A 144,179-nucleotide genomic window follows, 5' to 3' on the forward strand; every position below is an offset into this window, starting at 1 on the left:
ATACTTGTAAAACTGACCATTTATGGCATTAACCTGCTGCATGTTTTTTTTAGAAATCAGGAGTGTGACTAAAATGGAAGCAGACCCTGCAGTTGTAGAGGGGCACAGCAGTATAGTGGGCCCAGATAGGCCCTAATTAATCAGCAAATTTCAATATATTTTGATCAAATAGACCAACTTACAAATGCTCTGGGACCCTAAATTGAATTTGCCATGGGGTCCAGTAACATCTGGTTACGCCACTGTTAAAAAATCAGTAATAAACAGCAGAAAACATTACTAGTTAGTCATGCAGCATGTGTGTCTTTATGCATTCAGTTACAAGAGAATGATTTCTAATTTCTACTGTTAAAATGCAAGAAATAGGGCTAGCTATCCCTACATTCCTATTGCAATTTCTCCATGAAACATAAACTTTAGTCCCCATATGATATTTCCCATACAGTTGACTTGTCGTGTATCATTAATTAATCCTTTAATATCACCTATTACCGTCTCTCCTGTAATGCTGGGGGGATTGGCACAGAAGCCAGGATTTCAGCTGAAGGATCAACGCGTGGGTCTTTAGGGAGCTCATAAAAAGCTCAGTTTTTGAAGACCCGCTCTAACATTTATAAATTACTGTTAGTTTAATCCCATCCTGCTGGCTGGATTTATATGGGGCATTAAAAAGTAACAGATGGAAGAAATTATGTACATAAAAGTGTTTCAGTATTTGATACCTATCCGAAATTCTAAACGAAAAGAAAACACAGAAGCAAAGCCTTAGTGTGTACATTCAGACCTTGATCTCTAGAGAGGCCACAGGGCAGAAGCACACAAATAGCCTTCAGTACACATCCATGTCCAATAAATGAGAACAAATATTGTGTTCATTTTAGGTTTGTGCATTAGGGATTTATAGACGTTTATTGATATTGAATAAACTATTGCTTAAAAATCCACCTCTTTCCCCCTGAATAGCTGCTACTAGAGCAGATCCCAACTCCAGCTTTCCATCTCTTCCCAACACCTGTTATAGATGTATGTATAATATAAGCTTCATTTAACTGCAGTTCAACGTTCAGTTTTCAGATACAAATCTTCATGTTTATTTTCAGGTAGAATTCAAGGGGTACCTGCTGAAATAAGTGCACAGTTTCACAAATCTGGTGTAATATGCATTTATCGAGTCAGGATTAGTATCCAAGTTTGCTAAGCACATGTCTGTGGCTCCTATTAAGGCAACCCACTTTTTGGCCATATTGATTTTTAGGGTTTAGTTCTCCTTTAAACAGGTGACCCGTAAATGCTACCTGCTGATTAGTTACCGCTCCTGGGTAAACTTAGTGCCTTTTATTACATAACCCCATTAATATCTTATTAATGTATTATTTTAAGTATATACTTTTTATAGTCCTAATTACAGGCTCAGAATTATGTATGGTATTTTAAAGTGATCATACAACTACATGTAACTGTATTAGATAATGAATGTATGTGATATTGTTATTTTACAGAGACTTACTGAGATATATATTTAGTTGTGTCATAGGGGGCCATAACTACTTCTGAGACCCCAGATCCACTCTAAGTGGAAATATTTTGTTATTTCCTGCATCTAAAGAAAAGAAATCTGTATTTTATGTTTCCCTGCTGCCTGAAAATATGAATGGCAAGTCCTGTGGCTTTTCTCTCATTGGTACTATTATGTGTAGGCAGGGACACAGAGAACACAGAGGGACAATTAGTTCCTGATATGGATATTGAACCTGGACCCATATTGATAACAGAACTGGAGCATAACTATGGACTCTTTCTTTTCCAAAGCTTGTTGTTCACTTTTAAATTAACTTTTAGGGTCAGATTTACTAATAGGTGAAGTGACGAATATTCGCCAATGTTAGTGTTTTCAGGTACTTTGCCGATTTTCTAAAGGGCGCAGGCATCACTTCGCTAGCGAAGGAGACAGACTTTAGTGGTGATTCACACTCTATCTCCAGGTGAATTTTATTGCAAGTTACTCCGCAAATTCACTAAGATGCGGATTTTACTGAACGTTACCTCTTTCGCCTTCACCAGCTCAGACCAGGCAAAGTGCAATGGAGTGCATAGATCTTCCTCATTCTTCTGTTACTTACATCATATTTTTTAGTGGAAAAAAAACACTGGCGTCTTTTCCTTTTTTCAGAGTGATAGCCTGCAAAAATCCTTAAAATCTTTTTTGGGTAACCGGGTTCCCCCATACATATGGCACATAAACTATACAGTGGGCTCATGTGTAGGGCATTATAACAACTCTATTTTCTTTATTAAGGTTCCCTGGACTTGTGTAATGTAATGTATTTGCTGCAACATATACGTCCATGTAACTTTGAATTTCTCGACGTATGCAAATTAGCCTGAGCAAAGACCTCTAACGAAATTGCGCTAGGCAGAATTGAACACTAGCACACCTTCGCTTTGATTTGCTCGCATTGCTGAAGTAACGCTAGTGAAAATTCACCAGCGTTCGGCACCCTGGACGCAACTTCGCATTTTAGTAAACTAGCATAGTCGCTTCGAATTTTCGCCTGGCGAAGTGTTGTGATGGGTGTGAAGCAGTCGCTGGCGAATTTTCGCCGCTTAGTAAATTTACCCCTTAGTATGTTGTAGAAAGTGATATTTGCAATTGGTTTTCATTTTTACTATTTGTGGTTTTTGAGTTATTTAGCTTTTTATTTAGCAGCTCCTCAGTTTGCAGTTTTTGTTTGCTAGGGTCCAAAGAAGCCTAACAACCATGCATTAATATGAATAACAGACTTGAATACGAATAGGAGAGGGCCTGGATAGAACGATAAGTAATAAAAAGTAGCAATATCAACATATATTTAGCCTTCCAGAGCATTTGTTTTTAGATGGGGCCAGCGACCCCCATTTGAAAGTTGGAAAGAGTCGGAAAAAGAAGGCAAAAACTATTAAAAAAAAGAAAGAATGAAGGTCAATTGAAAAGTTGCTTAGAATAAGCCTTTGTATAATACGTAAGGGGTATGGTCACCTTAAGGGTCAGATGTAGGTACATGGAATACAATATAAATAATAATAAAAATGTATTCAATTGCATTATAGTTTATTACATTATACCTTATTATAACTTTGAATTTTACCTTACAAAGACAAATCTAAAATTGGCAAAGAAAAGGTCGCATTCTGTGCATTGCCATGCAAAGCATTTAGAAAAGTACAGCAGAGGGGCGTGGCCTAATGGCGGTGAGAGCAGACGCATAAATCTAGGCTCTCCACACCGGGACTCGGTAAATCAGCCTCTGGACTGTTAAAAAGGTGAAGATGGGCAGAACATCGAAAGGGACTAGCACCCCACTTAGCCAGCGACCGCATTCGCAAAAAAAAGCGAAGGAAATCGCTGATTTCTTTGGCAAGCAGGGAGATACGGCTACCCAAGAGCCCAACATGGAGGACGGCAGCGAGGCCTCATCACGTGCAGCTTCGCCGACCAGACAGAATACACCCGCTAACAAGCTGTCGGACTTCATGGCCACCCTTCCCACTAAAGCAGACCTTCTACAACTACTGGCGGACATTAAGGACGCGCAGAGGAGCGAGACGGCGATAATCAAAACGGAGCTCTCAGCACTCTCCACGCGACTCGTGAAAATGGAGACGCGTCAAACGGACACGGAGCAGAAGCAGGCCCAACATGACTCCACCATCCGTCTGCATACGAGGCAATTATTCCTCTTACGGAGAGGGCTAGAGGATGCCGAGAATAGAAACAGACGCCATAACATACGCATTCGAGGAGTTCCGGAAGACCTGCAAATTACTGAAGCCAAACAACGGATCCTCAACCTGTTTAATGGCTTGCTAGGCCCGAATCTAGACCACGACATAGCAGTGGACCGCTTCCACAGAGTATATGGCGGCAGAAAAGACAAGCCCAGAGACATCCTGTGCTGCCTCCATAGCTTCACAACCAAAGAGCGTATTCTCTCCAAAGCTCGGGAGACCCCCAGCCTACAGATGGGAGAAGACTCCATAGAATTGTTTCAGGACCTGGCACAAACCACCATTGCCCAGAGACGACTACTGCGCGAAGTCACCAGTAAGCTGAGGGACCGTAACATACCTTACAAGTGGGGATTCCCTTTCTCTCTCGTAGCGCATCATAATGGGAAAAACTACAGTCTGCGAGAGCCGGATGACGGAGAAGCATTCTTTCGGGGCACAGGTACACCCCCGGTGGACCTCACAGAATGGGCAAAGTATGTTTATGGTGAACAGCCCGCTCCTGCACGAGCTTCAACAAATGAGGGCCTCAGCCGTGAGTAGGTTTCAACCAGGAGACTATGCATGGCTCCCTAGTCTAGCCTACATTCTCTCTTTAAGTTTTCAGTTAAGTCTTGGCGCACGCTAAGTTTACACAAGTTACACTATTTACAGACTGGGCATGTGGCTTCACGTATGATTGCTGCATATGGCATTACACCCCCCCCCTTTTTTCCCCCCTTTTTTTTTTTTTTTTTTTTTTTTTTTTTTGGGAGTGTGCTGGCCCATAATTTTCCCATCGCTTTCTACATACCGCAAAACATGCCACAGGCACTAGTGTCGAACTTTTCATTGTTTAAGACTATGCTTAGGAACTTCATGTCACCCCGGCCTATTACCTAAACGTGATTGCTGGACCGCACTGCTATATTATTAAATTCCCCCCTTTTTTTATTTTTTTTTTTTTTTCTCTTTGTGTATTTAATCATTTCTCCCTCCCCTGGATGCATCAAAAGATTGCAAGACTGTCGCTCTACCTATGGGGACTCTCCCTCCTCCCCCCCCCCCCCCTTCTTTTTTTTTTTTTTTTTTTTTTTTTTTGACCCCCCTTCCCACATATAACTGTGTACAGATGGGTATACTACAGAAGTTACAACTGCTCCGTACTCAAGACTCTGTTTCGATAATCTAACTGACACACCGATGCAATTCCCCAATATGTCATGGGAACCGACAATGAGTTTTGTCTTGTACTATCTTGTGTGCACTGAAATGCGTCGTTGTTTGGCTTTTTATAGATACCTAACATATATGTATGAAGGTCTGTATACTCTGTGGCCATTTTTTTTTTTTTTTTTTTTTTTTGCTCCTTTCACAGGTCCCATTTCACCAGGGTATGGATCCTGGCTCTTGAATCCGGATATACTTACTCTCCTACTATATTCCCCATTGCAATATCCACTAATATTTTGTTGTGTTGTTGCTCTAACATAGGGTGTCATCGATATGGGGAGAGGAGGTTCCTCCTCAACGAGTAAACATTGAATTGCATCATCTTATGTTAATTCCTGATGCACATACGATGCATGTACGAATGCTGAGTACACCACTATGGTGCCTCCCTTCCTTACTAATTTTTCACCCCCCCCCTTTTTTTTTTTTTTTTTTTTTTTTTTTTTATCTCTTTATGCCTATTAGGAAGAAAATTGGCTTACAGCAATGCCATGCTTCTCTTAATACCCTGCTATCTTTTGCAAGGTAGAAAATATGATAGTATTAAAATACTCTGCCAAGCATTTTATATGGTTCGAAATAATATGTTAATGTATTCTGTTTGATGGTTCTATGTTTCTGTTGACGCTATCTTACTGCAAGATATTGCCTTTGACTATGAGAGTGGCCCCACCGGTCATAATACATCCAAGTACACCATACCAACCAGGCTCCCTAGTGACCCTTCACTCTCACTTAGCTACCGAGTCCTGAACGTGGAAACGTAACCTGTATCATCTGCTACTTGTCATCTCCCCTGATCACACTCACACTCATCTTCTTGTACTACCTTGGAGAGTAACCCTCCATCAGGTAGTAGAGTATTATTACCCCACACATAACTGCTAGATAACTACCCGCAGGAACCACACACATCTTCCTAACCTCCCACCCCCCTCCCACCCCACCCATTGGAACGACTATTACTAGCGGCAACATGAGATTATCTCCGACCAAACCCAGAAGATGCAACTCACTCAGTATAACCTCTATCAACGCCAATGGCCTGAACTCTCCACAAAAACGAATTCTCTTATCTGCTGAACTAAGGAAACACAAAACTGACATAGCCTTTATACAAGAAACTCATTTTAAAAAGGGACATCTCCCCCAATGGCGCAACAAATACTTCCCGGAAATCTACACTAGTGCTCCACAAGACACCAAAACCAAAGGTGTGGCAATTCTCCTTTCTAAGAATTTGAACTTTTCCGTATCAGGTTCCAAAGTAGACCCTAAAGGCAGATACGTCTTTATCACGGGGCACATAGGCTGCCGCCAATACACCCTGGCCAACGTGTACTTACCAAACAAAGACCAAGACAAAGAACTCCAGCGTATCACGCAACTTCTCCATCACTTCACAAAAGGTGTGCTTCTATTAGGAGGAGACCTCAACACCCCTTTGGAACCACAGCTCGACTGCTCCGCCGGAAAATCTAGCATACCCCCAGCGACCCCATTTAGGATCCGGAAACAACTTCACGACCTACTGCTAGTAGATGTCTGGCGCACTCAACACTTCACAGAAAAAGATTATACCTACTATTCCGCACGGCATAATATATATACCCGCATAGACTATATATTTGTATCCCAACATGCTCTTACGGAGGTTTGCAACTCTCAGGTACACCTCAGAACATTCTCGGATCATGCAGCCATCTCAATACAACTTAGTCTCCCAGGTACTCCTAAGCCTCATCCCACATGGCGAATGAATGAATCTTTTCTAAAACATCCCGACTTGGTGGAAGAGATTGGCGGAAATATTCGCAACTATTTCAAGGAAAATGGGACACCTGACATATCTCCACTGATATGTTGGGAAGCACACAAATGTGTCATACGGGGGACCCTCATCGAGATAGGAACCAGACGAAAGAAAGCACACACCCAGCGGGTCGAAGCATCGTTGGCCAAAATTAAACTCCTTGAAGCTCAACACAAACAAACACAAGCCCTACGTACGGCACAGGAATTATTAGAAGCACGAAGAGAACTCAATGATATACTAACTACGTACACTAACAGAATACAGACACTGATTAAGCATCGCTATTACGAGCATGGAAACAAATGTGGAAAGCTGCTGGCAAATGCGCTTAAACAACAGTTAGCGAAAAACTACATCCCCAAAATTAAAACTACTGCGGGGAACCTCGCATTCACTAATGAAAAAATTGCGGAAGAGTTTGTTCAATACTTTACGAAAGTGTACCAGATCGCTCCTACCCACGCTACGGATGATATCTCTTTTCACGCTACTGCTTCCCAGTTCTTAGACCAACACAACTTGCCTAAAATCCCGGAAAATATGGAAGCACAACTTGAATCAGACATCACGACTGCAGAAATACTAAGTGCCATCTCCACAACTCCTATTGGTAAAAGCCCAGGACCAGACGGGTTCCCGATGTCATACTACAAAGAATTCCAGCACCTGCTCTCCCCATACCTGTGCAAGGCTTTCAATGATATACAGGCGGAAGCTAAGTTCTCACCCCAGTCCCTTGAGGCACAGATAACCCTCTTACTGAAACCTAATAAAGACCCGACTGACCCCGGCAGTTACCGCCCAATCTCGCTGATCAATAACGATGCGAAACTATTAGCCAAAATCATAATGAAACGAATACAGCAAATTCTCGAGCACCTGATCGACCCGGAACAAGTTGGCTTTGTACCTCATAGGGAGGCGAGAGATAATACCAATAGGTTAATTAATATTCTACACTACGCACAAACTAGGTCCCGGCAAATGCTTCTTCTCTCGACAGACGCAGAAAAAGCCTTCGATCGGGTGAACTGGCAATTTATGTTCCAATGCCTTCAGAAATATGGCTTTGGCCCGAGATTGCTAAAGTGGATCCAAGCTTTATACCATAACCCCACTGCTAAAGTGAAAATTAATAACCTTCTATCCAACCCCATTGCCATCAGAAACGGCACTAGACAAGGCTGCCCTCTATCTCCCACGCTATTCGTATTGACACTCGAACCACTCTTAATTGCCATCCGAAATAATCCAGACATTGGAGGAGTCCAAGTGGGTGGCAGACACCACAAAACGGCGGCGTATGCTGACGATTTATTATTCTTCGTCACCAACCCAATTATCACAATACCAAACCTAACCAACACCTTATCCCAATTTGGAAAAGTTAGCAACTTCAAAATCAATCAAAAGAAGTCACAGGCCCTCAACATTTCACTACCACATCGCACGATTCAAGGGCTGTCCCAGAATTTCCCTTACAAGTGGGCTTCATCCACCATCACTTACCTGGGCCTTATTATGTCAAAGGACCACAACGCGTGGGGAGAGTTGAATTGTACCAATCTATACAAAAAAATAGAATCAGATCTGAAGAGATGGAGATCCAACACACTCTCATGGTTCGGCCGCATGAATGTAGTGAAGATGAACGTGCTTCCCAGATTGCTATATCTCTTTCAAGCCCTCCCGGTCCAGTATCCGAATAATTGGCTGAACAAATTTCAGACAGCAATCAACAGATTCATCTGGCTTGACAAATCACCCCGATTGCGCAAACAGATATTAACTAGGCATAGGTCCACCGGCGGAGCCTCCCTACCAGACATTCACCGCTACTATAAGGCAGTCATTCTCAACAGGATAGTTGACTGGTCACACCACCTGGACAACAAATTATGGATCGAAATAGAACAGCAAGAGACTTCAACTCACCTGCTCCATATTCCATGGATAAATAGGAATCATAGACGGCTCTTCACCAGAAAACACCCCCTGCTACATCACACGCTTGAAACATGGGACAGCATCCAACGAGCACAGGACATGGCGAAGGTTCCCTCTCCTCTGTTACCTATCACAAATAACCCGGACTTCCCGCCTGCACTAAACAGAGAAGACTACAAACCGTGGCTCATAGATGATCACCTACAAATGATTCACCTCGTAGATAAAGGCACCATGGTCACGAGAGAGAAGTTGGACCAGCGATGTTCCTTTACCCCACGGATGCATCTCCAATACAGTCAGCTTAAACATTTTTATTGTACACTAGGAGGTGACAGGGTCTTTGGCAGAAAACTCTCGAAATTTGAACAGCTGTGCCACAGCGCTACTACTCCAAGACATACCCTATCTACAATTTATAAGGCTGCCACAGGCGAGCAAAACATCATGGAACTCCCGTTTATTAACACCTGGTCTAAAGACCTGAACCTAAACCTGACAGAGGAAGAAACAATAGACATGATACGTACTCTATCTTACAGCTCCAGGTGCAATAGGATTCAAGAGTTGAATTACAAAATTCTGACCAAGTGGTACTACACGCCACAGAAGCTCCATAAAATATACCCTAACACAACAAACATCTGTTGGAGATGCAGAAGTGATGTAGGCTCATTGCTCCACATCTTTTGGTCGTGTCCCTTGATCAAGCCTTACTGGGACTCGGTCCTCCGGGTGTGTCAAAATGTAGCTGGGGACAGAAACCTAAACGACCCGGCCTACGCCCTACTATTTCACATGTCCACGGAAGACAAGTTCCATTTTCACAATTCAGCCCTCCCGCATCTGCTAAACGCCGCAAAACTACTGATACCCAGATATTGGAAAAAGCAGCAAACACCAACACCCCGTGAATGGTTGCTGAAGGTAGAGGAGATCCAACAATTTGAACAACGATCAACACACACTGACAAACAGGTCAGAAATTACACTGCACAATGGTTCACTTGGGTTGTATTCAAAGGGAGTCAAGAATATTCTCAGCTGATAGCATGACAAACCAAACCTACCGAGAGGTGTCTCATGTTGCATTCACCTGCCTCCCCCACCCCATCCTCCACATACTCCCACACACACTTTCACACTATGACGCATAGTCAGTAGGGGACGATTAGGCACCAAGAGAAGCGCATGAATAATACTGCATGATGTTGATGTCTTATATCCTGTGCAACATACTTTCTGCAATGTTAATTAACGATAGCAATCCCCTGTTCTTGTATGAAATCTTAATAAAAGATATTTGAAAGAAAAGTACAGCAGCCCTTTTGTGCACTTATCTGATTTGCTAAATGTGTCAGTTCATTCAAGGAATATGTTCTTGTCAGGAAAATGTTAATCAGTGTTATAAAATTCAAATACTGGAAATCTATCAGGATTTCCCAGTTTCAGCTTTCATAAGTCAGCACCTTTTTTAAGCTGCTGCCGTTACCGACCCTTTTCATACAATGATGTTGACTCAGGGCCAAGATAAACCAGGCAGAGTTCACACGAATGTAAGCTGGCAATTATTGCAATTTAATCACCACGGTAAAGTCAAACGCTGCATTAATCTTATAAGATCTCTGTCTGGGCTAATGTATAACGCGGGAAATAACCATTATATAATCACAGCATTGTATTTAAATATTTGTGTTTTTGTATAATTTTCTAATGTAACCAGACCCAAACCCAGGGAAAGGGCTCAAAACCTTGTCAGTGCATGACGTGGTGGATTAATTACATGTGGGGTCCCTAGGCTACATCCACAGGCCCCTTTTAGGCTACTGCTGGGTCCGGATGCATGCAGATCCAGGCACGCGGGCACCTGAGCTTTCTACCCGGGTCAAGTTCGGTGGTACTTGCTCGGCTAAGAGGAGAAGTTGAGCACCGGATGTTGGATCTTGTACAGTGAATGTCGCCCTTTCTGAGTAGACTGGAAGCAGAATTTTAGCTAGTTAATTTTTGTAAAGCATTTAAAATATTAAACATTGTGCAGGATAGAGCTAGTAGTGCAGGGTAGAATTGTTTTTTTACTTAAGAAATGTTTGTGTTACTTTTCCTTTAAATGTGTTAGTTTAAAATCCTGGTTCCTCCAAGGGCCCTCTGATATTGGTGACCCAGCATTAAAAGGATCCCTTGTGTTTCCATTTTGCTTCTAATCCAACCCCCTGCTACCCTGCAGCCGTAAACTATGGGAGTAATTTACAGAGTAATTTAAAGGGGTGGTTCACATTTAAAGTCATACTGACACTAAAAAACTATTTTTTAAAATATGAATGTACATTAAAAATTACCTATAGGTCATGCTGAGAGGTTTGTTTGTGTAAGTAATCATTAGTTTTTTTTTGCCAACCTGACTGTCCCTTCCCAGCCTGTCAGTTAGAGTTTCTAATGCTAACGGAATCCTGGAGCACAAATATGGCAGCCCCCTCATAGGCGATCACAGGGAGTCAGATAGGTAATGTAAAAGCATTGGGCAAATACTTTATGGCAAAATTATTAGGAGCCAAGTCAATGTTATGGTAGATGTAAAAAAAGGTTCATTTTCAGGTGTCAGTATCTCTTTAAGTTAACTTTTAGTATGTTATAGAATAGCTAATTCTAAGCAACTTTTCAATTAGTCTTAATTTTTTTATAGTTTCTGAATTATTTGCCTTCTTCTTCTGCCTGTTTCCAGTTTCATTTGGGGGTCACTGACCCCATCTAAAAAACAAATGCTCTGTATGGCTACACATGTATTGTTATTGCTACTTTTTATTACTCATCTTTCTATCCAGGCCTCTCCTATTCATATTCCAGTCTCTCATTTCAAATCAATATGTGGTTGGTAGGGTAATTTGGACCCTAGCAACCAGATTGTTGAAATTGCAAACTGGAAAGCTGCTGAATAAAAAGCTAAATAACTTAAAAACCACAAATAATAAAAAATGAAAAACAATTGTCAGGTCGACCTTGCACTGCTCCTCACGGGAGGGTGCAGGTTGAGCTCTTCTTCTGCTCTCCGCGCCTGCCACCTTCAAATGCCGGCATCCGACTTCCGGTTTTATGGTCTCGCGTCTGCTCGCCCCGCGTCGGTGCGGGTCTATAAAAGGACCCCGGAAGCGCAGATGCAGGCTTCAGCAGGGTGGGTTAGGGTCGGGTGCGCACATCGCACATCACTACCGGAAGCCCTTTATCCAGAAAGCTCCGAATTATGAGAAAGCCATCTCCCATAGACTCTATTTTAAACAATTAATTCTAATTTATAAAAATGGTTACCCTTTTCTCTGTAATAATAAAACAGCGCCTTATACCTGATTCCACCAAAGAATTTATTAATCCTTATTGAAGGCAAAACAATACTAGTGGGTTTATTTAATGTTTATATTAAGGAAACCCTTTTGTAAAAACCCTGTACCCCCCACCCCACGTGGAACCCCCTCCCTCTTCCCCCCACGCTAACTACCCCCTCTGGGGAAATTCCCCATACTCCATACTTACCCCTCGTCGCAGATTCTTCCAGCTAAGTTCCACGCATCCATCTTCTGCATCCTCTGTAAGCTGACTGGGAGATCTGTATTTCTGCGCATGCGCAGTTGGAGCAGTTTGCTGGTTTGCGATAACTGCGCATGCGCGGAATTACACGGAAATTGGCAGATTTTGGAATTGGAATTTTCTACCCACAGCTTGCCCATGGAAGGCAATATTGCTAGTTGTGTTTAACATGAGATACGGTCTGTGACAGTTAGTTCTGATCTCCTATTTGTCATTTTGGTTTAAGGAAATGTATCTTCGAGAATATTATTTAAGTCTGAGATGAAATAAAATGAATAGGGCATGCACTCTCTCTGTCTATTTTTCCCCATATAGAAGAGCCGCCATCAAAGCAAGCTCTGGAAGCTGAATATTTTTATAGGGAAATGTGCGCTTTTTCAAGATACTGGGTCCTGAGAAGGACGTTGTTATGTGCATAATTCAAAACTCAAAGGCAGGGCACACTCCACATTATATCTCTTCTTTAATAGACACATAAATGAAGTTGCAATTACAAATACTGAACTGAGCCAGGTATGAAATAACCTCCTTCTCCCATAGGGTCCTTTATTATAAGCAGAACTAATCGGGTCAGAGTAGAAAGTCCACCAATATCCTGTTCTTCTTAAGGGCTTATCAAATACAAGAATGCATGCATCGTTTAAAGGGGACCTGTCACCCAAAAAAAATTCAAAATCCTATTTTATCACGTTAGTCAAACATAATAAACTTTCTAATTACACTATATAAATTATTTGAATCTTGTTTCCTTCAGTCTGGGAATTCATAATTATAGCAAGCAGACAGCAGCCATTTTGTGGACACTGTTATTAAGACAAGTCTTGCATCATCTCAGAACCTTGTTTGTGCACTAGAATGGGGGACCTGATGTCCATTCCCATGGACTGGTTACACAGTAAAGTGGTGAAGAGAACGGGGGATGTGTGGAGAGCAGTAACATCTAGGAAGTGTTGAATGGAAAGTGAAAGTAATTGTCTACCCTGCCTCTATGCCAAGGCATAGAGGAGGGCAGACAATATTTGATTGACAGCTGAGATTTTTAAATGAGCTTACAACAGCTATGAAAGCTTTAATAAAAAATAGAAATTGGATTTCATGTTTAATTTGAAAAGGACTTTTATTATACAGATTTTTCTGTCTGGTGACAGGTCCACTTTAAGTGCAGCTAAAAGTCTTGTGTTTTGTGTATATTCAAAATATTGATGTATATTTGTCTCTCACTCACAAAGGACAAGTCGCACATCATATTTTGAATCGTGCAGGGCAAATTTTCTGATCTTGCCTACAGAAACAAACCCTGTTCAGTGCATTGTTTGTATAAACATTCTGTAATGCGGCGGCATGGAGTGCGTGATGGAATGCAGACATTTGCACAACTCACATCCAGATACGGAGATCCAGAACGGCTTTCATTATCCCCACTGCTTCTAACGGAGAACAAATATGCTTCATATAAACACTATACTGGCTCATAGAAGGTGTCTGAAAAACAAATACAGAGCAATCGTTTTTTTTTAAATCTATTTAACCCTTTGCGTGATGATGAGTTTTATTTGACGGTCAGGATTTGGCAACTTGCCGTCCTACATTAACTTTAGCACCAGTACAGAAAGGGTTAATTTAAGGGTAACTTTTTCTTTGTGCTCCAAAGAGATAAAATGCTGAGAAAAGAACCTCAATTCTTCTTTTTAGAAAAGCAGACATGGAGGACACTGGACAATAGATAGATTTTATTACACACATACTGTACATTTTCCAACAACAGCTTTGTACAATAACATTGGGACATTTTTCTATGCCATCACTTCAGATGCCTCGGAATGCTAAAGCCATTGCACAAAATAACTTTGGTATAACGATCTTAAAAAAAGTAATGTAAATAATAAGTATTGAATTGCTATGACGCTTTTCTAATCCTGTATGACAACGACAAATAAAAAGGAGTCCTATTTTACAAGGAATTTATCCTAAAGGCACGGAAGGGAGTGAAACAAAGAACAGTAACACCGAAAAATAAAAGTGTTTTAAAGTAATGAAAATATGTAGTGTTGCCCTGCACTGGTAAAACTGATGTGTTTGCTTCAGAAACACTACTATAGTTCATATAAACAAGCTGCTGTGTAGCAATGGCGGAAATAGAAAAAAGGCTATATGACACAGGATAAATAGTGGAGAAGAGAAAACACCATTATGTTCTACAGAGCTTATCTGCTGTGTAACTTGATTCTTTTCTTCTTTGAATGGCTGCCCCCATTGCTACACAGCAGCTTATTTATATAAACAATAGTAGTGTTTCTGAAGTAAACACAGCAGTTTTACTAGTGCAGGACAACACTACATTATATTTTTATTACTTTAAAACTATTTTATTTTTTGATGTCACTGTTCCTTTAACAATAAAATATATATTACCTATTTTTTGTACTATCTAATCTGATAACCCTAATAAAAACACATTTATGGTTTATATTAGTAGTTGCCATAGCTATAGTAATGTGCCAGATTCTGTGCCTACATAAAATAAATGCCCCCCATGTACAAATAATAATAATACAGTATAACTGAATATCGCTAATGATAATACATATAAAGCCATATGGTATAATTAGGGCTACATTCTGCAAGTCATTAAGTTTGCATTTTACAACAAAAAATGTTTGAACATAAACTGAAATATTTGTTTATTACATTAATAATTTAATGTATGGCATTGGGAATGTTGGATTCATTTATTGTGCATACTTTTGTATGGTCAGGAAATGACTAAAACATAGCATGTAAATGAATGGAAGGTTACTTTTATTATAAATGACTACAATCAGCAGTTGCCCATTGAAATCACTGACTGAGCATTTCTAAGCCCTAAAGGATATTGGGGGAACATAAAAACATAACATAATAAAAGTTGCAAATGTTGTACCAAGTCTAGTAACCCATGGCCACCAATAGGGTGGTTGCCTTTTGTGGAAAAAATGTTTTCTTTCAAAATAAAATAAATCCCCCCAGCCAGTTCATTCAGAGGCACAGCTGGGGGGGGGGGGTGAGGAGTATAAAGCTCACTGAACACCGGATGTAACGTTTTTGCGGAAGTGACTTCACACACACAATGGGCAACATCGGACTTAAATACAGTGCTGGGAAGCTATGGGTTATCAGACCTGGCACAACTTTGGAAGATTTTTTTATTACCCCTCTAGTAGGGAATATAATATGTTTTGTACAAAAACTTTTCCAAAGACCATTGCGAATGTTAACAACCATGTTTTTGTCCTTTTTGACTGACTGCAGACTTCAACTACTTCCTCGCAAAGATTGTGATCAAATGGCTTTTGCGAACGTTCGCAGCTTATGTAATAACATTTCCAGATCTCAAAGCGTATTTTGCTATGAAATATTTAAGGAAACTCTAGAGCAGGTGTTTGCAGATGTAATGTGTGCCAGCAAATGATTTTACATTGCGAGCAGCGCTAATCATTCACATTAAAGCTATTTCCCTTTATGGGTGCAGGAGCTGCAATAAAGGGTTTTTTTAATTAAAAATACTAGGGCACTTATAGAAACACAAGTGCAAGTGCAAGGTGCAAAAATGTTCAACTCTTGCAAATTCTTTTTCCCATTTTACATTTTCCCAAAAATTCCAGGGTTAATAGAGGCCACAACCTATACCCTATTTTTTAGACAGTGTCTTCACTGGTAAATTGTTGTGGTGCTGGTAGTTTTTGGTCAATATGTGCAGAAATAGAGGCCAATTTATCAAAGGTCAAGTTTAGAATTTCTTTTTACTCTAATAAATTTGAATATACTCAAAATTTGATTGGGGGTTATTTAAGGAAAATGGAATAAAACTCAAATGAATATTACCAACCCGAAAACTCGAATTGAAGTAGCATCTAATTTGACTAAACTCGAATTGAGTAAGGAAGGAATGTCAGGAAGGCTACAAATGGGTCACTGGACCTCTCCCAATTGACTTCTATATGAACTCAGCAGGTTTTAGGTGGCGAATAGTAAAATTCAAATTATTCCCAGGGTAAAGGTTTGATAAATCTTGAATTTCGAATTTAAATCGAGTTTGGATAATTCCCAATTGCTAGTTTTGACCAAAACAACAATATGAAAATTCGAATTTCATATTCGACCCTTGATAAATCTGCCCCATAGTGTCACTTTTGGCACATCCATGTGTGTGGCGTCAGTAGTGACACAGGGTCCAATTCACTAGGTGATAGTGAGTTGTATATAAAGATGCACAAAACTCCTCAAAGCAAGTGTTATTTCCTTGGCTTCCTTGCGTCCTTATGCCTGGAATATTGCACCTTGAGCACAGTTCATCAATGCGGCCTGAACGATTGCATTGGTGTTAGGAGTAAAGAGCATGTATATGTACAAGTCAATACAGTATGTAATTGTGCACTTTGCACTTGCATTCGTGAATGAGTTTGCTGAGATCTGCATCAGAGTAACTGCCATGTTAAAAGTCGGCTGAGTCAGGTTATAAGGCTTTACAGATACAGTGAACCATGACAAATCAGATCATTTTCATATCTCAAAGTATCAAAAGTAATCTACAGTATCTAGTCAATACAAAATATACATTTGGTCATACACACAGCTTTATTAATGGGATAAAAAAAAAAATACTATATGCTCCATAATGTAATTCAGCTACAACAGCTCAAACAAACAACATGGTGACTTGTTCCACTTACAAACTAGCTGATTGGTAGTGATGCAATAGGAAGAGGTGGGCTTTGCCATTTTTTTAAAAAAAAATGATTTTAATCAGTGAAAAGCTATCAACAAATCCTACACCATCTACCTCACCAACACAAGCGCTACATGACTTCCTTGTATGTATATAACGTCCATGCTTCACAAGCAGTCGTGGCCCATTAGCCATAACTCATGGTTGCAGTCAGGTAAGAAATTCCCTGCTCTATTTAGGGGACCTAGGAAGCATAATTCTAAGGTGAGTAGTTCTCAGAAATCTAATGTACAATATGCAAATGATCAGCCGAATAAGCATTACAAAATATTTTAAACTACAATCGTGTACGGCTAAAACTGCATTAAGGTACAACAATTACACTTTGTCCATCAATCGTTTACCTGCATTTATCTAGATTTCCTATAATCTGCTAATGTAAAGGTTGTTTTTGTAAGGAATGGTATTCTTTATTATTAACAGTTTAATAAGACGTAATCACAAACACACATTTTTGGACCGTTTTGAATACGTATAGCTTTGCTATGTGCAATGACCTAAACAGTTTATCATACACATTCAATATGGCTTATCTAAACACAAAAATACATAAATGACTAAGCTTTTTTTCAGTAATGCTGTAATGTCAGGAACAAAAGTTAAAGTGCTTTTCAAAGGATGCCTCCCGCAAAGCAAAATATTCACTTCTCTATAGGCTTTATGCAGTTTATATCTGGTAGAAACAAAAGCCACGAGGGTCTCTTCAGTCAGTCAAGGTTGCTTTAAGGGTGTTTAAAACACAAAATAATAAAGAGAAAATCCACCATTTAAAGCAGAGTGGTAGTTCAGCTAGGGTTAGACAAGGTATGGTCAAGCTGTTTCCTTAGTGCTTCCATATCAGCTACAAATGGATTAAGCCCCACCCTGACAGAACTTCTCCAGTACTTAGGTTTCCTTTGAATTGGCATCTATTGTCCTTCCAGCAGCCAAGCGGTGAAAGTAGTGGTGTTTCTTCATTCCTAGGATTTCTGTCACACAAGGCAGATATGAAGGCACCAATAGCTGTGTAACACTGACAAATCAATGGCTGTGATCCCAGAGTTGCAGTATGGCATTAGTGCTGACCTGGGTGTTCAAAGATGGCAGCATTTCCAGCCAAGGTTTTTGTGATGTATTGTGCTTTTGTCGCACAGCAATTCTCTTAGGCTGCATGGATGGACACCTAGGGGCCCATTTATTAAACCTTGAGGTTTTTAAGGGTAAAACCAGAATTTTTCACGGGAAAAAAAAACAGTCAATGGCAGGTGTCCCTAGTGTTGCTTCTTGACAATGTTATCTGAGCTGGATAATCCGATAAAGTCTGGCGTTTCGTCCAGTAATCTGAAAAAGTTGAGTTTTCGCATTGAAAATTCGATAAACTTGAGTTTCGAAACGTCAATCGTACTATACGAATTGACACTCCAGTTAGTCGAGATGCTTTGTCGCTCCAATTTTTTCAAAATTATTGATAAATTAGTTCAGTTTGTGGAATAGAGTTTGGTCGATTTGTTTTCATATAAAACTGAGATGAATTTGAGTTTTAAAGTTGGCACAGTTATTTAATAATAACAATGATAATACAAATAATAGGTAATAGAGGTCCAATAGGTCAGCAATGTATTTGTTCTTTAAAGGGAAAGTAAATTCTAAAATATAATAATGCAAGAAATGCTGTATTATATATACTAAACATAAACATGAACTTACTGCACCAGAAACCTAATAAAACAAATGATTTATGCTTTCAAAGTTGGCCACAGGGGGTCACCATCTTGTAACTTTGTTATAGATCTCTGCAAGACCAAGACCATGCACATGCTCAATGTGGTCTGGACTGCTGCTTAGGGATCATCATGCATTATTAAAACTGCACAAGTCAAATAATATCTATATAGAAGCCGATACAGCAAGGACGATTAATAATCAGAATATGCAGACTGCACTGTGTTGTCATGTAATCAATTGTGGATTTTATAGTTTTTGTATTGTTTAATAGAAACTTTCTCCAACTCTCCAGTACCAGTAGCTGCAGCAAATATTCCTTCAATGAGAATCATAGTTTATGTGTTAAAATTTGGCCCCATGATCGTTGTCCCTGCAGCTGGAGTTGGAAACATTAAAGAGGATGTAAAGGCAAAAATATAACCCCATTTTTACTTTATTAACTCAAAAAGAAACCTATCTTTATACTTCAATTAAAAAATCTGTACAGTTTTTATAAGTACCCTGACTGTATGCAGTGAAATTCTCCCATCATTTACTTGCTCTGACTGCTGCAGATATGAATCTCTACATGGTCGCAGGCAGCTCTACAGGGAAACAAACAAAGCTGCTTGAGTTCTGGGAAGTCCCTCCTACCACCTCCCCCCATTTGAAAGTATGATCTTTTCCCTGCAGAGTAGTTGGGGACTGTCTGAAGTTTTTCTTATGAAAACGGTAGAGATTTTTAATTAAAGTATATTGGAGAAAGGGTTCTTTTTCATTAACAAAATGCAATAAAGGCAGCGCACTCCTGGGTTTCAAAAATTGATCGCTTGTCTCCAGGTTGGTTAAAAAAATGTTATACTTTATTTAAACATAGTATCAATCTAGTAAACATAGGCTATGATTACTAGATTGATACTATGTTTAAATAAAGTATAACATTTTTTTAACCAACCTGGAGACAAGCGATCAATTTTTGAAACCCAGGAGTGCGCTGCCTTTATTCCATTGTGTTGCTGTTGGCGTTCCCCCTAGAGACGGACTCGGGGCTGGCTGCACAACGACTGCAGGGTGAGATTTCAACTTCATTCACTTTGATTTATATGCATTACTGAAGACTGTGGAGATCATGTCTTTAAAGTTTAAGCGCAGGGTCTGGGGCATCTAGCACCCGGACCAACTGTTATTTACGGTGAGCAGGGTTAGGTCTGTAATTTATTAACAGTTGTAACTGAACCCGCAAGACATCTTTATTAAGGAGAGTGAAGTCATTAATGGAGCTGGAATTCTTTTTTTCTGTTCAGAATAAATTCTTTTTCATTAAAGAAAGTTAAAATGGGATTTTATTTTTTGCCTTTATGTCCCCTTTAATATATTTTTTTCTACTGGCAATTGTGGCTTCACTGATTGATACAGCAAGACCCAACTGCTGCTCCAAAAAGATGTTCCTTTAATGTCAAGGTGAAAATATATTTTTCTAATAATCATGGTATTGATTTTTGTTAAAATTTATAGTGCCCAAGCTCTCAGAGATTAGTCCTGCTGTCCAGTGGATATAAATGTAAGTCTAAGAAAGTCTTAGTGGCAAATTCCAAGTGCAGAACGCTAAATAAAATAGCACAAATCAGTGGATTTTCTAGTTCAGGTATGGATTCTGGGTCTTGTGTTTAGCCTCCTCTTCCCCTGATTCAGGACAAGACAGATACAATATTAATAATTGATTTTTTTTGGCCCAGGGGGCTATGATTTCCATCTCTGATGGCATCCAAAAAAAATGCTGAGACAAGTTTCCATTCACAACTGCCAACTTCGGCATTCTGACAAAGCATTGATTATTCCTGGAGTTGCTCACAAGGGCCTAACTATGCATTTAAATCATATATGGATTTCCTGTGTTTCAAAACAGGCCTTTCCTTTTACACTATACTGAAGCTCAGAGAGAATGCCACATGACCCAAAAAGGTGCAGGTCTATGACATCTTATCAAACCCCAAAATGTTTAGATTGCTATTCCAGTCCGTAGGACATCAGTAGGTATATAGCAAAGTTTCTAGAGACTAGAAAATTCCACTTTTGTCCAGAGGTTGGCCACATCTTGGCTGGGCAGGACTGTCAGGAAGCATGATGTTCACTTCCCAATATATTTATCAAGCAATGCAGAGCAGATGTTTGTCAAGCATAGTCCAGATAAGAGATTTGGTTGCCTTCTTCTGTAGAATGAGTGTTTTTTTTTTTTTTTTCAAATAAAGGTTGGTTTGCTCAGAATTTTTGCCATTTGTGAGGTGATACACTGATTTGTAGCCAACATGGAAGGTAGCCAAGAAAATAACATTCTGGTAATACAATGTTTCCTTAACTGCCTGATGTGTTTGAAAGAAAATATTTAAATTCCCCATGCTTTACATGTAATCATATATGAAACAAGAGAAAAACACACCATTGTGTAAAGATGTTGAAAGATGGCAGGAACTGAAAGCCATTAGGTTCCTATTTTTTGTCTCATTACATTGCCTTTCCATATTAAAGTGCAACTAAATACCAGGATAAAAGTTAGCAGCAATATAATAAAATAAATAACCCCACATTCATTAACATTATGATGTGTCCATCTCAAACCCCCATATTCGTTTACCATATCAAGTGTCCACCTCACTAACTTTAAACCAACCTATGGAATCCAACCACCCAGTGTGTATGCATGAACCATACATAATGTGGAAGTAAAAATACATTCAATATAGAGGCACTACATACAGGGCTTATTTAACAAAGGTCGACTTCCCCCAGAGTTTTCCATCAAAATGTGTTTTGAGCAGGTGAAAGCCCTTCTGTTCTATCAGTTGACCAAGATGACTGTGTCAAACATTTTTTTTTTAGCACAGTACAACTGTATAGGAACATCAGGCTACTTAATACATTTTTGGACAATTATTTTCCACCCTGGACATGGAAAAAGACAATGGGGACCCATTATCCAGAAACCCGTTACCAGAAAGCTCTGAATTACAGGAAGACTGTCTACCATCATTCTTTTTAAAAAAAATTTAGTCTTTCTTAATAATAATAAAACAGTAGCTTGTACTTGATAGTAACTACGCTGCATGAATCCATATTGGAGGAAATACAATCCTATTGGGCTTATTTAATGTTTTTTTTAGTAGATGAACAGTATGGATATCATGCAAACAAGAAAGTCCTTATAACTTAAGTTCCATGTATGGAAGTCTGCTATCAGCGGTAGTGGTCGCTGCCTCCCTTACGCCATAATATATCTTGATCTATTGAAATGGAGACCTCACATGTGTTATTAGTGCATTGCCTTTATTTAGATTTCAGCACAACAGGTTTTTGCAATAAAAGCAAAGCACTGATAACACATGTGAGGTCTCCAGTGCATGGAAAGATTCCTTATCCAGAAATCTTCAGGTCCCTAAGCAGTCTGGATAAATATATCCTATACCTGTAAAACTTACAGGGGGTGATAAAAATTGCAATTATAAATCTGCCCCAAATAATGGTTTCTTTAGTTACCCTTTAATGTTCGTTCTATTTTTGTCAATATTCAAAATCACCTAAATTCAACTAATTTCATAAACTCCTATGTAAATGAAGTTCCACATCATATTAAAAGCACAAATTGATAATACTTGTTTGCAAATCAGTTACACTATAATTCAAAGAAGTATTAAAATGTGTGTCAGAAGACTATACCTTTATACAAACACCATGTTTTTGTCTCTGGACTGAGTCTGCAACAGCTTCTACCACAGTAACCTTACAAAGGACTAACTGTTGGAAAATACTCTATACCAGGAAATAGCTAGACAATACCTGCCCTGCCCTCTACACAAAGGATGTTTATCTTCACAGGCAACAAATAGATAATAGAAAGCATAACCATTTTAAAATATAGAACCTTTTAAAAAGCCTATCTTTAAACAAAGCACTATTGTTAAAAGAAGAAGTGTGAAATGTATAAATAGTATTATTCCTAATTGCATTATGCTGTACACTCCACATACTGCCCTTTCTGGAGATAGAGGTAACTGCCAAAATAAAGGAAAGGTGTGTTACAAGCACAATGAAAGTAGGTGTCTCCACAGAGGTATAATATCTATGTTAATAAAGCAATTAACTTCTCATCATGCTCATGGCCATGTAAAAAATGCTGGTAAGGTTCAGAGGCAAAACTATTTGGCTACTATAGCTACAGGTCGAAGCCTCAATGACCGTCAGGAAAAGTTTGACAGGAGTTACAATCAGAACAGGACCTAGAGTTCTTGGCTTCACATGTGAGGACAAACCAACAAGCACCTCTAAAATTATTCCACCAGTCAGTTTTTATAATAAACTAATGTTTTTGAGCTTGACACAGCTGACAGACAGGGGGATGCACCTGGCATTCAAACATAAGCACTGATCATAGCCTGTCACTTTTTGGACACACTACAGAGCAAAATGCATCAGCACAAGTACAGAGGAAGCAGACCCCACAGTCGTGGGGGGTGTCCTGCAGAACAGGAGGGCCTGAACCATAGAGTCTGCTACCTCTTTAGATACAAGAAATCCCCCTACCCTAGCTGCAATCTTATCTACCCATTGCAAGCACTCAGGGAGTCAGTATCACTTATTGCACTTACACAAAATAATTCCATTCTTAAGGTGGCCATAGACGCACCAATAATATTGTACAAAACACATTTTCGTACGATATGCGGTGCGTGTATGGTGGCAGAAGACTTGGGTATTGGTCGGCTCGTCAACAAAGCCAGAAGGAAAATTTTGATCTCATCTGATTTGAGAGGGCACCTTTGAAGGCACCCGAACATCGGCCATTGTTGGTGCTGAAACATCGGATACAGTTAGAATTGTATTGTTTCTACCTGTATATCTGACAATTTAGTTCTACACATGTGTATTGAAACAAACAATCTTTCTTGGAAAGATCTTTTCCAGGAAAGATTGTAATTGTTACGTCTATGGCCACCATTAGCAATGGGGGAAAAACATATGGCAAGATATTTGCCTATTTACTAGACAAGTGGCCTAGTAAAAGTCCCCAAGCTTTAGTGCTCTTTCAGAACAGTGAATGGCTGAATTATAATGTGAGATTTTATAAACCCCTTCAACTTAGACAGCAAGGTATATCCAAAGCCATAACCTGTGGTGAAAAATTTATATATTAATGGGAGTGAAATGATCCATTAGACAGGGAACACGCTGAATACCTGACAATGGTGAGAATAAACAGTATAGAATCGCAGTCCAGTAGCCAGATCCCATACCAGCTGAACAAGATATTGGAGCAGAGTATTAAATAATTATTAGCCACATGAAAGAAAAATGTAACATACTTTAACATAAACCCAGAAGATTGCAGTATACCCAGCGCACCACATATTATGTAGAAGTTTCCTTTATTTGGGCAGTTTCTACTTCTCATATAGAAGCAACTTGCATTTAAGCTATATTTTATCTCTTGTAAGCCTGCTGCAACCTACATCATTGTATGGTTTTCCTCTAAAAGGGGCACAAATTGTAAAAATGTCATTATGCAGACCTCTTTTCAAATGTCAGCTATCATGTGGCCTGCCACACACTTCTAGATGCCTTTTAGGCTCATTTATGTCCGCAAGAGCAGTCAGCAAAGTGCAATTTCGTTTTTTTCCCCACAATGCCCTTGTAGTTGCAAGGGAGTGATGCGCCTGACACAATTGCACCTAATTCAACAAAAGTAACGCAACTGCTTGTGCATTTCGTTGAAAATCAGATGTATTTGCAGGGAAGTCTGTATGGTATCATTTCCAGTTTTCAGTTTTCAAGTGAGTGGTGTCTGTACCTAATACTTTCAGTCAGAGCTGTGGAGTCGGGAGCAATTTTGAGTATCGGGTGTTGGAGTTGCCAAAAATGTACAGACACCGTCTCCAACTCCTAATAACTTTAAATACAATTATTGAAAATAAATAAATCAGATTTAAGTGCTTCTATGAAGGAAGAAGAAGCTATGGCAGAAGCAATTATGTTTCTAAGAACAATACTTTGGATTGAATTTAGCAGCTATACTACAGTTACATGCCAGGTTCAATTCATATATAAGTTGTTTTAGGTTTTCCAATATGTAGTTTAACTTTAATTTTGGTTTAGAATTACCAAAGGATGTGATTTATATTTTTGAGCTTTGGCAGTGATAAAATGCCTTGTATGTTGTGTACTTCTTTCATCAACATGGAAAATACATTAGGAACAAAAAATGAAAGCATTTTAAAGCAATAAACATATAATATACTATTAACATTCTCTGGTAAAAGCTGTGTGTTTACTTCAGAAAGACTATTATAGATATATAAGCAAGCTGATGTGTAGACAATAGGGCAGCCATTCAAGCTGAAAAAAAGGAGAAAAGACACAGGTTAGCCAGCACATAATAGATAAGCCATGTCCAATACAACGGTGTTTAATCTGTTATGTGCTATGTAACCTGAGCCTTTTCTCCTTTTTCCAGCTTGAATGGCTGCCCCATGGCTACACAGCAGCTTGTTTATATAAACTATAGTAGTGTTTCTGAAGCAAACACACAGCTTTTACCAGTGCAGAGCAACAGTACATTATATTTTAATTACTTTGATACACGTTCAGTTTTTGGTGTTACTATTCTTTTAAAAAACAGAGGAGTTGGAGTTGAAGTCAGAGTCGGAGGTACCATAAACTGAGGAGTCAGAAGATTTATTTACCAACTCCACAGACCTGCTTTCAGTGCAAGTGTGCTGTGTCTATTGATGCTGAGCACAAAGGGAACCCTGAAGCTACAGCCTGATCAAGAGGTGGCAGTAGATCTGGGGTTCCCCTGATTCAATAGGCGCATCAGCAGTCGATTCAGAACTGAAGGCAGGAAGGAATTTTGACAAAAGTACCTTTACTGAAAAGGGGGTTCAATGCACAACTCACTGCGGCGTTAAAGTGCAGAAGTCCCACTGCACTTGCGGATGTAAATGACACCATTTCTGTAGTTATTCAGTAGTGCTACACACCAAATCAGATACAAAAATAAATAAATAGATATTCTTCTGAACTTACATACATATACATGAACACATAAATTCAAAATTTTCATTGTTGGGTTCCGTTCTACTTCACAAACCCATTAGAAGAAGTACTGTCAGGGTGTTTTTTTCTGCTAGGAGAGAATGAACCTTTAAAATCATTAATCATCATGAGCTACAAAATGTTTACTAAAGTTCACACTTTTGCTGCTAACAAAAGATTTAAACACTGATAACACACAGACACACACACATTCACGCACATTAAGCAAATAAAAACATACAAATCCTTAAAAATAAATACAGCATTTATACCACTTTTGATATGATTACCTAGATTGTCTTTAGCTATATACAATGTATGAATAGTAAGAACTACAATTCCCTTTATAGATATATTTTCTGAACATTCTACATTTGAATAGATTAAAAGATTTGGACTAGTTTAAAACTGCAGGAGGTTGAGCAGGGCGCTTTGTCTGTACTATTTTCTGTTTGGGCACCTTTCCGTCATCCTCCTCTTCTTCATTATCACTCTCGCATACGTGAACCACTACGCTGGGTGTGGATTCTGTTCCTGCGTGGAGCTCATACTTCTCTCCTGGTGGAATAAGAGTTTAAATATAAGTACCAGCACTGTTAAGTGATATGTAATTGCAAAAAACCATGTTATCTTTTCTTCTTTAATGAAGAGCTATCGCCACTCATCTTTTACTTTTAACACAACGATCTGTAAAAATAATTTAACTATTCAACAATTTGCATTTGAAAGGAAATCTGGCAACCCTATAAAAGCATTTTGCATGTTTACTTCTGAAAGAGTGTGCCAAGCAATCTGACAGGACCTGCATTGTGTAGCCTGGCAGACATTATGAGGCAATAAACTTTTAAAGCCATCAGCGTGGTCTCCTTCTGCTGTGAATCTATGCAGAGAGAATATGTTATTTTTTATGCTTTTATGTGCTTTTTGAAATGGGGTTATGTTACTGAACTGCCAAATATGAATATATAACTACTTGTTTTTACACAGGCATATATTACTCAGATGCCATTTTGCCCATTTAGTAAGGCAGATGCATTTAATCCCTCCCTCATCTTGTTCCATGTTGAAGTGAAGGATTCTGGGACATGAAGTTCCTCTGCTTTCAAATGAATTTGTGCACTGACCTCCACGGAAAGCAGAAAGACATAAGTCCCAGAATCCATCACTTCAAAATAAAACAATGTAATTTAGGGGTTGAATGACTCTGCCAACCTAAAGGGTGTCATGGAAATGGGTCCTGTGAGTCAGAATCAGACTATCATTATTTCCTCTCAATAACTATAACCATAAATATATAAAATTTCTGGCAGATAAGAGTTTTCGCATCTTTTTGTATATAAGTCCAACTGAATGAGTTTATAGCATGAGTATATATCCTTTTAAATGTGCTATATTTTGAGAAGTGAGAGTATGAAACCAAACGTATCAAAAAAATTGCCCGTGAATTGTAATTAAAAGAAATTTACTTAACTGCATTTGCTCTTCCAATCAACCTGCAATATTTTACCAAATGTAATGAGAATTGGCAGCAGAGTAAATCAGCATCGTTACTTATCAGAGCGTGTTCTGTTTATTTTTCCCTACTGTATAGCACAATGGAAAATTCTAATCATTAAATATAACTTGTTTAAATATACCTGGGCCGAGTTTGGAAACGGCACAGAGCAGATCATAGTTAATAACTGGAGTTGGATCCTCGCTTTGTTTCCACCCTACTGGAGGGGAAGCAGGAGGTGATATCAGAAACTGCTTCGTTGGTTGGGGTGGCAATAGAAAAGATTTCTCACCCTCTTCATTAGTCACTTGCACCTGGAAAGATAAGGTCATCAAATACAGAGATACAAAAAAATGTAGATGCTAATGTTATAGAACCAGCAATAATATGTACAGATTCATTTTAAAATATAACTAAAATAAGTTTAGAACTGTATTTTCTTTCTTTATGGAAAAAAACTATTTCAGTGAAGAACTTCTTTACCCATTCAGTCACTTATACCTTTCCAGGTAATTTTATAATCTACATTACGTTTGTTTGTGCAGCAGTGACACTCAATGGCAAGAGGTTATAACTGCAATTAAAAAGGAGAAGGAAAATCAGTTTGTCTGATCCTTTTCTCGCTAATTTGTACTGATGATCCATTTTTTCCCCAAAAGATATATATTTAAGTAAAATCAGCCTGTCTGCAATTAGGCAGAAGTTTAGAAACTTCTAAATAAAGCTGTATAAGCTTTCATTGGTGCCATCCTACCAGATTTTCTTTAGTTTAGTGCATTTTTTGTGACTTGCCTAGGTATTGTAAGGGGTGGTTCACCTTTATCTTTTAGTATGTTATAGAATGGCTAATTCAAGCAACTTCTCAATTGGCCTTCATTATGTATTTTTTTATAGTTTTTAAATAATTTGCCTTCTTCTTCTGACTCTTTCCAACTTTCAAATGGGGGTCACTAATCCCATCTAAAAACAAATGCTCTGTAAGGCAATTTATTGATATTGCTACTTTTTATTACTCATCTTTCTATTCGGGCCTCTCCTATTCATATTTCAGTCTTTTATTCAAATCAATACATAGTTGGCAGGGTAAATTGGACCCTAACAACCAGATAGCTAAAATTGGAAACTGGAGAGCTGCTGCTTAATAAGCTAAATTACCCAAGAACCACAAATAATATAAAAAAAAACAATTGCAAATTATCTCAGAATATGACTCTCTACATCATACTAAAAGTAAATTTTATGGTGATCAACCCCTTTAAGGACAGTATCAAGAACATGTAATTATAATACAGAAATACATTTGCTTAGTTTAGTTCAGAACTGCCACACTTTGCTATAATTGTTAAGATTACAATAACAATTGTTTGTTACCTGTGCAAAGTATAATTTTAACTTTTTCCCATTGAAATCGGATTCATGCAGTTCAATTCTTGCCCTTGCTGCAGCTTCTGGGTTGCTGAAGTTAATTCTCACTCGCCTGAAGCTTTTGAACAGCTGGAATGATACCTGCTCATCATATATTCTGAAAAGAGCAGTAAATCTTTCCTGCGGGGAAAACAGCAACAGTGTGGTCTCTATTTTCTTATTTCAACAGCACACCGTCCAAATAACCTTAACTTGAAAATTCTCACATTTCTAAGGATTTGTTGCCAATGCTGAATGCAAAATTGTGGATACACTTAATTGTCTTCCTGCAACAATTTATTAATTACGGTACTGGAACAGCCTTCATTTTAATTAAAATCTTGGATCTCAAATCGGACCCCAGGATTAAAGAGTTTTAAACCTTTAAGGTCAACAGATAGTACAATCGATGGTTGACACAGAACTGCCTGCAGGGTGCCTTTCCTGTAGATTCTACATTTCTAAATGATCTTGAAGTCTGTGGGAAAAGCACATTGCCTAGCAAAGTAAAGTACACTGGCCAGACCTTTATGACAGTGGTTTCCAAACCGTGAGGCTGCCCCCTGAGCGTGGGTGCTTGGATCCATGAGGGCCAGTTAAGGTAAGATTTGTGTTGAATGATTATTTGCTCTCCTAGATACACTTGAAAGACCAGTTGATCTGTGACCAAAAGTCTTACTCACCAATGTTTTTATACATCTGTAATGTTGTTATAAGCTAAAGGGTGCCCTAACTAAAGGTTGGAGTTTTGCATAGAAACATATTTTTTTCTTTGACTCTTTCTGACCAAACCACAAAATAATGATGGGCTTATGGGATCAAAAACTGGCAATAAACTCTATGCAAATTATGTAGCAAGTCAGCCTACTGACTTGCTACATCAACTGTCCTGCATTTATATGTACTAAAACAGGCTCATGGGCATTTAAATATGTAAACTGCAGTTTGTACAGGTATAGTGCAGCTTCTACAGACATGTGTCTCTTCTGCCTACCCCTAGTTCTGGACCTGTTACAGAATGGTCACACAAGTGTAAAACTACAGGTCCTATGCATTCTGCATAATAGATCCTATACCATTAGCACTTAGGGAAAGGTCACATGGGATGTTTTTAGAATTGCGTATTCGAGAGTAAATACGCACAAAATACTGAAAATAATGGAATACACACTATAGCAAATTATCATGCGCATGTGGTTTCATTGGTGTATTTACGCTCGACCGCATGTTTTTAAAAACGCAACGTAAAAATGACCAATGTGACCTTGTTTTCATGGTGTACCTGGCAAATTTACAGGTTTAATAGAATAGTTGCCAAGCACAAAAAAATTGTTTATGTTATTTGCATCTAAAATGTCATGCTTCCTCTAAAGGCACTTGTGGAAAGAGAAACAGATGGTGTTTTACCAGACTGCAAGGGACAAGGCTTTTGTATGTGTATTAGTAAATGGAAAATCTTTTCCACTTAACTGAATTGATTTTTATGCCCACTTTTTATAATACGACTATTCCCAGTTATGGGAGATCAATACAGAAAATGGGCTATTCTCTTTTTATATCCACACAAACAGAAACCAGAAACAAATCTGTGAAAGGTAGTTCAGTGATCTCAGCTGACAAATGTATAACAAATAAACACAAACCTTCTGCTCTTCCATTTCAAAGACAGAATCATGAACACTACAAGCAAAAAGCGAAGTGGGGAGATCACTGAGATCCATCAGCTCCTCAAGGTCCTCATCATTTTCCCCAAAAATCATTTCCTCCTCCTCTTCCTCCTCTTCTTGGTCACTGCTATAAACGTCAGAGCTCTCGTTCCAAGACTTCATGGTATCCCTTAGCATGGCTGTTATTTATAGATGTTTTGAACAAGCAGTTAAAAACAACCTGGAGAACGATTAATGCAATCATGCTTCAGTATTCTATGCATAAAGCATGGCCAGATTTATGTAGCGGGCGCTCGTTGCCCATCGCCCCTAGGCCTGCTGTCACTTATCACCCCTCACATTTATTCGTGCAAACCTGAAAAATTTTCATCATTGGGTCTGGAACACCAGGGACTGGAGCATGGGAAATATAGAAAAAAAAATATCTCCTGTACATCCCCAGTGCTTTGGAGCCATTGTGGCTGGGCAGCCTTTGTGGCCTTTTCCATAAATCCAGGTCTGTTAAGCACAGGAGAGTTAGGCATGCAGTACTGCATCAGCACTTTTCTGTGTGGTGTTGCTTAGCTGCTTCTTGGAATCAGGTCATCGTCAGAAGTACAAAATTCAGTGTATGGAAACAACCATGTTTGTTAAAATATATCAACGGTTGGCTAGAAATCTCAGAGAAATGAATAGAGGGGGATTTGTTGATGTTAGTTTATGGTTTTCACATCAAATGCCTGTTCTTAGTCGATAACAATCACATGTAAATGAAAATATCTTCTACATTTGAGAGCTAATTTACTAAACAAGTGCAAAGTGCAAAAAAAAGTGCTATTAGCCATGTTTCTTTGATAGAATTCCAGTGTAATTACCATTGCCACACTTAGATATTCTCTGAAATGTTCTGAGAGAAATTGTCTGTGTCCACAGATGATGAAAATTCCTCATCGTATATGCGGAAGAGATCATTCATAAATGGTGCAGTTTTGACTGTGCAAAGTGATTTTTTTTTAAAAAAACTATTGGGGTGCAACTAGGGTTGCCACCTAACCCCTTTAAAACCAAATACATATGGTATACACAGCCTAGATGGCTAATTAGCAATTCATTTAGATGCATGCTGCAGACTGAACTGATTTATGTGCAGCCATGCATCATACAGTACATCTAAATGAATTGCTAATTAGCCATGTAGGCTGTGTATTTAATTTGTGTTCGGTTTTAAAGGAGTGAGGTGGCAATCCTAGGTGCAACACTTGCAACAGGTTATCTATACCAACTAATCAGCAGGTTGACTGATCACCAGTTTAAAAGAAAGTAGGGTGCTGGATTTAGGCACTACTCCCCTCACCCTCCCCACTCGGAGTCACATGGTATGTGCGCATAGACTGTCACTGATTGGATCAGAGAGATACCCCCCTCACACACAGCTCTTCTACCGAATTGCACATCAAATATCAAGTGTAAAGCTGAGAGCTTTCAAAAGTGTTCTATAATGCTTATCAGTGCATTGACCTGTGCACCATTTCCAGTGAACAGCAAAAAGTGCAGGCAAAATTACTTTCCTCAGATATCCATCTTTTTTTTGGGTTTATATATGCCAACTGACACTTATTTCCAAGGTCCATCCCTATTAGGGTTACACCGAATCCAGGATTCAGTTCGGTATTTGGCCAGGATTCGGCCTATTTCAGAAGGATACGGATTCGGGCGAATCCTTCTGGCCGGCCGAACCAAATCTGAATCCTAATTTGCATATGCAAATTAGGGACAGGGAGGGAAATTGCACGACTTTTTGTCTTCCGGTATTCAGCCGAATCTTTTGCGAAGGATTCGGGGGTTCGGCCGAATCCAAAATAGTGCATTCAGTTTATCCCTAATCCCTATGTTTGTTAGAGGAAATGGTTGTTTGACAAATATCCAATTTTTTATGCGGGCTTTTGTTATTCTGTAATGTTTACTAGTTGGTTGTAACTATTCTAAGAAATTGTGCCATATATTATCTATCAAGATGTTATTTGATAGATGCATCACATTGGGGGCTCCATGCTTTAGACCCTGTATTTAGCTGAGATGGTCCTGTGCAAGAGCTGCAATCAATGAGCTTTTTATGCTTTTATATACTCTTATGGGATCATCGCCAATCCCAGGCCTCTTTAGTGTTCTTTCACTAGATGGTTCAATTTCTTTGAAACAACTGTAGCAAAAGCAATAGCTCTGGATGCACACCTAATTACATACAAAACTCAATTAGCAGGTTTCAGACTGATGCAAGATGTATTTATCTTTGTAAAAGGGTTTCAAAGAGAATAAGTTTATAATATATGAAAAATCCAAGGACAATAAGTAAAAAGTATGAGACAATGGAAATTAAGTGTTCAATAATGAATGGTTCCTTCGAGCACAACCTTATTAGACTAATAATATGATTTAGACTTCTCCATTCCTATAACACATACTGTACTTGGATAATAGCCAAGCAAATTTCTTTGAATGGATTTGAACTGGGAACTTCACTGCTCATTGGCTTGTCTTCCTTACCTGTAATCTTAGGAGGTTATCTGCACTTCCCAGATATTACACAGCAATGTTCACATCACTTGTATGCTGCTCTGATCCAGGCTGGTCCCCACAGCATTCACCTCAGATGCAGTATGGTTAGGAGTCTTTACAGACCTATGTAGTAATCAGTAATCAAAAGTCAGTAATAGCACAAACAAAATGAACTTTAATAACGCACAAACTTCACATTGTCATTGGTTATTCTGAAACATTAGTGGGATTCATAATAGTGGCGTTATGAACGACAATATAACACAATTAATGCCACATTCACAAAACTGAAGTGAGGCGTATGTGACCATTACATTCTTTTCCTATCAATCCTACTTTTTTCCATTTTTACTCTATAAATTGTGAATCATCTCCCTGCCCCTTCTAAGTATCTCTAGTCAGGGTCACCTGGTTGTTTTCCTCCTCTGATTTTATCTCTGGTTGACCTGCTCGCCGTTTTCCGAACTTGGGGGCCAGCAAAAGTTTAGTGATGGTTAGAGTCAGGCCTTGTGCTGAACATACTTTTTTGCCTATTGTTTTTATCAAAAAAGATCTATGGATTTTATTATTGTTTAGCTAAACAGGGCAAACAGGGAAACTGAAGCCACTCCATGTTATTTGATTATCTGACCATCGACCAGAGCTCAGATAAACAGAAGTGCAATATGCTGAGCTCTGGTAATGTAATTATCTACCTTGCAAGGGACAAACATGGAGTAGCTGCAGTTTCCCTGTTTGCAGTGTTTAGCTCCAGAAATAACAAAAAACACACATTTTTTTTTAAATTGAAACAATATGGAAAAGTATGTTCAGCACAGGCTGTATTAATTAAACGCTTGTCGAAATGGGGGAACTAATGTAAACTGCCACTTTACAAGAAACAGCAAATGCAGACCATAAAAAGATAACCTGTCATGTATGAGAAATGGCAGCTTAACAATATCTTGCGTGTGTGTGTGTGTATATTTATATAAATATATATATCATATACAGTATATAATGTCCTGCAGGAGCATATCCGAGGAAGCTTTTTTTATGGTGCTAAACACTGCATATCATTTTCAGTTTAGTAACTTCCCTGCAGCTCTCTACCCGCCACAGGAAACCCTCTAATGCTGTTCTCTTGCCTAGTGATTTAAAAGGTGCATACAAGGCTGGGCGGACTGTTTACAGAAAGTCTCCTTTTGTGGTCTATTTAGGAAGAGTGTGGCTTCAGAGCCTGGTTCAGTAGAAAGCAAGATTGCTCTGAGCTGTATCCTGGGTAAAATAATACTTTTTATGCAGTCAGCACTGGTAAGCAATTAAACAGTGCATCAAAAAGTATTACATATTTTCTTTGTGCCCACATTCACATATATAAGGGTTCAAATGAACACTCTACAGATCAATTGCTGAGCTTTTTTTAGCATGACACATAGGGCAGATTTATAAAAATGTGAGATTAGACCTTTACCACTGAAAAAAACACCCACTTTCTATTCATTCCTATGGGATGTGCAAAAACAAATGTATCAATGGGTGAAAATTAGAGTTCACCATTTGATTAATGTGATTTTAAAAATCCCATAGGAATGAATTGAAAGTGGGTGAGTTTTTCTGTGTTAAACTCTAATCTCACATTTTGATAAAACTGTCCCACAGTTTCCTGTGTTCTGTAAACAGAACATTAAAGCTAGAATGCTTCACACATAACACGTCAAAATAGTATCCTTCAATGCCCAAAATAAATTCTAAAATGCAAGTCTGCTTAGACAAAAAGCTGCACCTTTTTTATTTTATTATACCTCCCAACTGTCCCGTTTTTAGACCCAGTCCCTCATTTGTACTGGAAAGTGTTGTTTTTCTCTGCACTGAACAGTCAGAAACCCCCCCCCCGAGTTTCTAACTTAATTGGCTTTTGGCAGAGAGCCCAGAACAGCCACAACAGAAGATAAGATACATTTGTAACAATTTCTACATAAGCAAATAAGTAATTGTAACAATATAAGATAACAGGTCCCTTGGGAGAAGTTAGACTCACAGCTTAAAGGGCAATTCACCTTCATTAGCAAAACTGTAATAACTAAATAACAACACAGAAATATGTTCAAACTTTCATAACCTGCCAAATTTTGTAAAATGATCATGGTAATTAGGGGGTGTGGCCACAAAAACGGGCGTGGTTAAAGAACATATAGCCGCGTTACGTTCTACAACTTTTTCTGTCCCTCTTTTTATTTCCAAAATGTTGGGAGGTATGTTAGAATTCTATAAGAATTCAGTGGAGCTAAGTTATTACATTGAACCATGCCTACTATAGGCAACTTCCATGGTATGATTTAACACCTATGGTGGCATAGTAATGTTGTAATGTAAGGGTTTGCTTATTCAGGTTCTTTAGGACAGAAACAACAATTATAACTTACAGTAGAACCTCCATTTTAAGTTTTTCAGGGGACCAGAAAAAATGGTGTAAAAATCCAGGAAAATGTACAATCAGGGAAATGTATTATGCATAATATATAGGTGGAACCACAAAACAACAATTTAAAATGAGGGAAAACTATGGTGCTTGACTCCTAAAACAATGTAGCAAATTCCAGAGAACTCACTTCTGCTATATTGATTCAAGAGTCAGAACCAGAGAAAACAATAAACAAATCTGTCCCATGTGAGCAGTCACAGGCAGATATGGTGCATTATTCAAGATCACTGGCCCAAGGTATTAGGTAAGTGATTGTAATCACTGGGGGTGCCTAACATTTGGCACCCCCCAGTGATTTAACCTTTCCTTCTCCTTTAAAGGAGAACTAACCCCCCCAATACGAAAAGCCCCTACCTACTACCCTAGAGAGGATCCCAACCTGTTCCCCCCCTGCATAGTTCATTACCCTTGAAAGTGTCCCAAATACATTGCTCATGTATGGGTGCAGAGTAAGCGCAGCAGAGCTCATGGGCGCCATCTTTTAGATCTTTGGTCTCCATCTGTAAGGAACACCATATTGGTGCATGCGTAGTTGGAGCAGTCTTACAGTTTGTAGCAACTGTGCAAGCGCCAAAAGTGCAGTGAATTGCCAAAGGGAAGGAAAACGACCCAAAGAAGACTGAAGATCTGGAAGATGCCGCCCATGAGCTCCACTGCACTTACTCTGCACCGATACGCGAGCAATGTATTTGGGGCACTTTCAAGGGTAATGAACTATGCAGGAGGGAAGCAGGGTGGGAGACTATCTAGGTAGTAGGTAGGGGCTTTTCTTATTGGGGGTTTAGTTCTCCTTTAAAGGAGAAGGAAAGGTTAAATCACTGGGGGTGCCAAAGTTTGGAGCCCCCAGTGATTACAAAGTGGTCACATACTGAATACCCAGGGCCAGTGCTCCTGTTAGCAGAATAATGCACCGTATGTGCCTGTGACTGCTCGCATGGGACAGATTTCAACCAGAAAATACTTTCTTACTTTTCAACTAAAATCCAAAGTTAATGACTGAGAATAATTTATCATGCTTTGTACATTTCTAACTGCCTTCCCTCACTAGGACTTATTTAGATAAATAACAGATATCTTAGGTAACATAATTCTAGCAGCTTTCCAAAATGCATTTATTCCACAGTTTCAATAGTTTTGAAGTGATTTGTACATCTAGTAGCAAGTCAAAGCAAAATTGTCTGTTCTCTGGTCCTGACTTTTAAAACAATGTAGCAGAAGTCAGCCCTCTTTCACATCTGTTATTAGAAATAACATTTACAAATAACTTTAAGGCCATTAGATATTTTAAATAGAGATTATATATATATATATATATATATATATATATATATATATATATATATATATATATATATATATATATATATATATATATATATATATATATATATAGGAAAATTACCTAAAAATAGTCTCTCATTATTTGAAAAAACACAATATGTTTTTGGGTGGAACTAGTTTAACATTTGTTATATATGCAAGGTTCTCTAGTCCCAGATAGTAGCAATTACAATAAGATCCTGCCTCTAGGACATGCTTGTGAATATCTGAAATAACATGCTGAGCTTTTCCAAATAATCTCACTGAAATCAGCAGCCGCAGCACAGCACTGACCCTCTCACTGGATTAGAATGAAATACCCATAGCAACTGCATAACATCCCTGTGCCTATAAGCCACAATGTTCACCTTTCTAGGTGCCCACACCTTCCAGGGTTATGGCTAATGAAAGCACTGTTGTCTAGGACATTTCCTTGAAAACCTACCCAATGCAGTGTCCTAGGTACAGGTTCTTTGCCACCCCCTGTATACCTCATGCATATGTAACATACAATAAATAATTGAATAACGTAAGTCATTTTAGGAACCCAAAGACCATGTTGTGTGCAGCAGTTACCTTAGTACCCTTTTGTGTCTGCTCCCACACACCGCATCCCCAGCACCGTCCTTTGCTTGAGGAGACAGTTGCCAAGTACTTTCTTGACAGACAAGGCACCCAGCCAATAAAAATAGCTGCCAGGCAAATCTCCTCCAAACAGCTATCCTGCTGCTTCCAGATGGGCGGAGACTAATGCTTATAACCAGGTAGTGCAAATAGACCTTGTAGCTTGAAACCTCGAATTCTATTGGCTTTTCCTCACAATGCATCTGATTGGATGTCTCATCTCCCCTATCCTATTCGATGTGAAGCTGTGTGTTTAGATATTATAGTGTGTGTGTTGATCGGCAACGTAAGGAGTGGAGTAGAAGCTATGCTAGTGAGGCACAATAAGGGGCTTTAGTTTAGAAGTGAGTTATCACATTAGAAAGGCTAAAGGCAAGGGGGGCTGGAGGGAGTGGTGCCCTGGAAGAACAATGAGGCAAGGACAGTGTTAAAAGCAAGTGGGAATCAAGCTTAATTAGAGGCGTAGTAATGCTGGCTTTATTATTAACCTGCTTATTTTAAAAAAAAAGGAGGGAGCCATAGCAAGAGAGGATCGCTTAACATGTAGAAATAGGAAGGTCATAAGTATACTTGGCTTCAGAGAGACAGAAGAAAGCACAAGGAAATTTGCAGCAGGGAATGATAAGAGAAAGGAAACTGTTTCACTGCAGCCTCAGCCCTAAGTCCCTTCCAGGCTACCTCAGTAATGAATCTCTTGCTTTGAGTCAGTCTCTTCTAAAATGCTGAGCATGCACCTATACTCCCTGCCCTTGACTCATAGCCTTTTTTGATTAGTGGAGTATGAGGTGATATTTGTCCCAAATACATTCTGTGTACAAAAATATCCCTAGTACACAGAATGCATGTCTTGGTACATAAGGATATGTGACATATACACAGATAAAAAAATATACAATTAACCCAGCATCGGACTGGGGGCCTTGGGCCCACCGGGCCACTATTTCAGGGGCCCCCACACCCCCCATGTCACAAACCCCTTAGGCCTCCTCCTCAACCACCCCTGCAGCAACCCACCTCCCTCCTGTTGTGTTCCATTCTATTGGTTCCACAATTGGTCCCTCGCAGCAGCAAACAGCTTAGGCTCCAACCGCAAACAACCCCCACCACGTACAAACTGCACAAATCTTGAGAGGTCGAGGGAGCAGATCTGTGCACAAATACTTATGTACTCTAAGAGACATTCATTCTGTGTACTAGGGATATTTATGTATACAATGTAATTGGGACAAACGGCATCCCATAGCAGACTGTGCAGCAAGTTTCTCTTTATTGCTGCAACAGACAGCATTGATTCACGAGTCAGAACCACAGAAAACGATAAACAAATCTGTCCCATGTGATCAGTCACAGGCAGATACGGTGCATTATTCTGCTAACATGAGCACTGGCCCAGGGTATTAGGTAAGTTAATGTGATCATTGGGGGTGCCTAACATTTGGCACCCCCAGTGATTTAACCTTTCCTTCTCCTTTAAAGGAGACCTAAACCCCCCCCAATAAGAAAAGCCCCTACCTACTACCCTAGATAGTCTCCCACCCTGCTTCCCCCCTACAAATTTCATTACCCTTGAAAGTGTCCCAAATACATTGCTCATGTATGGGTGCAGAATAAGCGCAGCAGAGCTCATCGGTGCCATCTTCCGGATCTTCGGTCTTCATCTGTAAGGAACGCAGAATTGTCGCATGAGCGGTTGGAGCAGCCTTCCTGTTTGTAGCAACTGCTCATGCGCCAAAAGTGCAGTAGATTGCCAAAGGGAAGGAAGAGGACCCAAAGATCTGGAAGATGCTGACCATGAGCTAAGCTGCACTTACTCTGCACCGATACGTGAGCAATGTTTTTTGGACACTTTCAGGGGTAATGAATTATGGGGGGGGTTAAGCAGGGTGGGAGACTATCAAGGGTAGTATGTAGGGGCTTTTCTTATTGGGGGGGTTTAGTTCTCCTTTAAAGGAGAAAGAAAGGTTAAATCACTGGGAGGTGCCAAAAGTTAGGCACCCCCAGTGATTAAAATCACTTACCGGTACCTAATATCCTGGGCCAGTGCTCCTGTTAGCAAAATAATGCACAGTATCTGCCTATGACTGCTCACATGGGACGGATTTCAGCCAGAAAATACTTTCTTACTTTTCAAATAAAATCTAAAGTTAATGACTGAGAATAATTTATCATGCTGTGTACATTTTTAACTGTCTTCCCTCACTAGGACTCAGGGGCAGTCCAGACTGGCCAGGCGCCCCAGGCAACCAGACAGGCCGCGCAGCCCCCGCCACAGAGTACTGCGTCACGGCACATGCGCGCTGCCAGCCATGTCACTTTGCACGCCACCCTCCCCTATCTTAGGCACGAGCACAAAGAACAGGACTCCAGACCGGACTGGGGTAGGCAGCAGTTAAAGGAACGTGCCTACCCCTAGTCCCGGCCCTGCTAGGACTAGGACATATAAATGAATAACAGATATCTTAGTTAATATAATTCTAGCAGCTTTCCAAAATGCATTTATTCCACAGTTTCAATAGTTTTGAAGCTATTTGTACTTCTAGTAGCAAGTCAAAGCAAAATGTTCTGTTCTCTGGTCCTGACTTTTAAAACAATGTGTCTGTTTTTGGGTGGAACCAGTTTAACATTTGTTGTATATGCAAGGTTCTCTAGTCCAGTAGCAATTACAATAAGATCCTGCCTCTAGGACATGCTTATGAATATCTGAAATAACGTGCTGAGCTTTTCTATATAATCTCACTAAAATCATCAGCCGCTGCACAGCGCTGACCCTCTCACTGGATTAGAATGAAATACCCATAGCAACTGCATGGCATCCCTGAGCCTATAAGCTACGATATTCACCTTTCTAGGTGCCCACACCTTCCAGGGTTATGGCTAATGAGAGCACTGTCATCTAGGGCATTTTCTTGATAACCTACCCAATGCAGTGTCCTAGGTACAGGTTCTTTGCCACCCCCTGTATACCTCATGCATATGTAACATACAATACTATCAGTACCATTTTGTGCCTGCTCCTACGTCGCATCCCCAGCACCGTCCTTTGCTTGAGGAGACAGTTGCCAAGTACTTTATCGACAGACAACGTGCCAAGCCAATAAAAATAGCTGCCAGCGATTCGCCTCCAAACATCTATCGTGCTGCTTCCAGATGGGCGGAGACTAATGCTTATAACCAGGTAGTGCAAATAGACCTTGTAGCCTGAGACCTCAAATTCTATTGGCCTTTCCTCACAATGCATCTGATTGGATGTTTCATCTCCCCTATCCTATTTGCTGTGAAGCTGTGTGTTTAGTTAATATAGTGTGTGTGTGTGTGTGTGTGTGTGTGTGTGTGTTGATTGGCAACGTGAGGAGTTTAATATGGAGTAGAAGCTATGCTAGTGAGGTTGAGGCACAATAAGGGGCTTTCGTTTAGAAGTGAGTTATCACATTAGAAAGGCTAAAGGCAAGGGGGGCTGGAGGGAGTGGTGCCCTGGAAGAACAATGAGGCAAGGACAGTGTTAAAATCAAGTGGGAATCAAGCTTAATAAGAGGCTAGTAATGCTGGCTTTATCATTAACCTGCTTGTTTTAAAAAAAGGTGGGAGCCGCAGCAAGAGAGGGCCCCTTAACATGCAGAAATACGAAGGTCATAAGTATACTTGGCTTCAGAGAGCCAGATGAAAGCACAAGGAGGATTGAAGCAGGGAATGATAAGAGAAAGGAAACAGTTTCACTGCAGCCTCAGCCCTTGGTCCCTTCCAGGCTACCTCAGTAATGAATCTCTTGCTTTGAGTCAGTCTCTTCTAAACTGCTAAGCATGCACCTATACTCCCTGACTCATAGCCTTTTTCGATTAGTAGAGTATGGGGTGCCATTTGTCCCAAATACATTCTGTATGCAAAAATATCCCTAGTACACAGAATACATGTCTCAGTACATAAGAATTTGTGACCATATACACAGATATAAAAATATATAATTGACCCAGCATCGGACTAGGGGACTTGGGCCCACTGGGCTGCTATTTCAGGGGCCCCCACATCCCCCGTGCCCCCAAGTCACAAACACCTTGGGCCTCTGCCCCAACCACCTCTACAGCAACCCACCCCCCTCCCGGGGGTGTTCCACTGTATTGATGCCGCAATTGGGCCCACGCAGCCCCAGCCGCAAACCCCTTGGGCCCCAATTGCAACCAAGCCCCCTGGGACCCCCCCCCACCATGTGCCAGGGTATTAGGTAAGTGATTGTAATCACTGGGGGTATGTAACATTTGGCACCCCCCAGTGATTTAACCTTTCCTTCTCCTTTAAAGGACAACTAAACCCCCAATAATAAAAGCCCATACCTACTACCCTAGATAGTCTCCCCACCCTGCTTCCCCCCTGAATAATTTATTACCCTTGAAAGTGTCCCAAATACATTGCTAACGTATCAGTACAGAGTAAAGGTAGGACTCCACGATTCATTATCCTTGAAAGTGACCCAAATAAATTGGTCACGTATCGGTGCAGAGTAAGTGCAGCGACAAAAATAAGGTAAGAGATGGAATTGTCGCATGGTGTCGCAGCGTTGATCCGAAGAGACACGACTGTTGGATGCAGAGGCTGCACGCTGCATCCGACAGTCGCGTTGGATCAACGATGCGACACCATGCAACAATTCTATCTCTTACCTTATTTTTGTGGCATGCGTTTTGTCGCAGCGCTTCTCATCGCAACAAAATTGTTCATGGAGTCCTACCCTTAGTGCAGTGGAGCTCATGGGCGCCATCTTCTGGATCTTCGGTGTTCATCTGTAAGGAATGCTGTATTGGCGCATGCACAGGTGGAGCAGTCTTCCAGTTTGTAGCAACTGCATATGCACTAAAAGTGCAGTGAATTGCCAAAGGGAAGGAAGAGGACCCGAAGAAGACTGAAGATCTGGAAGATGGCATCCATGAGCTCTGCTGCACTTACTCTGCACCGATACACGAGCAATTTACTTGGGACGCTTTCATGGGTAATGATCTATTTAGGGGGGAAGCAGGGTGGGGAGACTATCTAGGGTAGTAGGTAGGGGCTTTTCTTATTGGGGGTTTAGTTCTCCTTTAAAGGAGAAGGAAAGGTTATATCACTGGGGGTGCCAAAGTTAGGCACTCCCAGTGATTACAAAGTGGTCACATACTGAATACCCAGGGCCAGTGCTCCTGTTAGCAGAATAATGCACGGTATGTGCCTGTGACTGCTCACATGGGACAGATTTCAGCCAGAAAACACTTTCTTACTTTTCAACTAAAATCCAAAGTTAATGACTGAGAATAATTTATCATGCTTTGTACATTTCTAACCGTCTTCCCTCACTGGGACTTATATAAATGAATAACAGATATCTTAGGTAATATATTTCTAGCAGCAAAATGGATTTTTTCCACAGTTTCAATAGTTTTGAAGTTAAAGCAAAATTGTCTGTTCTCTGGTCCTGACTTTTAAAACAATGTAGCAGAAATCAGCCCTCTTTCACATCTGTTAATAGCAATTAAATTTACAAATAACTTTAAGGCCATTAGATATTTTAAATTGATATATATTGGACAATTGCCTTAAATTGTCCAATATATATCAATTTAAAATATCTAAGGCAATTGTCCAGATATTGGACAATTGCCTTAAATACAGTCTCTTTCATTATTTGAAAAAACACAATCTGTTTTTGGGTGGAAGCAGTTTAACATTTGTTGTATATGCAAGGTTCTCAAGTCCCAGATAGTAGCAATTACAGAAAGATCTTGACTTTAGGACATGCTTGTGAATATCTGAAATAACATGCTTAGTTTTTCCAAATAATCTCACTTAACACAGCCGCTGCACAGCACTGACCCTCTCACTGGATTAGAATGAAATACCGATAGCAACTGCATAACATCCCTGTGCCTATAAGCTACGATATTCACCTTTCTAGGTGCCCACACCTTCCAGGGTTAAGGCTAATGAGAGCACTGTCGTCTAGGGCATTTCCTTGAAAACCTACCCAATGCAGTGTCCTAGGTACAGGTTCTTTGCCACCCCCTGTATTCCCCATGCATATGTAATATACAATAAATAATTGAATAACGTAAGTCATTTTAGGAACCCAGAGCACCATGTTGTGTGCAGCAGTTACCTTAGTACCCTTTTGTGTCTGCTCCCACACACTGCATCCCCGGCACCGTCCTTTGCTTGAGGAGACAGTTGCCAAGTACTTTCTTGACAGACGACTTGCCCAGCCAATTAAAATAGCTGCCAGGCAATTCTCCTCCAAACATCTATCGTGCAGCTTCCAGATGGGCGGAGACTAATGCTTATAACCAGGTAGTGCAAATAGACCTTGTAGCTTTAGACCTCAAATTCTATTGGCCTTTCCTAACAATGCATCTGATTGGATGTCTCATCTCCCCTATCCTATTGGCTGTGAAGCTATGTGTTTAGATATTATAGTGTGTGTTGATCTGCAACGTAAGGAGTTTAATATGGAGTAGAAGCTATGCTAATGAGGCTGAGGCACAATAAGGGGCTTTCGTTTAGAAGCGAGTTATCACATTAGAAAGGCTAAAGGCAAGGGGAGCTGGAGGGTGCCCTGGAAGAACAATGAGGCAAGGGACAGTGTTAAAATCAAGTGGGAATCAAGCTAAAAATAAAAGGCGTAGTAATGCTGGCTTTATCATTCACCTGCTTGTTTTAAAAAAAGGAGGGATCCGCAGCAAGAGAGGATCCCTTAACATGCAGAAATAGGAAGGTCATAGGTATACTTGGCTTCAGAGAGCCAGAAGAAAGCACAAGGAAATTTGCAGCAGGGAATGATAAGAGAAAGGAAACTGTTTCACTGCAGCCTCAGCCCTTGGTCCCGTACAGGCTACCTCAGTAATGCATCTCTTGCTTTGAGTCAGTCTCTTCTAAACTGCTGAGCATGCAGCTATACTCCCTGCCCTTGACTCATAGCCTTTTTTGATTAGTAGATTATGAGGTGATATTTGTCCCAAATACATTCTGTGTACAAAAATATCCCTAGTACACAGAATGCATGGTACATAAGAATTTGCCCCCGAAACGTTGTGCAAACTATGACACAATAAACACTTAGGGGTTTACCCCATGTTGCAAGTATTCCTGTGTGCCGATCCCTCCTTGTTCTGCTTTACATTGGAAATCGTGGGAGTGCCGTCTCCCCAGAGGATAGTGCACCAGGCTACTGATAAGGGAAGGCAAGGTTGTGCGCTCACACCGTGTTCCACATAAGAATTTGTTACCATATACACAGATATAAAAATATACAATTGACCCAGCGTCGGACTGGGGGCCTTGGACCCACCGGGCCATTATTTGAGGGGCACCCATACTACCCATGCCCCCAGTCACAAGCCTCCACCCCAACCACCCCTGCAGCAGCCCACCGCATTCCAGTGTGTTCCATTCTATTGGTGCCCAATTGGGCCCACACAGCCCCAGCCTCAAGCCCCTTGGGGCCCAACCGCAACCACCCCCCAGGACCTCCCCACCATGTATTTTACTAATCTTGCGGAAGTGAATGGGCCCACGCTGCACAAATCTTGAGAGAGGGAGTGGATCTGGGCACAAATACTTATGTACCCTAAAAGACATTCATTCTGTGTACTAGGGATATTTTTTTATACAGAATGTATTTGGGACAAACGGCACCCCTTAGCAGAGTGTGCAGCATGTTTCTCTTTATTGCTGCAACAGACATCATTTTCTGTACAGTTCTTGTAGGCTCTGATGGGTATATGGTGATTACCCACCACTTAATACTTTGGACCCACAAAGCAGCAAAGGGCAAGCGCTGATGGTGCACCAGAGTGTTTCAGATTCACTGGTTGTTCTGAAATACAACCGCAAATAAGTGAATATTCTGCAAAACATTTGGAACAAGCAACACTATCACAGGTACTGCTGCACATATATTTGAGGAAAAACCCTCTACCCTTTCAAAAAATATAGATACAGCATCACCAAATTGGTGGTGAGTTTCTATAGGAATCTTCTCAAACAACTTTATTAACGTATTTCTCAATTTATTGAAATATTCAAGATTTTCGACCTCATTGAAAATAAATGGAACAAGTTTTTTTCCATGAAAACCGTAACCAAGAATATTCTGTTTAAGTTTTGCAGTATTTTTTTTCTTGACCATGAATTTTGATAAATCAGCCTCCCTGTAACAAGGTAACCTGATTCTAGCAGTGAGGTGTACCATCAAATCAAAAGGAGTAGAAAAGGAGATAGTGGAGTGTGAAAGAAACCTGCATTCAATTCCATTTTTGATATAAAGCAAAACTACAATGAACGCAGATTATATAACAGGAATGTTTGCTTTAACAAAGGAGTGTATTCATTGTGGGTCTGTACACATCTTTGTGGCTATTAGCTACCCATTCAGATTAGTGTATTCACCTACTGTTCCTATGAACCTCTATATGGTACAGTGGCCAGTAATCATGGATAGGTAAGAAAGTATATTTGAGACGCTATGCAGTGGCAATACAAGTATGGCAATCTCATAATAACCAATCTGTAGTGATAGTACATTTTGTGCAAGTTAGGGGCACTTAGCTAACCGTGCCCCCAGTAAGCAAGGCTAGTTACATAAATGTCCACAAAATTGTATAAAAATAAAGTGTACAAAGCAGTGGTAAAAGGCTAGCCTTTTATTACACCAAACTGTATTTAAAGACCTTAAGAAGCAAATCGCCTTGTAGTGTGGGTGAACTGAAAAAAAGAAATGAATGTGTGGAGAGGTAAGAGAAAAAAATGAAAGCAGTCATAATGCTGGTAGTATGTCTAAATTAAAAACAATGGTGACTAGAAATAGCAGCCTAGATTAGAGTGAGACTATGCTATGTAGAAAACAGAAATGAGACAAGGATCAATATATACACCAGAATAGAAACATGTAAAGTACATGTAACGAACCTACATATTTTTGAAGATATACAGGTATGGGACCTGATATCCAGGATGCTCAGGACCTGGGGCTTTCCGGGTAAGGGATATTTCGATAACTTGGATATTATATCTTGTCTACTAAAAAATAATTTAATCATTCATTCAATCATTTAATATTTTTATTTTGGGGTTCAGTTGCCCTTTAATTAAACCCAATATGATTGTTTTGCTTCCAATAAGGATTAATTATATTATAGTTTGGATCAAGTACAATGTAGTGTTTTATTACTACAGAGAAATAGGGAATTCAGTGCATCCCTAAAGGTAAACATTTTATAATGTAAGAGCTATAATGAATAGGCACAGTTTCATGTCATGCATCTGTTCATATTCCTGTTGATTATCAGTTTGTCCTGATAATTTAATGAAATTGTGGGGAAGCTATCTATTGGTGTGGATGTGCGCTACAGGCATGTAGGATGGTGCTCCTATCAGTCAGTGTAAACAGAGTATTGCTAATGTATACAGCTGATAAACAGACACACACAAACTGTATGGTAAGAGGACCAGGCTGACAGCTGTCACTCCAACTGGTTCTGTCACATGACCTCACTAAGGCGCTTTACAGCACTGGTACATTTTCGTGAAACGCTGCTATAAAATCACTTTCTGGGCATGCGCAGCAACAGTCAGTTTTCACAACAGAAGCAGACCACACAGTCTCTTCTGCGTTCGCGTTGCCCTTTTTTTTTTTTTTTTTTTTTTTTAGGAGACATGATCACGATTTGCGCATAATCTTGCCCTTACGTGGGCGGTTCTTTCAAGCCGCCCAGTATTATGCGCCTGCGCAATGACTGCTTGGTCCGGCTACTAACTTCCTGGTTCGGTATCTTCTGTTTGTCTGAAATGACAGAAGGCTCTGCGGAGCCACCGCCCTGCCCCGGGGCTCGGCGCCGTCGGTTACTTCTCTCTCTACCAAACGTGTTTCCAGGAAGAACTCGTGCTGCTCCGGAGCCATCCGTGCCATCGCCGCCTCCCTCCCCTCCACCGCCGCCGCCGGTCTCAGTGCCCCCACCGCCTTCATCACCTGGCGGCTCTGAGTCCCTTATTGAGTGTCCTTTATGTCTGGTCCGCCAGCCTCCAGAAGAAATTCCCGAGCTGCTGAGCTGCAGACATCGCTCATGTCTGCGCTGCCTCCGCCAGTACCTCCGCATTGAGATCTGCGAGAGCCGTGTCAATCTGCGCTGCCCAGAATGTGCCGAGCGCCTCAGCCCACAGCATGTCCGTGCCATTCTGCGCGACCCCTTGCTCACCCGCAAGTACGAGGAGTTCCTTCTCCGCCGCTGCCTGGCTGCCGATCCGGACTGCAGATGGTGCCCAGCCCCAGACTGCGGGTGAGAATTGATTGAAAAGATGGGCTAATAGGGTTGTTTTTGTTAGCGTGAGTAGGAAAGAGCAGTATTTGTTACATGAGAATGGAACAGATCCTCCCAGGGGGGTTACATGTAATGTATATTGGGGCCATTAGTGTTGGGAGTCAAGAAAAACAATATTTCGTTTCAGTGTCTGACAGGAGGCTCCAGATTTAATCCATCTATATATTATGCATAATACTTGTTCTAGGGTTGCCGTCTGGCCGGTAAAAATGATGGTTGATCCCAATGTTATTAATAATGATAAATGATAAATATATAGGAAGGTCGGTATTTTATTCTGGAAAAGATGGCAACCCCAGCTAGCGCAGAGAGTGAAAAGCCGAATTTCCGGTTTAAAAACCAGAAATTCGGCTCTTAAAGTTACCAGGAGCGGCTTTTTGACGCCCCTGGTAACTTCTGGGGAGCTGCGGTCTGAGGGACACCTTGCCTCATGGCAGAAACGCCCTTGTATATGTTATACACACAATAATATTATTGGACAATTTGCGTCTGAGCATTGCTTTATGAATTCTGTTGCACAAGGCATGGAATATCTGAATGTTCAATATTTGGACTTCATATCTGTGCGACAGGCATACATATGACTCCCAAAGGGATGTGTGGGGAGGGAATTGCCCAACGTGAAGGTGGCAGGTGTAGCACCTACTGCTGTGTTCCTAATGAGGTTTATTTGTGCAGCTAATTGGCTGAAGGAGCGAATGAGATTTTGCCAACATTTATTTCTGAACAAACCTTATACTGATTGTTCCCTTGTATAGCTATCATTGTGATAAAATGACTTTTAGGGTTGCCAGAAGGATAGCCCCCTCCTCCGGACAATAACACTAGCCTTCCTTTCTGTCCTAATCATTACAATGGCATCAAATGTCATGTTTACCAGCCAGTTGACAACCTAAGATACTAGCAAACATTTTGGGATTCTGTACAAATAAATGGTTGTCGTCCCATGTGACAAGTTTAGCAGACCACTTGTGTGCTCCATGGGCAAATATACTGCCTGGACTTCCCTGGAGTGGCAGTGTGTGAGAGGTCCCTACTGTAATAGAAAACAGGGGCCCATGGTTTGCTTGGCCCTCTACAGCAGCCTCCACTCACCCGTCTCACTGATGGCAGCCTGATGGTGCTACACTGGTTATACATATAAATGATGATATGTTTGCATTTCAACTTAAAAGTAGCTCTTTAGTATGACGTAGACAGTAAACTGTTTTATTAGACAATGTAAAATTGTTGCATGATTTTTTTTCTTTATTTACTTACTGCTATCCGATTGTTAGGTCTTACCCTAGACACCAGACATCACTTTGAAAAGCTGAGAATAAGATGATTTGGTCTCCAGTAAATATTTTAAAATGGAAGTGTGAAAGACCATAGTTAAATGAATTGTTCATTATAAAAATAAAAACTGGGTAAATGGCTGTGCAAAAAAAAAAAATGTTTTTCTAATATAGTTATTTAGGCTAAAATGTAATGTATGGAGTGACTGGATGTGTAACATAACATAACAGAACACAACTTCTTGCTTTCCACTGGTTAGTTACCCTGGTTACCAGGCAGTAACCAATCAGTGAATTGAGGGGGGGGCACATGGTCCATAACTGTTGCTTTTGAATCTGAGCTGAATGCTGAGGATCAATTACAAACTCACTGAACAGTAATATCCCATGTTGCCCCCCTTCAAGTTGCTGACTAGCTCAGAGTTAGAGCTGAAAAGCAGGAAGTAGTGTTTTGGCTATTATGTTAGACATCCAGACTGTTGCACAGTCTATCTATTTACCCAGTTTTTATTTTTACACTGAACTGTTCCTTATGTGCATGTGTCTATATTAACCAATGAGTATGTAGTATTGATCAGTATACTACCAGCTAGAAAATGGAAGATCTTACTTGTTGCAGGAACAACTGCAGTTTGGTGTAGTTTAGCACATGTTTTAGCAAATCAGAGTAGGAAGCCAATAAATAAGCATGTCAACATGTAAAAAATGAGAAGTAATTTAAAATGGCTTAGAACAGGACCATGTTTAACATACTAAATTTAATGTGAAGTTCCCCTTTAAATTTAAGTTTGTCTTTTGGTCCAACATACAAGGTACTACTTTTGGAATGCAGAGTTCCATAAAGCTTTTGGTTTTGACTTTTATTTCTTATATTAATATATGTATCCATAAAGCTTGGGACCTGGGGTTTTCCAGATAAGGGATAATTCCATAATTTGGTTAGCCAAATAATTTGCACTTTAAATAAACCCAATTGTATTGTTTTGCCTCCAATAAGGATTAATTATATCTTAGTTTGGATCAAGTAGAAGGAAGCAGAAGGCACTGTTTTATGCTGTTTTTATTATTACAGAGAAAACCCAAAAATGTAAAATTTTGGGTTATTTGGATAAAATTGAGTCTATGGGAGATGGCCGTCCTGTAATTCAGATAACAGCTCCCATGCCTGTACTAGACAGGTGGTTTCTAACTTGCATTATTAAATTATTTATTATAATTATTTATCAGCTTGGCTTGTGGGGGCTTTCATCTCAACAACTGGTTGTTGTTTGGCAGCCCTAACAGTAGTCTACGGCAGTGTTTTGGGGGTGACCAAAGCAGGCACACCATGTTGAACTGCATAACCAGCTTATCTGATTTTTATTTATTTTTTTTTAAATATTTTTTTCAGTTATGCTGTGATAGCTTATGGTTGCGCCAGTTGCCCTAAACTGACCTGTGAAAGAGAAGGCTGTCGGACCGAATTCTGTTACCACTGCAAACATGTATGGCACCCGAATCAAACGTGTGACATGGCACGACAGCAACGTGCACCATCACTTGGAGTGCGCAGAAAGCACCCTTCTGGGATCAGCTATGGGCAGGAGTCTGGATCAGGTATGTATTGATATGAAAACATTGTGTTCAGTTTTGACTCTGTACAGTAGTACATGGTCCGAATCAGTGACCTTACAATAGAGAACACTGAATTAGTCATACTTCTAGTCTAGTTGAAGGGTTGAGGTGCAGTCTTCACTGGCCATGCTTCATCTTTAGAATTGATATTCTTTCCTGGTGCACTTGACCACCATTTGTATTTGAATGTACGTGATATCTAACCAAATCTCTCACCTGTGAGGTGTTTTAATTTTTTTGTAGCCATGTGTATCTGTAATTTACAGATTAACATAGAATATGACCTGTTATCATCATTCATTTTATAAAGTCTGCAAGTTATGCAGTATTAACAAAAATTAATTACAATAGGTTTACAAAGTAAAAAAAAGGATTGCATAGCCCTCCTCATAGTTTATAACATAAAGAGGGGTTTGATAGGTCATTTTAGTAAACAAGACATGTGAAGATTTGTATCTTTTTATTCACCTCTAGCTGATGACATGAAATCCTGCCCCAGATGCAGTGCTTATATCATTAAGATGAATGATGGGAGCTGTAACCACATGACCTGCTCTGTATGTGGCTGTGAATTTTGTTGGCTGTGCATGAAAGAAATCTCTGACTTGCATTACCTAAGGTGAGTGTGTGTGTGTGTGTGTGTATGTATGTATGTATATATATGTCTATATGTGTATGTATATGTATATATATATATATATATATATATATATATATATATATATATATATATATTCCTCTCATGTTTTTTCTCAAAAGTCATTTGGGGCACACACTTCCCTTATTCAGCTCCACTGTACACTGAGACATATCTTGCACCTTTACAGTCCTTCCGGATGCACATTCTGGGGTAAAAAACCATGGAGCAGAAAAAAGAAGATAATCTGGCAGCTGAGCACACTGATTGGAGCTCCAGTTGGGATATCCTTGATTGCTGGTATTGCTATTCCTGCTATGGTCATTGGAATCCCTGTATATGTCGGCAGAAAGGTCCGTTCTGGAGAGCTTAACCTGACATTAATGATTAAAAGTGACTGGTATTACTTGGTATAGTGGACTTGACTATATGGGGTATATAATAAGTTGGTTACCTTTTATATGTAGATTCATGGCCGTTTTGAGAATAAGAAAACCTCCAGACACAAGAAGAACCTGGCGGTCACTGGTGGAGTTATTCTCTCTGTCATTGCATCTCCTGTGGTGGCAGCAGTCAGTGTTGGTGAGTGTCAGGATTACAAATACTATTTGTTTGTTATTCTTTGCTGTGTCTATAATGATGTTTTTTTACCCAGGGATTGGTGTGCCTATTATGCTGGCTTATGTGTATGGGGTGGTACCAGTTTCTCTTTGCCGAGGAGGAGGCTGTGGGGTCACTACAGCCAATGGCAAGGGAGTAAAGATTGACTTTGAGGAGGATGGACCAATAACAGGTAAGTTAACAAATGAATATGGATCATTTGAATTCCATTTTCTGAGGGCCATATGAATCTTGTGAATCTCTCCTTCAAGTTGCAGATGCGTGGCGAGCACTGAAGAACCCAAGTATTGGGGAGAGTAGTATGGAAGGTTTGACCAGTGTCTTGAGCACAAGTGGGAGTCCCACAGATGGACTAAGCGTTTTACAGGGAAATTACAGTGAGACTGCCAGCTTTGCAGCACTGGCTGGAGGCACACTAACAGGTGGCATGTTGAGTGGGGGCAGAGCAAAGTACTGCAGGTACTACATTTATTTCCTAGACGTTCCTTAAATAATACAATACATTCTTTACTTGAACAACAGATACCCTGTATTTCTTTAGATTGTGTTGTGAGATATAATGGGGCATGAAAACAGAAGGAAGTTATAATCATTGCTTTCCTATATCATGGATACCCATTTTTCCTGACAGCAGACCCCTTCTATTTATTTGAATACAATGTACTCTGCCAATGGCATACAATGGGCTGTCAGACAGATCCACGTGTCCTAGGTTCCCTCTAAGCAGTGCTCGTGCACATAAATTTGTTTGAAAACACAACTTTTTTTCCGTCCTGAGCACATCAATTTTAAAAATGCACACACAAGTTTAAAATGTGTGCACAAAAGATTTTTTTTTTTTGCACACATAGCAGAAGAGCAACATCTAGTACATTAACTTAAATGTGAACTATGCATTAAAGAAATTGTTCAGTATAAAATAAAAACTGAGTAAATAGCTGCACAAAATAAAAAATGTTTCTAATATAGTTAGCCACAAATGTAATATATAAAGGCTGGAGTGCATGTCTAACATACAGTTAGGCCCATAAATATTTGGACATAGACAACTTTTTTCAAATTTTGGTTCTGTGCATTACAACAATACATTTTAAATGAAACAACTCAGATGCAGTTGAACTGCAGACTTTCAGCTTTAATTCAGTGGGTTGAACAAAAAGATTGCATAAAAATGTGAGGAACTAAAGCCTTTTTTTAACACAAACACTTCATTTCAGGGGCTCAGAAGTAATTGGACAATTGACTCAATGGCTATTTCATGGGCAGGTGTGGGCAATTCCTTTGTTATGTCATTATCAATGAAGCAGGTAAAAGCCCTGCAGTTGATTTGAGGGAGGGGGTGCTTGTATGTGGAAGATTTTGCTGTGAACAGACAACATGCGGTCAAAGGAGTTCTCCATGCAGGTGAAACAAGCCATTCTTGAGCTGCAAAAACATAAAGAAAAACATCAGAGAAATTGCTACAATATTAGGAGTGGCAAAATCTACAATTTGGTACATGCTGAGAAAGAAAGACAGTACTGGGGAACCCAGCAATGCAAAAAGACCTGGACGTCCACGGAAGACAACAGTGGTGGATGATCGCAGAATCATTTCCATGGTGAAGAGAAACCCCTTCACAACAACCAAACAAGTGAACAACACTCTCCAGGAGGTAGGTGCATCAATATCCAAGTCTATCATTAAGAGAAGACTGCATGAAAGTAAATACAGATGGTGCACTGCAAGGTGAAAGCTAATCATAAGCATCAAGAATAAAAAGGCTGGATTGGATTTTGCTTAAAAAAACATCTAAAAAAGCCAACACAGTCGTGGAAAAAGTTCTTTGGACAGATGAAACCAAGATCAACCTCTACCAGAATGATGGCAAGAAAAAAGTATGGAGAAGGCGTGGAACAGCTCATGATCCAAAGCATACCACATCTCTATAAAACATGGCAGAAGCAGTGTGATGGCTTGGGAATGCATGGCTGCCAGTGGCACTGGGACACTAGTGTTTATCCATGATGTGACACAGGACAGAATCGGCCGAATGAATTCTGAGGTATTCAGAGACACACTGTCTGCTCAAATCCAGCTAAATGCAGTCAAACTGATTGGAAGGCGTTTCATAATTGCTGAAAACATACAGCCAAACCAACCCAGGAGTTTATAAAAGCAAAGAAGTGGAATATTCTTGAATGGCCAAGTCAGTCAAAGTCATGCATTTCACTTGTCGAAGTCTAAACTTCGGACAGAAAGTCCCACAAACAAACAGCAGCTGAAAGCCGCTGTAGTAAAGGCCTGGCAGAGCATTAAAAAGGAGGAAACCCAAAATCTGGTGATGTCCATGAGTTCAAGACTTTTTCAACCAAGTATTAGAAGTGAACATTTTATTTTCAGTTTTTTTAATTTATCCAATTACTTTTGAGCCCCTGAAATGTAGTGATTGTGTTAAAAAAGGCTTTAGTTCCTCACATTTTTATGCAATCTTTTTGTTTAACCCACTGAATTAAAGCTGAAAATCTGTAGTTCAACTGCATCTGAGTTGTTTCATTTAAAATTCATTGTGGTAATGTGCAGAACCAAAATTAGAAGAAAAAGTTGTCTGTTCAAATATTTAGATGGGATGCAACAAATCCACTATTTTGGATTCAGCCGAACACCCGAATCCATCGCAAAACATTTGGCAGAATACCGAACCAAATCCTTATTTGCATATGCAAATTAGAGGTAAGAAGGGGAAAACATTTTTTACTTCCTTGTTTTGTGACAAAAAATCACGCAATTTCCCACCGTCTCTAATTTGCATATGCAAATTCAGTTCGGCCGGGCAAAAGGATTCGGCCAAATCCCGAACCGAATCCTGGATTCGGTGCATCCCTAATATTTATGGACCTAACTAATAACCAGAATACTACTTCTTGCTTTTCAGTTCTCTTATTTTGCACTGGTTGGCTACCAGACAGTAACCAATCAATAACTTGAGGAGGGGCACATGGGTCATAACTGAATCTGCCCTGCATGCTGAGGATTAATTGCAAACTCATTGAACAGTTCTATGTGGCCCCTCTTCAAGTCGCTGACTAACAGTTAGAGAGCTGCAAAGCAGGAAGTTTTGTTCTCTTCTGTTATGTTAGACCTGCACTCCAGCCTTTATACACTACGTTTTTGACTAACTATATTAGAAACATTTTTTATTTTGCACAGCCTATCTATTAACCCAGTTTTTATTTTTACACTGAACTGTTCCTTTAAGGCAGGCAGAATTGGCAATGGGAGCATGGGGTCCATTGCCTGTGCATATCTGAATACTATAGCTTCCATTGTCAGTTCACTCTAGTTTTCATGAACTATCTCCATCTGGAATCTTATTTTTCCTATCACTATGTGCACATTGGCTTTTTTAAAAAGAACTACCATAAATTAAACTGCATTTATTGCTTTATGGCAAAATAAATAGTTGTGCTTTTTTTCCATAAATGAGGCATTCCTTGAATTGTACTTTAATGGTCTTTTGGCTGAATGTATTGTACTGATGTGCATCTCTAATAATATGTTGTGCTTTATCAGGCTGGAGGTGCAAGCAGATGTCCAGAAAGAGACTTGTCAAAAGGATTCTGTCAGTCTTGGAGCTGTGAGCGACAGCGCAAGTACCAGAGCAATGGCTGGATCCATCATCAGCTCATATAACCCACAGGAAAGGTAAGAGTTAAGCTCCCGATAAGCTGCTGACAGACTAAGCCTGTTATTGGGCATTGTGTGGAGCCCTCCGACGGGCTGAAATGAGATGTCAATTGGCCAGGTTTAAAAATCCTGTTGGGTCGAGAACCGCCAGGGGCGTAACTATAGAGGAAGCAGACCCTGTGGCTGCAGGGGGGCCCAGGAGGTATAGGGGCCCCATGAGGCCCTAATTCATATACAATTTCCATAAATATTGTAGAAATATGTCAACCTCTAAACATTTTGGGGGCCTGAAAAATAATTTGCTGTGGGGCCCAGTAATATCTTGTTACGCCACTGAGGACCGCATTGGTTCATTGATGCGATCCTTGGTCCGACTGCCCATATTCTCATTTCCTTGGGGCCCACAATCTGATCAGCCCAAAATCGCCCACTTCAAGGTGGGCATATCGGGAAGGAAACCACTGGTTTGGTGACCTTGCCAAACCTCTGCATGTATGGCCACCTTTAGTCCGCTTTACAAGCAATATCAATTGGTTGTTTCTGCTGCTGTTTAGAACGAGAATACTCTTCCTAGCTGTAAAAGGACCAGTAACACCAAAACTGGTGTGTTTTATTTATTTAGAAACACAACTATAGTTCATATTTTTGTGTAGCCATGGGGGGCAGCCATTCAAGTACAGGATACACAGTAGATGGCAAATAAGTTCTGAAGAATCCCATTGTATAGGACAGAGCTTTTCTGTTATTTGCTGTATCCTATGCTTTTTATAATTTTTTCAGCTTTGAATGGCTGACCCATGGGTACATAGTAGCTTGTTTATAAACTATAGTTGTGTTTCTAAAGCAAACACACCAGTTTTACCAAATATTTGCATTACTTTAAGGACAGCAGCCGACTGGGAGATTTGGTGCATAAATAATCGTGGGCGACAAATCTCCCCGTTGGCCACTGTCCTTAAACACTATAATTTTGTGGTGATACTGTTTCTTTAAAGGTGCAATGGTGATCTTGAATCTTACTATACTAATCTATATGTGTTATATAGAGCTGTAACTGACTGGCCATAATTTTTCCTTTGCTTGGTATTTGCTCAGATCACTGCTAATGAGTGAAATGACTGACCCTCTGTTTCTCCATTTCTAGTTTATATTTAGGCACCAAATTATGGTAATTTAAAATATAACATCCAATTTTTCTATGGCATAGAACAGATACTGCAATTTCCACTTTAAACTTTTATAAAAGAAATTATATGTAACTTATTGCTGTTATAAGTATGATAGGATCATTCCAGAACGAAATTAAAAGTCTGACGATTAGAAATGCTTGTACACTATCCCTATCCTCTGTCTAACCAGTCTTTTGTGTCCCTTAGAAAATTTTCTTTCCTGCAGCTTTCCAGCTGTTAATGACAAGTATTTCCATATTGTGAGATTTATTGAATGTATTAGAAACCTTTGGAACTATTACTGAATGGCTGATGCTTCATTGCTTTTATATTCCTATAACCTTATAAAGAAACAGGACAAAATATTGATAGAGGGGGCTTGTAGTGAAAATCTGAAACTCCCTGCTCCAGTTGAAGTGTGACATTTTATATCATTATTAATCATTCCTATTTCTCTGGTTTTAACCTAAGTAGACCCACAAATGAGAGTACGAGCACAAAAACAAGAAAAAGCTAAAGAGTAAATCACTTTGTTCTCTCCATTATTGTTTTGCTAATAATTAAATTGTCTTAAATTGTCTTTTTACACAAGTCATTGCAATTTGATGATAGTGAATGTGATGAAGTACATCTTCCAATACATACAGTATGTCTAGCTGTAATTTATTTAATTCCTACTCTCTAAGGGCCAAACTCCAAGGGAAACTTTGTAGGATCATATCATATTGACAAAATTCATCCTGAAGTTGGATGTAGTTACATGGGTTAAAATATAATGGGACTGAGAACTATAGCTGTTCTGAGTTTACCTTATGGTGGCCATAGAAGCACAGATAATATCATACGGAACAAATTTTCGGTGCGTGTATGGTGGGAAAAGGGCAGACCGATATCAGCAGAAGACTTGGATATCGGTCGGCTCATTGATCGTGCTGGACTGAAAATATCTGAAGATTCAGCTCTACACGTGTGTTGAAACGAACGATCTTTACTGGAAAGATCTTTTCCAAGAAAGATTGTAATTGTTACAGCTATGGCCACCTTTACAGCTGTGAGGGATCAGATTTTACAGCATACATCAAATTGCATGCTGTTGTGTGGCGTTGCTGGTGTTGCATGGCAAGATCAGATAAATTCTGACCCACAAAATCTGATCAAAATCTCTAGTGAAGTTAACACTTATTCTGGCTACAGTATATTCTACCCATTCTTATTTATTGCTTTTGCTTTTTCCACAGAGAGGTCAACAATATGGAAATACAGGTACATATAGAAGCCAAGCCATCACGATACCAGCTTATGAGTGAGAGTAGCACAGAGGAATCTTTACATGCTTCAGCTCCACTTGTTGAAAGTGAGGATGCTGAGGCTTGTAGGAACCAGGTAGCTGCCTGCGATATCACACTGGCACAACCTGAAAGCATTCGCAGTGACCTAGAAAGCTCTGATGCCCAATCAGATGATGTCCCAGACTTGGCTTCGGAAGAGTATGACTCTCCACACCTGTTTCCACCATCTCCTAGTAACGCCCTCCAGGAAAGCCCTCCGCATCGCATGTGTGCTCAAGAGGAGGGTCTCTGTGCCCATGAGGAAAGCCTTTCCAAAGTGGAAATTATTGAGCTGCGAGTATGAAGGAAACAAGAATGTTCAGTCCACAATAAAACCTTAGCTGAAAAAAAAAAAAATTGCCATAAATGTTTTTTTGTTTTTTTGCCAATGGAAATTATGCACTTTGCTATATGTGGACTCTTTTTCCTGCCAAATGCTACATCAGACATTTTACTCTTCCCTTATGTCCCCACACTGTGAATAGCCTATGTATCACTTAATTTATTTTAATTCAGTGTATAGATAAATGATGATTTTATGGAACATTTCTGGAGTCTAGGACAAGAGTTTTTTCTTTGTAAAGTATGATTGAGAAATAAAGCTGAATGGAAATCTTCTAAAATATACTAGAGCTTATATTTCAGGTAACTTCCACAAGCCTCAACACAAAGAGAATGCTTCTGGCACATCTACAGTTTTATTTATGGTCTAAACAATAAGAAGGCATGGACCAGCAACACCATAAATCCCTAGCTAGTTGGCTAAAGATGTCTAAAGCTGTTGTTTAGCAACAGCTGAGAAAATTTAGCTGAGCCTCTGTCCTAAGGGGATAGTGGTAAAGCGGGAAAAAAAATCAGAGCACAATAATAGATACTAGTAGCTGTGTTACATTGTAGGATTCTTAAAGAAATACTGTCACAGAGAAACTTTTTTTTCGTTTTGTTTGTTTGTTTTTCAAAATACAGCGGCAGAATCCTGTACTGAATTTCATCTTTCATAACGGAAAACCGTTAATTCAGAAATGTGATGTGAGACTTGACCTTTTCTTACTTTGCCAAGTGCCATTAGGGTGATGGCACTTAGGAAGATTTGTAGTCCGTGGTTAACTCGCTGTGCTGCTATGGGCATCAAATCTCCTGAAAAAGACTTTCTATAGTATAACCTTAGTATCGCCGAAAGTAAAACCTATTGCGTATGGAGATCTGGCTTAATCATAGGAAAATGTGTTTACTTGCAGTGATTTTAATGTTATACTATGGAAAGTGTTTTTTTCCAGAGAGTTGTCGCCCACAGTAGCGGAGATTTAACTGTGAGAGACAAATCTTATTGTGTGCATCACCCTAAAATTACGATCTTTCCCACAACCATTGGCCGTGCTAAAGATCTTTCATCCACTCTACTAACGTTAAGAGCTGAATCATCAGATCTGCAGGTAAAAAAATAAAGAATTCTTGAGCTCTTTATGACGATTCAGCATTAACGTTGCGATGATCGGGCACAATCAAATTTTTCAGTCCTGTCCGATCGAGAAGTTGTTGGCAATCCAAGGCTTTTTATCGATATCGGTCACCTTGTCTCCCACTACACATGCACAGATATTCGCACAAAAGATCTTTTGTATGATAAATATTGGTGCGTGTATGGCCGCATTTAGGCGAATGTCATGCACGGCTGAAACCTGGCCTGATGAAAAACACAGGCCAAGGATCAACCCCTTACCTGGCCTGCACCCAGAATCATTGTGTCAGCATGGGTGCAGAACACACAGTGGATTTCAGAACCGAAATGTGTTGAAATCCACCACATGTCCTTGCACCCATATCAATGGTTCCAGGCGCAGGCCAGGTATGGGGCTGACACTTTCAGCCCTGTGTGAAATAGCATTCTATAAACAGAGCAATGGGCAGGCATCAAGATAACCGCTCTCCCTGAAGCATTCACCTGCCTAAACGTATAGCACCTGTGTGTTCCTATGCTGCTACCACTGGTTTTCTTTGGGTTAATAGCACTGTTGATAGAAAAAGCATCACTTCTTGGCCTTTTGTCTAAGATCACGTGTATGATCTGTTCTTATCCGCTTAACATCGGGGAAGATGCCAACTCGGGCGCTGACTGCATGTAACAACTTCTGACAAATGAAATGTGTTGTGGCTGACACACAAGCAGGAAAGAGAGGTGGGGGTCTGCCTTTCAGTGCTTCATGTTTATCACTCAAGGTGCTTTTCATTCAGTACCATCAGTCCTAAATCCAACACTGCTAGTAAAGCTGGCTATTATAATGTTCAAATGTGTGTTTTTGGGTCAAAAACCAACTGTACTAGCTGGGGCAGTTCCAGCCTCTGTGATGTCCTGAGATGACCTTTCCAATTCTGGACCCCCAAGCACTCCGCATTTTGGTCTGGTGCTGCTGTAGGCACCAGACCTCAGAGTGCTTCCATCGGTTTTGAGGATAAAGCCCAGAAGTGACGTATGTGAGCACTTCTACACATGAGTTGGGTCCAAAGGTACATTGAAATAGCTCCATTAAAGGGGTGGTTCACCTTTAAGTTAACTTTTACTATGTTATTGAATGACCAATTCTAAGCAACTTTTCAATTAGTCTTCATTATTTTCTTTAATAATTTTTTTAATTATTTGCCTTCTGACTCAATTTCAAATGGGGGTCATTGACCCCATCTAAAAACAAATGCTCTGTAAGGCCACAACTGTATTGTTATATCTACCTTTTTATTACTCCGCTGTCTATTTAGACCTTCGCCTATTCATATTCCAGTGTCTTGTTTAAATCAATGAATGGTTGCTAGGGTACCTTGGACCCTAGCAACCAGATTGCTGAAATTGCAAACTTTTGAGCTGCTGGCTAAAGAGCAGTAGAGTAAATGGTCTAACACTTCAAAAGCAGCCACAGGGGGTGCTGGGAATTGTAGTTAAGGCACAGCTAGATAAACACAGGTTTAGAGTCAGTGGGACAGCAAGTTCTCATGTTGTCTCACTCCCCTTAGCAATGTCACACAGGCAGATTTTGGGTACTTTGGCACCCACAAGTTTTAGTCGTTTGGGAAGGGGCAGGGCTGCCACCAGAACCATTTTCAAGGCCCTATCATTGATTGTCCCCCTCCTTGTAGTTGTACCCCCTGATGGCTTATCACCAAAAATGACCCCCCCTTCCAATGAAATTGGAAAAGATGGAACTGGAAAGACAAACTGATATCTCCAATGGACAATTTCATGACAAGCACCTTCCCAGACAATTAAAATTGCAGGCAATGGTGGGGCAATTTTGGGAACTTTGGCTCTAGACTGGGATTTAAAAACGGCCCTGGCATTTGAGACACACAGAGGCCCTCACCCAACAAATATGCTTTAGTAGGGTGCAGCAGACCCAGCAAGGGCCTAAACATTCCCCCTATGCCATGCACCCCAATCCCTCACCATCCTCCCCCCCCCCAGCTCCGTCACTGAATTTCCAATGGAAATCCGTGGCAGAGGTTGGTGAATCTTTTTTTTTTTTAATTTAAAAAAAAAAGTTATAGGCACCCGAGGGCCGCCCCCCAAAACCTGCTGCCTTAGGCACAGACCCTTGGGTGCCTTAATATAAATATGCCCCTGTCCTCTCCAAGAGATAACACGGCTCCTACATCAGAAGCAGTTTCTGGAAACCGCAGATATTTTGTATGTACACTCTCACACACACACACACTCTCTCTCTCACACACTCTCTCTCTCACACACTCACTCTCTCTCACACAAACTCACTCATTCTGCTCCCGTTCCTCATCTCCTAAATATGCAGCATGTCACTGAGCTCAGTTTCATGCTAGCTCAGCCTGTTCCTCTTCATCATTAAAGGTGCAGTACTACAGTATATTACAAATTGCTATTGCAATTTTGTATTTGAAAAGCCAGTTAGAAGATATTGCCCTGCCCTATAAAGTGCATATCCACACAGTCATTTAACACAGTATAGTGAGAGGATGAAATAATAACTTCCAGCTACTCCTGGTACTTTAAGAGCAAATTTCTGGGGGAGGGGGGGCAGCAGCAACTGCTGCTGCCTCAGGCAGCGGAGGGGCCAGGATCGCCCCTGCATCCAATCGAAATTAATCATAACTTGTAAGAACACGTCTGCCTCACCACTCTTATACATTTTCCATTTCCCCCAACCTTTCTGCTTTCAAAAGATCTCTTAAAATGCACTTATTTAGAGAAGCCTACCCTCACTCTGCTTAAATACCAAATGCAATACCACATACAGAACTACATCTCTGACCCACTTAATTCTGATCTTGCCCACTCTCACACCTTGTGTCTTATTCCCTTCCCTTTAGATTGCAAGCTCTTTTTCTCACCTTTTGTACTGGTACTGGTTGTGATGTATGTAACTCCATATGTCCTATGTATGTAATTCATGTGACTTAGTTGTATAAACACATTTACTTTACAGTGCTGCGAAATATGTTGGCACTATATAAATACATGTTAAAAATAATAATAATAATAATAGCAAAAAGTCTGCATCCCTTCCATGTCAGTACCTGGCTGCAATCATATTCCCTCTACCACCACTGCGAAAAAGATTGTGACTAAGAAGGCCAGCATCACAGCCATGAAACAGGAAAGCTGACATAACATATATCCCCTGAAAATGCTCTACAAGTAATAACTATAAGGATTTACAAGAATAAATATAAGAATGCCACAGGGCATGGTAAGCAACTGACAATAGCTGCAGATTCCAAGCTCTAAACTACAGAAATTAGCAGATTCCCTGCTCTAGCCAAGTTCCTAATGTGCTGCCTGTCAGACACTAGAGTAAATCATAGCCAACATACCAAATAAAATGTATGATGACCATACAGCCATCTAGAGTAGATCTACAAATGAAATTTATATAATTCTAAACAGTTCCTAAAGGTGGCCATACATGGGCAGATTTAAGTTGCCAATTTGAGTCCTTTAAGGCCCCCATACACGAGCAGATATAAACTGCTGACAGATTAAGTCGGCAGGTTTTTGGGCATTGTATGGGGCCCTCCAACGGGCTTCCCTGATCGACATCTGGCCAAAAGTCGGACATATGTTGATCGACCAGGTTTAAAAATTCTGTTGGATCGAGGACAGCATAGTTTGTTGATACGTTCCTCCATCTGACCACTTGTAAGCTCAATGTTGTGATCCGATCATTGGGCCCTAGGGCCTGATTTTGCCCACCTTGAGGTGGTCATATTGGGGAGAAATCTGCTGGTTTGGAAAGTCTTTGGAGTCAGCAGCCTAGCTGCCCGTGTATGGAGCCCTCCAATGGGGCTACTCCCATCGGCAAAAATCATCAAGATGTTGATTGGGCAAATTTGATTTTCACGTCGGATCAAGGACCGTATCCGCTTATTGATGCAGTCTTTGTCCCCTATTCCAATTATTACATGGTCATAGAACTTTTTTTGATATCCGTATATTCTACAATAGGGGTCTATTATTTTTATATATATATATAGATAGATAGATAGATAGATAGATAGATAGATAGATAGATAGATAGATAGATAGATAGATATAGATATAATACACAAAAGCCATGAATATCCTGTAAATTATATCCTTATAAACGGTGAGTTCTGATGTCATCATTTATAAACGGTGAGTTCTGATGTCATTTCTGTCTCATGACTAACTTGTGTATTTTAATAAATAAAGTACCCCCAGTTGTAAAATATGAGGATATTAGAAGTTAACTCGGAGTTCCATGACCTGTATAAAAACATAAAAATATATGGTCATGAAACTCCTCACTAACTTATAATATCCTTATATTTTACAAGAGGGGGTACTTTATTCACTATATATATTATTCAAATTCATAAATTCATATGTTTTGCTCACACACACATATATTCAGTTACACATTCTTTCCACACTTGCTTATTTGCATGTCAGTGTCACACAAATTCAGTCATTTGGTAGTACAAGTTCTAAACTGTGTTGGTGCAATTACCCATAGGCGCCAGTTATCAACAATTAGCGCCTGCTGTAGTTCTATCTATACATATATCTATTATCTATAGACATAAATTGCTGTTTTTTTATTACTTTCAAGTATCAAGCATACACGTTATGTCTGGGGTTTTGCTGGAAATAAATTGTATTTGTTAGCCCACATGTAATGTCAGAGAAGAGGACTGACGTGGGAGACGCGCCAGATGTTTTTGTCAGAGAACTTTGTGAGTCATCTCCCGGGCGGCGCACTTTACCTGGCTGCTGCGAGTTGGTTCCTCCCGGGGGAGGTCCGAGCTGAAATACCTATTGAGCAGGAAAGCGGCCAGTTGAAACGTAGGAAGCGGCCGTAATTGGGAACTGAAGGAGAGAGAGGCACACAGTGTAAAAACCATGTGCGGGCCCAGTAAGTAACATTGAAATTATTTATTACATTGAAAAGTACATTATGGCGCTCCTATACAAGATAGACAGTGGCACGGTCTCTTCTCTGTTGCTTCACTTCTTCAACTGAAACACACAAATGGCACACCCTAAACGCAGACACTGAGAGGATCAGATGGCAGTGCCCCTTCACAAGAAGCCATAACACTTTCCTCCTGTATTGTCCTGTACTGGGTGTGACGCCATAGCTCCTCTCTGTCGGCTGGGTAAAGCTTGAGTGGATTTATAGATTTAGGCAGTGTTGCCGGCTGAGGATGAAGTTCATTATTGTGGGGAATTAATGATGAACCAGTTTAGAATAAAGAAGGACCAACCGGTCATCAGACTTGCTCAGTTTCAATTTAATGTGCGTGGGTTTGGTTTAGTTTCTCCTTTTCCTTAGCTTGGTGTAGGAATGCCATTGCCACTGCCTACCTTTCTTTCCATTTGATACCATTGCCACTATAGGCCTTATTTATCAAGTAAGGTGCAAAGTGCAAAGCTCTGAGTAAAGGGGCATTCCCTTGAGTGTACATTAGCTTGTGTTTCATTCAGACTTCAATCAAACTATCAAGGTGCAGGGGAACCCTGTATTTACCACCTGGCTATGGTCTGCCTTGCACCAACAGATGAAGAGTCCAAGGAAGTAAATACTTTAAAGATTGTTCTATGGATTGTTCGTTGTATACACACATTTACTTTAAATTGCTGCGAAATATGCTGTCGCTATAAAAATTAATGTTAATTATAATGTTAATAATAATAAGGATGAGTGCTAAGGGTTGTCATTTTAAGGGCTCCAGTTTGTGACTTCCATAAATGAGCCCATTTGAATCATTTTTACCAGTCAAGCAAGTAAAATGGCACCTTAAATCAATGGGTTTTTATACTTGTTTAGTTTAACCAACTAGCTAAGGTTCACAATTTAATATATACAGAAATTGAAAGCAGCTCAATCCAAAGTTGTAAATTATAAACACAGGTTGCTACTACATCAGAGCTTTGACTATAACATTGTGGGGCACATTTACTTAGCTCAAGTGAAAGAATAGAATAAAAAAATACTTCGACCATCGAATTGGCTACTTCGACCTTCGACTTCAAATCGAACGATTCAAACTAAAAATTGTTCGACGATTCGATCATTCGATAGTCTTAAGTACTGTCAATTTAAAAAAAAAATCGACCCCCCTACTTCGCCACCTAAAACCTACCGAACCTCAATGTTAGCCTATGGGGAAGGTCCCCATAGGCTTTCTAAGCTTTTTTTTATCGAAGGAATTTCGTTCAATCGATGGATTAAAATCCTTCGAATCGTTCGATTCGAAGGATTTAATCGATTTTTCGTTCGATCGAATGAATTGTGGTAAATCCTTCGATTTTGATATTCGAAGTCGAAGAATTTAACATCGACAGTTGAATATCGAGGGTTAATTAACCCTCGATATTCGACCCTAAGTAAATGTGCCCCAAGTATGTATCAACTCGATGTAGCAATAAAGCACCTCAAATAGAAGCGCTCACCTTGTAAATATTCTGACCTGGGTGTAAAAACCCCAGTTCCCACACTTGTGTAATATCCAACTCTTAAGCAAAACTGCAACAAATGGAAAATGCACTCACCAAATAAACCGAGTGTTCCGGGTGCATTGCCCCAAACCTGTAGCAGGAGGTGTCTGAACAAATTGAAGAAATCTCGGCAAGCACTCCGAACACCACGCGTAGGATAAAAAGTAACTTTAATTCAGCTAATTAAAACATCAATCAATCAACATAGGATTGATGTTTTAATTAGCTGAAATAAAGTTACTTTTTACCCTACGAGTGGCGTCCGGAGTGCTTGCCGAGATTTCTTCAAGGTTCACAATTTGTTGAGGCTGTTAAAGGCATCTAAAAATATTGGTAAACCAATAAAACATCTATAGTTTTAGGAGTAACCAAAATATCAAATAATCATTCTAGGTTACAAATTACAGTTGGAATCAAGCACTTCCCAAATACTGAATTTGGCCCACTTTGGGGATTAGCCCCCTACAATTTGTATAACATCTGCCTTATTTTGAGATTAGGTCGCGTGTTGTTTTTCTAGAATTTTAGCTGCTGTAGACGAAATGTTTAAAAATATGTTATAAAATCAGAGTGCAGATTTATTTATGCTACTAGTCTTTCGTGAACATAGCCATTTGTATAGCTTTCAGAAGCACCATGTCCTCAAGTGAGCCGGCCCGGATTTGTGGAGGCCACCAAGACCTGGGCCTAGGGCGGCAGGATGTTAGGGGGCGGCATGCTCCCCAACCATGCTTCTGATGAAGTGACATAGAGGTCACGAAACGCATCAAGCAGACATCCCCTGCCCGCATGTGATTTTAGATGGAGTTTCAATAAAGTATATTCAATTTTATCAAGCTGGTTTCCACGTGACCATCATGTTGTCCGGTGAAGTCCGTCTCTCTATCCCCTGAAGTACCTACAAGCCGCGGCCAGAGCGGTTCTTTTTGGATACACCGGCGTGCGGATCTCCCGTGTATGGGCTCACTCTTCCGGCTACGGACTGCTCCCAACCCCTCCCCAACCACACCCACATTGGTTCAGATACACTGGCAATTTGCAAGAGATATTGTTTTTTTACATTTCCAATCCCATTGCTCTGGTCCCGATGATGAAAATTTGAGCTTGTTTTAGTAGGTAAATCTTAAGTCTCAGGGATGTAACTACAGAGCAAACAAACCCTGATATTGCTGGGATGCCAAGTGGGGCACTGTGTAAGCACTTTTAATATTTATTACTTATTACCAAAGTTTAGGGGCCTAAATAATTGTTCTAACATTGCATAAATCAAAACATAAAATGTAGGGTACACAATGGAATTATTACAAAGATTTATGCTTCTCATATAACAATTTCCTTCCTAAACCTCACCCCAGTGTGAACAGTGAAATTCTTTTAGCAGTTTGGATACATTTTCATTTTCCTTTGGTCAGCAGATTTAATCCAAAATGACCCTAGAGTCACTGCCTCTTTCCCAGTAAAGTGAATGTAGTTATCTGATAGATAACATACCATTTGTTAATAATTACAGTTTCTATAATCCACAGTGGTACTTCCAGTAGACCCAGAAACTGCCAGAGAAATGTCCCATCTTGCAGCTTGTTTATATATGAAAAAATATAAATAAATAAAACCAATCCCTTTAAATATCCATTGTACTACCCTGTCCTGCAGTTTTCCCCTGAAATTTAAAAATTAAAACATTGATAGGTCTTAATTTCAGCAGTGTTTGCAAGGTATGGATTTGGAGTGCCTGGCTCATCTTAATCAGCTTCTATAAGGTCATGACTTTAGACCACTAGACAACCGAAGGTGCAATTTTTCCATGTGCTACAAGAGCTTTTGCTCTTATTTGTTAAGGTTTGGATTTAGTTCAGGATGCAGTCTAACATTTTGTGATGGATTTGGTATTTGCCAAATACTTAAAATATGGATTAGATGCATTTTTTGTGTACTTCAACTAGGCAATAGTCCAAATTCTATTTGAATTTGGAAAACATTAGAATATCGAAATTTATCATGTATTGTCTCTTTAAAAATTAGACTGTGGCCATCTAAAACCTGCTGAATTGCTGTTTTAGCCTATGGGGGACCTCGAATTCGATCAAATGCGCTATTTCGTTGATTCGTATGATTCGAATTCAGCCGAATACGGACCCATTCGATCAAAAACGGACCTATTTGACCAAAAAAAAAAAACCTTCAACTTAATTTGGGTTGGTCTTTTTGAATTAGAATTTAGACGTTTTTTCAATTCGAAATTCGACCCTTGATAAATATGCCCCTAAACGTAATTTTAGGGATACACCAAAATCCTATTTTCAGGATTCAAGCCAACCCCAAATCTTTCAGGAAGGATTCAGGTGATCCCAAACAGAATTTGAATCTCATTAGTCACATGACCAAAAGTGACATGATTTTAAAGGAAAACGATATCCCAAAATGAATACTTAGGCAACAGATGGTCTCTGTGCTGCCTTAAGGTGGCCATACACGGATAGATCCGCTCGTTTGGCGATGTCGCCAAACGAGCGGATCTCCCTCCGATATGCCCACCTTGAGGTGGGCAATATCGGGCTGATCCGATCGTGGGCCCTAGGGCCCAACGATCGGATCCTAGCGTTCGCCAAACGGGCGGTCGGATCACGGGACCGCATCAACTAACAGATGCGGCCGCGATCCGACGGGATTTTTAATCCCATCCGATCGAGAAGGCCAGATCTCGATCGGGGAAGCCCGTCGGGGGCCCCCATACACGGGCCAATAAGCTGCCGACACGGTCTGTCGGCAGCTTTTATCGGCCCGTGTATGGCCACCTTAAGAGATCACCTGACCAGAAATACTACAACTCTAACTGTAACAGGAAGACATGTGGGAGCAAAAGACAGAACTCTGTCTGTTAAATGGCTCATGTTCTCTAACATGTGTGGTCTGTTTGTGTATATGATGAATCATAGGATCCCTGGGGGGGCTTATTTTTTAAAATGGCAATTTTCTATTTATGATTACCCAATGGCACATACTAATAAAAAAGCATATTATTATGATAATGGTTTATTTACATGAAGCAGGGTTTTACATATGAGCTGTTTTATGAAATATCTTTTTATAGAGCAAATAGATAATAAAGGGCTGGCACATACCAGACCAGACTCAGTAGATTGATGTAGTAAAAAATTATTTATGTAAGCAAAAAAACATCACAGCGAAGCCTAACGTGTTTCGTGCCTCAGGGGCACTTAGTCATAGGCTGAATAAACATTAGACCATGTAGTCATATTTAAATGAAAAGGGACCAATCACAAACATGTATTTAACCACCAATCCAGAGAGGCAGTAATGTAACTTAATATTTGAACTTTGTCATCCTATTTAAACTATATACATATATGAATGCTATTTAACTGCCCTATTTCTTTGTAAAAATATCTCTGGTTTTTAACCTTTGTACTTCAAAATCCTATTTATAGGTTAATTAATGGTTGTACCTAATCTGTTATGATGTTTTGGATTGGCTTTTCAAAAAATGTTTCTGATTGGTCCATTTCCAATTACTGCCTCTCTGGATTGGTGGTTGAATACAAGTGCCCCTGAGGCACGAAACGGGCTTGGCTTTGCAGTGATGTTTTTTGCTTAAATAAATACTTTTTTACTACATCAATCTACTGAGTGTGGTCTAGTATGTGCCAGCCCTTCATTATCTATTTGCCTCCCTGAGCTGAAGGTCTGGGGCTCGAGCACCTGGACCCACTGTATTTTTGGGTAAGTTAACTCCATCTTTTACTGCACTAGACACTGAATGCCTCTTTAATAAGCTTCTTGATATTTTTATAGAAACCTACATTGTTTGAGGGTATAGTTTTCCTATAAGAGTTCTGATTCAGTTCAGTCAGGCCTGTTTGGATCCAGCCAAATCCAGGGTTCAGCGCATCCCTATTCATAACACGCTCAATTGGTTTGTGCTGGGAATTGTAAAGATGCCTGTTGGATGTCAAGAGGGGGCTCTAAATATTGATACATCTAAAGAAAAATGAAAGGGGTTTCCTGTTGCTGGCAATATTGACCAGACCTAGGGATAGGCAGAAAAGGCACATAACTAGGGCAGGAATTTTGATGGACAAGTCACACATGAGGGGGGGGGTTGGTGTGCCAAGTTTTGCAGAGCTGATGAAGAATGGGATTTTGGGGTGATCAGGGCAGGCACTTGCCTTGGGCCCCCTCACCCTTTGGCCCAGCATTGCTGCCAGTTATGGCTTCTTGTGGTGGTACATAAATATAGCTACAGTAACAAAAGAGCAGGAGGATAATCTGGTTGAATTATGATGTTGGTAGTGGAGGCACAGGCCAAGCAGCGTATGGAGGCGGACGGCAATAATTTGGTTTACATATGGTTTTAATATTGGAAGCATTGGGGTTTATTGGTTTCTTTCACAAACACTACAGTGTTGTCAAATACAAAGAGCAATATTTTTAAGATATGAAATTATTAAAGATGGCTTTTTCCACTGGGCACATTAAACAAGGTAAACCAAATAAAGCAATAGGGGTGTGGGATCCTTATTTAACAGACAGTTCAATTATCCCCTCTCCTTTCTTATGATGCCCTTTTGTTCCATACAGAGGAAATGGACTCTGCAAGGTTTGGGAAGTTTCTGATGAAGCTTGGCCTGATTTTGATCGTCATCGGACACCTCAATTTCATAATTGGTGCCATTGTACATGGATTGGTATTGAGACACTTGGTTCAGCTGCAAGATGCTGTGGCACTGCAATATTCTGTGGCCAATATCACTGCTGTAGTATCGACGATACTGGTAGGTGCAATTTAAGTACATATTTGTGCTTTATAAAGTGAATAATGTTCTTCTTATTGTAAAATTATTTTAAATACCCTAATATTATACAAAACGTGTTACATTATTTATTACAGTACTCAAGTTTCAGTGAGTCATGTGACAGAAATGACATCACTAAGTACCAGTAACTTATAACTTATAATATCACTAAGCACCTTTCATTAGGATATAATGTACACGATATGCATGGCTCTAATGTCATAAGTCATGATCTATGTTTAGTTAGTGTAAATCCTGTCACATGACATCCTAAAACTTGTGTTTTTCAATAAATAATGCTCCCCTTGTTGTAAAATTTGAGCATATTAAAAGTCACCTTGGAGTTCCATGACCAGTATAAAAGTTATATGGTCATGAAACTCCTCGATGACTCATAATATCCCTATATTATATAATAGTGGATAAATTCTTCATTATATAACACAATTAGACTTACAGGTATCTGCAGACTACAGCTATTTACATTTTTACATCTACTTCTATCTAACAGGACAAAGGAATCCACAAACCTCAATTCAGGTGCAAGCAAGCCTCACAAATAAAGCTGGCCCCACATTTTCAGTAACAAAGTTGTAAATAAAATGATGTCTTATACCTGTAATGTCACAGATATATGATTAAAACATAGTATGTATAGTTATGACATTATCCATATTGTGTGATCAAAAACAAACCCCAACTAAAGTTTTTTGTAGCATTCATAGTATAAATACACAATGTTTGTTCCCTCCATTTGTTGTTACTTGATATAGACAATTTGAAAGACTGCCTTTCTGTACTGCATAGTCTTTAGCTAAGTATTAAAATAAAATGAGCATACATCTGTTAAGTTCAAGGATAATGCTGCAAAACAGCTAATGTACTATGGATGTGATAATAAGCAAAACTACATTTGTGGGCCAAAAATCTGCAATAAGAGAAATGATCACAGTATAGTAAACTGGCTTTAATGCTTTTTTGAGAATTTACCTGGTGTAAGTCATAATCATATTCTTTTACACTAAACAGATGCCATAGTCTCGTGGACAATTTGAATATGTGACCACTAATAAACTGCCTATATTACAGGGCATGTAAATTGTCACATGATTACTACTTTGCAGTAGGCGGTGCATTTTGCCTTACATAAAGAGAAAGCATATTTTTAAGTCTGGTACTCTATAGATAGTTCAATTAACATGCCATTTTTCCCAAACTGCAGGGCCAGCTAGCCCAAAAAAGCCATCAATGAGGGATCCAGCGTGAAGAGCAGTGAGGAATTGACTTAACCTTTACTTGATAAAGCTTATAAACACCAACCTAGATTTCAACTGATATATTGTAGTTATCAGGGGGCAGATTTATCAAAGGTCAAGTTATAGAGGTTTTATTTTTACCTCGAATGACCTCAAATAGTATCTTATTTAAGAAAAAACGTGTCTAAAACTCAAACGAATATTACAGAGTCGATTGAATAAGACTTAACTCGAATAAAGTTTTTTCTCAAAAAAAAATTTGAATGTCAAGAAGGCTATTTACATCTTCAAATGGGTCACTGGACCTTTGCCGTTGACTTCTACGTACACTTGGCAGGTTTTATATGGCATACTATCGAATTCCAGTTGTTCCCAGGGTCGAGGTATGATAAATCTCGAATTTGAGTTTGGATTATTCCCAACTCGAATTTGTGAGTTTTGACCAAAAATCCAACTCGAAAATTCTAATCCGAATTTACAATTCAAACCTTAATAAATCTGCCCCTAGGTGTCAGTTTATTTGCATACATCTTTATGAAAGCTCATAAGAATGTAGAATTAAGACCTCTTCAATCTGTATCATTACATTGTACACTGTATATCTAATTACAATGCAGCCTACTCAAACATATTTTCTTTTTTGTGTTATAGAGTATCACATGTGGAATAACTGCTATTGTCCTGTCTAGGTACCTGGCACATTTACCGCTGGTAAGAACAATATGTCCTCTAAACATTTATGTATGTTTCTAGCTCCCTTACATATATTGAAATTATATTCTATCTTGCAGCGCTGGACAGTGTTGGTACTTGGTATAATTAATGCGATCCTTTCTGTGGCCTGTGTGGTGGACCTGGTTGTGTCTGTAATCATCACGGTGGGGAATAAAGGTCGTACGCTGATGTCATCATGTGCCTTTACCAACCTGGAACTAATTCAGATCTCATATGAGTGTCCCTTTGATCCTACAAGAATCTATGTAAGGTTTACATCCAGGCATAACAGCCGTAAAAAGCTTTAATAGCATGATTCACGTAAGCTGTATTTAAACTTATAGTATGAAAATAAGCATGGGTTAATTGGAAGATTTCTTTTCATTCTTCTGAAAGGACAAGTGGAAGGATTAATCTTTAGGCTACTGAAATTCTTTCATAAAGCTTAGCTGGGAAAGATATTATGGTTTAAAATTGTGTTATTTCACAAGGGATACATTTTTTTCAAAATGAACCAGTTAATAGTCCTGCTCCAGCAGAATTCTGCACTGAAATCCATTTCTCAAAAGAGTAAACAGATTTTTTTATATTCAATTTTGAAATCTGACATGGGGCTAGACATATTATCAATTTCCCAGCTGCCCCAAGTCATGTGACTTGTGCTCTGATAAACTTAAATCACTCTTAACTGCTGTACTGCAAGTTGGAGTGATATCACCCCTCCCTTTTTCCCCCCAGCAGCCAAACAAAAGAACATTGGGAAGGTAACCAGATAACGGCTCCCTAACACAAGATAACAGCTGCCTGGTAGATCTAAGAACAGCACTCAATAGTAAAAACCCATGTCTCACTGAGACACATTCAGTTACATTGAGAAAGAAAAACAGCAGCCTGCCAGAAAGCATTTCTCTCCTAAAGTGCAGGCACAAGTCACATGACCAGGGGCAGCTGGGAAATTGACAAAATATCTAGCCCCATGTCAGATTTTAAAATTGAATATAAAAAAATCTGTTTGCTCTTTTGAGAAATGGATTTCAGTGCAGAATTCTGCTGGAGCAGCACTACTAACTGATTAATTTTTTTTTAAAAAATTTCCCATGACAGTATCCCTTTAAGGTCTCTATGCTGTGTTGGGCCTGACTGCCATAAGAACTAGACATAACAAGAAACATGTTAAAACAGTGCTAGTTGAGCCTTCTATAGGTTCTATATATGCACACACTCTAATGCATAGAAATGCGCTGGATAGTCACTAATGTAATTGCAGACACAGGCGAATTTGTTTAGACTAATTATTTGTTCAGACTGTTATGTCCTTGTTTAGAGACCATAGATTCTATGTTGTATTATATCCAGAACATTTTTTGTAAACCCTTTTCAATGTGTTTTGGCAAAATACCAGAAATGACCCCATGCACACTGTACTCATACACTATTATCTTTATATATACAGAGCACTACTCTTTGTCTGTGGGTGATCTCCATCCTACTGGATGGTGCAGAAGTTGTGTTCAGCGTACGCTGCTTCCTTACTGTCTTCAAGTTGATGGACATTAGACTCTGCCGCAAGAGACAGGTGAGTATTGTAGTGGCCGTATAGGTAGAGGCAAAGCTATTTAAAGGAGGATTCCCGAAATGCCTTTGCTTTTAGTTGCCGGCAAAGAGTTAAAGGGATTGTTCACCTTCAAACAACTAGTTGTTTTCAGATAGATCACCAGAAATAGCGACTTTTTCAAATTACTTTCTATTGTCTATGTGTCACAGTTTTTCCAATATTGAAGTGTAAAGTGTCATGTTTCACCTTCTAAAGCAGCTCTGGGAGGGGGGGTCACTGACCCTGTATCTAAATTGATACATTTAGTTGATACATTTCATTCCGCTGGCTGGAAATAGAAAAGCTATGTAGAAATAGAAAAACTATTTACATTGCAATTGGAGCAGGAATGATCGTCAATACATTACGTCACCGGCCGTAAAACGTATATATGTGTCATTTATCTCGCGACCATATTTAAAATACGCTGCGTATTTACTTAGAGTGTGGTTTCAAACTTGCAGATCCCATAGAGTCTATTGATTTGGTAGTTTCTTGACATATTGGCATTTCTGCTAAAAAACGCCAATACTGGTGTCCTGTGGCGGATTTCAGCTTACAAGCGCCCTGTGAGAATTGCTATAGTGCATTTTCCATTAGTTTCAGTGGTAGTGCAGTTTATGCGTATTATTATTTTTGAGCTTTTTTAAAAACGCCACGTCTGGCCTTGCCCTAATACTCCTGCTGCTGAGAAATGTATCAACTAAATGTTGCAAAATTGTAAAAGTTTAGAGTCTGCACCTGAATTACTGAGCTGCCAGACTCAAACACCAGAGACAGGAACATTCAACTATTAACTTAGATTTTGGAAAACTGTAAAAAATTTAAAATGGAAAGTAATTGAAAAAAGTCTGTATTTCTGGGGAACAATCTGAGAACAACTGAACTGAAAAAAGTGTTTGGAAGGTGAACAACCCTTTTATTGCACAGAGAAGTCAAGCCCAAGCAAGACATGACTTCTGGAAAATGTAGGGGCAGTAATGCTGCTACAACTAAAAACATATGATCACGTGTGCAAACATGCCCCAGTCTTTTATCTTTGTAATGTGGATATGAGAACTTTGGGCACCATGAAATTCCTCTTTCTAAGTTGCCTACATTTTTTGCTGTTTTTATTTTTTATGTGACAGTTTTGGTGGGCTGCAGTAACATACACCTCTCACTGGTTTCAGCCAGCTTACATCAGAAAAGCAGCTTTTAGAAAAAGGGATTTGTCCTAAATCTGAATGTACCTCAGGCGGAGGAATGCGGGAGTGATAATGAATTCTGATATTTATTCTTTTAAAGTATTTTAGAACCACTCCGGCCTGTGGGCCAGTCAAAAAAAGTGCTGTTCACATCAGTAGCTTGATACCAGAAAGACTCCCTAATGTGGGACTTGGGGGCAGATTTATCAAGGGTCGAATACTAAATTAGAATTGGAATTTTATTTTTGGTCAAAACTCACAAATTTGAGTTGGGAATAATCCAAACTTGATTCAAATTTTAAATTTATCAAACCTTTACCCTGGGAATAATTTGAATTCTACTATTCGCCTAAAACCTGCCGAGTTCATGCATACAGTAAGTCAATAGAAAAGGTCCAGTGACCCATTTGAAGATGTTAAGATGTTTTGGATCAAAATTCTCAGGGTACTAACTGAGCATTTTGACTTCCCAACAATTGTCTATCCTCTTATATGCCTCCAGGGGGTTCTAGACGAAAATGTAATGTACAAGTATGCTAAAAATAGATACTGCTCATTACTATTCTATGCAAGGAAAAACATAGCCCTGCACTGGATGGGGCCCCGACATCCAACAGTTAAGACATGGAAATAATTGGTTCACAAGGCTATCCCCTAATAAAACCGACCTATGAAGCAAGAGGGACGCAGTCCAAATACGAAAAAATCTGAACCTCATGGTGTGAGTTGGATCTAAACTAAAAATGTACCCTAGTTTTGTCAGTAGTTTCATACTGTACTGAAATAATGTTTATTTGTTGCTAATGCTTCCACTTACTACACTTCCTAAACTGTAACGATCTTGGCTAAATGTATGTTATTAAATATTTATAAAAAAACGTTACCTTTATAAATAACATCCCAATCGAATTTCGAGTATATTCGAATTTATTAGAGTAAATAAAAGTCACTTTTTTTTTTTTTTTTAGCAAACTGCCATTTTTATATAGAGGAATGCCACCATATATGCATAATTTAGAGATACCAGATTACCCCTTCAAAGAAAAAGTATACCTTCAGAATACTAAACCAACAGATATTTTATATAAAAGGTGAACTGTTAAAGGATTTTACCAAAATGCAAACCTAGGTAAATTTAAGAGCCAAATTTACATTTTTTTAGATTAAAATTTTGCTCTTCTATTGCATACATCTCAATTGCACTCTCTGCAATAATGATACCGTCACCCCTAGATCTACCCTGACCCAAGAAGAAAGCCTTAGGCAGTTGTCATATACATATAATTAATATTGACCTTTTACATCTTTTATTCGAGCCAGTTCTGTGTGGCCACTTACTGATTACCTGATTGGAAATAATTCAGATTCTGTGAAGTTGTAACTGTAAAAGACACAGCTCTGTTCATTCATCCACTGATGTAACCTAGCATGTATGTGTGCCCTTGTGAGTTAGGAACCATCTGGGCTGCAGCACATATTTAAATCAATGGTCAATTAACCATGAAAAAGGTATTTTTTATAACCTGGTATAAAATGAACAGTCTCACAACCTTAAATTATGCATACATGGTGGCATTCTCTTGTATGAAAAACTCGTTTGCAGGTTTGCATCTACAAATAAGTCATCCCCTTTCATTGGTCTGGTATACCCTTACTCCTATGAACAGTATACTTTATAATGCAATTTGATTGGACTGGCCCACTATGAGTTGTACAGTTGCATTGCTCACTATGTAGTGCTGTGCAAACCACTGGCAAACTTGCAAATCTGGCAAGCGGAATACTTGCTCTCTATACATGGCAAGTATTCCATGTATAGATATGCTAAACATTATATTCTTATCTGGAACAATTAAATTATATGCAAGTAATATCTGTAAGCCTTATTGTAATATAAGTAGTGATGAGTGAGGTCTGGGTGCCAACAATAAGAAAAGCTCTGGTGGCAAAAGGATACAGTACAGTATTTTTTTATTAGTATTAGGTGTAGATAATACTCAATCTTTATGTCACATATGATGTAGTCGGCGATGTCTTTTTTTTATCAGTTTTGTTTTGCTGCATTGAATGTGTAGGTCTATTAAAAAATGTAGCACATAAGTATATTAGGTTTCATGTTGTTCATCTTCTCTGTAGGACACGTTTCATATTCACCAGAAGAATGATGCAGTTATCACAGAACAGGATGCTCAGAACGAAGAGGATGAATGCACTGTAATGTTGTGATAAGAGCTAGGCAATGACACAAGCTGGGAACATATATGCAGTTTTAGTATTTAACTCATGCACTAGATGGTAGCCCATCCATCTCCAGTTTCCAGAGAACTTAAACTGCTTTATTGTTCTTGCCATCCAAATAGAACAGCGGACTGCAGTCATCGAGCAAAAGAAGTAAGCAGCAAGATTTCTAGGCCATGAGGATATTCTGTTCTTCACATGAAAAGGTCCAGTCAATATATTGAATATGTTCTTGCATGAAAGCTGACACCACAGATGAGGTGGATGTGGCTGAGTTCCAGTCTGAAAACCAAAAATTAATTTTTGGGTCAAATGCTAATTTGCTATCCTAAATGCTCTCACACTACTATAGATCTATAACTGTACAATAATATGCTGTTGCCTGAAGAGAAGTAGGCATGGTTTGCAACTCACAGGTGATGATATCATCTTTAGTTGTATTTTTCTGAAGGGCACATAAATCTAGCAGCAAATTATTCAAAAGGCATTCCACTATGATGTGATGCTTTGCAGTGCATTTATGATTTGTAGAAGATTTGTCTCAGCTAATGTACATTTAGAGGGTTAAATGTGCATCAGGGGTGAGATGTTATTAGTCCGTTCAAGGTGTTACAGAAGACAATACTCACACACTCTTGCAAGACTTTATTTCTGTTAGAAAATCATATAGCGTAGTGCTAAATTCACTGCTGTGATTGTTTCAAAGAGTGATACTGCAATATATATTATGCAGTAGCATAATACAGAAGAACATTCAGTACAGGCTGTCAATACATACAGAGTATTCAATTATAACTCCTCTAAACTCTAATGAAGTCTTTGACCTGTATCATAACTCTACTGCTCATATAGGCTGGGTCCATTTAAGATTATAGTTTGCACAGAAATAGTACAGCAGATTAGGCCCCCAAAAAAGTATTAGCAGGGCTAGAGGCCAATTTGATGCCCATGCAGACACATTAACCATGCAATCAATTACTGCACATACCATGAAATTAGAACTGCATCACTGTATTTGCCAAATACAGAATTTCATTCAGGCATATGTATATACTAAATGAAAATTCACAGTGGTTAATAAACTTATAAATACAAAACTTAAAACAAGTACTTGTTTATGCTGTGTCTCTCCCAACGTCCCACCTGGGAATACTCAAATCCAAAAAGTACAGAAGGGAGAACACAGAATGCAATTTGTCCACCCTGGTAAATTGTATACATGTATATATGTAGAACATATATACATGTATATGTATATATATATATAGAACAGTCTATACCTAAAAGACATTCCTCAGAATGGAGGGTTAACTACACTAAATTCCCAGGCAGCTTTTTCATCTTCTAATTGAGCATTAACAGCTTGTGCTGTAATTAGTGGGATGAGGCAAGATCAGAATATTTCTCATATAGCCTCCATTCAAACCACTTCTCTCCTTGGAATGAGAAAGGCTGAATTGATTGAGAACAGTGCAAAACTAGATATTTTATGCTAAGAACCCCTTTTAACGATGTCCCTAATGAATATGCTAAATGGAATGTGCATAGTTATTTCCTGTTAGTGCTTCCAAACTAGGTCTCAGTTAAACTGCCACCTGCTCCACTGAGCTGAGGACAAAAAGAATGCTGCTTCCCACTTCCTTCTAAATGGCAGCACATATATATATATATTTTTTTTTTCTTTTAAATACATTTGAGGGTTCCCATTCATTAGCATTTTCCCAATTCCTGAGTGCTCATTTGTCCCATGCACCCTTTGTTACTTAACAGCATATATAAAATTAGATTTAAATAAATAAATAAAGGGAAAAGGATTCACAGGTTGGCAGTGCATTCAAGTCCATCTAATGCCCAGGAGAACTCTGGGACAATCAGCTGTGCAGAGGGAGAGGATCACTCCTTGGCGCATGTGCAGGAAGAAGTTCGATTTTTCTCATGATGATGTGTTAAAATTGAGAAGCTGTACTAGGGTCACACTGCAGTAAACGCACAATGGATGGGTCACTCTTGGCACCTTTAATAAATTCCTCTAAAGAGAGCTTGCCTAGAAAAGAGTACAGAAGAGACAAGGATGGGTTTCAGTTATGTAATTATTTGATATATATGGTAGACAGAGCACTGCCCATTTGGAACAGTTCCCAGAAACTAGTTCCCTTCAGACACAATACTACACCTATACCCTCAGTAGAATAATTTATTTTCCTACCTAGATCAGTGTAGGACTGGGATGTCAAACTCTAGATATGCAATACATTGGGAGATCAAATCCAACCAATTTTTTTCAAGATTTGGATGTGGCCAAATTTATTAATTCAACCAAATCCAAACTCAATGACATGTGACATCAACTTGACAACGGACAGTGACATTTTTTTTTACATTAACGTGGTGCAACACTACAAACTACAGCCATTATGAATTCCCAGTTTTCCTATACACCTGAGAACACCTGAAGTTCAACACAACTTGTATACATTTTCTATGCTAAAAAAACAAATGTTCAACAGGTATTCTCTTTCTGCATCATTTGATATCCTGGCAGGGAAGGAGGTACTAAACACTGATGTTACATATTGTAACAACTACTCCACAGCTTACTGACAGCATGCAGGAACTACCTACAATAACCCACAATGCATTGCACTGCAAATGTTCCTTTCCTTATTGAAATCCCATGTCCAGGGAATTGTGGGGTTTGGAGAATGCAGTATAAGGACAGCTGGCTGTTGATACAAAGTAACAGTAGTCAACCAGCTCAGCAAAGTAGTCAGACAGATCAGCAGGAGAGCAGGGGGCTAGGCTTAGGGAACTGTCAGAAACCATTAAAAATCAGGAAAAGTCTGCATATTTTTTAAAAGATGTATATTGCAAAGTTGCTTGAAATAATGTTTATTTTTTGAAAAAGCTTAAGTTATGTTTTTGTGGAGTTCCCCTTTAAAGGAACAGTTCTGTGTAAATACAAAAACTGGGTAAACAGACTGTGCAAAATAAAAAATAAATTTCTAATATAGTTAGTTAGCAAAAAATGTAATGTATAAAGGCTGGAGTGACCGGATGTCTAACAGGACAACTTCTGCAAAATATAAAAATGTTTATTAAACACCTATCCTCTCTGATCACAGAAATGGTCTATATGTATCCCCATTATTTGTTCAACACACACAAAAATAGACAGGGACAGATTTACATAGCAGGCACCCCTAAACCCACTGACGTTCGTTGCCCCATCACCCTCCCTTTTATTTGCGCATATTTTCATCATCGATACAGGAACAATGGGGATTGGGGCACTGGAAATATTTCAAAGTACAGGTATGGAATCAGTTATCTGGAAACCCATTATCCAGAAAGCTCCGAATTACAGAGAGTCCATTTTATCCAAATAATCCAAAAGATCCTTTATCTGAAAATCTCCAGGTCCCGATCATTCCGGATAATAGGTACAAATAATACAAAAGATCCGTTATGCGAAAATCTCCAGGTCCCGATCATTTGGGATAATAGGTTCAATACCTGTAATACAAATATAATGCAGTGTTGTCCTGCACTGGTAAAACTGCTGTGTTTGCTTCAGAAACACTACTACTGCTGCTGTGTAGCCATGGGGGCAGCTATGCAAAGGAGAAAAGGCTCAGGTTACACAGCAGATAGCAGATAAACCTGTGCCATTTAACTCTAAATCAATTTCCGCCATTGCTACACAGCAGATTGTTTATATAAACTATAGTAGTGTTTCTGAAGCAAACTGATCAGTTTTACCAGTGTGGAACAACACACTTCAAAACACAATTTTTTTGGTGTTACTGTTCCTTAAAGGGCAATGGCACATAGGAAGATATGTTGCCCGCCGAAGTGCAAATTTAATTATGGGTGACATATCTCCCATATCTACAGGTATGTGTAGTTCTTTAAAACCTTCCTGCCATTAGGATGAGGCTTTCTCAGCCTGATCAGTGAGAAAGCGGAGGAGTGCTCCACCTCCAAATAAGACAATAAAATGGCAGGTTGTATGTAATAGTGCAGACAAAATGCTTCAGGGACTCACCTTACAGACCTACCTACAAAGACCCATGCTGGACCACCCTGCCTCTACTCATATGCAAGCAGTTCATTAAAGTAAATGGAGAGAAGTGATATACCCCTAGGAACACTGTTGAATGAAGGCTCATAGCCTACAGGGAATGCTAGCAGGACATGAGTTCTATTCCTCCAGATACAACATCCACCTTCCATTCCTTTTTTTCCCCAGGCATACCACTACCAAGTAGCCCCCTTTTTGCCTTTTGTTACAACAGCCCCCCCCCCATAATCTCGGTTCAACAACAGCACCCATAGCTTCCCACTGCCGTATTATTTACTCCAGGTACTACAGTTTTCAATCTATTTCTCCTTTTCAGTACAGTGCTTACCTGCCCCATCCTCCTGGAACACTTTAACTAGCTACAAGGAAGGACAACACCCCACCACCAATTCTCTTCTCTTGAGGTTCTCATTCCTACAGATAAGCAACATCCCCTATTCTCTTTATACTAAGTATGCAGGTATCATAATTACTCAAGTCAGTGGTGTTTAACCTAGTTTTTCCATGAGGAGTGCATTTAAATCATCCATGCAGCACAGATTGCGACCTACCCACTCTTTTATCAACTCAGTGTTTCTGCAACTCCCACCACTTCTTACCATCGTTATTTGTGTCCATCTGTTGGAAGATTTTCTCTGTGCGTTTCTCTGGAGTAGACTCGTCTTCTGGCATCTTCATTACTGAGGAAACCATCTTATATATTGCCTGGGAAAAGAACCAAGAACCCATGAAAATAATAGCAACGCATTATATATCAATTAATAAATAAAATGGGGACACTGGCTGGAGCCAGAATCTGAAAATTTGTTGTCCTGTTCTCTGGTAAAAATATGCTGTGTGGGAGATAAAATGAATCATTTATAGAAATTAAGTGCCCTGCCAGTTGCCATTAAGCAACTAGCTGGAAGTGGCTACTTTCAGTGCAGAAACATCATGGGTAGAGATGTGGTCCCTAAGCTTTTGTCAGCTCCTTCCTTCCATGCTCATACAGATACCAGCTGTTGCAAGATTCGAGTCATAATTACCAACATCTATTTTGAAAGGTCTTTATTATCCCTGATAAAGGAAAGCCTGGTTGGCTACACCTCAACTACCAAGTAGCAAATATTCCATTCAGGGGGGTAAAAGGGCTAATTTAATAACACAAATGCCAATTCAGTACAAGCAATTATCAGTGCAGTTTGAGCGATGAAAGCAACAATAGCTACAGGCTGTAACAATGCAAATGTAATGCATTTACATATATTAATGAGCCCCAGCATATACAACTACAGTTGTGAGCAAATCATTCATATTGCTATATATGAATGAGATGCACCAAATCCATTATTCAGAGAAATCATGACTTGTCTTTCGCACATTGCATAACAGTTATAGTTTATAGTGCAAGAACAATAAATGTGGCAAGCCTTTATTGACCTAGTATTTGCTTTCAGCAATACATTGTTCCTAGCACTACCCCTATGTCCCACAATAAATGGATACTATTTAATTCACAACCAAGGACAAAGGGATAACAGATCAACTTTCTCTGAAGGAAAAAGGCTCTATCCCTTAATTTTTAACATTTACATATTGTATTGTACCAGGGTAAACCTACAGCAACCAAATCAGATATATACATTATACCTTCCTTCTAGAGACGGACTTGCCTGCTGGCCCTTTCTTGCCAGTATTTACTAACAACGTGTGATCTCGGAGCAAATGCAGTTGAGGTTTGGGAACGCCAGCTGAATACCAAGTGCTAACCGAAAGCATTTCTACAAATAACATGCTTGTCAGTGTAAATTTTTTTTTTTTTTTAATTAAGTTTTTTAAAGGGTTCCTGCACATGACATTTTCTTTTATCAGTATACAAGGAACAGGGAAATGTTTTGGTAACTAGTAATGCGCGGGTCAGGAAAAACTCAACCTGCACTGGACCCCTAATCCACAAAACCTTAACCCACATCCGACCGTAACCCGCAAAATGATGCCATTATAGGTCCTGCACCCGACTTGTACCCATGTTTTCTCACTCTGTACTTTTGTGAGTGCCTCTGGTTCCTAGACTGGGAATTTTCATGAGCAGTGGAGGGGTGTATTTCCTCAGTCTGACCGGCCCTCAACCCTAACCCACAATGGTTGGCCAAATTTCTATCCAAACCCACCCAACTTGTGGTCAACCCATGGGTCATCTCTGGTTTTGGGTCAACTCACATATTACTACTGGTTACTATTTGGAGTCAAAGATTGGATGCAAAAATCCACCTGATAAGCCTTTAAAGTTTTAAATGTTTGAGTATAACTGCTGCTACATGTGCAGGAGATTTTATGATGGATCCCTCTCCTAAATCTGTTTTGTGGACACAATCAATCACTTAAAGGGATACGGTTATGGGAAAAGAAAACACATCAGTTAATAGTGCTGCTCTGCACTGAAATCCGTTTCTAAAAAAGAGCAAACTGATTTTTTAATATTTAAATCTGACATAGAGCGAGACATAATCAGTTTCCCAGCTGCCCCCAGTCATGTGACTTGTGCTTTGATAAACTTCAGTCACTCTTTACTGCTGTTCTGCAAGTTGGAAAGATATCACCCCCTCCCTTCCCCCCCCCCCCCAGCAGCCTAACAACAGAACAATGGGAAGTCAACCAAATAGCAGCTCCCTTAGGGTTAGTTCAAACGAGCGCTAAAGAACACGCGACGCTGCGTTTTCAGAAGTCACCTGAAGTTGCCTCACGAGGAAACTTCAGGCGACTTCTGAAAACGCAGAGCCGCATGTGCTTTAGCGCAGGCGACTTTTCATAATAGCAGATGGGAAGACACAAGAAGGCAGTTCGGGGAGATTGTCGACCAGAAGTCGAGGCAATTAGTCGCCAGGCGACAAAATCTCCTTGTGAGAACTAACCCTTACACAAGACAACAGCTGCCTGGTAGATCTAAGATCAGCACTCAATAGCAAAATCCAGGTCCCACTGAGACACATTCAGTTACATTGAGTAGGAAAAAAAACAGCCTGCCAGAAAGCAGTTCCATCCTAAAGTGCTGGCTCTTTCTGAAAGCACATGACCAGGCAAAATGACCTGAGATGGCTGCCTACACTCCAATGTTACATCTAAAAAATACACTTGCTGGTTCAGGAATTTTATATTGTAGAGTGAATTGTTTGCAGTGTAAACAGTGTAATTTAGAAATAAAAACTACATCATATAAATCATGACAGAATCCCTTTAAGTTTACCTTAATTTATGTGATTTTGGTGGTAAATGGTATCACAATATTGTTGAAATAAGAATTGCACTGAAAAAAGGTTGTGGTTTACATTCACTGTTGGTGGTACATGCACAGTACTACATTATTATTATTTTTCTTGTTTTTTCCCTGTGCTCTGTTTTGCAGCAATCCAGTGACATATTTTGAAAGTTTAACAGCCTTTGATTAGTTGTTGCTTGGGAAAACACTTTATTTGGGACATTTTATTGTAATTTTTAACTGACTTGTGACACCTAGGCATCCAATGGATACATAAACGATATCTTACAATCATTAGGCTTTAGTGGTAACAAAATCTAGTCTCTCTGCACTAGATATCAGTCCATGTACATGATCAAAATATGGGGTATAAGCCAACTTATGCAGAATTTAAATAGTAGTATTTGTAAGTCTGCCTCCTCTTTTTTGTGTGTTATATTATAACAATTGTCTCTCAGCAAAATACTCCAAAATACAAATAAACTCGGTGGGCAGTATTGCATAGAGATTTCTTTGTAGAATTATCTTTTTGCGCACTTAGCCACTTGTACTGGGCATGTTGCAAAGGAAAGGCCAATACATTTCTGATTGAGGTCGACAGAACGATCATATCAATAGCTTTGGCATGTGCATATGTGGTTTACAAACAAAGTAAAATATAAGGATAATACAAGTTAAGGAGGAGTTCATGACCATATAATCACACGAGGCTAAAGGCCGAGTGTTTTTATACCGGTCATGGAACTCCGAGGTGACTTCTAAAATCCTCATATTTTGCATTAGGGGCACTTTATTTATAATAATACACAAATTTCAGTGAGTCATGTGACAGAAATGACATCACTTAGCTTCAATATAACCAATGACATCACTAAGCACCGTTATATAATGAATAAAGTACCCCCTCTTGTAAATTATAAGGATATTATAAGTTACCGAGGAGTTTCATGACCATATAAAAACACGAGGCAGAAGGCAAGAGTTAACTTATAATATCCTCATATTTTGCAACTGGGGGTACTTTATTTATTATAATATACACATTTCAGTGAGTCATGTGACAGAAATGACATCAGAACTCACTGTTTATAACTGATGACATCAGAACTCACTGTTTATAAGGATATAATTTACAAGATATTCATAGCTTTTGTGTATTATAAGGATATAATTAACAGGATATTCATGGCTCTTATGTATTATATAAATGGCATTATTCAAATAAGCTGCAAAATAGCACACAGAGAAGGGTATCTGGTTACCTGCACAATCTCCAGCATTTCCTCCCGGCTGATATAGCCATTGCCATCCAGGTCATACATACTGAACGCCCACTTGAGTTTCTGTTCCAGCTTTCCCCGAGATGTAACACTTAGGGCGATAATAAACTCCCGAAAATCGATGGTTCCATCCCCATTGGTGTCGAAGGTGCGGAAGACGTGCTCTGCAAATTTGGAAGCATCTCCATATGGAAAGAAGTTGGCATAAATTTTTTTAAATTCCTCCACATTTAGAATGCCGGATGGACAGTCCTTCAAGAAGCCTTTATACCATTCTTGCAACTCATGATCTGAAAATTCTGTGTTCTCGCGCAGATCCTGCAGCAACTCAGGGCGCAGCTTGCTGTTCTGCTTCCCCATCTTCTACAGAGCCCAAATGTAAGGAATGCATGTTAGATACCCCAAAAACAGCGTTTGAATGGGACAGAAAACAAGAATGTGGAGAGGTTTCATGTATTTATGTCACATTTACAGTCATATGAAAAAGTTTGGGAACCCCTTTCAGCCTGCATAATAATTTAATAATTTAAAAGAACACAGTGGTATGTCTTTCATTTCCCAGGAACATCTGAGTACTGGGGTGTTTTCTGAATTAAGATTTTACTGAAGCAGTATTCAGTTGTATGAAATTAAATCAAATGTGAAAAACTGGCTGTGCAAAAATTTGGGCACCCTTGTAATTTTGCTAATTTAACTGCTCAATACTGATTACTGGCAACACCAAATTGGTTGACTTTCATAGGCAGGTGTGTCCAGTCATGAGAAAAGGTATTAAGGTGGCCAATTGCAAGTTGTGCTTCTGTTTGACTCTTCTCTGAAGAGTGACAGCATGGGATTCTCAAAGCAACTCTCAAAAGCTCTGAAAAAAAAGATTGTTCAGTATCATGGTTTAGGGGAAGGCTACAAAAAGCTATCTCAGAGTTTTAAACTGTCAGTTTCAACTATAAGGAATGTAATCAAGAAATGAAAGGCCACAGGCACAGTCCCTGTAAAAGCCAGGTCTGGCAGGCCACGAAAAATACAGGAGCGGCATATGCGGAGGATTGTGAGAATGGTTAAAGACAACCCAAAGATCACCTCCAAAGACCTGCAAGAACATCTTGCTGCAGATGGTGTATCTGTACATCGTTCTACAATTCAGTGCAATTTGCACAAAGAACATCTGTATGGCAGGGTGATAAGAAAGAAGCCCTTTCTGCACTCACGCCACAAACAGAGTCGCTTGTTGTAAGCAAAAGCTCATTTAAACAAGCAACAGTCATTTTGGAACAAAGTGCTTTGGACTGATGAGACAAAAATGTAGTCATTTGGTCATAACAAAAAGCGATTTGCATCCCGGAAGAAGAACACCACATTCCAAGAAAAACATCTGCTACCTACTGTCAAATTTGGCAGAGGTTCCATCATGTTGTGGGGCTGTGTGGCTAGTTTAGGGACTGGGGCCCTTGTTAAAGTCAAGGGTCGGATGAATTCAACCCAATATCAACAAATTCTTCAGCATAATGTTCAAGCATCAGTCACAAATTTGAAGTTACACAGGGGTTGGATATTCCAACAAGACAATGACCCTAAACACACTTCGAAATCTACAAAGGCATTTATGCAGAGGGAGAAGTACAATATTCTGGAATGGTCGTCACAGTCCCCCAACTTGAATATCATCGAAAATCTATGGGATGATTTGAAGCAGCCTGTCCTTGCTCGGCAGCCATCAAACTGAACTGGAGAGATTTTGTACGGATGAATGGTCAAAAATACCACAATCCAGACACTCATCAAAGGCTATAGGAGATGTCTAGAGGCTGTTACATTTGCAAAAGGAGGCTCAACTAATTATTGATATAATATCTCTTGGGGTGCCAATATTTATGCACCTGTCTAATTTTGTTATGATGCATATTGCATATTTTCTGTTAATCCAATAAACTTTCACTGCTGAAATACCACTGTTTCCATAAGGCATGTTATATATTAAAAGGATGTTGCAACTTTGAAATCTCAGCCAATGATAAACAAAACTCCAAAGAATTAAGAGGGGTTCCCAAACTCTTCATATGACTGTATACTCAAAGCCTACTTCTAGAGTACATTCGATTTATTTTTGTAGTTTTTATAAGGATCTCCTTACCAGACTGAAAGATTCATATAAAGAGAAACAGAATGGAATATATGGGTGGGGTAGGTTCACTTTAAAATAAATTTTACTATTAAGTAAACAGCAGTATTCTAAGATAATTTGCAATAAGTAAAAATGTACTTTGTATTTTTGAAATATTTGTATTTGTGGTTTCACAGTCCTGAAATTGCTAGTGCTATCTAATTGGTGGAGCTTAATTACTCTTGCAACCAGGCAGCAGTTGGTAGTCAAGATGGAAGATCAATAGCACACGTGCTGTCAATCTTTTATTTAGTTGCTGTGGTCAGTGACACCCCCCACCAAAGATCAAATAGATAGCATTTTTAGCTGCATTCAGAAAGCAGGCAGAATAAGACAACTAATAATGCATGAAGATCAACTAAACAGTTTCTTAAAATAGGCCCATCAATAAACCAGTCACTAAGACGAAAAAGTAATTGCTTCCAAAATCAAACATTGTCTGGAAAACGATGGCCAACTGATTGCCCAGGAGCTGCATCACTCAATACTCAACTGTGGTCCATACACTAGGGAATCAACTAGGAGGCTTTTATCCACAGCCTGTATCAATTGTATGCCAAGTACAAAGATTTGTGGACTCCTTCTCTAAATATTAGAATTGGTGAGCTAAGCCATATCCATCATTTCTGACGCAGGCACCACATCATATAATGGCAATACTGTGATTCCTACTTTGTGGCAACAGTTTTTAGGGAAGGCACCATTCCTGTTTCAGCAGCATAATAACTCTGTACACAAACGAAGATTCATATAGAATTGGTTTGCAGAATGTGAGTGGAAGTCTATAATAATAAAAAGGCACAACAGCAGGGAATTGTTTCTAAGTGTAGTAGTTTCGTTTGTTTTTGTACTTGTACAAAAACAAACAAAACTACTACACTTAGAAACAATTCCCTGCTGTTGCGCTTTTTTATAATTATAGATTTTCGTGTGTGTGGAGGAGTACTCCAAAAAGAAAGCGTCAGAGTGGGGAAGTGATCTGTGAACAGGTGTTGATACTGGTTAACCTCTGATTCCAGGAGCGCCGCAAAGTTCTAAATTGGTGTTCTTAGTATGAGTGGAAGTACTTGACCAGCCTGCATAAAGCCCTGACCTTAACCACCTAATCATCTGTGGGATGAACAGGACTGCTGATGCATGGTAGGCCTGATCCCCAATATCAGTGCCCAACTTTAAACATTTGAATGGAAGCAAATCCCACCAACATTGTTAAACATCTAGTGGAAAGCCTTCCCAGAAGAGTAGAGCGTCAAAGAAATTGGTTTTGGAATGAGATGTGGGACAGGCAGCGATCATGCTTTTGGCATTTATAAACTATTAGTACCTGCCCAGAACAACCCACTGTATTACACATACCGTAAACACATTAAGGGGCATGTTTTTTTAAAGGAGAACTAAACCATGAAAATGAATATGGCAAAAAAATGCCGTATTTGAAATAATGAACTTATTGCACCAGCCTAAAGTTTCAGCTTCTCAATACCAGCAATGATCCAGGACTTCAAACCTATCACAGGGGGTCACCATCTTGGAAAGTGTCTGCGACACTGACATGATCAGCGGACTCTGAGAAGCTAAGTTTAGGACTCGTTGCAAATTATCAAGAAGAAAATGAGGTTGGCCTGTAATATAAGCTGATGCTACAGCTGATTATTAAATTCAGATGCTAGCTGTACTGGTTTATGTTCTGTCATGAAGTAATTATCTGTAATTAATTACTAATCAGCCTTATATTGTGACATTTCTATTCTGTATATACAATATATTGTGAATGGGTCCCTAAGCTCAGTAAGTGACAACAGCACAGAGCATGTGCAATGAATCAGCAGAAAAGAAGATGGGGAGCTACTGGGGCATCTTTGGAGGCACAGATCTTCCCTGCTAAATGCTGTGGTTGCCTTGGGCTGGTACAGAAGCCCACAACACAATGGACAACATTTCTAGCCTGTTTCATTAGTGAGTCTTTAGTTCTCTTTTAAATATAATTGAAACTGTAATTGTTTAAATTTAAGACTGTGTGTATTATGTTTTTACCAACATGACATATACTGTAATGTGCAGCCCTTTTAAGCAGTCAGGGGCGACATCACTGCTCAATGACATGCAAATAAAAAAGTTTAGGCTGCTTTCTTGCCAATGACAAAGCATTCCAATTGAGCAGAATATGAATTTAAATACTTGTGTGTTACAGGGGATGCATTATTAACATTATTGTCTATTATTACTATTGTGTAAAGAACAATATTATATTTTATAAGCAAACAACAATGAAAATAGTAAGAAACCCCTTCTTAACTGTGAACCAAACTCCCTACTTTAATGCAGATTGCTCTGTGCCAAAGGGCTGCATTCATTTTTTTCATGAAAGTTAAAATATTAAATCACCTCAATAAATCGATAATCAGTGGCTCTATATTATATCATTATCCTGCTTGGGAATTAATCTTTCCCACTGCCTTTCAGAACACTGACACTACCCATTTAATACATGACAAGACTAGGTATTAGAGAGAGAGTTTGTGTTGATCTTTAGGACCCCTGTTCCGTGGATGCTGATGCGTGCTCTGTTATTTTGGACACACGCATGTTGATTCCTCCCCGCATACAAGGAGAATTCATTATCGGCTGGCTGATCTCAGATTATCCTGGGGTATGGTGCAGCTGTTCGCAACAGCTGGCATGGGCAGCTTCTCTTTGGACACCAAAACCAGCAGATGTGACCTCTCACAGGATAGAGGATTTTCACCAAGGAAAACGCCACTTTCTCCTCTTCAGTCTCATTGCAGAAATAATAATGCACAAACGGGGATGGTCACGCTGCACTGTTAACCCTTTCCTTCACTAGATACGGGGTGTCCCACTTAACACCGTGTCGACAGAGGAATCCAGATAGGCTTGTGCATATAATGTGCGCAGAACTGGCTGTGTAAAATTATCCACCATTTCCACTAATTGTTTTTTCTTAAGAATCAGTGCAACATGAAATTGTCCCTAATTGCTAACTATGGCTGATTCACTGAAGAAACACATGTAGGAGCTTTAGTGCTGCCTGACTAGATCTTTGCCTTATTAATCCACTGTATTGGTTCTGCTGGAAGTGGATGATGGTCATAACAATAAAATATTTATAACATTTAAATAATTCCCCTGATATATAACTGAATTGTTTCTTGCCATTTTTTTGGCCATTTAACCTACAGTTTTGCTCCCAAACTTACAATAAGCAAATAATATACACACACACACACACACACATATATATATATATATATATATATATATATATATACACACACACACACAACTAAGTAGTTCACAGGACATTAAACAAAAATATTACCGTATTCCAGAGCCCTGTTGCTGGATGAAGCTGCAATGTTTCAGTGCCCCAGGGCACAGATAATTAAGGGGTGTGTAAAAAGGTGCCCTTGCGTATACACTCGCCGTGGTAGTTTTCTCTACAGCACCAAGCGCTGAGATGCCCCGTTGTAGCCCTGGCTATTGCTGTGTCAGGAGCCGGTGTAACCATCAAACGCTGCTGTGTGTGTTTCTCCCACTTCTGGAGCTGCTGAGAGGATTGTACAGCTTACAGACTGGCCGGGACAAAGCACTTTCACAAGGGGGTGGCCAATGTATATTATAGTATATATTGGTTTTCCGGGCACTGCGGCTATACACAACAAGAGATTAGGAGTAAATAATTACAGTAGTACTACGAAAGGCAATAAGCCTGTGTCTGGAGTTAGTTTTATAGAGAAATTCTGTTGCAGAAAAAAACGACACCCCCTGACAAATGAAATGGGAGATTCCAGGTCTCAGCATTGGCTAAGTCAGTCAATACAGTGGCGTAACTACCAGGGGTGCAGGAGGTGCAATCGCACTCCACTGGGGCCCTGCCGGCGTCAGGAGGGAGGGCTGGACCAAGCACTTTTCCCCCCTGGACTTGCCTGCAGCAGCAGCCTGGCAGTGGCATAACTACTTGCTGGCGGACCCTGGTACAGGATGGGCACCCGGATCCCCTATGAATCGCACGTCGATGTGCCGCTAGCGTGCGCCCCATGTGTTCTAGGACATTATACACAAAGCTGACACTACATTTGTCCTTTTATGTGTTGTGGTAATATACATGTAACTGGCACTATCATGTGTTCCGAAGGCATTATACATAGAACTGGCATTGTATTTATCTTACCATGTGCCACAAATGAAATATATAACTGCAGTTAGTTCACTGAAATGACTGAGGGACTAACTATTCATCAAATCTGCGGAGTGTCTCACTCTATTTGAGGGGGGCGCCTTCTGCATGTGCTGGAGTAATCTATTTCCCATCCAAAACAAAACAGGATACAAAATGACTTTATTTATGTTGAGATGATTTGGACCTCAATCAAGGGAACTGCTGAAAAGTCACTAATGATGGCTGCTCCTGACCCCCCTCCTTTTCCAGGCTCTCTTTGTAGCCAAGGTGAATGACAGGCTCGGATAATGGATTAGACAGGGGACAGTATTATTAGTGGCAGCTCCAGTCCCACAAGCCTCCCCCCTCCACAACAGGATGTGCAACTGGTAGTGTCGGAGCAGCTCAGTGATTGCTAATAGTGAGGGACTTAACCCGCCGACTCCCATAGGCACATACCTTGCTGCTGGAATGTGAGCACAAGGCAGGAAAAGAGATGACATGGGTGTCCGCAGAAAAATTTCCGGGGGGGGGGCAAGGAAGCAAATTTCAGAATCCACAAAGCTTTCAGAATTTCAGAATTTTCAGAATCCACAAAGCTTTTATATAATACATAAACTAGTACAAATTGCATATGTATAGCATCTTCATTCTGTTACTGACACTACCATCAATTGGATCATTCCAATTTGCCCATTTTTATTAAATATAAAGATGGCAAAGTGACAAGTTCATGTATAAATACCTATAGAACTCATAGCAGAATGGCACAGTTATTTTACATGATTTACTGCCTTCACAGCTCTCTGGCTTTGACTGGAAAGTGGACCATTAGCCACACATCATCCAGAGACAATTTAGAAAAACACAAAAGCAGAGCCACTGACCGTGTGGGTGAGAGGGTGGTGAGCAGACTGCAGTGTTTAAGGGTTAATAAGCAGCTCCTTCTTTGGTTTTCCTTTTCCCTACGCTGAAATCAGGGAACTGAAGGAGGCGGGCAGTATCAGTGCTGGCCAATCAGCTCCACAGCTGCTACTAATGCTCTCTCCTCCTTGTCACAGCCCAAGTAATTTGATCCGGCTGCAGGCAGTGTGACAAGGGAGGAGCGAGCACCAAGGGAGCTGTAAAAAGAAACGTCGGGCTGCAGAGAAGAAAAGGTCTGAGGGAGTGGGGGAAAACATTTTGAAAATCAGTGCAGTGTCCGTGTCCCAGGCTGTTGCTACAGGCAAGTCCAGGGGGGGGGAAGTGCTTACTCCAGCCCTCCCTCCCGACGCCGGGCCTCAGTGGGGTGCGGGGCCCGGGTGCGATTCTCACCTCCCGCACCCCCTTAGTTACGCCGCTGCAGCCTGGGACACAGACACTGCACTGATTTTCAAAATGTTTTCCCCCACTCCCTCGGACCTTTTCCTCTCTGCAGCCTTTCTTTTTACAGTTCCCTTGGTGCTCGCTCCTCCCTTGTCACACTGCCTGCAGCCGGATCAAATTACTTGGGCTGTGACAAGGAGGAGAGAGCATTAGTAGCAGCTGTGGAGCTGATTGGCCAGCACTGATACTGCCCGCCTCCTTCAGTTCCCTGATTTCAGCGTAGGGAAAAGGAAAACCAAAGAAGGAGCTGCTTATTAACCCTTAAACACTGCAGTCTGCTCACCACCCTCTCACCCACACGGTCAGTGGCTCTGCTTTTGTGTTTTTCTAAGTTGTCTCTGGATGATGTGCGGCTACTGGTCCACTTTCCAGTCAAAGCCAGAGAGCTGTGAAGGCAGTAAATCATGTAAAATAACTGTGCCATTCTGCTATGAGTTCTATAGGTATTTATACATGAACTTTTCACTTTGCCATCTTTATATGAGCTCTGGGGGTATTTATACATGAAATTGCCACTTTGCCATCCTTTATATTTAATAAAAATGGGCAAATTGGAATGATCCAATTGATGGTAGTGTCAGTAACAGAATGAAGATGCTATACATATGCAATTTGTACTACTTAATATATTATATAAAAACTTTGTGGATTCTGAAAATTCTGAAATTCAGAAAGCTTTGTGGATTCTGAAATTTGCTTCCTTGCCCCCCCCCTTGGAAAATTTTCTGCGGACACCCATGTCATCTCTTTTCCTGCCTTGTGCTCACATTCCAGCAGCAAGGTATGTGCCTATGGGAGTCGGTGGGATAAGTCCCTCACTATTAGGGTAAGGCCAGACGAGGAGATTGGGGGAGATTTTGTCGCCTGGCGATTTATCGCCACGTCTTTTGCGCGACTATTTCCTCGAACTGCCTCAGCGTCTTTTCCCCATAGGCTACATCGCAAAATCGCCTGCGCTAATGCACACGCGGCCATGCGTTTTCAATAGTCGCCCAAAGTTGCTATTGAAAACGCATCGCCACGTGTGCATTAGCGCAGGCGATTTTGCGCTGTAGCCTATGGGGAAAAGACGCTGAGGCAGTTCGGGGAGAGAGTCGCGCAATAGACGTGGCAATAAGTCGCCAGGCGACAAAATCTCCCCAATCTCCTCGTCTGGCCTTACCCTTAGCAGTCACTGAGCTGCTCCGACACTACCAGTTGCACATCCTTTTGTGGAGGGGGGAGACTTGTGGGACTGGAGCTGCCACTAATAATACTGTCCCCTGTCTAATCCATTATCCGAGCCTGTCATTCACCTTGGCTACAAAGAGAGCCTGGAAAAGGAGGGGGGTCAGGAGCAGCCATCATTAGTGACTTTTCAGCAGTTCCCTTGATTGAGGTCCAAATCATCTCAACATAAATAAAGTCATTTTGTATCCTGTTTTGTTTTGGATGGGAAATAGATTACTCCAGCACATGCAGAAGGCGCCCCCCTCAAATAGAGTGAGACACTCCGCAGATTTGATGAATAGTCAGTCCCTCAGTCATTTCAGTGAACTAACTGCAGTTATATATTTCATTTGTGGCACATGGTAGGATAAATACAATGCCAGTTCTATGTATAATGCCTTCGGAACACATGATAGTGCCAGTTACATGTATATTACCCCAACACATAAAAGGACAAATGAAGTGTCCTAGAACACATGGGGAGCACGCTAGCGGCACATCGACGTGCGATTCATAGGGGGGGGCTGGGTGCCCATCCTGTACCAGGGCCCGCCAGCAAGTAGTTACGCCACTATAGACTGCTGGCTAGTAACACTGAAGCTTCAATTCATGTGTAGAGAGTTGTGGGTTGGGCTGGTACCTGATTTGTAGTGAGAGGCGGGACTGAAGGATACTATATGGTGCTTGTTTATATAGTCACCTAGTGGGGTATGTGAGTTCCGCTAGTTATAAAGAAGCTTTCACAAACGCAAAAAGAGATTAAGCGAACCCATGTTGACTCTAACAGTGTAAGTTAATGGAGAATTAATTAAAAAATAACTGAGAATCCAGCTCTCTTTTATTCATTCAACAGATATTTGCAACCAGGGCCGCCATTAGAAATCACTGCCTGTACAACTATATTTTTGGGGCCGCCCAATCCAACCCCCAAGCCCCACCCACTCCTCACAACAGTTAAAATACCACACAGACATCAGTGCTAAAGAAGGTAACCCTCCCACACACACACAAGTTAAAAAAAGCTATTGATGGTCAGGGTCCCCTTATACGTTAAAAAAAACTGTGGTGCCGAAAAAAAAAACATAGGTGGCAGGGCCTATAGAATATTAAAATAATACATTGGTGGCCAGGGGATTAAAAAAACCACAAATCGGCAGTGGCGTAACTGCCCCCCTGAGTTCTTCTGCCGTTTCCGGGCGTATGGAGGGGGGCGGTGCCCGGCTGCATGTCCCGCGCCAGGGCCGGCCCCCCTCTAGTTAGGTTACTAGAATGTGTGTGCAGTAGAATTTAACTCATGTCATCAGGACTTCAACTTCGCCTCCTTTCGTGACTTTGGGTCTTTTTGCCGCTTCAGGATGTCAATTTTGGCTGTTTTCGTGACTATGGGTCTAAATCATGTGTTATAAATGCAGCAGGTGTAATAGTAACACATATTTACAAAGCACCAACCTTTTCCACAGCACTGTGCAATAAATGTTTGTATACATGGAACATACTGATTTTCTCTATAGGCAATAAATGGCACATGCCTAGTGTGGCAGCTCAGTTGTCAGTTTGGTATGTGGTAGGTGGAGAACTATGTCTAGTCGTGAAGTGCAGGAGGCGAAAACCTGTGGTGACCCACGTGTTGACCACCAGTTGTGCAGGTTCAGTTTAAAATTTGGGCAACCATTGTGGGTTAGGGTTGGGTGCAGGTCAGACTGGAAAAGTGCACTCCTTCACTGCTCCCAAAGTTTCCTTGTCTAGGAACCAGAGGCGCTCACAGAAGTAGTGTACAGAGCAAGAAAACAAGGTTCCTACAATATATCAACATTTTGTGGGTTAGGGTCAGTTGCAGGATAAGGTTTGCGGGTTAGGGTCAGGTGCAGATGAGCTTTTTCCTGACCCTCACATCACTAATGTCTAGGGCAAGGCTGGATATGATTCTGAATAGGGGCTTAATTCAGAAACCTGGGCTCCCCCTGTAAAAAATTTTCATGGGCTCCCAAAATTCAAAAACACAGATGACACGCTAGAAGCTGCAGTAAAATAGGGAGTTGACACAAAATTGCTGATGACCTGCAAACCCCCCCCAACTTTCACTTGCCAGGCCCTCCGAAGTCACTGGGCCTGTGCACCTAATTGCTATGTAGTATGTTGTTCTGTAAATTCTAATATGAGTTCAGATAACAGCTGCTTTGCTTAGGCAAAGGATGCCTAAATAACAGTGTTTGCAAAATGGCAACTGCCTGCTTGCTGTGATTGTGTAATTCAAAGACTGGAGTAAACAAGGTTTAAATATTTTATATAGTGTAAATAAAGCATTTTGTTTGACAAACACAATAGAAATTAATTTGGAATTATTTCTTAAGGTAAGGGTCCCCTTTAAATATGTATAGTTTTGTTATTTCTTGCACTAAAAAGGCAAGTACAGAAATTGTCATATTCATATTCTAATTCTTATTTGTATGAACACAATCCAAATAACACACCAGCCTGTCCACAGAGGAACCGTATTCAGTTTATTAGTCTTTCAGATAAAGAGCAGGTCATTATAGAGATGGCTTCTTATTGGACTGCTGGTTGGTCCTTGCTCATACCGACAGGAATTAGGATTTTGCCCTCTTTAGGGCAAGAAATAAAAAAAAAAAACATAGTTTCTAATTTAAACAATCTGCATAAAGTTCAGCAGAAGTCCTTTTCATTTGTCTTATGTTGAAAAAAATTATAAAATTATTTTATTAAGAATTTTAAAGGGGACCTGTTACCCACACATGAAAATCTGTATAATAAAATACCTTTTAAAATTAATCATGAAACCCAAATTTTTTTTTATTAAAACAACCATACTGGTTAGAAACTCATTTAAAACTTTCAGCTGTCAACCATATATTGCCTGTCCCTCCTCTATGCCTTAGGCATAGAGACAGGAAAGGCAATTACTATCACTTTCCATTCTGCACTTACTAGATGTTACTGCATTCCTTATATTCCCCCTCCATCTCCAACATTTAATTTTGTAGCCAGTGTATGGGTATGGGTATCATGTGCCCCATTATAGTGTATAAACAAGATTTTGGCAAGATTTTAGCTTGCCTTAATAACAGTGTCCACAAAATGGCTGCTGCCTGCTTTATGTGATTGCAATTTACAAGACTAAAATAAAGAAGAAATCATGAATATAGTGTAAGTGAAGTTTATTTTGATTGACTAATATAATGAAACGCGATTTGGAATTATTTTTTTGGGGTGACAGGTCCCCTTTATAGAGAATTTAGAAATGTAATTGCAAGCAAGTTTTCAAAATGCCTCGTAAAATGCTGTGATTATCTCTCTTTACATGCAGATAAATTCAAACCGGGAATCAGATCCTATGCTCGAATCAGGGCTCTTCTGTGCCTGTACCCAGAATCATGGCATCAACCCAGGTGCAGGCATGCTGACCATATTTTGGCACCAAATTAAACACTCGTTTTAGCACCGAAATTCGACTTCATCCAAGCCGACACAGTGATTCCGGGCGCAGACACAGTAGAGGGTTGATTCACACGTAGGGGCTTATTCTCAGTCTGTGTTTATCCACAGGCTGAGAATCAGTCCAGTGTGCCATTGCCTATTACGCTCCACTACTCCCCAGCTCCATACAACTGAACCACTTGCACTTGCATGGAAGTCACAAGCGGCTGGTGCCAGGCCAAGGCACTGAGGCTCCGAAGGCAGCTACTGCCCCCCCAGGCTAGTGCATGAGCACTCCTGCGGTTGAGCAAGTACAGAGGGGGCGCAAGTTAGTTAGTCACTGAATATCATGGAACTCTAAAGTCATTTCTAATATCCTCATACTTAAGGTAATGTTATTTTTTTTTAAAAAATTTCAGGAAATCACATAAGTGATAACATTCTTCATATTCTTACTGATTACAATAGGGTTACAGAGAATAAAATTATAAAAAACACATGTAAACATTTTTTTTAATAAGTTGTGATGCACGTATTGCATTTTTATGGGATGGGGAACAGTTTGCTGCAGTGGAATGCAGTGGTGCTTTGAAATTTTTTAAAAAGAGTTCAAGAAAAATGAAACAATGTAAAGATTATATGAAGAGGGACTGTCAACTTTTGGGGTGGGTACTAGTTTTAAGGTCTACAGGTGATTTGAGGGGGGTGCCGCTGGTGTAACTACAGCAGAGTTGGGGGAACCCCTAGGTAAACTGCAACAGAGTGGTGGAAACTGTGCCAAGCAGAGAGGAAAACCACTGGTAGAACTGTGGTGGCAGGACAAGGGGAGTAACATCTGGTGGAAATGGCACATGCAAAGGGAATGACCTCTGGATGAACAGCGGCAGGCAGAGGGGAGAACCACTGATGGAACTACACAGGCAGAGAGGAGAACTGCTGGTGGAATGGCGGCAGGCAGAGGGGGGAACCACTAGTGGGACTGTGGCAGAGGCAGGGCACAGAAGTGGAAGTGTGGTTTCATGAGAAGGTGATGTTGGAATTGAGGTTGATCATAGGTGGCATTAATGTCCTCTATGGTTTTGTTTGGCCTTCTTTTTAAATCCAGCTTTACTTTTCCTGGACAACTCTAATGACAGTGCAGCTTTAGTAAACCACAAGTCTTTCTCTGCTATATGGACCTTATTTGTTATTTTCTGCTTGGTGTAACACAGGTAGGGGGTCACATAGAAGCAGTTCTATTAAATCAACAGTAATAATAATAATAATGAAAGTGACCGTTCCTTAGCATAGACAGAAACAGCAAAGCAGCAGATATTTATTACCATGGGGACTGTTTTGTCGATCACTTAAACAACACAAATGGTATGGCAACTCGTACTTGTAAGTAAATATGGAAAATATAATGCTCAGGGCACATGCTCAGATGAATCTGTTCTATTTCTATTTAATTACATTTAATGAAAGGTAAACACTGCTTATAATTGGGTTAGTCACCCTTTAACTACTTGGATACCTCATCTCATATAAAATGTTATTCCTGAACCAACAAATATATTTTATTTTAGTTGTAATATTAGTGTGCAGGCATCCAGCTCATGCCATTTTGCCTGATCCTGTGCTTTCAGAAAGACTCAGTACTTCATTATGGAACTGCTTTCAATTAAGCTATTGTGTCTCCTACTCGATGTAACTGAATGAGTCTCAGTGAGACTTGGATTTTTACTGCAGAGTTCTATTCTAATAACTACCAGTGGAGCTGTTAGCTTGTGTCAAGTTGTTATCAGTTACCTTCCCATTGTTCTGCTGATGGGCTGCTGGGGTGAAAGGAAGGGGGGAGACCACTCCAACTTTCAGCACAGCAGTAAAGAGTGACTGAAGTTTATGAGAGCACAAGTCACATGACTGAAGGTACCTGGGAAACTGACAATATGTCTAGCCCCATGTCAGATTTCAAAATTACATATAAAAAATCTGTTTGCTCTTTTGAAAAATGAATTTCAGTGCAGAATTCTGCTGGAATGGCACTATTAACTGATGCGTTTTGAAAAAAAACACGTTTTCCCATGACAGAATCCCTTTAAGCAAATGCTGCTTTAAGTAGTAATTGTTTATACAAGTAACTTGTAGAGCACTGAAAATTTGTAATAAATGTATATTATTTTTATATTGGGTTTGACTTTCCCTTTAAGGCTCTGTAATATAAGCAGCACTGTTTATATGAGATGTAAAGTAACTCATTGTGGAAGTTAAAAAGCCTAATAACGCAGAGTGCAATTTAGCTAGTCTAGGGGGGCTCAGCGACGCCTCTATCCCGGCCTCACTACGGAAAACAAAACATGACTGGCAGGCCCAGATTGACAATCTGTGGACAAATGCATAGACGCTGCTGTAAGATGCCATAGGCAGTCAATATTTAGTGGACTGGTGGGGGCTGATTGAGCCTCTGTGTACAGTGAATAACTGGACACTAGTAAAACTCTGTTTTTCCCTAGTGTGCCTCTTGCCATCAAATGTATTGCTATCACAATATTGAACAGTTTCTAACACCTCAATCACATCCACCACTGCTAAGTACAGAGGGAAATGCCTGATGCATATTTCACTCATAAAAAAAGCTATGTCAGCGGCCCTAGATTAGCCCAGTTGCTCAGTTGCTGCGTTATTAGGTCCGCACATGATTAATGTTTTTGAGCAGGGTTTTTAATTTGTGGGATTTCTGTTTATTGTCTGTCCTATTGGGTTGAATAGCTGTTTTTAACAAGGACAATTAAAACTTAAATGTGTAGTACTAAATTCAGCTTTTTCAATAATTATCTGGAAACAGTGGGAAGGTGCAATTTTTATGTAGATTTTTTATGCAAAAACAAGAAGTGCATGTTGGGAAAAGAAACCTACGTGCTGAAAAACGCATGACAAATGCATGTTGACAGTCGCGTGTGGTTTCAGTGGCGTACTTACGCCCGGCGTTTCTTTTTTAAAAACGCAACGTAAAAACGCCACGTCTGACCTTGCCCTCAGGTGGATTAAATCAATTGCAGCTTATCTCAGACATTCTATTTGCAAAAACATCCTCAATATGATGCGTAGGCTTTATAAGCAGTCTCTTTTAGTTAGTTGTAGTTTAACTTCTACTAATAGGTGTATCCACATAATTCAAGCACTCATCAGTACTTGGGACTGATTCGGTGCAACTAAGTATATGTATTGCAGTGTGTAGGCCTTTCTGACTACATTGTATAATCACATGCAGTTCCTTGACCAGCGGCACTTGAGTGCATATCTTACAGAAATAGAAAAATAGTATTTTCGCAAGAGTGATTTTAGAAAATTGCTTTATCACAACCTTTTTATCTCCTAAATACGTCATACCTCTCACTTGACAACTGACAAGATGTATCCTGAAAGTAATTCACTGTGTGTAAAAAAATGGGCTGGGGATGATTTTATATAAAGAATGTATTTTTCGTAAACATATATAATTGGGACAAATGACACCCAACAGGACAAGCAATGAAGAGAATAAAAAGAACACACATATACTACTTTCAATAGCAACCGCATCAAATGACTTATCAAAGTTAAAATTTTGAGTCCGTCGGGTTCCAATAATGTGATTTATTTTTAATAAACTTAAAGAGTGTAGGAATATATCTTTATGGAGATGTTTATTTAGTAACATTTCAACCACATGTTGGTTTCTTTCCTTTCCTTATATATATATATATTTATATGTGGTCAATAAATATTTTTAAATATTTAGCTTAAAAAAATGACCCTCCAATTACCTAATGTATCTCCTGAGGCAACATGCTGAAGATTTTCTAAATAGTAGAAAAAATAATACAGCCAGCACACACTGAACAGTTCAGTGTGAAAATAAAAACTGGAAAATAGCATGTGCAAAATAAAAAAGGGTGGAGTGAGTGGATGTCTAATAGAAAACAACTTCCTGCTTTGCAGCACTCTATCTCTGAGATAGTCAGCAGATGTAAGGGAGGCCACATGGGACATAACTGTTCAATAAGTTGAATTGATCCTTAGCATGCAGGACAGATTTAAAAGCAAACAGTTATGACCCATGTGGGCCCCCTCAAGTCATTACTGTCTGGTAACCAATCAATGGAAACCAAGAGAGCTGCAAAGCAGGACGTAGTGTTCTGCCTATTATGTTACACATCCAGTCGACTACAGCCTTTATACATTACATATTTGGCTAACTAACTAAAGGTATAGGATTCATTATCTGGAAATCCGTTATCCAGAAAACCCTTCATTATGGAAAGGACATCTCACATAGACTCCATTTTATCCAAATAATCCAATTGTTTTAAAAATGATTACCTTTTCTCTGTAATAATAAAACAGTACCTTGTACTTGATCCAAGCTAAGATATAATTAATCCCTATTGAAAGCAAAACCAGCCTATTGGGTTTATTTAAATGATTTGCTATTAGACAAGGTATGAAGATCCATATTACAGAGAGATCTGTTATCTGGAAAACCCCATTCTGGATAACGGGTCCCATACCTATAATACAAAGATAATGCAGCGTTGCCTTGCACTGGTAAAACTGCTGTGTTTACTTTAGAAACAGTACTATTGCTTATATAAATAAGCTGCTGTGTAGCAATGGGGGCAGCCATCCAAAGGAGAAAAGGCTCAGGTTACACAGCAGATAATCTCTGTAGAACATAATGTTGTTATCTGTTTTCCACTATTTAACCTGTGTCATATAGCCATTTTTCAATTTTTAGCCATTGCTACACAGCAGCTTGTTGTATATGAACCATAATAGTGTTTCTGAAGCAAACAGACCAGTTTTACCAGTGCAGAGCAACAGTACATGATATTTTTATTACTTTAAAACACTTTCATTTTTGGTGTTACTGTTCCTTTAAGCATGGCACCATATACTGGTGTTACACAGCATATGGACTCCAGCCCTGATATGCTCAACTACTCAAACATGACACCTAAAGCCCAGCTTAAACTTACTTTGCCTCTCTCAGCGCAGATACAGTGCAGCAGTCAACAAAATCAGCCAAGTGTGCTATCAGTGTGCACCTGATTGCTTACTCTATACTGAAAGTCTAGGGAGACATGGCCATACCACACAAAAATAGTCTAAATTGTACTCAGAATCATGTTAGCATGTTAACTCCTTTTGCCAAGAATTCCTGCCTCCAGTTCCATGATCTGGTTTACAAAAACAAATGCTAAACTGCACCAGTTGAGTCACCCACAGCAATGCATTCAGATTTTTGCTTTCACTTTTCTTCCTTTTGAGGATTGCAGTTGGGCGCCCTAGGCAACCTGGATGGTAGTGAGGTGCAGGTGAGTTTGGGTCAACTTCCACACAAAGTATGCAGGCCACGTATGGGTGCGAGCTGCTCTCTAGCCTCTGACCTCCTAGTGTCCCATTTCTGCCAGATGTGCTCCTTTTTACATACTCGCACACTGCTGCCCCACCACCTTCTGTGACATAACGACAGGGTGGGCATGGATATATAAATAGGAAATGCACCCTCCAGCCCACAGAGTCCATCCCTCTGTCCTTTGGCAACTTTCCATCAAACAAAAAAAATGAAAGGCCGGTTTGCAAAGTCCTGTTTTTCAGGGATATAAATAGGAGCACACAGCATGTTAGGGTTGGGTGAGGATTCTCGGGGGTCGGGTTAGGGTCAGGTGGGTCGAGTATTTCTTGACCCGCATATCACTACTGGCTGGCCACCACTCCCTCCCCGAGAATGCACATGTGTGGCTCTAAGGAAAATTACAAGCAGGCCATGGGGGAATAAGGTCCCAGCCAATGGGTAGGTGACAGAAAAGGTACATGCCTAGAGCCCCCCACCGTTGTGCCCTATACATGTACCTCTTTGTGTCTCTTCTGTCTACCATAGTTCTGGTCCTGGTTGGTTGCACACTTGTGCAATTTAGCACCAATATTAAGTGACCAGACAGATAAGGCATGTGACTCTGGAGTGATCATCTTGACTGAGCGACAGCCAGGGAGGCCATGATCTGCCCCATTCCCTCCTTTCCCACAGTCTCACCAAATCTTTTTCAATTACATATGTAGAATATGGGCTGTACCAATCTAGCAGCAAAAAGTTGAAAGTAAAACATGCTCATAATACACACTTAATTTGTACATGACACTCACAGGGTGAGAGAAATCTAAAATCCACTCATGCTGCACTGTATGTACAGTAACCAGGATTATTTACAGTAAATAGATGTCACAGTTATTGATCCATGATCAAATAAACTTTACTAACATTTCTCTTACATGCAGCAGAAAACAAACAGGATAATGGATGCCAGTCAAAATGGATACTGTATTTAGGATACATGTGCCCTTGATCCTAGAACTGTATTGCTGAAAATGCATACTGGAGAGCTGCTGAATGAAAAGCTAAAAAACTCAAAAACCACTAATAATAAAAACCAATTGCAAATGGTCTCAGAATATTACTTTCTACATCTTATTACAAGTTAATTTAAAGCTGAACAACCCCTTTAAGGTTTAATACCAGCTTGTTCTATTGGCTGATCTGTGGACCAGAATTTTGTGATGACCAAATATCTTCCTTCCTTGGTCTAACTAACATATCTATTTGTTATACAGTCTTATTTCTTGGTAGAGAGCTGTAATTTCTAATTCTAATAGCTTGGGAGCTCTAGAGAAGACTGATGATAGTTGCTGAAAAGCTATATCAAATGTAAGAAGTATCATATAATTTAGTCCTAGGACAGATCCCCCTGCTGTTACTTCCAGAAAGCCAATGGTAAAAGGTAGGGTGCCCACGAATGTGCCCCTTTAGGATTGCATCTAGATTCTAGAGTATCCATCGAACTGAGCTACAATATCTGTATTTCATGCAAAAGCTATTATAGCATCCCTGCTAACTATATTTAGAGATATCCCTGCATTTTCCAGTGATCTGGTAACTTTGCCATAGATGGGCAAAACATATGAAGAAAGATGATAGAGGACTGTTCATTCTAAACTGGACTGATATCAAGCTCCAAATGTCAGCCCTTGATCTGACCAATACAAAAGACACAATCTGTGACTTCTGTTCCAGAAATGTAATAGGTCTAACTCCTGAGAGGAGACTGGAAAAGACTGGATGGTGGCTAGGAGGGTGAAGCTCAATCTACCTTGCAGACAGGTCCGGACTGAGAATTAAAATAGGCCCTGGCATTTCAGGTAAACAGAGGCCCAAACAGCCCCCACCAGCCCACTAAATACTGACTTTCTATGGCACCTTATAGCAGCCCCTCTGGCATTTGCCAGGATCCACAGATTGCCAGTCCGGGCCTGCTTGCAGATGTCCTGTTTATATGTTTAGATGTTTTAATATCCTACTGATGCATTGGTGATTCCCTTGACACACACCCCATTACTGCAGAATAAATTGCAAATTGTAGCCTAATATGGCTTCTAACACATATTTTAAAATTGAGAAGCCAGCTATTCTGTTAATGATCTAATAGGTGTGCGGCCTAGGGGCGCACATTTTAGAAATCCGGCCCTGCCTATACCTGTATATACCTGGGCACCATTTCACCACCTTAACTGGTATATTTTTAATCCAAAAATCCCTTCTGAAAGTTTTGTCCTTTATTTCCCCACCTTTCCATTCTGATTATTTTTGCCCTGCAACTTTCATTTGCTCTTTTCAATCTATTTCACTTCACATTCATCTGTTTTCATGTTCCTCTTCCTAGCTATCTTTCTGCTTTTTATGTTCCTCTTCCTAGCTATCTTTCTGCTTTTTATGTTCTTCTTCCTAGCTATCTTTCTGATTTTCACCACTGTTTTTTTTTAAACATGCCCCACACACCTTGAAATACCACAAATTGACTATCCGTCACCTAATTGCTTTTTACTCCTTCTGCTTTTTTCGCCCATCTACATGTCCCTACTAATTATGTGCGAGTAGGGACTTCCCCGACCCCCACCCGGCCCTAAACCACCCTCCATTAGCCCGCGTCTGCCCGCATCCACACTTCCCCGTTGCTTTTATTGGGGAGATTAGTCACCGAGCGACAAATCGCCTCTTCTTCATGGCAACTAATCTCCCTGAACTGCCTCCCGCTGGCTAGAATGTAAATCGCCGACGGGATGGCAACTGAGCGCTTCGTTTTCTGAAGTCATCCGAAGTTGCCTCATAAGGAAACTTCGGGCGACTTCGGAAAACGAAACACTTTTGAGTTCAGGAAGATTAGTCGCCCCGAACCTCCCTGAATCTGAGTTTGTGTCTCTGCCCGTAGCATCTGACAGTTCAGTTCAGCTACAGGTTTACCTGAATAGAAAGGTGATAAACATCACTCTCAGACATTTCCCAACAACAGTGGCAGGGCAGACACTGACTGGACATCAGTCCAGGGCACTGGCCTCAGATAAGACAATCGCAATTTATGTCGGGGGAACTGAATAACAGGGATGGGAGAGAAGTCCTGGAGACGGGAAGGAGATGGGTGGGGGGGGGTGACGGAGTGTGAGAGAGACTGGGGGGAAAGTTTTTACTCAGCTTGAGGGAAGGCCTGAGAGGAGTTTTCACACGGCCCCTCTGGAAGTAGCTACACCACTGCAGCTATCTATTGAAGTTACAATATCAAGTTAACACAGCAGAACAAGCTTGTTCAGAATGCCAGGCAGCTTTGTACCTTCCTGTCAGATAGAGTGATGCATAACTTCCAGCCAATGCTCTTACTGGACTGCTCCTTTTTAAATATAAGTGTTACAGGGGGATAATGCAGCAGAAGAGGATCGTATTGCTATGGTGTGAAAAAGATTAATGTTACCAGCACAAGGTTAGGGTCCCTCTGCGGGGGGGGGGGGGAATCTTGAACTCTGCTCTGTACTTAGAGTTGCCACCTGGTCTGGAAAAAAATACCTGCCTTCCTATATATTTATCTTTTTTCCCTATTAAACAACATTGGGATCAACCATAATTTTTCTCGGCCAGGCCGGTAGGTGGTAACCCTATCTATACTTTCGCCAGCACTTCTGCCGCTCCCGCACACAGTCCTCCACGCGAAATTCAGGACAGTCCTATATCACTAACTCGTACTGTGCGCTCCTGCAGCAGCCAGACACAGCCACTTACCATTATCTGTAGGTAGCCTATCAGGATTTGTGTGCTTCATCTCTGTCCAATCAGAGCACGAGCGCATACTCATTGTGCGATTCAACGGGACTATACTCAATAATACGAAAACTCTATGGTCAGGGTTGCCAGGTTGGCGGGTTTCCAGCCAAATTGGGCTACTAATTTAAAGCCAAGGCAAGTTTTGAAAGTACAAACTAGCCAATGTACAGATTTGGGCTTCTTTTTGGTTCTTTGGCTGGTTTGTACTTTGGAAACCAGCCAAAATGTTTCTTGTCCCAATGTGCAGAGCCAGCATCTCCCAATGCATGTTGGGTAATGTAGCTTTTTAACAATTTGCCAACTGCCACAGTGAATGTAAGACTACAATACCCAGGATGCAATGGGACTGACTTGTGTAGAAGTCGGAAGTTACCAGATTTTGGGCTCTGTACCCCAGTCAATTTCAGACAATTTTGGAGCAAAAATCTCCCGGACACCAAAATGTCTAGAGGTTGACAAAATTGATTGAAATTGTATAAGTATCAGGGCTTTATGGGGCTCCTATACCTCCTGTCCCCCCTGTGTTGTTACACCCCTGGCAAATTTGTCTCATGTTGCTTCACGCAAAAATTAGGGAAACAACGAAAATTTTAAAAAGGTGTATTTTCACATATATTCATTTACTTTTTAGACGTTTTTTTCATTGCACATATGGAGCTATTTTTGGGCCACTCTTGAAGTGCCTCTTGGCTAGTTTTGGGTTGGTTTTGTAGCTGACTTTGGTTTTGTGGTTTTTGAAAATTAGACCTGCCAACCCTGTCTATGGTACAGGTGTAACTCAGAGAAGCCATTAAGAAGAGATGATGCTATAATCGCAGGATGTACACAACGCCATGGCAACGTTGTGAAAAGTTGTCGCACTTTTAATATTCTTATAAACTTCTCAATCTTCTAATCAATTCTGAGTAAAAACCTTGCCGTAGACAGCTCTGCATCGGTCTCGCCACCCCGCCATGTCTCACTCCCCCTCACCCCACCGTGTCTCTCTCACTCCATCTCACCCCACCGTGTCTATATCACTCTGTCTCTCTAGGGCTGGATTTACATAGTGGGCGCCCCTAGGCCCACTACCGTTTGTCGCCCCTGACCCCTCCAGGGGGACAGGAGCAATGGGGATTGGCACACAGGAAATTAAAAAAATTATTGCATCTCCAGCACATACCCAGTGTTTTTGAACCAATGTGGGTATGGTTGGGCAGCATGCCGCCCCCCTAAAATCCTGCCGCCCTAGGCCTTGGTGGCCTTTCCGGGCCTGTGTCTCTCACCCCATTACTTTCCTACACCGTTTCCCCATCCTGCCCCCATCTCTCTCCAGCACTTCTCTCCCATCCCTAGTCATTCAGTTCCCCGACATAAATTGCAATCGTCTTATCTGAGGCCAGTGATCTGGACTCATGTCCTGTCAGTGTCTGCCCCTGCAGCTGTTGCTGGGAAATGTCTAAATTATGTTTATCATTCTGGCAAACCTGTAGCTGAACTGAACCATCGGGTGCTGTAAGGGAGTTGGTATGACTAAACCATCGGGAAGTATAAGGAGATTTTTCTAACCCCCTGATGTCAGTAAAGCTGCAAACTCTTTTGATTACCATAAAACTATATAGACGTGAAAATAAGTATATGTTGTGCAACAGGCTGGCTTTCAGGGAGTTGTGAAGCTGAGGATTTGGGGGTGGTACAAATGTGTCATTATTGAACTGGCTGAACAATATCATAAGTTATTAATGCTGTCAGCTTATTTATTGTTATTTAGTGTTATTATTATTTAGAGTTATTATTATTTAGTGTTATTATTATTGCCTAGTAAGGTGTAAGATCCAGGAAGGGAAATATTCTTGGGGAAGTTCTAGACTCGAGTTTTTGTTGGTGTTTGGGCTAAAATGCTGAGATGCCAGGAGACTACACCGGGGGTATACCTGCTGTCTAATAGCATTTAAAGGGGTGGGTCACCTTTAAGTTAACTCATGGTATATAATCACATAGCCAATTCTAAGCAACTTTGCAATTAGCCTTTGTTTTATATATATATTTTTTTATTAATTGCCTTTTTCTTCTGACTCATTCCAGCTTTCAAATGGGGTCACTGACCCCATCTAAAAAAACAAATGCTCTGTAAGTCTACAAATGTATTGTTATTGCTACTTGTTATTACTCATCTTTCTAATCAGATCCTCTCCTATTCATATTCCAGTCTCTTATTAAAATCAGTGCATGGTTGTTAGGGTAATTTGGACCCTAGCAACCAGATTGCTGAAATTGCAAACAGGAGAGCTGCTGAATTAAAAGCCTAATAACTCAAAAACGACAATTAATAAAAAATGAAAACCAATTGCAAATTGTTTCAGAATATCATTCTCTGCATCATACTAAAACTGGTGAACAACCCCTTTAAGCTATAAAGAAATAGACAGTGCTCTTTTGCATTGCCAATTTCACATGCCTCAGTGGTTTTGAACTGCTATTTATTTATATCTCATTTTATTTAAGTGAGTAGAATTACACACAGCAAATTTCTTCTGTGGTTTTGGACCTGGGCCCTTAATCATTTGAAAAAAGAAAGAAAAGACAGGAGATGACAACGAGTCATGAAGAAGAGAATGCTGAGTGAGTTCATTTGGAAAAAAAATCATCAGCGGAGATGAGCAGGCAGGAAAGTGAAGCAAGTAGGATTCAATTTTAAAAAGCTGATTTTATGTATAGGGTAAATTGGGTTTTTTCCCTTGTAAACCAACTATATTTTCTATTGTGATTTAGCAGCAGCTTTTGCTCTAGGAAAACCTTTTCTATTTTCAGTCACACTAAACCATTTGTCAGTGAATATTAGTGTTGGTTTAACTAAATTCATAGAAGCCATTTATTTGTCAGGGAAAATGCTTGATATTGGAAAATCCTGCCAGCAGGCACACTTTAAATGGTGTATGCTCTGTACATGTGTCCATGATCTGGGATGCTGCATGCAATATCTAGTGACATTAGTTTTCAACTGCCACAAAGCTGATATATATATATATATATATATATACATATATATTAGGTAATATACTGTAATTAGGTAATGAGACTGGCAAATTTTCTTAGCTAATTTTGGGCAAAGGCCCTTCAAATTGGTGAAAGCAGCGGAGAAAGAGAAAGTGAGGAGAAGTGAGAAGAAAAGGAAAAACTTGGCTAGAGAAGAGAGTAAGATTTGTTTAAATTTTGTTGAAGAGATGAATAGGCAGTGGAGTGAAGCAAGTAAAAAAGTTGTTTTATTCTGTTTATATATGGGTGGATTATTTATATTTATCTTGTACATTTACTGAATTTTGTACAGTGATTTTATGGCGGCTTTGATATTGACAACTTTTATAATTTTGGAGCTATTTGTTCCATTTGTATCCCATACAGTTGGGATAAATAGGAAGGAGGGTTGGTTTAACCACATGCATTAGACATATGGAAAGCCAAGAAACAGGCACATTTTCAGTTCTGAATGCTGGTACATATGTCCCTGCTTTATTGATATGGGATGCTGGATATTATGGGATGCTGTATCTGTCACAGCCTGTTTAAACTAGAATTAACTGCCGCAGAGCTGCCATACTGAGTATGAGGAAAGAGTGTAAGAGAGACTGGCAAAGAACAAATTAAACTTTTCTGAGCTTATTTGGGCTCAGGACCTCAACAGTTGGTAAAAGGAGTTGGGAAGAGGCAGATGAAAGAAAGAGAAGATGATGAGACTATTTTGGTGAGAGAAGAACAACATTTTATTTTTGAGTATTTGTAGAAGGTAAGAGCAGGAATGTGAGTGAAGCAAGTAAAATGCAATATTAAACTGCTGTTTTTTATGTTAATGTATAAGGTGAATTATTTAAATATTGCTCATAAATTGACTGCATTTTGAACTGAGATTTTATTACCACATTTGAATTGACGGCTTTTGTCATTTTGGGGCTATTTGTTCCATTTTATTAATTAGATTTACAGTTGGGATAAATAGGAAGGAGGGTTGGTTTAACTACATGAATTAGACATATGGAAAGCCAATAAACAGGCACATTTTCAGTTCTGAATGCTGGTAAACATGTCCCTGCTTTGTTGATATGGGATGCTGGATATTATGGGATGCTGTATCTGTCACAGCCTGTTTAAACCAGTATTAATTGCCGCAGAGCTGCCATACTGAGTGTGAGGGAAGAGTGTAAGAGAGACTGGCAAAGAACAAATTAAACTTTTCTGAGCTAATTTGGGCTCAGGACCTCAACAGTTGGTAAAAGGAGTTGGGAAGAGGCAGATGAAAGAAAGAGAAGATGATGAGACTATTTTGGTGAGAGAAGAACAACATTTTATTTTTGAAAATTGGTAGAAGGTCAGAACAGGAATGTGAGTGAAGCAAGTAAAATGTAATATTAAACGGCTGTTTTTTTCTGTTAATGGATAAGGTGAAGTATTTAAATATTGCTCATAAATTGACTGCATTTTGAACAGAGATTTTATTACCACATTTGATTTGACGGCTTTTGTCATTTTGGGGCTATTTGTTCCATTTTATTGATTACATTTACAGTTGGGATAAATAGGAGGGAGGGTTGGTTTAACCACAGGCATTCGACACGTGGAAAGCCAAGAAACAGGCATGTTTTCAGTTCTGAATGCTGGTTCATATGTCCCTGCTTTGTTTATATGGGATGCTGGTTATTATGGGATGCTGGATCTGTCACAGCCAGTTTAAACCAGAATTAACTGCTGCAGAGCTTCCATACTGAGTGTGAGGGGAGAGTGTAAGAGAGACTGGGATGCTGTATCTGTCACAGCCAGTTTAAACCAGAATAAACTGCTGCAGAGCTGCCATACTGAATGTGAGGGAAGAGTGTAAGAGAGACTGGGATGCTGTATCTGTCACAGCCTGTTTAAACCAGAATTAACTGCCGCAGAGCTGCCATACTGAGTGTGAGAGAAGAGTGTAGGAGAGACTGGTAAAGAACAAATTAAACTTTTCTGAGCTAATTTGAGCTAAGCACCTCAATGTTTGGTAAAATGAGATGGGAAGGGCAGATGAAAGAAAGAGAAGATGATGAGACTGTTTTAGTGAGAGAAGAGTATTTTATGTTTGAGTATTTGTAGAAGGTAAGAACAGGAATGTGAGTGAAGCAAGTAATATGCAATATTAAACTGCTGTTTTTTTATGTTAATGTACAAGGTGAATTATTTAAATATTGCTCATAGGTTGACTGCATTTTGAACAGCGATTTTATTACTACATTTGATTTGACCGCTTTTGTCATTTTGGGGCTATTTGTTCCATTTTATTGATTACATTTATAGTTGGGATACATAGGAAGGAGGGTTGGTTTAACTACATGCATTAGACATATGGAAAGCCAATAAACAGGCACATTTTCAGCTCTGAATGCTGGTACATATGTCCCTGCTTTATTGATATGGGATGCTGGATATTATGGGATGCTGTATCTGTCACAGCCTGTTTAAACCAGTATTAACTGCAGCAGAGCTGCCATACTGAGTGTGAGGGAAGAGTGTAAGAGAGACTGGCAAAGAACAAATTAAACTTTTCTGAGCTAATTTGGGCTCAGGACCTCAACAGTTGGTAATAGGAGTTGGGAAGAGGCAGATGAAAGAAAGAGAAGATGATGAGACTATTTTGGTGAGAGAAGAGCAACATTTTATTTTTGAATATTGGTAGAAGGTCAGAACAGGAATGTGAGTGAAGCAAGTAAAATGCAATATTAAACGGCTGTTTTTTTCTGTTAATGTATAAGGTGAAGTATTTAAATATTCCTCATAAATTGACTGCATTTTGAACAGAGATTTTATTACTGGTATGGGACCTGTTATCCAGAATGCTCAGGACCTGGGGTTTTCTAGATAATGGATCTTTCCGTAATTTGGGTCTTCAGGCCTTAAATCTACTAGAAATTCATTTAAACATTAAATAAACCCAATAGACTGGTTTTGCTTCCAATAAGGATTAATTATATCTTAGTTGGGATCAAGTACAAGGTACTGTTTTATTACTACAGTGAAAAACGAAATCATTTTTAAAAAATTGGATTATTTGGATGAAATGGAGTCTCTGGGAGACAGCCATTCCGTAATTCGGAGCTTTCTGGATATCGGGTTTCCGGATAAGGGATCCTATACCTGTACTAGATTTGATTTGACGGCTTTTGTCATTTTGGGGCTATTTGTTCCATTTTATTGATTACATTTACAGTTGGGATACATAGGAGGGAGGGTTGGTTTAACTACATGCATTCGACATGTGGAAAGCCAAGAAACAGGCACATTTTCAGTTCTGAATGCTGGTTCATATGTCCCTGCTTTGTTTATATGGGATGCTGGTTATTATGGGATGCTGGATCTGTCACAGCCAGTTTAAACCAGAATAAACTGCTGTAGAGCTGCCATACTGAGTGTGAGGGAAGTGTGTAAGAGAGACTGGGATGCTGTATCTGTCACAGCCTGTTTAAACCAGAATTAACTGCCGCAGAGCTGCCATACTGAATGTGAGAGAAGAGTGTAGGAGAGACTGGTAAAGAACAAATTAAACTTTTCTGAGCTTATTTGGGCTCAGTACCTCAATGTTTGGTAAAATGAGATGGGACGGGCAGATGAAATAAAGAGAAGATGATGAGACTGTTTTAGTGAGAGAAGAGTATTTTATGTTTGAGTATTTGTAGAAGGTAAGAACAGGAATGTGAGTGAAGCAAGTAATATGCAATATTAAACTGCTGTTTTTTATGTTAATGTATAAGGTGAATTATTTAAATATTGCTCATAGGTAGACTGCATTTTGAACAGTGACTTTATTACTACATTTGATTTGACTGCTTTTGTCATTTTGGGGCTATTTGTTCCATTTTATTGATTACATTTACAGTTGGGATACATAGGATGGATGGTTGGTTTAACCACATGCATTAGACATATGGAAATCCAAGAAAAAGGCACATATCTAGTTTTGAATGCTGATTAATATGCCCTGCTTTGTTATTATGGCATGCTGATTATTATGGGATGCTGATTATTATGGGATGCTGTGTCTATCGCAGCCAGTTTAAACCAGAATTAACTGCCGCAGAGCTGCCATACTAAGTGTGAGGGAAGAGTGTAAGAGAGACTGGCAAAGAACAAATTAAACTTTTCTGAGCTAATTTGGGCTCAGGACCTCAACAGTTGGTAAAGTGAGATGGGAAGAGGCAGATGAAAGAAAGAGAAGACAAAATTAGACTGTTTTTGTGAGAGAAGAACATTTTATGTTTGAATATTTGTAGAACGTAAGAACAAGAATGTGAGTGAAGCAAGTAATATGCAATATTAAACTGCTGTTTTTTATGTTAATGTGTAAGGTGAATAATTTAAATATTGCTCATAGGTTGACTGCATTTTGAACAGTGATTTTATTACCACATTTGATGTGACCACTTTTGTCATGTTGGGGCTATTTGTTCCATTTTATTGATTACATTTATAGTTGGAATACATAGGAGGGATGGTTGGTTTAACCACATGAATTAGACATATGGAAATCCAAGAAAAAGGCACATATCTAGTTTTGAATGCTGATAAATATGCCATGCTTTGTTATTATGGCATGCTGCTTATTATGGGATGCTGATTATTATGGGATGCTGATTATTATGGAATGCTGATTATTATGGGATGCTGGATCTGTCACAGCCAGTTTAAACCAGAATTAACTGCCGCAGAGCTGCCATACTGAGTGTGAGGGAAAAGTGCAAGAGAGACGGGCAAAGAACAAATGAAACTTTTCTGAGCTAATTTGGGCTCAGGACCTCAGCAGTTGGTAAAAAGAGTTGGGAAGGGGCAGATGAAAGAAAGAGAAGATAATGAGAGAAGAGCAACTTTTTATTTTTAAGTATTTGTAGAAGGTAAGAACAGGAATGTGAGCAAAGCAAGTAAAATGCAATATTAAACAACTGTTTTTTCTGTTAATGTATAAGGTGAATTGTTTAAATATTGCTCATAAATTGACTGCATTTTGAACAGCGATTTTATTACCACATTTGATTTGACCGCTTTTGTCATTTTGGGGCTATTTGTTCCATTTTATTGATTACATTTACAATTGGGATACATAGGAGGAAGGGTTGGTTTAACCACATGCATTAGACATATGGAAATTATTATGGTTTGCGTTTTATTCTGGATTAGGGGTGTTTCAAAACGTATGTACATTGTGAAAGTTTGAGCTTTATTTTACAACATTGATTGTAATGTCCATATGTTTATATTGTTTTTAAGAATTTTGGTTTATAATTTGAATGTGGTGGTGATTCATGTATTGTGCAATCTATATAGGCTTTGATAGAGAATTGCTGGGTCCCCAAGGGGGTGGGTCCCTTTGTAGGGGATGATATGCTTAACCAAAGAGTTCCTTGGTGGAAAGATGGTTGGTACTATGGACTGCTTTGGTTGAGCATGTAACCCCAAAAACAGGGAAAGGGTAGGGGTTCCCTTGGGGTCCTCAGCAATTGAATTGTTCTTACATATATAGGTATATTGTTATTTATTCAATGGTATTGTTGTTAATAAAGTGTTAAAAATAATAATGTTTTTCAATTCAAACGAAACTGTTATGGTTTGCGTTTTATTCTGGATTAGGGGTGTTTCAATATGTATGCATATTGTAAACTTTTTAGCTTGATTTTACATCATTGATTGTAATCTCTATGTGGTTCTACTGCTTTTAAGACTTTTGGTTGATAATTTGAAAGTGAAGGTGATTAATGTATTGCACAAATAATTTATATAGGCCTCGATAGACAATTGCTGGGTCCGCAAGGGGGGTGGGTCACTGTGTAGGGGATGATATGCTTAATCAAAGAGATCCTTCATGGCACGATAGGTAGTGGCCTGGTATGATGGACCGCTTTGGTTGAGCATGTAACCCCAAAAACATAAAAGGGTAGGGGTTCCCTTAGGGTCCTCAGCAATTGAATTGTTCTTACATATATATGTATATTGTTATTTGTGCAATGGTATTGTTATTAATAAAGTGTTAAAATTGATAAGGTTTTTCAATCCAAATAAAATTGTCATTGTTTGCGTTTTATTCTGGATTAGGGGTGTTTCAATACGTATGCATATTGTGAAAGTTTGAGCTTTATTTTACATCATTGGTAGTAATCTCCATATGGTTATATTGTTTTTAAGAAATTTTGGTTTATAATTTAAATGTGAAGGTGGTTCATGTATTGTGCAATTATTTTATATAGGCCTTGATAGACAACTGCTGGGTCCTCAAGGGGGTGGGTCCATTTGAAGGGGATGATATGCTTAACCAATGGGATCCTTCATGGCAGGATAGCTAGCGGCCTGGTATGATGGACTGCTTTGGTTGAGCATGTAACCCCAAACACAGGGAAATGGTAGGGGTTCCCTTGGGGTCCTCAGCAATTGAATGGTTCTTACATATATATGTATATTGTTATTTATTCAATGGTATTATTATTAATAAAGTGTTAAAATGAATAAAGTTTTACAATCCAATTGAAATTATGGATTGCGTTTTATTCTGGATTAGGGGTGTTTCAATACATATGCACATTGTAAAAGTTTGAGCTTTATTTTGCATCAGTGATTGTAATCTCTATAGGGTTATATTGTTTTTAAGAATTTTTGGTATATAATTTGAATGTAAATGTGATTCATGTATTGCGCAATCAATTGATATATTTTTGTAGGCCTTGTAGGCCTTGGTAGACAATTGCTTTGTCCCCCAGTGGGTGGGTCCCTTTGTAGGGGAGTAAATGCTTAACCAAAGAGATCCTTCATGGCAGGATAGCTATCGGCCTGGTATGATGAAATGCTTTGGTTGAGCATGTAACCCTAAAAACAGGGAAAAGGTACGGGTTTCCTTGGGGTCCTCAGCAATTGAATTGTTCTTACATATATATATTTATTCAATGGTATTGTTATTAATAAAGTGTTAAAATGAATAAGGTTTTACAATCCAAATTAAATTGTTATGGTTTGCATTTTATTCTGAATTAGCTGTGTTTTAATAGATATGCATTTTGTGATAATTTGAGCTTTATTTTCCATCATTGATTGTAATCTCCATATGGATATATTGTTTTTCAGCAATTGAATTGTTCTTACATATATATGTATCTTGTTATTTATTCAATGGTATTGTTAATAATAAAGTGTTAAAATTAATAAGGTTTTACAATCCAATTGAAAGTATGGTTTGAGGTTTTTTTCTGGTTTAGGGGTGTTTCAATACGTATGCACATTGTAAAAGTTTGAGCTTTATTTTGCATCATTGACTGTAATTTGTATATGGTTATATTGTTTTTAAGAATTTGTGGTTTATTATTTGAATGTGAAGGTGAATCATGTATTGCGTAATCAATTGGTATATATTTGTAGGCCTTGTAGGCCTTGATAGTCAATTGCTGGGTCCGCAAGGGGTGGGTCCCTTTGTAGGGGATGATATGCTTAACCAATGGGATCCTTCATGGCAGGATAGCTAGCAGCCTGGTATGATTTACCGCTTTGGTTGAGCATGTAACCCCAAAAACAGGGAAAGGGTAGGGCTTCCCTTGGGGTCCTCAGCAAGTGAATTGTTCTTACATATATATGTATATTGTTATTTGTTCAATGGGATTACTGTTCATAAAGTGTTCAAATCAATAAGGTTTTTCAATCCAAATAAAATTATGGTTTGCGTTTTATTCTGGATTAGGGGTGTTTCAATACGTATGCACATTGTAAAAGTTTGAGCTTTATTTTGCATCATTGATTGTACTCTCCATAGGGTTATATTGTTTTTAAGAATTTTTGGTATATAATTTGAATGTGAATGTGATTCATGTATTGCGCAATCAATTGGTATATTTTTGTAGGCCTTGGTAGACAATTGCTTTGTCCCCCAGTGGGTGGGTCCCTTTGTAGGGGAGTATATGCTTAAACAAAGAGATCCTTCATGGCAGGATAGCTAGCGGCCAGGTATGATGAAATGCTTTGGTTGAGCATGTAACCCCAAAAACAGGGAAAGGGTAGGGGTTTCCTTGGGGTCCTCAGCAATTGAATTGTTCTTACATATATATGTATATTGTTACTTATTCAACGGTATTGTTATTAATAAAGTGTTAAAATGAATGAGGTTTTACAATCCAATTGAAATTGTTATGGTTTGCATTTTATTCTGAATTAGAGGTGTTTCAATAGATATGCATATTGTGAAAGTTTGAGCTTTATTTTCCATCATTCATTGTAATCTCCATATGGTTATATTGTTTTTAAGAATTTGTGGTTTATTATTTGAATGTGAAGGTGAATCATGTATTGCGTAATCAATTGGTATATATTTATAGGCCTTGTAGGCCTTGATAGTCAATTGCTGGGACCGCAAGGGGGTGGGTCCCTTTGTAGGGGATGATATGCTTAACCAATGGGATCCTTCATGGCAGGATAGCTAGCAGCCTGGTATGATGGACCGCTTTGGTTGAGCATGTAACCCCAAAAACAGGGAAAGGGTAGGGGTTCCCTTGGGGTCCTCAGCAATTGAATTGTTCTTACATATATATGTATATTGTTATTTATTCAATGGTATTGTTATTAATAAAATGTTAAAATGAATAAGGTTTTACAATCCAATTGAAATTATGGTTTGCATTTTTTTTCTGGTTTAGGGGTGTTTCAATACGTATGCACATTGTAAAAGTTTGAGCTTTATTTTGCATCATTGACTGTAATTTGTATATGGTTATATTGTTTTTAAGAGTTTTTGATTTATAATTTGAATGTGAAGGTGATTCCTGTATTGTGCAATCAATTGGTATATTTTTGTAGGCCTTGTAGGCCTTGATAGTCAATTGCTGGGACCGCAAGGGGGTGGGTCCCTTTGTAGGGGATGATATGCTTAACCAATGGGATCCTTCATGGCAGGATAGCTAGCGGCCTGGTATGATGGACCGCTTTGGTTGAGCATGTAACCCAAAAACAGGGAAAGGGTAGGGGTTCCCTTGGGGTCCTCAGCAATTGAATTGTTCTTACATATATATGTATATTGTTATTTATTCAATGGTATTGTTATTAATAAAGTGTTAAAATGAATAAGGTTTTACAATCCAATTGAAATTGTTATGGTTTCCATTTTATTCTGAATTAGAGGTGTTTCAATAGATATGCATATTGTGAAAGTTTGAGCTTTATTTTCCATCATTGATAGTAATCTCCATATGGTTATATTGTTTTTAAGAATTTGTGGTTTATTATTTGAATGTGAAGGTGAATCATGTATTGCGTAATCAATTGTATATATTTGTAGGCCTTGTAGGCCTTGATAGTCAATTGCTGGGTCCGCAAGGGGGTGGGTCCCTTTGTAGGGGATGATATGCTTAACCAATGGGATCCTTCATGGCAGGATAGCTAGCGGCCTGGTATGATGGACCGCTTTGGTTGAGCATGTAACCCCAAAAACAGGGAAAGGGTAGGGGTTCCCTTGGGGTCCTCAGCAATTCAATTGTTCTTACATATATATGTATATTGTTATTTATTCAATGGTATTGTTATTAATAAAGTGTTAAAATGAATAAGGTTTTACAATCCAATTGAAATTATGGTTTGTTTTTTTTCTGGTTTAGGGGTGTTTCAATACGTATGCACATTGTAAAAGTTTGAGCTTTATTTTGCATCATTGATTGTACTCTCCATAGGGTTATATTGTTTTTAAGAATTTTTGGTATATAATTTGAATGTGAATGTGATTCATGTATTGCGTAATCAATTATTATATATTTGTAGGCCTTGTAGGCCTTGATAGTCAATTGCTGGGACCGCAAGGGGGTGGGTCCCTTTGTAGGGGATGATATGCTTAACCAATGGGATCCTTCATGGCAGGATAGCTAGCGGCCTGGTATGATGGACCGCTTTGGTTGAGCATGTAACCCCAAAAACAGGGAAAGGGTAGGGGTTCCCTTGGGGTCCTCAGCAATTCAATTGTTCTTACATATATATGTATATTGTTATTTATTCAATGGTATTGTTATTAATTAAGTGTTAAAATGAATAAGGTTTTACAATCCAATTGAAATTGTTATGGTTTCCATTTTATTCTGAATTAGAGGTGTTTCAATAGATATGCATATTGTGAAAGTTTGAGCTTTATTTTCCATCATTGGTAGTAATCTCCATATGGTTATATTGTTTTTAAGAATTTGTGGTTTATTATTTGAATGTGAAGGTGAATCATGTATTGCGTAATCAATTGGTATATATTTGTAGGCCTTGATAGTCAATTGCTGGGTCCGCAAGGGGGTGGGTCCCTTTGTAGGGGATGATATGCTTAACCAATGGGATCCTTCATGGCAGGATAGCTAGCAGCCTGGTATGATGGACCGCTTTGGTTGAGCATGTAACCCCAAAAACAGGGAAAGGGTAGGGGTTCCCTTGGGGTCCTCAGCAATTGAATTGTTCTTACATATATATGTATATTGTTATTTATTCAATGGTATTGTTATTAATAAAGTGTTAAAATGAATAAGGTTTTACAATCCAATTGAAATTGTTATGGTTGGCATTTTATTCTGAATTAGAGGTGTTTCAATAGATATGCATATTGTGAAAGTTTGAGCTTTATTTTCCATCATTGATTGTAATCTCCATATGGTTATATTGTTTTTAAGACTTTGCGGTTTATTATTTGAATGTGAAGCTGAATCATGTATTGCGTAATCAATTATTATATATTTGTAGGCCTTGTAGGCCTTGATAGTCAATTGCTGGGACCGCAAGGGGGTGGGTCCCTTTGTAGGGGATGATATGCTTAACCAATGGGATCCTTCATGGCAGGATAGCTAGCGGCCTGGTATGATGGACCGCTTTGGTTGAGCATGTAACCCCAAAAACAGGGAAAGGGTAGGGGTTCCCTTGGGGTCCTCAGCAATTCAATTGTTCTTACATATATATGTATATTGTTATTTATTCAATGGTATTGTTATTAATAAAGTGTTAAAATGAATAAGGTTTTACAATCCAATTGAAATTATGGTTTGTTTTTTTTCTGGTTTAGGGGTGTTTCAATACGTATGCACATTGTAAAAGTTTGAGCTTTATTTTGCATCATTGATTGTACTCTCCATAGGGTTATATTGTTTTTAAGAATTTTTGGTATATAATTTGAATGTGAATGTGATTCATGTATTGCGTAATCAATTATTATATATTTGTAGGCCTTGTAGGCCTTGATAGTCAATTGCTGGGACCGCAAGGGGGTGGGTCCCTTTGTAGGGGATGATATGCTTAACCAATGGGATCCTTCATGGCAGGATAGCTAGCGGCCTGGTATGATGGACCGCTTTGGTTGAGCATGTAACCCCAAAAACAGGGAAAGGGTAGGGGTTCCCTTGGGGTCCTCAGCAATTCAATTGTTCTTACATATATATGTATATTGTTATTTATTCAATGGTATTGTTATTAATTAAGTGTTAAAATGAATAAGGTTTTACAATCCAATTGAAATTGTTATGGTTTCCATTTTATTCTGAATTAGAGGTGTTTCAATAGATATGCATATTGTGAAAGTTTGAGCTTTATTTTCCATCATTGGTAGTAATCTCCATATGGTTATATTGTTTTTAAGAATTTGTGGTTTATTATTTGAATGTGAAGGTGAATCATGTATTGCGTAATCAATTGGTATATATTTGTAGGCCTTGATAGTCAATTGCTGGGTCCGCAAGGGGGTGGGTCCCTTTGTAGGGGATGATATGCTTAACCAATGGGATCCTTCATGGCAGGATAGCTAGCAGCCTGGTATGATGGACCGCTTTGGTTGAGCATGTAACCCCAAAAACAGGGAAAGGGTAGGGGTTCCCTTGGGGTCCTCAGCAATTGAATTGTTCTTACATATATATGTATATTGTTATTTATTCAATGGTATTGTTATTAATAAAGTGTTAAAATGAATAAGGTTTTACAATCCAATTGAAATTGTTATGGTTGGCATTTTATTCTGAATTAGAGGTGTTTCAATAGATATGCATATTGTGAAAGTTTGAGCTTTATTTTCCATCATTGATTGTAATCTCCATATGGTTATATTGTTTTTAAGACTTTGCGGTTTATTATTTGAATGTGAAGCTGAATCATGTATTGCGTAATCAATTATTATATATTTGTAGGCCTTGTAGGCCTTGATAGTCAATTGCTGGGACCGCAAGGGGGTGGGTCCCTTTGTAGGGGATGATATGCTTAACCAATGGGATCCTTCATGGCAGGATAGCTAGCGGCCTGGTATGATGGACCGCTTTGGTTGAGCATGTAACCCCAAAAACAGGGAAAGGGTAGGGGTTCCCTTGGGGTCCTCAGCAATTCAATTGTTCTTACATATATATGTATATTGTTATTTATTCAATGGTATTGTTATTAATAAAGTGTTAAAATGAATAAGGTTTTACAATCCAATTGAAATTATGGTTTGTTTTTTTTCTGGTTTAGGGGTGTTTCAATACGTATGCACATTGTAAAAGTTTGAGCTTTATTTTGCATCATTGATTGTACTCTCCATAGGGTTATATTGTTTTTAAGAATTTTTGGTATATAATTTGAATGTGAATGTGATTCATGTATTGCGTAATCAATTATTATATATTTGTAGGCCTTGTAGGCCTTGATAGTCAATTGCTGGGACCGCAAGGGGGTGGGTCCCTTTGTAGGGGATGATATGCTTAACCAATGGGATCCTTCATGGCAGGATAGCTAGCGGCCTGGTATGATGGACCGCTTTGGTTGAGCATGTAACCCCAAAAACAGGGAAAGGGTAGGGGTTCCCTTGGGGTCCTCAGCAATTCAATTGTTCTTACATATATATGTATATTGTTATTTATTCAATGGTATTGTTATTAATTAAGTGTTAAAATGAATAAGGTTTTACAATCCAATTGAAATTGTTATGGTTTCCATTTTATTCTGAATTAGAGGTGTTTCAATAGATATGCATATTGTGAAAGTTTGAGCTTTATTTTCCATCATTGGTAGTAATCTCCATATGGTTATATTGTTTTTAAGAATTTGTGGTTTATTATTTGAATGTGAAGGTGAATCATGTATTGCGTAATCAATTGGTATATATTTGTAGGCCTTGATAGTCAATTGCTGGGTCCGCAAGGGGGTGGGTCCCTTTGTAGGGGATGATATGCTTAACCAATGGGATCCTTCATGGCAGGATAGCTAGCAGCCTGGTATGATGGACCGCTTTGGTTGAGCATGTAACCCCAAAAACAGGGAAAGGGTAGGGGTTCCCTTGGGGTCCTCAGCAATTGAATTGTTCTTACATATATATGTATATTGTTATTTATTCAATGGTATTGTTATTAATAAAGTGTTAAAATGAATAAGGTTTTACAATCCAATTGAAATTGTTATGGTTGGCATTTTATTCTGAATTAGAGGTGTTTCAATAGATATGCATATTGTGAAAGTTTGAGCTTTATTTTCCATCATTGATTGTAATCTCCATATGGTTATATTGTTTTTAAGAATTTGCGGTTTATTATTTGAATGTGAAGCTGAATCATGTATTGCGTAATCAATTATTATATATTTGTAGGCCTTGTAGGCCTTGATAGTCAATTGCTGGGACCGCAAGGGGGTGGGTCCCTTTGTAGGGGATGATATGCTTAACCAATGGGATCCTTCATGGCAGGATAGCTAGCGGCCTGGTATGATGGACCGCTTTGGTTGAGCATGTAACCCCAAAAACAGGGAAAGGGTAGGGGTTCCCTTGGGGTCCTCAGCAATTCAATTGTTCTTACATATATATGTATATTGTTATTTATTCAATGGTATTGTTATTAATAAAGTGTTAAAATGAATAAGGTTTTACAATCCAATTGAAATTATGGTTTGTTTTTTTTCTGGTTTAGGGGTGTTTCAATACGTATGCACATTGTAAAAGTTTGAGCTTTATTTTGCATCATTGATTGTACTCTCCATAGGGTTATATTGTTTTTAAGAATTTTTGGTATATAATTTGAATGTGAATGTGATTCATGTATTGCGTAATCAATTATTATATATTTGTAGGCCTTGTAGGCCTTGATAGTCAATTGCTGGGACCGCAAGGGGGTGGGTCCCTTTGTAGGGGATGATATGCTTAACCAATGGGATCCTTCATGGCAGGATAGCTAGCGGCCTGGTATGATGGACCGCTTTGGTTGAGCATGTAACCCCAAAAACAGGGAAAGGGTAGGGGTTCCCTTGGGGTCCTCAGCAATTCAATTGTTCTTACATATATATGTATATTGTTATTTATTCAATGGTATTGTTATTAATAAAGTGTTAAAATGAATAAGGTTTTACAATCCAATTGAAATTGTTATGGTTGGCATTTTATTCTGAATTAGAGGTGTTTCAATAGATATGCATATTGTGAAAGTTTGAGCTTTATTTTCCATCATTGATTGTAATCTCCATATGGTTATATTGTTTTTAAGAATTTGTGGTTTATTATTTGAATGTGAAGGTGAATCATGTATTGCGTAATCAATTATTATATATTTGTAGGCCTTGTAGGCCTTGATAGTCAATTGCTGGGACCGCAAGGGGGTGGGTCCCTTTGTAGGGGATGATATGCTTAACCAATGGGATCCTTCATGGCAGGATAGCTAGCGGCCTGGTATGATGGACCGCTTTGGTTGAGCATGTAACCCCAAAAACAGGGAAAGGGTAGGGGTTCCCTTGGGGTCCTCAGCAATTCAATTGTTCTTACATATATATGTATATTGTTATTTATTCAATGGTATTGTTATTAATAAAGTGTTAAAATGAATAAGGTTTTACAATCCAATTGAAATTGTTATGGTTTGCATTTTTTTCTGATTAGAGGTGTTTCAATAGATATGCATATTGTGAAAGTTTGAGCTTTATTTTCCATCATTGATTGTAATCTCCATAGGGTTATATTGTTTTTAAGAATTTTGGTTTATTATTTGAATGTGAAGTGAATCATGTATTGCGTAATCAATTATTATATATTTGTAGGCCTTGTAGGCCTTGATAGTCAATTGCTGGGACCGCAAGGGGGTGGGTCCCTTTGTAGGGGATGATATGCTTAACCAATGGGATCCTTCATGGCAGGATAGCTAGCGGCCTGGTATGATGGACCGCTTTGGTTGAGCATGTAACCCCAAAAACAGGGAAAGGGTAGGGGTTCCCTTGGGGTCCTCAGCAATTCAATTGTTCTTACATATATATGTATATTGTTATTTATTCAATGGTATTGTTATTAATAAAGTGTTAAAATGAATAAGGTTTTACAATCCAATTGAAATTGTTATGGTTTCCATTTTATTCTGATTAGAGGTGTTTCAATACGATATGCATATTGTGAAAGTTTGAGCTTTATTTTCCATCATTGGTAGTACTCTCCATATGGTTATATTGTTTTTAAGAATTTGTGGTTTATTATTTGAATGTGAAGGTGAATCATGTATTGCGTAATCAATTGGTATATATTTGTAGGCCTTGATAGTCAATTGCTGGGTCCGCAAGGGGGTGGGTCCCTTTGTAGGGGATGATATGCTTAACCAATGGGATCCTTCATGGCAGGATAGCTAGCAGCCTGGTATGATGGACCGCTTTGGTTGAGCATGTAACCCCAAAAACAGGGAAAGGGTAGGGGTTCCCTTGGGGTCCTCAGCAATTGAATTGTTCTTACATATATATGTATATTGTTATTTATTCAATGGTATTGTTATTAATAAAGTGTTAAAATGAATAAGGTTTTACAATCCAATTGAAATTGTTATGGTTGGCATTTTATTCTGAATTAGAGGTGTTTCAATAGATATGCATATTGTGAAAGTTTGAGCTTTATTTTCCATCATTGATTGTAATCTCCATATGGTTATATTGTTTTTAAGACTTTGCGGTTTATTATTTGAATGTGAAGCTGAATCATGTATTGCGTAATCAATTATTATATATTTGTAGGCCTTGTAGGCCTTGATAGTCAATTGCTGGGACCGCAAGGGGGTGGGTCCCTTTGTAGGGGATGATATGCTTAACCAATGGGATCCTTCATGGCAGGATAGCTAGCGGCCTGGTATGATGGACCGCTTTGGTTGAGCATGTAACCCCAAAAACAGGGAAAGGGTAGGGGTTCCCTTGGGGTCCTCAGCAATTCAATTGTTCTTACATATATATGTATATTGTTATTTATTCAATGGTATTGTTATTAATAAAGTGTTAAAATGAATAAGGTTTTACAATCCAATTGAAATTATGGTTTGTTTTTTTTCTGGTTTAGGGGTGTTTCAATACGTATGCACATTGTAAAAGTTTGAGCTTTATTTTGCATCATTGATTGTACTCTCCATAGGGTTATATTGTTTTTAAGAATTTTTGGTATATAATTTGAATGTGAATGTGATTCATGTATTGCGTAATCAATTATTATATATTTGTAGGCCTTGTAGGCCTTGATAGTCAATTGCTGGGACCGCAAGGGGGTGGGTCCCTTTGTAGGGGATGATATGCTTAACCAATGGGATCCTTCATGGCAGGATAGCTAGCGGCCTGGTATGATGGACCGCTTTGGTTGAGCATGTAACCCCAAAAACAGGGAAAGGGTAGGGGTTCCCTTGGGGTCCTCAGCAATTCAATTGTTCTTACATATATATGTATATTGTTATTTATTCAATGGTATTGTTATTAATTAAGTGTTAAAATGAATAAGGTTTTACAATCCAATTGAAATTGTTATGGTTTCCATTTTATTCTGAATTAGAGGTGTTTCAATAGATATGCATATTGTGAAAGTTTGAGCTTTATTTTCCATCATTGGTAGTAATCTCCATATGGTTATATTGTTTTTAAGAATTTGTGGTTTATTATTTGAATGTGAAGGTGAATCATGTATTGCGTAATCAATTGGTATATATTTGTAGGCCTTGATAGTCAATTGCTGGGTCCGCAAGGGGGTGGGTCCCTTTGTAGGGGATGATATGCTTAACCAATGGGATCCTTCATGGCAGGATAGCTAGCAGCCTGGTATGATGGACCGCTTTGGTTGAGCATGTAACCCCAAAAACAGGGAAAGGGTAGGGGTTCCCTTGGGGTCCTCAGCAATTGAATTGTTCTTACATATATATGTATATTGTTATTTATTCAATGGTATTGTTATTAATAAAGTGTTAAAATGAATAAGGTTTTACAATCCAATTGAAATTGTTATGGTTGGCATTTTATTCTGAATTAGAGGTGTTTCAATAGATATGCATATTGTGAAAGTTTGAGCTTTATTTTCCATCATTGATTGTAATCTCCATATGGTTATATTGTTTTTAAGACTTTGCGGTTTATTATTTGAATGTGAAGCTGAATCATGTATTGCGTAATCAATTATTATATATTTGTAGGCCTTGTAGGCCTTGATAGTCAATTGCTGGGACCGCAAGGGGGTGGGTCCCTTTGTAGGGGATGATATGCTTAACCAATGGGATCCTTCATGGCAGGATAGCTAGCGGCCTGGTATGATGGACCGCTTTGGTTGAGCATGTAACCCCAAAAACAGGGAAAGGGTAGGGGTTCCCTTGGGGTCCTCAGCAATTCAATTGTTCTTACATATATATGTATATTGTTATTTATTCAATGGTATTGTTATTAATAAAGTGTTAAAATGAATAAGGTTTTACAATCCAATTGAAATTATGGTTTGTTTTTTTTCTGGTTTAGGGGTGTTTCAATACGTATGCACATTGTAAAAGTTTGAGCTTTATTTTGCATCATTGATTGTACTCTCCATAGGGTTATATTGTTTTTAAGAATTTTTGGTATATAATTTGAATGTGAATGTGATTCATGTATTGCGTAATCAATTATTATATATTTGTAGGCCTTGATAGTCAATTGCTGGGACCGCAAGGGGGTGGGTCCCTTTGTAGGGGATGATATGCTTAACCAATGGGATCCTTCATGGCAGGATAGCTAGCGGCCTGGTATGATGGACCGCTTTGGTTGAGCATGTAACCCCAAAAACAGGGAAAGGGTAGGGGTTCCCTTGGGGTCCTCAGCAATTCAATTGTTCTTACATATATATGTATATTGTTATTTATTCAATGGTATTGTTATTAATAAAGTGTTAAAATGAATAAGGTTTTACAATCCAATTGAAATTGTTATGGTTGGCATTTTATTCTGAATTAGAGGTGTTTCAATAGATATGCATATTGTGAAAGTTTGAGCTTTATTTTCCATCATTGATTGTAATCTCCATATGGTTATATTGTTTTTAAGACTTTGCGGTTTATTATTTGAATGTGAAGCTGAATCATGTATTGCGTAATCAATTATTATATATTTGTAGGCCTTGTAGGCCTTGATAGTCAATTGCTGGGACCGCAAGGGGGTGGGTCCCTTTGTAGGGGATGATATGCTTAACCAATGGGATCCTTCATGGCAGGATAGCTAGCGGCCTGGTATGATGGACCGCTTTGGTTGAGCATGTAACCCCAAAAACAGGGAAAGGGTAGGGGTTCCCTTGGGGTCCTCAGCAATTCAATTGTTCTTACATATATATGTATATTGTTATTTATTCAATGGTATTGTTATTAATAAAGTGTTAAAATGAATAAGGTTTTACAATCCAATTGAAATTATGGTTTGTTTTTTTTCTGGTTTAGGGGTGTTTCAATACGTATGCACATTGTAAAAGTTTGAGCTTTATTTTGCATCATTGATTGTACTCTCCATAGGGTTATATTGTTTTTAAGAATTTTTGGTATATAATTTGAATGTGAATGTGATTCATGTATTGCGTAATCAATTATTATATATTTGTAGGCCTTGTAGGCCTTGATAGTCAATTGCTGGGACCGCAAGGGGGTGGGTCCCTTTGTAGGGGATGATATGCTTAACCAATGGGATCCTTCATGGCAGGATAGCTAGCGGCCTGGTATGATGGACCGCTTTGGTTGAGCATGTAACCCCAAAAACAGGGAAAGGGTAGGGGTTCCCTTGGGGTCCTCAGCAATTCAATTGTTCTTACATATATATGTATATTGTTATTTATTCAATGGTATTGTTATTAATTAAGTGTTAAAATGAATAAGGTTTTACAATCCAATTGAAATTGTTATGGTTTCCATTTTATTCTGAATTAGAGGTGTTTCAATAGATATGCATATTGTGAAAGTTTGAGCTTTATTTTCCATCATTGGTAGTAATCTCCATATGGTTATATTGTTTTTAAGAATTTGTGGTTTATTATTTGAATGTGAAGCTGAATCATGTATTGCGTAATCAATTGGTATATATTTGTAGGCCTTGATAGTCAATTGCTGGGTCCGCAAGGGGGTGGGTCCCTTTGTAGGGGATGATATGCTTAACCAATGGGATCCTTCATGGCAGGATAGCTAGCAGCCTGGTATGATGGACCGCTTTGGTTGAGCATGTAACCCCAAAAACAGGGAAAGGGTAGGGGTTCCCTTGGGGTCCTCAGCAATTGAATTGTTCTTACATATATATGTATATTGTTATTTATTCAATGGTATTGTTATTAATAAAGTGTTAAAATGAATAAGGTTTTACAATCCAATTGAAATTGTTATGGTTGGCATTTTATTCTGAATTAGAGGTGTTTCAATAGATATGCATATTGTGAAAGTTTGAGCTTTATTTTCCATCATTGATTGTAATCTCCATATGGTTATATTGTTTTTAAGACTTTGCGGTTTATTATTTGAATGTGAAGCTGAATCATGTATTGCGTAATCAATTATTATATATTTGTAGGCCTTGTAGGCCTTGATAGTCAATTGCTGGGACCGCAAGGGGGTGGGTCCCTTTGTAGGGGATGATATGCTTAACCAATGGGATCCTTCATGGCAGGATAGCTAGCGGCCTGGTATGATGGACCGCTTTGGTTGAGCATGTAACCCCAAAAACAGGGAAAGGGTAGGGGTTCCCTTGGGGTCCTCAGCAATTCAATTGTTCTTACATATATATGTATATTGTTATTTATTCAATGGTATTGTTATTAATAAGTGTTAAAATGAATAAGGTTTTACAATCCAATTGAAATTTATGGTTTCCATTTTTTTCTGGTTTAGGGGTGTTTCAATACGATATGCACATTGTGAAAGTTTGAGCTTTATTTTGCATCATTGATTGTACTCTCCATAGGGTTATATTGTTTTTAAGAATTTTTGGTTATTATTTGAATGTGAATGTGAATTCATGTATTGCGTAATCAATTGTTATATATTTGTAGGCCTTGATAGTCAATTGCTGGGTCCGCAAGGGGGTGGGTCCCTTTGTAGGGGATGATATGCTTAACCAATGGGATCCTTCATGGCAGGATAGCTAGCAGCCTGGTATGATGGACCGCTTTGGTTGAGCATGTAACCCCAAAAACAGGGAAAGGGTAGGGGTTCCCTTGGGGTCCTCAGCAATTGAATTGTTCTTACATATATATGTATATTGTTATTTATTCAATGGTATTGTTATTAATAAAGTGTTAAAATGAATAAGGTTTTACAATCCAATTGAAATTGTTATGGTTGGCATTTTATTCTGAATTAGAGGTGTTTCAATAGATATGCATATTGTGAAAGTTTGAGCTTTATTTTCCATCATTGATTGTAATCTCCATATGGTTATATTGTTTTTAAGACTTTGCGGTTTATTATTTGAATGTGAAGCTGAATCATGTATTGCGTAATCAATTATTATATATTTGTAGGCCTTGTAGGCCTTGATAGTCAATTGCTGGGACCGCAAGGGGGTGGGTCCCTTTGTAGGGGATGATATGCTTAACCAATGGGATCCTTCATGGCAGGATAGCTAGCGGCCTGGTATGATGGACCGCTTTGGTTGAGCATGTAACCCCAAAAACAGGGAAAGGGTAGGGGTTCCCTTGGGGTCCTCAGCAATTCAATTGTTCTTACATATATATGTATATTGTTATTTATTCAATGGTATTGTTATTAATAAAGTGTTAAAATGAATAAGGTTTTACAATCCAATTGAAATTATGGTTTGTTTTTTTTCTGGTTTAGGGGTGTTTCAATACGTATGCACATTGTAAAAGTTTGAGCTTTATTTTGCATCATTGATTGTACTCTCCATAGGGTTATATTGTTTTTAAGAATTTTTGGTATATAATTTGAATGTGAATGTGATTCATGTATTGCGTAATCAATTATTATATATTTGTAGGCCTTGATAGTCAATTGCTGGGACCGCAAGGGGGTGGGTCCCTTTGTAGGGGATGATATGCTTAACCAATGGGATCCTTCATGGCAGGATAGCTAGCGGCCTGGTATGATGGACCGCTTTGGTTGAGCATGTAACCCCAAAAACAGGGAAAGGGTAGGGGTTCCCTTGGGGTCCTCAGCAATTCAATTGTTCTTACATATATATGTATATTGTTATTTATTCAATGGTATTGTTATTAATTAAGTGTTAAAATGAATAAGGTTTTACAATCCAATTGAAATTGTTATGGTTTCCATTTTATTCTGAATTAGAGGTGTTTCAATAGATATGCATATTGTGAAAGTTTGAGCTTTATTTTCCATCATTGGTAGTAATCTCCATATGGTTATATTGTTTTTAAGAATTTGTGGTTTATTATTTGAATGTGAAGGTGAATCATGTATTGCGTAATCAATTGGTATATATTTGTAGGCCTTGATAGTCAATTGCTGGGTCCGCAAGGGGGTGGGTCCCTTTGTAGGGGATGATATGCTTAACCAATGGGATCCTTCATGGCAGGATAGCTAGCAGCCTGGTATGATGGACCGCTTTGGTTGAGCATGTAACCCCAAAAACAGGGAAAGGGTAGGGGTTCCCTTGGGGTCCTCAGCAATTGAATTGTTCTTACATATATATGTATATTGTTATTTATTCAATGGTATTGTTATTAATAAAGTGTTAAAATGAATAAGGTTTTACAATCCAATTGAAATTGTTATGGTTGGCATTTTATTCTGAATTAGAGGTGTTTCAATAGATATGCATATTGTGAAAGTTTGAGCTTTATTTTCCATCATTGATTGTAATCTCCATATGGTTATATTGTTTTTAAGACTTTGCGGTTTATTATTTGAATGTGAAGCTGAATCATGTATTGCGTAATCAATTATTATATATTTGTAGGCCTTGTAGGCCTTGATAGTCAATTGCTGGGACCGCAAGGGGGTGGGTCCCTTTGTAGGGGATGATATGCTTAACCAATGGGATCCTTCATGGCAGGATAGCTAGCGGCCTGGTATGATGGACCGCTTTGGTTGAGCATGTAACCCCAAAAACAGGGAAAGGGTAGGGGTTCCCTTGGGGTCCTCAGCAATTCAATTGTTCTTACATATATATGTATATTGTTATTTATTCAATGGTATTGTTATTAATAAAGTGTTAAAATGAATAAGGTTTTACAATCCAATTGAAATTATGGTTTGTTTTTTTTCTGGTTTAGGGGTGTTTCAATACGTATGCACATTGTAAAAGTTTGAGCTTTATTTTGCATCATTGATTGTACTCTCCATAGGGTTATATTGTTTTTAAGAATTTTTGGTATATAATTTGAATGTGAATGTGATTCATGTATTGCGTAATCAATTATTATATATTTGTAGGCCTTGTAGGCCTTGATAGTCAATTGCTGGGACCGCAAGGGGGTGGGTCCCTTTGTAGGGGATGATATGCTTAACCAATGGGATCCTTCATGGCAGGATAGCTAGCGGCCTGGTATGATGGACCGCTTTGGTTGAGCATGTAACCCCAAAAACAGGGAAAGGGTAGGGGTTCCCTTGGGGTCCTCAGCAATTCAATTGTTCTTACATATATATGTATATTGTTATTTATTCAATGGTATTGTTATTAATTAAGTGTTAAAATGAATAAGGTTTTACAATCCAATTGAAATTGTTATGGTTTCCATTTTATTCTGAATTAGAGGTGTTTCAATAGATATGCATATTGTGAAAGTTTGAGCTTTATTTTCCATCATTGGTAGTAATCTCCATATGGTTATATTGTTTTTAAGAATTTGTGGTTTATTATTTGAATGTGAAGGTGAATCATGTATTGCGTAATCAATTGGTATATATTTGTAGGCCTTGATAGTCAATTGCTGGGTCCGCAAGGGGGTGGGTCCCTTTGTAGGGGATGATATGCTTAACCAATGGGATCCTTCATGGCAGGATAGCTAGCAGCCTGGTATGATGGACCGCTTTGGTTGAGCATGTAACCCCAAAAACAGGGAAAGGGTAGGGGTTCCCTTGGGGTCCTCAGCAATTGAATTGTTCTTACATATATATGTATATTGTTATTTATTCAATGGTATTGTTATTAATAAAGTGTTAAAATGAATAAGGTTTTACAATCCAATTGAAATTTATGGTTTGCATTTTATTCTGAATTAGAGGTGTTTCAATAGATATGCATATTGTGAAAGTTTGAGCTTTATTTTCCATCATTGATTGTAATCTCCATATGGTTATATTGTTTTTAAGAATTTTGGTTTATTATTTGAATGTGAAGCTGAATCATGTATTGCGTAATCAATTATTATATATTTGTAGGCCTTGTAGGCCTTGATAGTCAATTGCTGGGACCGCAAGGGGGTGGGTCCCTTTGTAGGGGATGATATGCTTAACCAATGGGATCCTTCATGGCAGGATAGCTAGCGGCCTGGTATGATGGACCGCTTTGGTTGAGCATGTAACCCCAAAAACAGGGAAAGGGTAGGGGTTCCCTTGGGGTCCTCAGCAATTCAATTGTTCTTACATATATATGTATATTGTTATTTATTCAATGGTATTGTTATTAATTAAGTGTTAAAATGAATAAGGTTTTACAATCCAATTGAAATTGTTATGGTTTCCATTTTATTCTGAATTAGAGGTGTTTCAATAGATATGCATATTGTGAAAGTTTGAGCTTTATTTTCCATCATTGGTAGTAATCTCCATATGGTTATATTGTTTTTAAGAATTTGTGGTTTATTATTTGAATGTGAAGGTGAATCATGTATTGCGTAATCAATTGGTATATATTTGTAGGCCTTGATAGTCAATTGCTGGGTCCGCAAGGGGGTGGGTCCCTTTGTAGGGGATGATATGCTTAACCAATGGGATCCTTCATGGCAGGATAGCTAGCAGCCTGGTATGATGGACCGCTTTGGTTGAGCATGTAACCCCAAAAACAGGGAAAGGGTAGGGGTTCCCTTGGGGTCCTCAGCAATTGAATTGTTCTTACATATATATGTATATTGTTATTTATTCAATGGTATTGTTATTAATAAAGTGTTAAAATGAATAAGGTTTTACAATCCAATTGAAATTGTTATGGTTGGCATTTTATTCTGAATTAGAGGTGTTTCAATAGATATGCATATTGTGAAAGTTTGAGCTTTATTTTCCATCATTGATTGTAATCTCCATATGGTTATATTGTTTTTAAGACTTTGCGGTTTATTATTTGAATGTGAAGCTGAATCATGTATTGCGTAATCAATTATTATATATTTGTAGGCCTTGTAGGCCTTGATAGTCAATTGCTGGGACCGCAAGGGGGTGGGTCCCTTTGTAGGGGATGATATGCTTAACCAATGGGATCCTTCATGGCAGGATAGCTAGCGGCCTGGTATGATGGACCGCTTTGGTTGAGCATGTAACCCCAAAAACAGGGAAAGGGTAGGGGTTCCCTTGGGGTCCTCAGCAATTCAATTGTTCTTACATATATATGTATATTGTTATTTATTCAATGGTATTGTTATTAATAAAGTGTTAAAATGAATAAGGTTTTACAATCCAATTGAAATTATGGTTTGTTTTTTTTCTGGTTTAGGGGTGTTTCAATACGTATGCACATTGTAAAAGTTTGAGCTTTATTTTGCATCATTGATTGTACTCTCCATAGGGTTATATTGTTTTTAAGAATTTTTGGTATATAATTTGAATGTGAATGTGATTCATGTATTGCGTAATCAATTATTATATATTGTAGGCCTTGTAGGCCTTGATAGTCAATTGCTGGGACCGCAAGGGGGTGGGTCCCTTTGTAGGGGATGATATGCTTAACCAATGGGATCCTTCATGGCAGGATAGCTAGCGGCCTGGTATGATGGACCGCTTTGGTTGAGCATGTAACCCCAAAAACAGGGAAAGGGTAGGGGTTCCCTTGGGGTCCTCAGCAATTCAATTGTTCTTACATATATATGTATATTGTTATTTATTCAATGGTATTGTTATTAATTAAGTGTTAAAATGAATAAGGTTTTACAATCCAATTGAAATTGTTATGGTTTCCATTTTATTCTGAATTAGAGGTGTTTCAATAGATATGCATATTGTGAAAGTTTGAGCTTTATTTTCCATCATTGGTAGTAATCTCCATATGGTTATATTGTTTTTAAGAATTTGTGGTTTATTATTTGAATGTGAAGGTGAATCATGTATTGCGTAATCAATTGGTATATATTTGTAGGCCTTGATAGTCAATTGCTGGGTCCGCAAGGGGGTGGGTCCCTTTGTAGGGGATGATATGCTTAACCAATGGGATCCTTCATGGCAGGATAGCTAGCAGCCTGGTATGATGGACCGCTTTGGTTGAGCATGTAACCCCAAAAACAGGGAAAGGGTAGGGGTTCCCTTGGGGTCCTCAGCAATTGAATTGTTCTTACATATATATGTATATTGTTATTTATTCAATGGTATTGTTATTAATAAAGTGTTAAAATGAATAAGGTTTTACAATCCAATTGAAATTGTTATGGTTGGCATTTTATTCTGAATTAGAGGTGTTTCAATAGATATGCATATTGTGAAAGTTTGAGCTTTATTTTCCATCATTGATTGTAATCTCCATATGGTTATATTGTTTTTAAGACTTTGCGGTTTATTATTTGAATGTGAAGCTGAATCATGTATTGCGTAATCAATTATTATATATTTGTAGGCCTTGTAGGCCTTGATAGTCAATTGCTGGGACCGCAAGGGGGTGGGTCCCTTTGTAGGGGATGATATGCTTAACCAATGGGATCCTTCATGGCAGGATAGCTAGCGGCCTGGTATGATGGACCGCTTTGGTTGAGCATGTAACCCCAAAAACAGGGAAAGGGTAGGGGTTCCCTTGGGGTCCTCAGCAATTCAATTGTTCTTACATATATATGTATATTGTTATTTATTCAATGGTATTGTTATTAATAAAGTGTTAAAATGAATAAGGTTTTACAATCCAATTGAAATTGTTATGGTTGGCATTTTATTCTGAATTAGAGGTGTTTCAATAGATATGCATATTGTGAAAGTTTGAGCTTTATTTTCCATCATTGATTGTAATCTCCATATGGTTATATTGTTTTTAAGAATTTGTGGTTTATTATTTGAATGTGAAGCTGAATCATGTATTGCGTAATCAATTATTATATATTTGTAGGCCTTGTAGGCCTTGATAGTCAATTGCTGGGACCGCAAGGGGGTGGGTCCCTTTGTAGGGGATGATATGCTTAACCAATGGGATCCTTCATGGCAGGATAGCTAGCGGCCTGGTATGATGGACCGCTTTGGTTGAGCATGTAACCCCAAAAACAGGGAAAGGGTAGGGGTTCCCTTGGGGTCCTCAGCAATTCAATTGTTCTTACATATATATGTATATTGTTATTTATTCAATGGTATTGTTATTAATAAAGTGTTAAAATGAATAAGGTTTTACAATCCAATTGAAATTATGGTTTGTTTTTTTTCTGGTTTAGGGGTGTTTCAATACGTATGCACATTGTAAAAGTTTGAGCTTTATTTTGCATCATTGATTGTACTCTCCATAGGGTTATATTGTTTTTAAGAATTTTGGTATATAATTTGAATGTGAATGTGATTCATGTATTGCGTAATCAATTATTATATATTTGTAGGCCTTGTAGGCCTTGATAGTCAATTGCTGGGACCGCAAGGGGGTGGGTCCCTTTGTAGGGGATGATATGCTTAACCAATGGGATCCTTCATGGCAGGATAGCTAGCGGCCTGGTATGATGGACCGCTTTGGTTGAGCATGTAACCCCAAAAACAGGGAAAGGGTAGGGGTTCCCTTGGGGTCCTCAGCAATTCAATTGTTCTTACATATATATGTATATTGTTATTTATTCAATGGTATTGTTATTAATTAAGTGTTAAAATGAATAAGGTTTTACAATCCAATTGAAATTGTTATGGTTTCCATTTTATTCTGAATTAGAGGTGTTTCAATAGATATGCATATTGTGAAAGTTTGAGCTTTATTTTCCATCATTGGTAGTAATCTCCATATGGTTATATTGTTTTTAAGAATTTGTGGTTTATTATTTGAATGTGAAGGTGAATCATGTATTGCGTAATCAATTGGTATATATTTGTAGGCCTTGATAGTCAATTGCTGGGTCCGCAAGGGGGTGGGTCCCTTTGTAGGGGATGATATGCTTAACCAATGGGATCCTTCATGGCAGGATAGCTAGCAGCCTGGTATGATGGACCGCTTTGGTTGAGCATGTAACCCCAAAAACAGGGAAAGGGTAGGGGTTCCCTTGGGGTCCTCAGCAATTGAATTGTTCTTACATATATATGTATATTGTTATTTATTCAATGGTATTGTTATTAATAAAGTGTTAAAATGAATAAGGTTTTACAATCCAATTGAAATTTATGGTTTGTTTTTTTCTGGATTAGGGGTGTTTCAATAGATATGCATATTGTGAAAGTTTGAGCTTTATTTTCCATCATTGATTGTACTCTCCATATGGTTATATTGTTTTTAAGAATTTTGGTATATTATTTGAATGTGAAGTGAATCATGTATTGCGTAATCAATTATTATATATTTGTAGGCCTTGTAGGCCTTGATAGTCAATTGCTGGGACCGCAAGGGGGTGGGTCCCTTTGTAGGGGATGATATGCTTAACCAATGGGATCCTTCATGGCAGGATAGCTAGCGGCCTGGTATGATGGACCGCTTTGGTTGAGCATGTAACCCCAAAAACAGGGAAAGGGTAGGGGTTCCCTTGGGGTCCTCAGCAATTCAATTGTTCTTACATATATATGTATATTGTTATTTATTCAATGGTATTGTTATTAATTAAGTGTTAAAATGAATAAGGTTTTACAATCCAATTGAAATTGTTATGGTTTCCATTTTATTCTGAATTAGAGGTGTTTCAATAGATATGCATATTGTGAAAGTTTGAGCTTTATTTTCCATCATTGATTGTAATCTCCATATGGTTATATTGTTTTTAAGAATTTGTGGTTTATTATTTGAATGTGAAGGTGAATCATGTATTGCGTAATCAATTATTATATATTTGTAGGCCTTGTAGGCCTTGATAGTCAATTGCTGGGACCGCAAGGGGGTGGGTCCCTTTGTAGGGGATGATATGCTTAACCAATGGGATCCTTCATGGCAGGATAGCTAGCGGCCTGGTATGATGGACCGCTTTGGTTGAGCATGTAACCCCAAAAACAGGGAAAGGGTAGGGGTTCCCTTGGGGTCCTCAGCAATTCAATTGTTCTTACATATATATGTATATTGTTATTTATTCAATGGTATTGTTATTAATAAAGTGTTAAAATGAATAAGGTTTTACAATCCAATTGAAATTGTTATGGTTTCCATTTTATTCTGAATTAGAGGTGTTTCAATAGATATGCATATTGTGAAAGTTTGAGCTTTATTTTCCATCATTGGTAGTAATCTCCATATGGTTATATTGTTTTTAAGAATTTGTGGTTTATTATTTGAATGTGAAGCTGAATCATGTATTGCGTAATCAATTATTATATATTTGTAGGCCTTGATAGTCAATTGCTGGGACCGCAAGGGGGTGGGTCCCTTTGTAGGGGATGATATGCTTAACCAATGGGATCCTTCATGGCAGGATAGCTAGCGGCCTGGTATGATGGACCGCTTTGGTTGAGCATGTAACCCCAAAAACAGGGAAAGGGTAGGGGTTCCCTTGGGGTCCTCAGCAATTCAATTGTTCTTACATATATATGTATATTGTTATTTATTCAATGGTATTGTTATTAATTAAGTGTTAAAATGAATAAGGTTTTACAATCCAATTGAAATTGTTATGGTTTCCATTTTATTCTGAATTAGAGGTGTTTCAATAGATATGCATATTGTGAAAGTTTGAGCTTTATTTTCCATCATTGGTAGTAATCTCCATATGGTTATATTGTTTTTAAGAATTTGTGGTTTATTATTTGAATGTGAAGGTGAATCATGTATTGCGTAATCAATTGGTATATATTTGTAGGCCTTGTAGGCCTTGATAGTCAATTGCTGGGTCCGCAAGGGGGTGGGTCCCTTTGTAGGGGATGATATGCTTAACCAATGGGATCCTTCATGGCAGGATAGCTAGCGGCCTGGTATGATGGACCGCTTTGGTTGAGCATGTAACCCCAAAAACAGGGAAAGGGTAGGGGTTCCCTTGGGGTCCTCAGCAATTCAATTGTTCTTACATATATATGTATATTGTTATTTATTCAATGGTATTGTTATTAATAAAGTGTTAAAATGAATAAGGTTTTACAATCCAATTGAAATTATGGTTTGTTTTTTTTCTGGTTTAGGGGTGTTTCAATACGTATGCACATTGTAAAAGTTTGAGCTTTATTTTGCATCATTGATTGTACTCTCCATAGGGTTATATTGTTTTTAAGAATTTTTGGTATATAATTTGAATGTGAATGTGATTCATGTATTGCGTAATCAATTATTATATATTTGTAGGCCTTGTAGGCCTTGATAGTCAATTGCTGGGACCGCAAGGGGGTGGGTCCCTTTGTAGGGGATGATATGCTTAACCAATGGGATCCTTCATGGCAGGATAGCTAGCGGCCTGGTATGATGGACCGCTTTGGTTGAGCATGTAACCCCAAAAACAGGGAAAGGGTAGGGGTTCCCTTGGGGTCCTCAGCAATTCAATTGTTCTTACATATATATGTATATTGTTATTTATTCAATGGTATTGTTATTAATTAAGTGTTAAAATGAATAAGGTTTTACAATCCAATTGAAATTGTTATGGTTTCCATTTTATTCTGAATTAGAGGTGTTTCAATAGATATGCATATTGTGAAAGTTTGAGCTTTATTTTCCATCATTGGTAGTAATCTCCATATGGTTATATTGTTTTTAAGAATTTGTGGTTTATTATTTGAATGTGAAGGTGAATCATGTATTGCGTAATCAATTGGTATATATTTGTAGGCCTTGATAGTCAATTGCTGGGTCCGCAAGGGGGTGGGTCCCTTTGTAGGGGATGATATGCTTAACCAATGGGATCCTTCATGGCAGGATAGCTAGCAGCCTGGTATGATGGACCGCTTTGGTTGAGCATGTAACCCCAAAAACAGGGAAAGGGTAGGGGTTCCCTTGGGGTCCTCAGCAATTGAATTGTTCTTACATATATATGTATATTGTTATTTATTCAATGGTATTGTTATTAATAAAGTGTTAAAATGAATAAGGTTTTACAATCCAATTGAAATTGTTATGGTTGGCATTTTATTCTGAATTAGAGGTGTTTCAATAGATATGCATATTGTGAAAGTTTGAGCTTTATTTTCCATCATTGATTGTAATCTCCATATGGTTATATTGTTTTTAAGACTTTGCGGTTTATTATTTGAATGTGAAGCTGAATCATGTATTGCGTAATCAATTATTATATATTTGTAGGCCTTGTAGGCCTTGATAGTCAATTGCTGGGACCGCAAGGGGGTGGGTCCCTTTGTAGGGGATGATATGCTTAACCAATGGGATCCTTCATGGCAGGATAGCTAGCGGCCTGGTATGATGGACCGCTTTGGTTGAGCATGTAACCCCAAAAACAGGGAAAGGGTAGGGGTTCCCTTGGGGTCCTCAGCAATTCAATTGTTCTTACATATATATGTATATTGTTATTTATTCAATGGTATTGTTATTAATTAAGTGTTAAAATGAATAAGGTTTTACAATCCAATTGAAATTGTTATGGTTTCCATTTTATTCTGAATTAGAGGTGTTTCAATAGATATGCATATTGTGAAAGTTTGAGCTTTATTTTCCATCATTGGTAGTAATCTCCATATGGTTATATTGTTTTTAAGAATTTGTGGTTTATTATTTGAATGTGAAGGTGAATCATGTATTGCGTAATCAATTGGTATATATTTGTAGGCCTTGATAGTCAATTGCTGGGTCCGCAAGGGGGTGGGTCCCTTTGTAGGGGATGATATGCTTAACCAATGGGATCCTTCATGGCAGGATAGCTAGCAGCCTGGTATGATGGACCGCTTTGGTTGAGCATGTAACCCCAAAAACAGGGAAAGGGTAGGGGTTCCCTTGGGGTCCTCAGCAATTGAATTGTTCTTACATATATATGTATATTGTTATTTATTCAATGGTATTGTTATTAATAAAGTGTTAAAATGAATAAGGTTTTACAATCCAATTGAAATTGTTATGGTTGGCATTTTATTCTGAATTAGAGGTGTTTCAATAGATATGCATATTGTGAAAGTTTGAGCTTTATTTTCCATCATTGATTGTAATCTCCATATGGTTATATTGTTTTTAAGACTTTGCGGTTTATTATTTGAATGTGAAGCTGAATCATGTATTGCGTAATCAATTATTATATATTTGTAGGCCTTGTAGGCCTTGATAGTCAATTGCTGGGACCGCAAGGGGGTGGGTCCCTTTGTAGGGGATGATATGCTTAACCAATGGGATCCTTCATGGCAGGATAGCTAGCGGCCTGGTATGATGGACCGCTTTGGTTGAGCATGTAACCCCAAAAACAGGGAAAGGGTAGGGGTTCCCTTGGGGTCCTCAGCAATTCAATTGTTCTTACATATATATGTATATTGTTATTTATTCAATGGTATTGTTATTAATAAAGTGTTAAAATGAATAAGGTTTTACAATCCAATTGAAATTATGGTTTGTTTTTTTTCTGGTTTAGGGGTGTTTCAATACGTATGCACATTGTAAAAGTTTGAGCTTTATTTTGCATCATTGATTGTACTCTCCATAGGGTTATATTGTTTTTAAGAATTTTTGGTATATAATTTGAATGTGAATGTGATTCATGTATTGCGTAATCAATTATTATATATTTGTAGGCCTTGTAGGCCTTGATAGTCAATTGCTGGGACCGCAAGGGGGTGGGTCCCTTTGTAGGGGATGATATGCTTAACCAATGGGATCCTTCATGGCAGGATAGCTAGCGGCCTGGTATGATGGACCGCTTTGGTTGAGCATGTAACCCCAAAAACAGGGAAAGGGTAGGGGTTCCCTTGGGGTCCTCAGCAATTCAATTGTTCTTACATATATATGTATATTGTTATTTATTCAATGGTATTGTTATTAATTAAGTGTTAAAATGAATAAGGTTTTACAATCCAATTGAAATTGTTATGGTTTCCATTTTATTCTGAATTAGAGGTGTTTCAATAGATATGCATATTGTGAAAGTTTGAGCTTTATTTTCCATCATTGGTAGTAATCTCCATATGGTTATATTGTTTTTAAGAATTTGTGGTTTATTATTTGAATGTGAAGGTGAATCATGTATTGCGTAATCAATTGGTATATATTTGTAGGCCTTGATAGTCAATTGCTGGGTCCGCAAGGGGGTGGGTCCCTTTGTAGGGGATGATATGCTTAACCAATGGGATCCTTCATGGCAGGATAGCTAGCAGCCTGGTATGATGGACCGCTTTGGTTGAGCATGTAACCCCAAAAACAGGGAAAGGGTAGGGGTTCCCTTGGGGTCCTCAGCAATTGAATTGTTCTTACATATATATGTATATTGTTATTTATTCAATGGTATTGTTATTAATAAAGTGTTAAAATGAATAAGGTTTTACAATCCAATTGAAATTGTTATGGTTGGCATTTTATTCTGAATTAGAGGTGTTTCAATAGATATGCATATTGTGAAAGTTTGAGCTTTATTTTCCGTCATTGATTGTAATCTCCATATGGTTATATTGTTTTTAAGAATTTGCGGTTTATTATTTGAATGTGAAGGTGAATCATGTATTGCGTAATCAATTGGTATATATTTGTAGGCCTTGTAGGCCTTGATAGTCAATTGCTGGGACCGCAAGGGGGTGGGTCCCTTTGTAGGGGATGATATGCTTAACCAATGGGATCCTTCATGGCAGGATAGCTAGCGGCCTGGTATGATGGACCGCTTTGGTTGAGCATGTAACCCCAAACACAGGGAAAGGGTAGGGGTTCCCTTGTGGTCCTCAGCAATTGAATTGTTTTTACATATATATGTATATTGTTAT

At 39.0% G+C, this 144,179-nt stretch overlaps 4 protein-coding genes and 1 pseudogene across 7 annotated transcripts; 3 read left to right on the forward strand and 2 right to left on the reverse strand.

The window, feature by feature from the left end:
- Positions 1-26,096: 26,096 nt before the first annotated feature.
- Positions 26,097-40,524, reverse strand: rcan3.L (RCAN family member 3 L homeolog). The gene is made up of 6 exons (XM_018246783.2): positions 40,355-40,524; positions 32,937-33,071; positions 30,390-30,592; positions 28,714-28,887; positions 27,485-27,656; positions 26,097-26,405 (listed from the first exon to the last, which is right to left on the reverse strand). The coding sequence occupies exons 3-6, from the start codon at positions 30,588-30,590 to the stop codon at positions 26,245-26,247; spliced, it is 708 nt and encodes a 235-aa protein (XP_018102272.1). The 5' UTR covers positions 30,591-30,592; positions 32,937-33,071; positions 40,355-40,524; the 3' UTR covers positions 26,097-26,244.
- A 6,505-nt stretch (positions 40,525-47,029) lies between these two features.
- rnf19b.L (ring finger protein 19B L homeolog) lies at positions 47,030-58,624 on the forward strand. The gene is made up of 9 exons (XM_018246784.2): positions 47,030-47,645; positions 50,355-50,560; positions 51,053-51,197; positions 51,406-51,568; positions 51,683-51,797; positions 51,871-52,008; positions 52,088-52,295; positions 55,389-55,520; positions 57,910-58,624. The coding sequence occupies exons 1-9, from the start codon at positions 47,089-47,091 to the stop codon at positions 58,301-58,303; spliced, it is 2,058 nt and encodes a 685-aa protein (XP_018102273.1). The 5' UTR covers positions 47,030-47,088; the 3' UTR covers positions 58,304-58,624.
- Positions 58,625-60,025: 1,401 nt separating this feature from the next.
- Positions 60,026-60,130, forward strand: LOC121400133 (annotated as a pseudogene).
- Positions 60,131-64,235: 4,105 nt separating this feature from the next.
- Positions 64,236-78,890, forward strand: tmem54.L (transmembrane protein 54 L homeolog). Its single transcript, XM_018246785.2, has 6 exons — positions 64,236-64,394; positions 70,580-70,773; positions 72,702-72,761; positions 72,842-73,030; positions 74,218-74,340; positions 77,682-78,890. Exons 1-6 carry the CDS (start codon positions 64,382-64,384, stop codon positions 77,769-77,771), a joined length of 669 nt encoding a protein of 222 aa, XP_018102274.1. The 5' UTR covers positions 64,236-64,381; the 3' UTR covers positions 77,772-78,890.
- On the reverse strand, positions 78,416-93,873 carry hpca.L (hippocalcin L homeolog). Of its 4 annotated transcripts, XM_018246787.2 has the most exons (5): positions 93,605-93,865; positions 91,878-92,102; positions 86,362-86,742; positions 82,464-82,569; positions 78,416-79,827 (listed from the first exon to the last, which is right to left on the reverse strand). In XM_018246787.2, the coding sequence occupies exons 3-5, from the start codon at positions 86,737-86,739 to the stop codon at positions 79,730-79,732; spliced, it is 582 nt and encodes a 193-aa protein (XP_018102276.1). In that variant the 5' UTR covers positions 86,740-86,742; positions 91,878-92,102; positions 93,605-93,865; the 3' UTR covers positions 78,416-79,729. The 4 variants fall into 4 exon arrangements, with proteins under 4 accessions (XP_018102276.1, XP_018102277.1, XP_041438114.1 ...); XM_018246788.2 differs by lacking the exon at positions 91,878-92,102 and having other exon boundaries at positions 93,605-93,873; XM_041582180.1 differs by lacking the exons at positions 91,878-92,102; positions 93,605-93,865 and adding an exon at positions 92,243-92,374.
- Positions 93,874-144,179: the final 50,306 nt, after the last annotated feature.

The sequence above is a fragment of the Xenopus laevis genome, chromosome 2L (assembly GCF_017654675.1).
Source record: "Xenopus laevis strain J_2021 chromosome 2L, Xenopus_laevis_v10.1, whole genome shotgun sequence".
Classification (NCBI taxonomy): Eukaryota; Metazoa; Chordata; class Amphibia; order Anura; family Pipidae; genus Xenopus; species Xenopus laevis.

Coding starts and splice junctions, on each gene's coding strand:
- rnf19b.L (XM_018246784.2), top strand. CDS start 47,089: ATGCGCCTGCGCAATGACTGCTTGGTCCGGCTACTAACTTCCTGGTTC. Junction 47,646..50,354: donor TGCCCAGCCCCAGACTGCGG/GTGAGAATTGAT, acceptor TATTTTTTTCAG/TTATGCTGTGATAGCTTATG. Junction 51,798..51,870: donor GGTGGCAGCAGTCAGTGTTG/GTGAGTGTCAGG, acceptor TTTTTTACCCAG/GGATTGGTGTGCCTATTATG.
- rcan3.L (XM_018246783.2), bottom strand. CDS start 30,590: ATGCTAAGGGATACCATGAAGTCTTGGAACGAGAGCTCTGACGTTTAT. Junction 28,888..30,389: donor TTGAAATGGAAGAGCAGAAG/GTTTGTGTTTAT, acceptor TTTTCCCCGCAG/GAAAGATTTACTGCTCTTTT. Junction 26,406..27,484: donor CGTTTCCAAACTCGGCCCAG/GTATATTTAAAC, acceptor TTATTCCACCAG/GAGAGAAGTATGAGCTCCAC.
- hpca.L (XM_041582180.1), bottom strand. CDS start 92,359: ATGCTGAGACCTGGAATCTCCCATTTCATTTGTCAGGGGGTGTCGTTT. Junction 82,570..86,361: donor AAATGCTGGAGATTGTGCAG/GTAACCAGATAC, acceptor TTCTTTTCCCAG/GCAATATATAAGATGGTTTC. Junction 79,828..82,463: donor GATGGACACAAATAACGATG/GTAAGAAGTGGT, acceptor ACTCTTTTCTAG/GCAAGCTCTCTTTAGAGGAA.
- tmem54.L (XM_018246785.2), top strand. Junction 70,774..72,701: donor CTGTAGTATCGACGATACTG/GTAGGTGCAATT, acceptor TTTGTGTTATAG/AGTATCACATGTGGAATAAC. Junction 74,341..77,681: donor GACTCTGCCGCAAGAGACAG/GTGAGTATTGTA, acceptor TCTTCTCTGTAG/GACACGTTTCATATTCACCA.